Source organism: Drosophila bipectinata, chromosome XR (genome assembly GCF_030179905.1).
Source record: "Drosophila bipectinata strain 14024-0381.07 chromosome XR, DbipHiC1v2, whole genome shotgun sequence".
Taxonomy (NCBI): Eukaryota; Metazoa; Arthropoda; class Insecta; order Diptera; family Drosophilidae; genus Drosophila; species Drosophila bipectinata.
This window is the reverse complement of record NC_091735.1, coordinates 13124078-13268256: the sequence shown is the minus strand read 5'-3', so window position 1 is coordinate 13268256 and position 144179 is coordinate 13124078. Positions and strand designations below refer to the sequence as shown.

The 144179-nt window shown below is 40.2% G+C and overlaps 1 protein-coding gene and 1 long non-coding RNA gene across 2 annotated transcripts; both read left to right on the top strand.

Annotated features, from left to right (window-relative positions):
* Positions 1-71057: 71057 nt before the first annotated feature.
* LOC138925516 (uncharacterized) lies at positions 71058-143516 on the top strand. The gene is made up of 3 exons (XR_011441747.1): positions 71058-71089; positions 143216-143285; positions 143378-143516. It is a non-coding gene; the product is annotated as an uncharacterized lncRNA (long non-coding RNA).
* Positions 90951-94151, top strand: LOC108130924 (VWFA and cache domain-containing protein CG16868). Its single transcript, XM_017249613.3, is given in 1 exon segment — positions 90951-94151. A coding segment is annotated over 1 exon segment (2790 nt). The 3' UTR covers positions 93741-94151.
* Positions 143517-144179: the final 663 nt, after the last annotated feature.

Sequence of the window (144179 nt, the reverse complement as noted above, 5' to 3'; positions counted from 1 at the left end):
CTCGCACTATCCATCTAGGCTACCCTCGAAGTTGATTTCATGATACTTAAAATTGGTGTGAAAGGAGGCGCTAAAATCTATACCAAAAACAGAGTTGACGAGTAAGGATAGTAAAAGATATTTGTGATCTCTTTACTCTTACATTGGTTCGATTACAACGTTTCAAACTTTCATCGTTCCAAAGATGTTACGATCTAAAAATAGAATTTTCTCTCTCCCTATCTCATCTGCCAGCCGTTTGTCGTGGAACCCGCTCTCAAATGTTTTCATTATTACAGCGGGTTCCACGACGAAAAAATGAAAACATTTGAGAGCGGGTTCCATGACGCGGCCTACCAAAATGCCGTAGAACCCGCACTTATAGACATTTTTACAGCGGGTTCCACTACGAACTGAGACGATGTTAAGGTTATTTTACAATTTTGTATTTTTTTTTTATTGGATTATAAATTTAGAAAAACACATTTAAATAATAAAACAACAATATAAATGGATTTAAAATTAAAAAAAATGGACTTCCCGAGCGTGGTTTGAACTCGTTTTACTCGTGAACTCTTTTAATCCAAATTATTACAATACAAAATCTAAAAAAAGTCTCAAGCTTCTATCTTCAAAAGTACCAAAGTTGGTATTTCTACCAAAAACCATTTCCGATCGTTCAGTTATATGGCAGCTATAAGATATAGTCGGCCGATCGTTATGAAATTTGGTAGGTCGGATTAACTGACTAAGAATATAATCTGTACCAAGTTCCAGCTTTCTATCTTCAAAAACACGAAAGTTATACCATTTCCGATCAATCAGTTATATGGCAGCTATAGGATATAGTCGGCCGATCCGGGCCGTTCCGACTTATATACTGCGTGCAAAGAAAAGAAGGGTGTGTGCAAAGTTTCAAGTCGATAGCTTTAAAACTGAGAGACTAGTTCGCGTAGAAACAGACAGACAGACGGACAGACGGACAGATGGACATGCTCATATCAACTCAGGAGGTGATCCTGATCAAGAATATATACTTTATAGGGTCGGAGATGTCTCCTTCACTGCGTTGCACACTTTTGACCAAAATTATAATACCCTCTTCAAGGGTATAAAAAGGAAAATCGACTTCGGAAAGTCTACTCTACGTAGACTACCTCATAATGAAGTCAAAGAAGCACACATCACTCATCTCTCTTGACTTCTCAAGAGCCTTCGATCGAGTAGAAGTGCACACCATTACAAACTAACTCCAGGAGTGGAAAATAGGCCCTAAAATAATAAATTTCATAAAAAATTGTATGCTCAATAGAAAAATAATTGTCCGTGTAGGACCCCACATATCCAATTCTCATTCCCTACATAACGGTATCCCCCAAGGATCCCCTATGTATATCAGTTATACTATACTTAATAGCCTACAATAAACTAGCATATACTATAGCTTTACACAAAAACATTAAATTTAACGCATACTCCAACGATTTCTTCCTCATAATAAACTGCCAAGAAAACAGAAATAAAAACTTCAACTTAGACTACATTTTAAATTATTTAAACCTACATTAGACTACATTATTTATTTATAAACACCTGGTGCTCATACTCCGGAGCATCCCTTTCCCTAGCAAAGTGCAAACACCTACACATTTGCAAAAAAACGCAACTGCACTTGTACTATAACCTGCAACAACATTCAAATACCCACCGTCACCTCGCTTAAAATGGGTCGGAGGTTGGCGGTCGTACAATGCGGACGCACCGCAGCGGAGCTCCTTGTAAATTGTGAGTTTACCCGGTCGGGCTGCAAGATTAAGTGTAAACAAGACGTCAGGTGGGTATTGCGAGTCGCAAACTTTGCTCACCTGCTAAAGGCGGTAAGTTCCTTGAACGCTGGTGGCATCTGCTCCGATCCTGACTCCTAGGACAGGGGCGCAAGGGGTAAGCAGTGCCTCTCTTGGCTCGCCTCCGCTACGCTCTTCCTGTGGCTTCCTTTTTTCTTTTTCTTCCGCGGGAAAATCCGCGGCAAACACGCTGTGCTGGTAGAGGTTGTGGATCTCTATAGCAGCTGATCTACAGTGCTGGGCAACGAACGTCCGCCACGGACCTTCCCCCCCGGTAGAGGGCGCCAGCTAGCGTAAGCCGACGCCGGCAGAGGGCGCCTATACTAGCTCCTTCTCTCCCCTAGAGCTACGAGGAGCATACACCAAGGCGCGGCGCACGCATCACCAGCGCTGGACGCAAGTCGAGGGTGGTGACAACGGTGTTAAAGGTCCCGGAGCAGACTAAATGCCAACCCCACCGCCGCGGCGGTACACTCGTGAAACGGGGCACTGGCGACCGAGCAGGGGCGGTTTAACCCCCATCGTAGCTTCGATGGATGTCCCTCCTCTTCTTCGTCCCTCTCCCCCATCCAAATAAACCCACGCTGCGTCTGACCCACAATGGGCGGCGGCGTGGACTGCGTCTGCGCCACACTGGCCGGCAGCAATGATACCTGGCAGGAGGTATAAACTGCAAAAAACCTGGCAGCAGGTATACAATGCGACTTTTATTAAAACGGAATGGAAGAATTAAACGTAACTACTCCAGGTGGCACCCACAATACTGGAAATCCACCCGCGGGAACCCCCGCGGTCAGGGCAAGGATTCTGGAGGCCCTACCTTACGTTCCAAAACAAACTGCTCCACCGGCGGCACACTTGGCCGGTGACCAAGCTTTAGCTACAAGTGAGACCCTAGAGGAGCTCCAGGCGTTCGGGCGGGGTAACAAGATAAAGAGAACTCCCCCCAAGCAGACAGCAAGCGAACATACCCCGAAGAGGCATCGGGACGAGCTATCTCCGCCAGGAAATTCCCAACCGGGGAAAAAATCAAAAAGGCCGCGAACCCCCATCGATGAGATGGGTGCGATCCTGGAAGACCTTTTGGCTAAGGTGAACGACCAAAAGGTCTGAAGGATAAACCAGGCCATGAAGAACTCTTACGCGAGACTGAAGGAGTTGCAGAAGCTGCTGAGGGATCAGATCCTCACTGCCCCGAGCCAGGAAGGAAGGCCTAGGTGCGGTTGTAGCGGGGAAGCACCGGGAAGCACATCGACCACGCCGGCAAAGCCCTCGAGCGCTGCATATGTCGGAGGCTCCAGGAGGCAGTAATCCGCGCGGGAGATCTCTCCCCACTACAATACGGGTTCAGGGAACACCGCTCCACGGTCGACGCAATTTCCCTGGTCAAGAGGATAGCAGCCAAGGCAATCGAGGGGACCAGATGGGCGGGCGGAAGCAAGGAGTACTGCCTGATCGCAACTTTGGACATCAAAAATGCCTTTAATACTGCCAGATGGGATGCCATAGTGGAGGCGCTGCGAAATCTCCGTGTGCCGACTGGCATAGTGGAGGTCATAAGGTCGTACCTCAGCGACCGCACTATTAGGTATGAGACGACCTCAGGCATCAGAGAACACGCGGCCAGCTGCGGAGTCCCCCAAGGCTCAGTCTTAGACCCAGCCCTTTGGAACGTGATGTACGACGGAGTCCTCAGGCTAGAGCTCCCGGAACGGAAACACCTTGTCGGTTTCGCGGATGACATCGCGGTAGTGGTCGTCGCCAAGACCATCAAGGAAGCTGAGGAGCACTGCAATGCTGCAATCGTGAAGGTCATCGGCTGGCTCAATCAGGCAGGGCTAAGCCTTGCCCACCACAAGACAGAGGCTGTCCTGATTTCAAGCAGGAAGCGGGTGGAGACGGCCACAATCAATATAGGCGGACATGTGGTCACATCAACCAGGGCCATCAAGTATCTGGGAGTAACGCTGGACACGAGGCTTAGCTTCAGGGAGCACCTTGTAGAAGCAAATCGCAAGGCAGCGAATGTCGCCAGAGCACTATCGAGGATTATGCTCAATTGTAGGGGCCCGAAGCAAGGTCGGAGACTACTGCTTCAGACCGTCTGCAGCGTAACAATGCTATACGCAGCCCCAGTGTGGGCGGAGGCAGCCACAAAAAGGTCGTACACGAAAGGATAGACCAGCACTTACAGGCTCTGCGCCTTAAGGGTGTGCTCGGGCTTCCGCACGATATCGGAGGATGCAGCACTCGTCATCGCAGGCATGGTACCAATCGACCTGCTCGCGGCGGAGCGGCAAGATTTACACCAGGCCCTAGCAGCGCTAAACGGGCAAGCCCCGGCAGTGATACCCCGAGAGCCATGACCGTACAGAAGTGGCAACAACGATGGGACGAGTCGACCAAGGGACGCTTGACCTACCAACTAGTCCCCGACCTTAAGAAATGGCTCAAAAGAAGTCACGGGGAGGTAAACTTCTGGCTCACGCAGGTTATCAGCGGCCACAGATGCTTCAGGAGCTACCTGTTTAAATTTGGTCACGACGACGACCCAAGATGCCCGGAATGCGGGGTGGACGAGACGGCGGAACACGTGGTTCTGGACTGACCCCGCTTTTCAGTCCCCAGGAGGAGACTCCTAGGGGAAGTATCGACGGTGGACCTTATTGGAAGGAGGTTGCTGGAGGACGCCCAGTTCTGGGCAGGCATGAGCAGCTTCGCCGCCTTAATGATTAAGGAGCTGAGACGGCTAGAAAGGAACCGAGCGGAGGCTAGGCCAGCCTAGACAAACAAAAGCAGTTGGGCGCTTAGGCACGCCAATCCTGGCCCTGCGAAGCAAAGCAGGGCAAGTATCGACGGTGGACCTTATTGGAAGGAGGTTGCTGGAGGACGCCCAGTTCTGGGCAGGCATGAGCAGCTTCGCCGCCTTAATGATGAAGGAGCTGAGACGGCTAGAAAGGAACCGAGCGGAGGCTAGGCCAGCCTAGACAAACAAAAGCAGTTGGGCGCTTAGGCACGCCAATCCTGGCCCTGCGAAGCAAAGCCTAGCGGCATTACCGCAGGGTTACAGGAACTTAGGAGACACCTCATTGTTAGAGCTTAGTTTTAAGTTATTTTTTTGTTAATAAACGATTTAAAAAAAAAAAAAAATCTCGCTTAAAATCCTTGGATTAACAATTAACAATAAATAAAAATGGAACACACACATAAACTCACTAATACCCTCACTCCACCAAAAACTTAATATAATAAAATGCCTATCCAGCCATAAATTTAAATGCATTACCCACACACTCCTTCACGTCGCCAAAGCAACGGTCATCGCTAAACTGGAATACGGTTTGTTCCTTTACGGACACTCACCGAAAAGCACCTTAAACAAATTAAAGGCCCCGTTCAATGCTGCACTTCGACTAGCCCTTGGAGCCTTCCGAACAACCCCCATATCTAACTTAATCAACGAGTCCAATATTCTCACAATAGAGCAAAAACGAGACCTACAAACAGCCAAGCTTAGCAAAAAACTTAATTTTTTCCAGAGACACACCCATACACAAATTTGTTAAGCAACGAAAAATCAGAAAAAACCTAACCACCATAGACCGAACCATACAACTCTGCCTCTCACTAAACTTACCATACCAACCACAAAAACTACAAAAATTCAATCCACCTTGGGAGATCCCCACTCTTATAGATACATCGTTCAGAATCCACAAGAAACAAACAACACCCCCAGACACATATCGAAAAATATACGAACATACCAAGGACAGCCACTAATCCTACAAGTTTATATTCACAGACGGATCAATAATAAATTCCACAATAACTTACGCAGTCGCAACAGAAAACCATATAAAATATGGTATGCTCCCCCCATACTCTTCAGCACTCTCCGCCGAAATAATAGCCATCCAAGAAGCAATTGATCAAGTCAAAAGTTTGAGGGGTAAATTCATGATTTGCTCTAACTTCCTCTCAGCAATTGACTCCATAGAAAACACTATTAATAACAACTTTTACTCAAACAAAGTCCGATCACATCTAACAAAGCTATCACCAAAAATAAAAGTATTGTGGATTCCTGGCCATGTAGGCATAGCAGGCAATGAGCTAGCCGACCAAACCGCTAAGTCAGCAGCGAAAATCCCTCTCATTTTCACCCCAAACATAAATTTAACAGACATAAACAAACATTTAAGGTCAGAATTCTCAACAAGACAGAAACAAAACTTTTAACAATGCAGTCAATGGTATAAATCCATAAACAAAGACAACACGAACATCGACAAATACATAACCTCTTTTAACCCAAAATCGAGCAGGCTCGACCAAATAAATATAGTACGCCTCAGACTAGGCCACACAAAACTTACCCACGAACACTACTTCAACCCGAACCAAACATCCCCATGCCCCTTTTGCCAGGGAGACAACACCATATCCCACCTACTCAACTCATGCCCATCACTCCACCAAATAAAACACTCGTATCTTTAAAAACACAAACCCACTTAACCTACTCAACGAACTAAACACAGATAACCTCCAAAAAATAATATCTTTTCTAAAAGAATCAAATTTGTTCCACAAAATATGAAGTCCAGCCTAACTCCAAAATCAGAAAATTTTAACTAAAATGTAGTTATGTAAATAGGTAACCCACGAACCTCCGTTCATAGACCTAAGCTATTCATAACCTAAGACTTAAAACATGTATAAAATCTCATTATCGACTAGACTTTAAAGCCAAAGGCCCCGCTGCCAGTGCTATACCCACTAAGCTAGTTTAGTTTTGTAAACTGCTCTACCTTTAATAATAATAATAATAATCTTATGGGTAATTTTATTAATTTTGATTCGCCTGTCCGGAGTTGGCCTGGTTCGCCTCGTTCGCCTGCCCGGCGCTGGCCTGGTTCACCTCGTTCGCCTGCCCGGAGTTGGCCTGGTTCGCCTGCCCGGCGTTGCCCCTTGGCGCCGACTCCTTGGGGCAGCCGCCGAATCCGCTTTACCTCCATTTTTATTTCCTTCTCCGGAATGTGACTGCTACCATTCGAATGGGTTAAAAATTATCTTTCTCGTGGTATACCTTGCATAATGGCACATCCTCTGTAAAAAAAGGTAAACATTCATAATGACGGCTGCCGTGTTAAGCAGCGTCAAAACACGTGAATCAGGTATATGGCCAGTATTGGCGAATCAGGGTCAGAAAATGTCGGGACTTGATTCCTTAAAATCTGTGGGAGCGATTTTGATGGGACTAGTACCTTTCGAATGGGCTAAAAATTAGCTTTCTTGTGGTAAACCGAGCATAATGGCGCATCCTCTTTAATAAAAAAGGTAACCATTCATAATGGCGGCTGCCGTGTTGGGCAGCGTCAAAACTCGGGAAAATGATAATGGCCCGAATTGGCGCATCAGATTCCGAAATTTTCGGGCCATGATTTCTCAAAATCTGTGGGAGCGATTTTAATGGGACTGGTACCATTCGAATGGGCAAAAAATTAGCTTTCTCGTGGTATACCGTGCATAATGGCGCATCCTCTGTAAAAAAAGGTAAACATTCATAATGGCGGCTGCCGTGTTGGGCAGCGTCAAAACTCGGGAAAATGATAATGGCCCGAAATTGCGCATCAGGTTCCGAAATTTTCGGGACTTGATTTCTCAAAATCCGTGGGAGCGATTTTAATGAGACTCGTACTATTCGAATGGGCAAAAAATTAGCTTTCTCGTGGTATACCGTGCATAATGGCGCATCCTCTGTAAAAAAAGGTAAACATTCATAATGGCGGCTTCCGTGTTGGGCAGCGTCAAAACTCGGGAAAATGATAATGCCCCGAATTTGGGCATCAGGTTCCGAAATTTTCGGGACGTCATTACTCAAAAGCTGTGGGAGCAATTTTAATGGGACTGGTACCATTCGAATGGGCAAATAATTAGCTTTCTCGTGGTATACCGTGCATAATGGCGCATCCTCTGTACAAAAAGGTAAACATTCATAATGGCAGCTGCCGTGTTGGGCAGCGTCAAAACTCGGGAAAATGATAATGACCAGTATGGGCGAATCAGGGTCCGTAGATTTTATCGCCCAGGGTGAAGCTCATTTCAACATAATGTTTGTGAATCTTTACATCGATAATGGCAGAGAATATTTATCAAATGAGTCGATTATTTGTAACGAACAACGTTGAGCTGGTGGTCATGCAAACTGTTTGTCCCGCACGCGTTGAATTCCGGCTATGTCTCGTCGGCAAATGTCGTGGTGTTCTTTAGAGGACACAGATTACGGGTGCTCACTTGTATCTTTAATAATTAAAATTTATCGCGTGCGAATTGGTAACGATTCAAAATCGGCCGGAAAAGAGATAACATGAAAATCGGACAGACGGATGAGAAAAAAGAAATAGAACTTCTCGCTAGACATTCCACGCCCCTAGATGTAAACGGGGGTGTTATTAGCCCTCCCTACCATGGCCAATGCTCTTCCGATAAAATCACGCATTAGGCCCCTTTTAATATTTCGAACCTACGACGGCTCTTGGGTCAGCATGGAGTTAAAAAGGGTTATTTACTCAGACATTATAATATGGGTTTATTTATATAATAAAAGTAAAGATAGGATATACATTTGATCGGCTCATAAAATATTCTAAAATAAAAGTGTATTTTAATAAAACCTGGGAGATAAGTTATACAAAAAAAATAGGTTTAATAGGTAATTTTGATATTTAATTTCATATTTAATTTACTTCAATTCATTATTTAACTTTGTTTTTGTTTTTACTTCAATTTAACTCAATATATATATTTTTTTATTTAATAATTCTACATTTTTTTGTGGGAGGCTAATTGTATTCAATTATTCAAGTGATCGTGTAGCATAAATTTCGGTAGCAGAAATAATTAAAATAAGAATGCCGAAAATTTAAATTAAATGGTTTAACATGGCTCACCCTAATTATTCCAATGATGAAAGCGCTTCCATTCGTTGGCGGTGATGCTGTAAATTCTGTTAATCGAATGTAAAAAGAATTGACACAAAAGAAAAACTCGGCAAACACACAAGCAACCAAAATTTAGCACACACAAACTTTAACTGTTTTTTTTTGTTTTTTTTTTTTAAATCCTCCTTTACATGATTCTTAGATTTCCCTACTGATAACTTATTTTACAATTTCTTATGCAAATTTTTTTCTTTTTTTCTTTCTTTCTTTACATCTTCTTTAGCGTTACATTTTTACTTATTTTACTTAACTTTAATTATTTACTCACTTATACTTTTTTCATTATTTTATCAATTTTTTAAAAGAATATTTATTATTTAAAGATTATAATTTTTTCTATTTTTTTTTTTTTGAATTCTTAAGGGTTTTTTAAAGCTACGTTATTAATTGCTGCTAACTGTAAAGGGAGGTTTTTTTCACTATTTCTTCATTTCTGCATTATTTCATTGGTTGCGACACTTAAAAATAAATAAAATAAAAAAATTTTCGATTTCCCGACAACGATTTGGGTTTTCTTGGGAAACTTAAAACGCTTAGATCGCCATGTGGTTTTGGGGGGAGTTTTCCCCTCTTCCCCAAACCGGGACTTGTGTGCCCGACGAACCGTACGGAGACCGCGCCAAAGATAAACTGAGCTTGGAGCGGGGATCAATTTTGCTCTGCTCGCTTTTGTCTCCACGGCAGAGATTATTTGAAGATTATTTGAAGGTGCCGTTCCCTGCCTGAGATAAGAATAAAAAAAATGTTTGTGTGAGAGCATATTCATTTGCTTTGCTCTGCACCGATCTGAACTTACCCTTTGGGGTCTGGGGAAACACCATGTAATTGGGCCAGAATCTGGCCAAAAAGCTTCCACTGTCCACTGTTTCACAATAACAAGCCTCGTCCCTCGCAAAAAAATATGGGACACGGATCGGGACTTTATTCCTTTTATGGCAGCTTAGGACCTTTTCTATAGATGCAACCTTTCAGATCAAAGTGTGGTTTCGAAAAGAAAGCATGGAGCGTCTAGCAATGGCCTCCTGCCGGGGCTAGAGCTGGGATTCGTAGAAGACTCTACGTTAACGAAAATGCAGTCTTGCAGATTCCCGATAAATTAGGTTATAATGTTGCCACTTGCAGCAGCTACCTCCCGCTAGGTGGCGCTAGTACCCCATGACCCTGTGGTTCTACGCTCTCCCTTACAACACCCCCCCGCCAAGATCAGACTTGGTGGTGAACCCAACAAGGCTGATCCTGCCATAATTACTGGCGCAAATCTTTTGCATGATAGCGTCCGACAAATTTACCTTGGAGATCCTCGATCTCATAATAAGAGTTCCCCAACTTCTCTCTCTCTCTGTTCGCACTCGTGCCTTTAAAAATGCTGGTCCTAACTTTGCGTTGTAGCCGGTTTGAAAGCAGCTTTGCTTAAAGTTACGGCGAAATATTTCTTGGCCATTAGAAAAGTTCAGTTCTCGCGATCTCAGATTATAACGCTCTCAGTTTTGGCTATCCTGCTTTTGTGAAAGTTTCTTTGCCTTACCTCGAGCCAATTCCAGCGAATCTTCTCTAGTAAAAGATATCCCTCTATCCTGCAATACTTCAAGTGATCTTAGCAAGGCATATGTCCCACCTGACGTTACCATATGCTGGCCAAATACCATATAGTAGGGTGACGTACCAATAGCCGAATGTGTAGCTGACCTTAAAGCACAACAAATGTTGCTTAAGTTTGCGTCCCAGTCTTTTTGACTGATGTCTAAAGAACGTATTGCAGTAATTATGGATCGGTTAACGCGTTCTGACGCATTTGCTTGGGGCGAATGAATGGTAGTCAGCTTGTGAAAAATTCTATGCTCCCTCAAAAGCTTCTGAAACTGTTCCGATCTAAATTGTGAGCCGTTGTCAGATATAATTGTCTCCGGGACTCCGCAAAGATGAAACAATTCTTCTTTTAAATATTTTATTATGACCGACGCTTCCCGCTTCTTCACGGCCTTAAGGGGTTATATACCTTTTTATTTTCAAAAAATCGAAAATTTTTTTATTGCTTTATCTTGAAGAAAAACTCCTTGAGAACATTTTCCCAAATTTTCATAGAGATTGGAGCAGTGGAAAAAAAGTTACAGCGCTCCTAACCGCGCGCCTCATTGCGGCCTTGAACTGAACTTGAAACTTTAAACGCGAATATCTCGAAATGGTGTTTCTTGAAAAATGACTTTGCGGTGACATCGATTGGCGGAAAACTACTGAACCGATTTACTTCAAATTTTTTTTTAAATGTTCGTAATGAAATTCTTTTGTGCTTGAACGATCGACTTTTCACGCACAAACTTTTTTTTCGCCGAAATGAATTTTTTAAGAATTTCTAAAGACCAAAAAGTTCATTTTTAGCATAAAACGTTCCCGTATGAACAAAAAAAATAAAAATTTTAAAATCGATCGTTCAAGCACAAGGAAATACACTAAACTAATGAAATTGTTTGACTTTTTTGGTTTAAGTTGACCTGTTCGACCTGGGGAACTGTCACCGCAAGGCTCTAAAAAAAAAAGTCTCTAAGGGAAACAGCCACCTCTTATAAACTATTTAATATTTTTCCAGCAAATTTTGCACAAACATTGTTAATAAAGTGTACTATTAAAAAATTAAAACATCCCTGTAATTAAATAATTGATGCATACCTAAAAAAAAATCTTTTTTGCTTTGCTCTTTTTCTTCGACAAAGAAGGTATATAACCCCTTAACAAATACAAATTTCGAAAAGTGGTCCAAGACTATAAAAATAGCAATATTCCCGCTCTTTGAACGCGGTTCACCTGTTGCGTGTTCTGAGCGCCTATACACTAAGCCGTCCACAACCTTTAAGTCTGGGAATTTCGAGCAATTGGCTCTTAGACCGTCTATCAGACCAATATACTCAGGACTACGGAAATGTTCGGAGGAAGTATCCACGAACAAGACATTAGAGGCATCTATGCTCGCTAATTCGTCCTTGTTTATCCTCGAGAGTGCACCCTTCCGATGCTCAATCGTAAATCTAAAAGCCTGCAGCTTAAGGGCCCACCTTGCTAACCGCGAATGCAAATCCGTCTGGTTCAACCACTTGAGCGATGCGTGATCTGTAACAATAGTGAACTCGTGGCCTCCTACATACGGACGAAAGTGCTTCACGTTTATTATCGCCGCAAGACACTCTTGATCAGTTACAGAGTAATTTCTCTGGGCTTTATTGAGCTTTTTGGATACATACGCGATGTGGTACTCATCACCATCCTCTGTCTTTTGGACCAAAACGCCTCCTACCCCGCTTTTATTTGCGTCGCAATGAATATAAAAAGGCTTGTTGAAATCTGGACTTCTAAGGACTGGCGCTGAACATAATCTAAGCTTTAGTTTCTCAAAAGCCTCTCTTCTCTCATCCGTCATACTAAACTTTCTCTTTGCTTTGAATAAATCGGTCAACGGTGCCGCGATTGTAGCAAAATTTTCAATAAACTTTCTATACCAGCCAGCCATACCTAAAAAACTTCTCACACTCCTAAGAGTTTTTGGCAGTGGAAACTTCTGAATCGCAGCCACTTTATCTGGGTCCGTGCGCATAACACCTTCCCCAATTAAATGACCCAAATACTTGACCTGTTGCACTCAGAAATGACTTTTCTTAACATTAATAGTCAAGCCTGCTTTTCGGATACAATCTGCAACTGTCTCGAGTATTTCCATATGCGCTTCAAAGCTTTCGGAAACTATAAGGAGATCATCGAGATCACCTCATTTCGTAAGGCTGCTGAGATAACCTTATCCATGAGACGTGACATCGTTTGGCCCGCATTGCAGAGTCGAAACGGCATCACCTTGAATTGGTAAAGTGGACGCCCAGGGATCGTGAAGGCTGTTTTATCTCTAGACGCTTGATCTAATGGTATCTGCCAAAATGCGTCCTTGAGGTCTAGACTACTAATGAAATTAGCTTTGGGCAACCGACTAAGGATACCGTCAATTTGTGGCAACGGATATGCTTCCTTAACAGACACCGCGTTCACTTTGCGACTGTCTAGACAAAGCCTAACATTTCCAGGCTTTTGAACCAGGACTACCGGTGATGACCATGCGCTGTCGGATTCCTCAATTACCCCTAGCTGCAGCATTCGATCTACTTCTGCATAGAGTAATTTTTCTACTGCTGGAGAGATAGGAAAATGCCTCTGCTTAATGGGTTTCGCATCTCCAACCTCGATTTGATGCGACAGAAGGCTTGTTTTACCTAGCCCCGATACTTCAAACGATGGAAACTTGCCTACCACCTTTTGCAGACTTCTTCTCTGATCATCAGAAATCTCGTGGGCGCTTAGCTCCGATATCTGAATCTCTTGAGGTAATAGGTCAAAAAGGTTCCAAAAGTCTATGCCTAAATAGAGATCCTGCGCTAATGAAGGGACTATATATAATTCCAAAAGCTTTTTATGGCCTTTGTACTCCACCTCTGTCTTTATTCGGCCGACAATGTTTTGCTTGCTGCCGTCTGCCGTCGAAATATTAGTAAATACTCTACGAATGGGCACTCCGCTTCCTAAAACTTCTTGTGCAAATCGTCCGCCTATACAGCTCATTGCTGCTCCTGTATCCATCAGCCCTTTCACTTCCTTGCCTAGGACTTTTACTGCTGCATACAACCGTTTATCGACACAACTTTTTCGGAGCGCACACAGATCTTTAGTGACTCTCCAAAATCTTCTTAGCCTGTTTGAAAAAAAAATCCTAAAATTTTAAATATTTTTGCTCGTATAATAAACTTATTAATAAACTTATTCACAGTAGAAACCATCTGGTGCCAACCTTCCGAAATGGCCTCAGTTGGTTCAAGGATATCCTTCTCAGGAATACTCTCCTTGATATCTACACTTCCTGATTCTCCGTGTTCGTTTCTTGTGCCTTCAGAACAGTCCGCGAACGAAAAACTTGGGTGTTCTGTTGTATGTTTTTTTAAACACCTTTGGCAAGATGGTTTGTAGAAATTTCGAGCACCACAACCATAACAGAACACTTTTCGTGTCGCTGTGCAGTCCTGGTACCTATGTCCTTCTTTTCTACATTTCCAGCAGATTAAGGATATGGCCTCCACAGTTCCTTCCGGCTCATCGAAAAGTTCTGACTCGGTTGGGTCATGAGAATCTTTAAGGAACTCAGACACGTGGCTCTTGAATGGCGGTCCCTTTTTGTAGACCTGCTCTCTCTTGAGCTCTTCTAGAAAACATTCCCGCTTTCTACAAATTTCGCGAAGCCGTTACATTGAATTAATAGAGATTTTTAAGATCTCGTGCCTTATCTCGGGTCTTAAATTTCGCAGAAGGATTTCTATTCTAACTCCCTTTCCCCCATTTGATCCTCTAAACTATCTGTCATTTGGACCACCGCATCATAAAAAGAATCAAAAGTTTCCCTTTCTTTCTGTTTACGATCCCTGATCATTTCTCGGATGTCTACATCGTTCTCGTATCCCTGAACTGACGGCGGAGAGCAGTACACAAATCGTCCCATCTCACAGTCTGAACAGACTTATGGTACCGCCAGAAGAAATCATCGGCTTTCCCTTCAAACAGCGCGCTTGCATTTCCACAGAGGATATCGAAATTTCCGCCAAGTGTCTGGCAAGTCAAAGCCTGAACTCTGTAAATAAAATTATCTACGCTTATTCCACCCTCGGCACCACTAAAACGCAACTTTCACCCATTCATTATATGAGAGACCTTATCGGGTCGATTTGGAAGGTCAGAAAGGTTTGACCTGGGTGAATAGTTTGGGTTAACCGGCTCCTGTATCTCACTAGGTTGATCAGCATCTATATGTAGCAGATGGTCAAACGGCGGACTTGCGTTGACGTGGAGCTTCTTGGCTCCAGCCTGCCAAATTCGAATGAATTAAGAGGGACATTTTCTCTGTCAACTGTGTAAGCAACTCATTCTGCATCCTTTTTACTGCATCCTGCAGCATGCGACCACTAGTCTGACCTCGATTCTCCATGTCTGCGACTCTTTGTTCAACGCTTTCTACCTGTGAACTTGCAACTTTTTGTTTTTGCCTTGTATGCTGTGCAACACTATTTGGTCTTCCCACAGATTCTCCTTGGCAGGATGCCTTACAGACAGGACAATTTCTATCCTTTGCGAAATGCGTTTTTATGCAGCTTTTATGAAAACGATGCCCACATTTGGTTTTAAATAATTCCGTGGACGAAGTTCGAGTTCTGCACAACGTACAGAACTCTGATGAACCACTTGCCTTTTCGGTATCCGAATGATCAATACCCATTTCACTAAACTAAATCTTGACTGCTTGGTATTGAAAAGCTAAATTTATTGTACTATTTTGCCTCTCATAAATTAAAACTAAATAAAATCTCTGATATATACAATACTTCTCGGACTTTTCTAACCAAAAAACCAAACTAAAAAAATAGAACTAACTCTTATTTCAAATCTCCAACCTTATAGTCGTGTAATAATTATTTGTAAAATAGACGAAAAGATATGTATGATATATGTAAGATATAGATGTACATATATGTATAATGGGTGCGAAAAGATGTTTTATAAAAATATATAAATATATGAAAATTAAATTACTCCATGCTTAACCAAGAGCTCGTTGTCGAAGCTCTTATGTATGTTTATGTGAGACGTTCTGTGAAAGAAGGAAAAATAAATGTGATTTGCTCATTTGACTTGGTTCGACTATTTAAAGCGTGGCCAACCTCAACTACTCGTAGTTTTTTTTGAGGATTGTAGTTCCAAGCACTTTCCAATCAGTCAGACTCAAAAAAAAAAATAAAAACAAATCATATTAGTCCTAAATCCAAACCGCGGCCAGGCTATTGCTCGCGGGCATTAGCTCTTTTTTCCTGCAGTGATGACTTGTCGGATCTAATTTAAATTAGGTGTCGCTACGCCAAGCGCGGTTAGCCCTAACATTTAGTGAATGCTAATTGACTAAAGTCCGAAGCACATGGCTTATGTAATTTTAAAAACAAATTACAAAGGGACAGCTGCGCCAAACTTTCTTCGTGGTCAGGTTTTACTATTTATGAAAGTATAAACACTGCATTCCTATGCGAATGAAAGACTTGACCCACCTGACTAGGAAAATTTACAGAAATAGAATAGAAAAGGATTATAATAGATTGGTATTTTCATGCTATTGAGTGGGTTTCACTGTACAGTAAAGCCCCACGTTGGGCGCCACAATTTTTTTAGATATTATTCCTGTAACGAACAACGTTGAGCTGGTGGTCATGCAAACTGTTTGTCCCGCACGCGTTGAATTCCGGCTATGTCTCGTCGGCAAATGTCGTGGTGTTCTTTAGAGGACACAGATTACGGGTGCTCACTTGTATCTTTAATAATTAAAATTTATCGCGTGCGAATTGGTAACGATTCAAAATCGGCCGGAAAAGAGATAACATGAAAATCGGACAGACGGATGAGAAAAAAGAAATAGAACTTCTCGCTAGACATTCCACGCCCCTAGATGTAAACGGGGGTGTTATTAGCCCTCCCTACCATGGCCAATGCTCTTCCGATAAAATCACGCATTAGGCCCCTTTTAATATTTCGAACCTACGACGGCTCTTGGGTCAGCATGGAGTTAAAAAGGGTTATTTACTCAGACATTATAATATGGGTTTATTTATATAATAAAAGTAAAGATAGGATATACATTTGATCGGCTCATAAAATATTCTAAAATAAAAGTGTATTTTAATAAAACCTGGGAGATAAGTTATACAAAAAAAATAGGTTTAATAGGTAATTTTGATATTTAATTTCATATTTAATTTACTTCAATTCATTATTTAACTTTGTTTTTGTTTTTACTTCAATTTAACTCAATATATATATTTTTTTATTTAATAATTCTACATTTTTTTGAGGGAGGCTAATTGTATTCAATTATTCAAGTGATCGTGTAGCATAAATTTCGGTAGCAGAAATAATTAAAATAAGAATCCCGAAAATTTAAATTAAATGGTTTAACATGGCTCACCCTAATTATTCCAATGATGAAAGCGCTTCCATTCGTTGGCGGTGATGCTGTAAATTCTGTTAATCGAATGTAAAAAGAATTGACACAAAAGAAAAACTCGGCAAACACACAAGCAACCAAAATTTAGCACACACAAACTTTAACTGTTTTTTTTTGTTTTTTTTTTTTAAATCCTCCTTTACATGATTCTTAGATTTCCCTACTGATAACTTATTTTACAATTTCTTATGCAAATTTTTTTCTTTTTTTCTTTCTTTCTTTACATCTTCTTTACCGTTACATTTTTACTTAATTTACTTAACTTTAATTATTTACTCACTTATACTTTTTTCATTATTTTATCAATTTTTTAAAAGAATATTTATTATTTAAAGATTATAATTTTTTCTATTTTTTTTTTTTTTTGAATTCTTAAGGGTTTTTTAAAGCTACGTTATTAATTGCTGCTAACTGTAAAGGGAGGTTTTTTTTCACTATTTCTTCATTTCTGCATTATTTCATTGGTTGCGACACTTAAAAATGAATAAAATAAAAAAATTTTCGATTTCCCGACAACGATTTGGGTTTTCTTGGGAAACTTAAAACGCTTAGATCGCCATGTGGTTTTGGGGGGAGTTTTCCCCTCTTCCCCAAACCGGGACTTGTGTGCCCGACGAACCGTACGGAGACCGCGCCAAAGATAAACTGAGCTTGGAGCGGGGATCAATTTTGCTCTGCTCGCTTTTGTCTCCACGGCAGAGATTATTTGAAGATTATTTGAAGGTGCCGTTCCCTGCCTGAGATAAGAATAAAACAAGAAAGGAAAGCTAACTTCGGGCGGAGCCGAAGTGTATATACCCTTGCAGTTAAAACCGGATATATATCGCAAACATCGGATATAGTTGGCCGCTCCTTATGGGAATATGAATATATAATCCAATTTATTACAATACAAAATCTAAAAAAGTCCCAAACTTCTATCTTCCGATCGTTCAGTTATATGGCAGCTATAAGATATAGTCGGCCGATCGTTATGAAATTTGTTAGGTCGGATAAACTGACCAAAAATATAATCTGTACCAAGTTCCAGCTTGGGTCATTTCCGATCGTTCAGTTCTATGGCAGCTATAGGATATAGTCGGCCGATCCTTACGAAATTTGGCATTTTGCCAAAAATAGCTCTCATGTGAAATTTGAACTCTCTAACTCTAAAAACACCGAAGTTATACCATTTCCGATCATTCAGTTATATGGCAGCTATAGGATATAGTCGGCCGATCCGGGCCGTTCCGACTTATATACTGCGTGCAAAAGAAAGAAGGGTGTGTGCAAAGTTTCAAGTCGATAGCTTTAAAACTGAGAGATTAGTTTGCGTAGAAACAGACAGGCGGACAGACGGTCAGACGGACAGACGGACATGCTCATATCAACTCAGGAGGTGATCCTGATCAAGAATATATATACTTTATAGGGTCGGAGATGTCTCCTTCACTGCGTTGCACACTTTTGGACAAAATTATAATACCCTCTGCAAGGGTATAAAAAATGTTTGTGTGAGAGCATATTCATTTGCTTTGCTCTGCACCGATCTGAACTTACCATTTAGGGTCTGGGGAAACACCATGTAATTGGGCCAGAATCTGGCCAAAACGCTTCCACTGTCCACTGTTTCACAATAACAAGCCTCGTCCCTCGCAAAAAAATATGGGACACGGATCGGGACTTTATTCCTTTTATGGCAGCTTAGGACCTTTTCTATAGATGCAACCTTTCAGGTCAAAGTGTGGTTTCGAAAAGAAAGCATGGAGCGTCTAGCAATGGCCTCCTGCCGGGGCTAGAGCTGGGATTCGTAGAAGACTCTACGTTAACGAAAATGCAGTCTTGCAGATTCCCGATAAATTAGGTTATAATGTTGCCACTTGCAGCAGCTACCTCCCGCTAGGTGGCGCTAGTACCCCATGACCCTGTGGTTCTACGCTCTCCCTTACATATTGTAGTGAAAAAAGCTACATATGTTACCATTTCAGGGTTCCACATAGATCAAAATCTGAAATTGATCTGAAAATAACTGAAAAGGCTAGTGCAATGATTAGTGATCTAAATCAGTGGGGGCAAACTCTCATTTTACATAGCACGCGTGCATAGGGTACATGCGTATAGCTTGAGCACGCTTAAACTTTTTAGAAGCTCTCTCGCTTGCTCTCATTTATTCTCGTGAGATGACAGATGCTTGTTGACCCATGAGCAATGAAAATGAATTCAGTCGACGTTCAGACCTCACTGAAGCAAGACTGCTGTGTTCTTTATTGGCAAATCATTACTGAAACAAGAAAGGAAAGCTAACTTCGGGCGGAGCCGAAGTTTATATACCCTTGCAGTTTAAACCGGATATATATCGCAAACATCGGATATAGTTGGCCGATCCTTATGGAAATATGAATATATAATCCAATTTATTACAATACAAAATCTAAAAAAAGTCTCAAGCTTCTATCTTCAAAAACACCAAAAGAGGTATTTCTACCAAAAACCATTTCCGATCGTTCAGTTATATGGCAGCTATAAGATATAGTCGGCCGATCGTTATGAAATTTGGTAGATCGGATTAACTGACCAAGAATATAATCTGTACCAAGTTCCAGCTTTCTATCTTTAACAACACGAAAGTTGGGTCATTTCCGATCGTTCAGTTATATGACAGCTATAGGATATAGTCGGCCGATCCTTACGAAATTTGGCATGTCGTAATGTTTTGCCAAAAATAGCACTCATGTCAAATTTGAACTCTGTAACTTTAAAAACGTCAAAGTTATACAATTTCCGATCAATCAGTTATATGGCAGCTATAGGATATAGTCGGCCGATCCGGGCCGTTCCGACTTATATACTGCGTGCAAAGGAAAGAAGGGTGTGTGCAAAGTTTCAAGACGATAGCTATAAAACTGAGACTAGTTCGCGTAGAAACAGACAGACGGACAGACAGACGGACAGACAGACGGACAGACAGACGGACAGACGGACAGACGGACAGACGGACATGCTCATATCAACTCAGGAGGTGATCCTGATCAAGAATATATATACTTTATAGGGTCGGAGATGTCTCCTTCACTGCGTTGCACACTTTTGACCAAAATTATAATACCCTCTGCAAGGGTATAAAAATGTTTTCAGAAATTGTGGAGGAGCAACTTTTCTTTGTAGAAAATATAGATAGAGAAGCGCAATGTTTATTTTGTTCGAGAATAAGTTCTAGAAAAGCTTGTTTTTATTTAAAAAGTTATTATAATAGTTTACATTCGAATTTTTCTGAATTTACAGGGGAAATTTAAAATTAAAAACTTTTAGAATTTAAGGGACATTATTTTTAAATTTAATAGCTGAAAAGGATATAATAAATAATAATAATAATATAATTTATTATTTATACTGGTCAAAACAATAAGAAATAAGCTTCATATGTGATGGCACTGATATCCTTTAATTTTGTGGGGAAAAGTGCGGGGAGGTCCTAAATCTTTGTAAATATGTATCTTCCCTCTTCCCGGCGTACAATAACACACAGGACTGAGTATATGAGCCAAAGTATTCATTCTTAGGCAAAGAATAAACTGCCTAATTTCAAATTTTTTTGTGTGGCACTTGAAAGTACTGACATAAATGGTACTTTCATTCTTTCATGGAAATGGTACTCATTCTTTGTATCTATACGATTGATGATGATTTGAATGTTTTTGAGGAATTTTTCACAGTTCTTTCTTTGCACGGCAGTGTATCAAAAGAAATACTAATTCAAAGTATCGACGAAAATTTGTTTAAATTAGTAGATACAAATAAATTAGGTGCTGTATGCACTGATGGAGCACAGGTTATGAGAGGAAACAAGAAAGGACTTGTGGGTATATTAAAAGAGCTTGGAATTGTTCATCCCACGTTGCCTTTTTTCAAAGCATTTACATTTGTTTAATGTTATGGACATTTCAATTAAAATTATTAATAAAACAAGAAAGGAAGCTAACTTCGGGCGAAGCCGAAGTTAATATACCCTTGCAGTTAAAACCGGATATCTATCGCAAACATCGGATATAGTTGGCCGATCCCTATGAGAATATGATAATATAACCCAACTTATTATAATACAAAATTTATAACAAGTCCCAAACTTCTATCTTTAACAATACCAAAGTTGGTATTTCTACCAATAACCATTTCCGATCGTTCAGTTATATGTCACCTATAAGATAAAGTCGGCCGATCGTTATGAAATTTGGTAGGTCGGATTATCTGACCAAAAATAGAATCTGTATTAAGTTTCAGATTTCTATCTTCAAAAACACGAAAGTTGGGTCATTTACCAACGTTCAGTTATGTGGCAGCTATAGGATATAGTCGGCCGATCCCTATGAAATTTGGCATGTCGTAATGTTTTGCCAAAAAATGCTCTCATGTCGAATTTGAACTCTGTTACTTTAAAAACGTCAAAGTTATACCATTTCCGACCAATCAGTTATATGGCAGCTATAGGATATAGTCGGCCGATCCGGGCCGTTCCGACTTACATATCTAATAACCGCTGCTTCTCTCAAATTGTACCGCAATCCTAGGGCTGACATTCGGAAACAGTACTCATTCACGGTCTCTTTAGCTCGTCTGGTTGCACTGGCCATGTTGAAGTGGACTTCCGCTTCATCCGGGCTTGTTCCAAACTCGTTCCTCATAGCTTGCGCGAAATCGCTTGTATGTACTACGGGCGATGAACCGAACCAGAACTTTGCCCTGGATGGTCCCTTGATCCTTGTATAAATTGCAAATAATAAAAATTTCTCGTCCCAACGATAAGCGCCAATCACTTTGTCGACACGATCGATGAACTGGTGCACTGATATGACGTTATCGTCCCCGGGATTAAACTCTGGCAAAGTGTCCGCAATCTCTTTTACCGACGCATGTCGAACGTTGTTTGCTGCTAGAAGAGTAGGAATATCTTCACCTCTAACATTCCGACTGACTTCCTTTGCGCGTTGATCTGTGCGTTGTATACTGTATTGTTCTTCTAAACTCACCACGACGCCCACATACACACAATCGCTTTGTATATCTACTGTCTGGTTTTTCTTAAGGGGTTATATTCAGTTGTACCGCGCAAAAAATTGGAATTTTACTTATGAAAAATGAAAAAATGTTTTACCGACGTTGTTTAGTACATGTTTCTGGGTACTTATTTAAATTTTTTCATTAAAAAATATTAAATAAAAAAAATGTTATAGCCGAATTCCAAGATCGTCTGTTTTCGATGGTGTCTTGCGGTGAACATCATATTCCGAGAACGATTCATTCGAAATCAAAAATTCAAAAAATTTAGTTGGTATATTGTATTGTCTAGTCCGTGAACGAGGGATTTTTAAAAATTTTGATTTAAAATAAAATGGCGACGGTTTTAACAAAAAATGTACTTTTTCAATGTATAAGATGTTCAATTTTTATGCTTTAAAAAAGGAGTTTTCAAAAAAATGGAAAATCCCTCGTTCACGGACTAGCTAATATCATAATAAATAAGTGGTCAAAATTTGGTGTTGATCGGATTAGTAGTTTTTTAGTAATCGTCCACCGCAAAGGTAATTTCGAAAAATCAAGATTCTGAGATAATCGCGTTTAAAGTTTCCAGTTTGTTCAAGTTTGATGTGCAGGTAGTGCGCTATAAATAGCTATAACTTCGGTTCTAATGCTCCGATCGTTATGCATTTTTGTGAGAGTATTCTTAACAGTATATACTTAAAGAATATGCAATATGCAAAAATAGATTTTTTCATCTATCACAACTGTATATAACCCCTTAACTTTAAATCCGTCTGCCACGAACAAGTAACGAGTTATCTCTGTGAATTCCCATTACCTTCTTTCCACGCCGACGATTCTGCTCTTTTTTCAAAATTTTCCGACTATCTCTCCGATTCACAGTGGTCGATTGAGCCAATCTGACAGGCATTTAATATAAAATTAAAGGTTAAAATTTAATTCATATTTTTATTTATTTTGAAAACTAAAATCCCGCCAATATTTATTTTGAAGCTACTATATTCTTCTAATCGATAGTCACGCAGTCGTGAGCGAGCGAAGCTCACTAAATTTTTCTGTCCACACCTAAATATATTTTCCTGCATTTTTTAGGAATTTGCTTCTGCTTTGTAAAAAATAAAGTTTTGCGATTTTTTCTGAAAAAAGTGTTAACCTAAGTCAAAATTGGTATGTATTTAATAAATAAACATGTGTGTGTAGTGTTTTTTGTATTCATGGTAAATCGATATAGAAGTTAAAATTTCATTTACAGTAGCATTACTTACATAACTCAGACTTTCGTGGAATAGACCTTGTGACCCCTACGATCTCCTGCCACCAATCTTTCTGTGTTTATAGAATTAGCTTTTGTGAATCGTCCAATGTCGAAATGAGGTGCTACCAGCTGCTACCCTATAGCTTATTATATTTTATAGGTACAATGCCAGTTTAAAGAAGCACGCTTTTTGCAATATGGCACAAGAAAACTGTGCTCGAAAAGAAACTTGAGGCAATTCAAAGCCATGTTTTTTCATTCCTTATTGATAAGAACAGTATTAGCGATGAAGTATACAAGCCAATTAAAGGAAAAATTTGACAAATTTTCTAGAAAAATTTCGGAAATGTAGAAAAAATGCCGTAGAAACCACACATATTTTCAATAAAAAATGAAAATTGGCTAAATGAGTCTACTGTGCTAACTGAAATAGCCTCTAGTAGCTCTGGGCGCCCAGTAAAAGCTTTCTCTGATTGCAAACCTCATCGCCAAGTTTAAAGAGTTACCGACATTGTCAGGGAAACCCATGCGAAGAATTGGCCGTGGTTGCTCGCGTGAGTTTGTATAATACTGGCAAAAGAAATGCATCTCAGATGTTATTGAACCTAGACTCAGAAAATCCCACACAAATTACTAAGAGCGTAGAAGTTGAAAATGCCAGAAATATTAGCCCTAAAGAAGCCATAGCCCTTATGGTAGATGGAGACTTTACAAAAAATTCGTACCAGCTAGTTCCTAAAATTGTGAAAAATCATGGGTCAAAAATGTTTCCTTGTTATGATATTGTGCTAAAGGCTAAAAAGGCGACTTATTCTGAGGACATACGCATTTCGGAAACTTCAGCGGAAGTCAGTTTGCAGTCTTTGGTTAACCACTCTGTTGCTCGTATAATTAAAGGATATCAAGCAGCTTTTAAAAGCCTTATATAAATGGGGCTGCGATGGGAGTAGCGGCTATTCGACATACCGCCAGCGCTTTAGTGATCCTGAAATTGGAATGATTGATGAAAGCATATTTTTAATTTGTATGGTTCAACTGCAAATACTGGACATAAATAATGGCAAAATGAACGTACTTCTTCAACTAGATTTTGCAGGCCAATAAAAATAAGCTTTGAAAAAGAAACTGATGACTTAGTTCGTAAATTCTTCCTTCAACATTGAAAATATTTCATGAATTTCACTTAACAATAATTGGTGAAAAGATCTTTAACTCGATTGTGGAAGCTTCTATGAAGGTCTGTGGAATTTGTGTTGTCACTCCTTCCACATTTAACAATTTAAAACAAATTTTAACCAAACCACCTAAAAAATGTTTATATAAGTATGGGCTATCAACTCTCCATGCATAGATTAGATGTTTCGAGTGCATCATCCATATATCGTATCGACTTCCTATTAAAAAGTGGCAGGTTCGCGGAGAAGATAAGAAATAGTTGCGCAAAAAAAGGCAGAAATACAAACTGCACTCCGAAAACAAATGGGTATTTCAGTCGATATTCCCATGCTTGGTTCGGGGAACACAAATATTGGAAATACAGCAAGAACACTATTCGAAGATTCAGATTTGACGTCTACAATTACAGGGGTAAACATTGACCTTATTAAAGGGCTTAGCGTTATTTTACGCACTACGGCATGTGGGTACAATGTTAATGCTGAAGCTTTTCGCCAAAACACAAGGGATGCAGCTTCTATATTTGTGAAGGAATACCCTTGGTTTTATATGATTTCATCCATTCACAAAATTTTGATTCATGGAGCAGACATAATAAAAAATTGTTTCCCTTGCAATCGGCATGATGTCCGAGGAAACGCTTGATGCGCGAAATAAAGATATGTGCAACGTCCAGAATAAATACGATGGATGACCTTGTGCATTTACTTTTACTGACATCAGACCCACTAATATCATCGATGACAAAATGTACTTCCACGTTCTCAAAAAAGTATATTGCTTTGGATGACGAGGTAATTCAGCTTTTGAACAGCATCCCCGACATTAGCAACAAAGAAATGTAATAGTTTTTTTTAACATCAAATTTGATTTTCCAAATTTGTCATAATAATATACAGAGCTTAAAAGTTTTCCAAAAAATAAAAGAAAAATTAAAAATGAAAACATTAGCTTCTAAATTTTAAAAAATTTCTTAATTAAAAAAAATTATCTTAAAATATTTATTAATTTGCATACTAAATTATAATAATAATTTGAAAAACATAATTATATTCTTTAGCTTGATATAAATTATTGACTGCCAGATTGGCTAAATCGACCATTGTGCGATTTTCGCATAACCAACACAAGAGTATCCCACTTCTGAACTGTAAAGTTAAAGCTGTTAAGTGGTATCATAGGCTTTTTCTTGCTTATGGTTATGGTAGATATAGGTTTACATTATTATCAAATTAGTCTTAACTTATTGCGACCTTCCTGAGCTAGAAGCTATTCTAGCTTAAAACTCCTCACTCGCTGGAACAGTTACCAGTCTCGTTCTGGTATTTCCGGTGATGGTCACACTTTCGAAAGGATGGTCACATCGCCTAAAAGTTGACTTTCGAACAGCTGATTACACATGGCGGTGTATTCGCCCCACCGCTTGCTCCAACGCCGCGTACCCCAATTACAACGGGATCCCTGGCGGCCTCTGCTTGTCCTCCATTTTCCCTTGCCTTTTTCAGCTCCGACTCGAGACGTGTGATTTTTTCCAGTCAGTATTCATAGGTCCGTAGTACGTACCGTTGCTACCCCGTTGCTTTGGGTTGTAGGTTACTTGCTTTCCTGGCGGCTGTTCCACTTTGCTTTGGAGTCTGTGGCCGCTGTCGATCACCAGCCGCACTCGCAGAGCTGGCCGAGGTGCCAGTTGCTGTGGCTGTGGTGGTCGCAGTTGCGGGAACACCCGAGGCTTTAAGCCAGGGGCCCCGCCGGGGCGAATGTTTTGTGCGCATCATCTCGCAGAGTGCGAATAAAAGATAATGTCACCGCTTGGCCGATCACGGGGATTGCCTTTAAAGTTTAAACAAACACTCTACTGGACAATAGTTCGAGTTCGCTTCGTTTTATTCTGAAATAATTACATCAGCTAATTAGTTCTTACAGTTACTTTACAGTTACTCTTACAGTCCTATGGCTAACATACCGCAGTTTCTCTTCCCTCTCCTTGTGATGGCGCAAATCGTTATACATAATTGTTCGCCAAAATATTGTTTACTCTTTACGCGATTAAGTGAGACCGAATAACCTAACCTGAAATCCCAAAAATATAATACAGACTTCTATCGGCGCTAAGTTTGAACTTGACTAACTATCGATAGCCCTAATCCGTTCCGCGGTACTGCCATACATGATACAATTATATTATAATTGTATCATGCTGCCATATAACTGATTGATCGAAAATGCTGTAACTTTGTTTTTTTTTTTGAGTTAGAGAGTTCGGATTTTCCATGAGTGCTATATGTTTCGTCAAAATAATACGACGTGCCAAATTTCATAAGGATCGGCCGACTATATCCTATAGATGCCATATAACTGAACGATCGGAAATGACCCAAATTTCGTGTTTTTGAAGATAGAAAAGCTGGAACTTGGTACATATTTTGGGCAGTTAATCCGACCTACCAAATTTCATAATGATCGGCCGACTATATCTTATAACTGCCATATAACTGATCGGAAATGGTTTTTGGTAGAAATACCAACTTTGGTATTTTTTAAGAAAAAAATTTGGGATTTTTTTTTTGTGGTAAGATGGTAAATTAAAAAAGTATAATTTTTATTTTAAATTATAAAACTTGGTGTTAAGCCTTTATTTATTAAACTGAATTATTACAAGACACTTTCGATTTTCTTAAATATTTTCCGTCAACATCGCGGTCTCGCGATCCAATATTTTTCGCGGTCTCGGTCGAAATAGGACTGATTTCTTAATTCTAAATCTTATCCAAAGAACCTCGGCCATGAGTTGTGTTTAGATTAGAGGCTTAAGATGAAACTGTCGCATCTTATTGTGAAATTCGATTAAGCTGATCGATGCAATTTGGTGGGTACTTGAAACGCAAAAGGCGTAATTGATTGGGCTTCGGAGGGAAGCTGATGTTTACTTTTGATTTTGATTTGTTTATGGGGAACCGAGATCGGACCTCAGAGCCAAAGACAAAGCCGAAGGAAAATGCAGAGTTTGAAAATATTGTTTATAAAATTCATGTGTGTAAGGAACTGTCTTTTCTGCTGCTGATCGCCACAATTTGCCGCGGCTAGCTCACAGAGTTTCGCGGATCCGTTCCACCGAATTTATAGATTCGACGTGATTGCCCAAGCCCAGAAAGTAATACAAATAGCTTGAAGTTTCCACACTCTTTATTTTGAGAGCTCTTTACACTACAAAAGGCTTTCTTTCTCTTTTATTCGTTGCTCCTTCCGCTCCTGTTGGCTCCGTCGTCGGCGTCCTATGCGGGTTGTCCTATGCGGGTTGTACGACTGATCTGACGGTTGGCTGCGGTCGGTCGCCTCCGCTACACCGGGACACCGTGCATACGCTCCGGTGCCAGGTTTGGGAGTTTGTTTGTTGACTGCCGCCTTCGCTACACCGGGACGCCGTGCATACGCTCCGGCGCCAGGTTTGGAAGTTGCCGTGTGACGTCTCCGCTACACCGGGACACCGTGCATACGCTCCGGTGCCAGGTTTGGAAGCCGCCGTGTGTCTGATCGTATTGTCGCGCTCCCTCTACACCGGGACACCGTGCATACGCTCCGGCGGACCCGAGTTTGTAGTGGCGGGGCTGGTGACCAGGGTGTTCTCACTTGGTCTGTAACTTGGACGCGAGTTCTTGAGTCGGCCGATCCGTGTTTCGCAGGACCACGCCTGTTGGTTGCGATTCCAGGAGTCGGTTAGGCGTACGCCAGACTTATCCTTTCTTCACTTCCTTGCAAGGCTACCTGCCGTGTTCGGGAATGGCTCAACTCGACTCTGACGCCTCGGGCTTGTAGGGGAAACCGTCCAGCAACGGATCCTTGTCTCCCTAGTTCTGTACGTCTCGTGGTTACCGGGCGTGTGATCCCAAGTAGGCCTCCTTGTTTCGCAGGACCACGCCTGTTGGTTATGATTTCAGGAGTCGGTAAGGCATACGCCAGACTTTATCCTTTCCTCACTTCCTTGCAAGGCTACCTGCCGTGTTCGGGAATGAACCAACTCGTCTACACGACCCTGGGTTTCCGGAGGAAGGTCCAGCAATGGATCCTTTCCTTATTTTCTTATTCGCTCTTCTCGCGCTTGGCTGTCGGACTCTCCAAAGGCGGTCCTTCAACTCAAGCAAAACCCGAATCCTTTTTAGAAACGCTCTAACACTTGATTGGCGGACTCTCCACAGGCGGTCCTCCAACTCAACGCTACAAGCTTCCTAAAAAGACTCGTCTCGAGCCGCTCCAGTGGGCCTCCTTTTATACTGACTGGAGCGCCCGTTAATCCTCCTGGATTCTGCTCCTGCCGTAAATCCTGCTTCCAGAATCACGCCACTTTCCCGTTGGCGGGTCGCTGTCCGTGGCCCCTCGTCTCCCCCGGCCACGGATCTCTGCTGCTGGTGCGTGGTGCACCGGTGGGCTTCCAGGGCCCGTTGCACTCTTCGTCGCAACCCCCCCCCTCTGCTCCTTGCCGCTCACCCCGCCACACTTTCTAAGGCACGCCTGCGCATCGTGCTGACCCCCCACTGGACTACTTTCCCAACGTTGCCCCGGGACCCGTTACGTTCCACGTCGATTCCTTCTTCCCCCGGGTGGCGCCGTTTACCCTTTCACCTGCCACCGTTACATTCCACGTAGATTCCGTCCTCCCACGGGTAGCCCTTCGCCAGAACCCACGGTAACTGGCTTTCACCTTTCCCCCCAACCCCCCGTACTGATCCTGGCGATGTTCCCTTGGGCTGCCCGGGTTGTTGACCGGTGGTTGACCCCCTTTTTCCGCCTCCTCGGCCCCCCTTAGTTGCTCCAATATGAAATTTATTCGTGGCATTGGGTACGCATCTTTTACTGATTTTGCGTTGATTTGCCGAAAGTCCACGCACATTCTCCACTGGCCCGTCTTTTTCTTCACCATTACTATCGGTGAGCTGTATGCGCTATTCGAGGGCTCAATGCATCCCTTTTCCAACAGCTCCTCCACTTTTGCGTTTATTTCCCCTTGTATTTTTGTGTTTTTGGGGTAATATCGCTGCTTTATGGGAATGTCGTCCTTCATGGTGATCCTGTGCTGAGTTATGTTCGAGCATCCTGTTTGGACGGCGAACGCTTCTAGCTCACTCTCAATAAATCTCTTATTGCGTTCGTCTTCCCATACCTCTGGACATCCGGACACTGCTACGGACAGTCTATCCTCCAGACATCCGCCCCATCTCTCCCTTTTGGGTATGGTAACGCGGTGGCCTGCGCATGTCACCGTTGCGCCGAACTCGCTGAGGAAATCCCATCCCAGCACCAGACTGTCCTCCATGCCTGGCATCACCAGCAGGTTCAGTGTCTTTGTCCTGTTGCCGAAGCTTATCCGAGCCTGTAATGCGGCGCGTATTTCTGTATGGCTTCCATTGGCTAACTTTACCCGCCTCTTTATCGCGACTCGTTTCCCGGCTATTTCCTGGCTCTCTGCTAGGTCCTCTGATATAAAACTTGCCGTCGCTCCTGTATCCAGCATGGCTTTCACCTCCGTGCCCTCGACCTCGATGGTTGCCGTCAACTGTTGCTCTTCTCCGGCTAGTCCTCCTATTAATTTCGAGAGGCAGCACCGTGCGATCCCTGCTCTCCTCCCTGTTGCTGGGACCGCTGCGCATTTCCCGCCCTCTGGCAGCATTCTGTGCTTCGAACTCCTGTCGCGCCGCACATTTTGCAGAAAAGCAGCCTCGGGTTCCTGCACCCGCTGGCCCAATGGCCCATGCCACCGCATCGGTTGCATGCCTGGGCTGGGTTCTCGACCGGACCCTGCCTTGGCCCTGCTGCCCACTGCTGATTAGGCTGTTGCGGAGCCGACCTATGCTGGGTCTCGGGGTGCCATCTCGGCATCCAACTTTGGTTCGTGCTGTTCTGTCGCTCCGGTGGGCCTTGGCGCGGTTCCTCTCTTTACCACCACATTGTGTGTTTTGGACGGCCTGGTGGTGGAACTCGTCCCGTTGCTCTTTCTGGGTCCATTGGTCCCTCTGGTACCTTGCCGATTCACCATGCTGCGGTTCTTCTCTCTGCCACCTCTCGTTTACGGCCGGCTGACTGTGGCTCCACCTTTGTTCTGTGGCCACTTGCCTGTTAAAGGCCTCTTCCTCCTGCGCTAATTCTTCAAACTCCTCTGCTAAACCCATCACCTCCTCTAAAGATGCACAGGCGTATGGCCTTATGAACATTTTCATCCTTGGCATGCAGTTTTCGACGAGCCTCTCAATTACTTCTTTCGTGGTTTTTCCTAAAGGTTTCATTAGTGACTGAAGGTCCACCATGTACTCTTTGAAAGGCTCTCCGCGACGCTGCTTCCGTTGGCGAACTTGGTCCGCCAACTTTTCGAAGTATCCTTTCGGCAGGAAAAAATTCTCGAAGCTTGCCTTGAACCTCGCCCATGTTGGCCATTCTTCGTCGTTCATGATGAACCACCTTTGGGCCCTGCCCTGCAGTAGTTCTGGCATGGCTCTGGGGATCGTGTTTATGTCTAATCCGTATGTCTTTGCGGACCACGTTACTCGGTCCAGGAACTCTAACGGGTCCCCTGTGCCGTCGAAACGAAACGACCAGTCTCGCACCTGTCTGGCTACTTTGGCGTAATCCACCGGGGCCGGAACATACTTTCTCGACTGCGGTTCAATGCTCCTTCCCATTCTTGGATCTGGTACCGCCAGGCTCTCTATGAACTTCTCTGTTTCGCTGGCTGCTCTCTGCCTGGGGGTTGATCTTTGTCCAAACCTTTCCTCTAGGCCGTGTGTTAGCGCCAGTACCTCCTCTTCCTTGGATTCGTCGACCCACCTCGCCACTGAGGATCTCATCGCTTCCACAGTCCCGTCTGCTGGTAGACCGATCTCTCTACACACTTCGCTCAGCTCCTCCTTTCTCAATGTGTAGATCCAATTCTTTCTTCCCATCTTTCTGCTATGTTATTTTCTAGGCTAAATGCAATCACGAAGTTTGGGCGCCAGGTGTAACGAACTGTCTTTTCTGCTGCTGATCGCCACAATTTGCCGCGGCTAGCTCACAGAGTTTCGCGGATCCGTTCCACCGAATTTATAGATTCGACGTGATTGCCCAAGCCCAGAAAGTAATACAAATAGCTTGAAGTTTCCACACTCTTTATTTTGAGAGCTCTTTACACTACAAAAGGCTTTCTTTCTCTTTTATTCGTTGCTCCTTCCGCTCCTGTTGGCTCCGTCGTCGGCGTCCTATGCGGGTTGTCCGGGATACGCCGCCGCCGGGACGCCGTGCATACGCTCCGGCGCCAGGTTTGGAAGTGGCCGTGTGACGTCTCCGCTACACCGGGACACCGTGCATACGCTCCGGTGCCAGGTTTGGAAGCCGCCGTGTGTCTGATCGTATTGTCGCGCTCCCTCTACACCGGGACACCGTGCATACGCTCCGGCGGACCCGAGTTTGTAGTGGCGGGGCTGGTGACCAGGGTGTTCTCACTTGGTCTGTAACTTGGACGCGAGTTCTTGAGTCGGCCGATCCGTGTTTCGCAGGACCACGCCTGTTGGTTGCGATTCCAGGAGTCGGTAAGGCGTACGCCAGACTTATCCTTTCTTCACTTCCTTGCAAGGCTACCTGCCGTGTTCGGGAATGGCTCAACTCGACTCTGACGCCTCGGGCTTGTAGGGGAAACCGTCCAGCAACGGATCCTTGTCTCCCTAGTTCTGTACGTCTCGTGGTTACCGGGCGTGTGATCCCAAGTAGGCCTCCTTGTTTCGCAGGACCACGCCTGTTGGTTGTGATTCCAGGAGTCGGTAAGGCATACGCCAGACTTTATCCTTTCCTCACTTCCTTGCAAGGCTACCTTGATTCCTGCTGCCTCTTTCTGGCGGCCGTTGCCACCTCCCTTTCCTCCGGTCGTTCCGACCGGGGGCGTGGTGTTGGTGGCACCGCGGGCCACCGCGTCGCTGGCCGGGTCCTCCTCGTGGCTTTCCTCCTCTTCGCAGCCTCCACCAGCCGCCTTGCCCGTCGCAGCCGCATCCTCCTCGACATCGCCCTCCTCATGGCTCTCTCCCGTCCATCTCTCCTCACGTCTCTCCACTCCCTGTCGATCTCCTCGCAGATCTCCTCTGCCCTTTGGGCCCTCTTCCTCGCCATCTCCGTGATGGTGACCATCGCCTCCTTTCGCTGGCGGCACCTCTCCGATCTCCTCCTGTGCTCCAGCGCCTCGCTCCGGCGTCGCTCCTCCACAGTGGCGCGACCGACCGGAATGTGTTTCCGTCCTCCTGCTGCCCGTTGGATCGCCCACTCCGTCCTCATCCGTCTTCCGCTCCATGTGGGATCGCCGACTATCTCCAAATCGCTCTCGTCAGACGAGACGATCATCGTTGCTTCTGACCTGTTGCTCATGTTGCTTTGTTGATAAGATTTTTTTTTGAATAGACCGTGCTCCTCCCAGGCGCCGCCTTTTATAGCACATCCAACTCCCGCTACTGGATATGCTCCGTTACTGTTCCGTGACTGGACCTGTTAAAGCTCCCGTTACTGGACATACCGGCACTTGTGCCGGTTGCCGTTCTATTCCTCCTTCGCCGGTGATCCCATGTCTTGGCACTTCAGCTCACTCACGTGTGCCCTCTTCACTTTCTTGGTTCTTCCGTGCCGTATGATGACAATTACCGGCGAAACGAAATTGACGACCGTGTAGGGCCCATCGTACCGCGGCGCCAGTTTTGCTGCGAATCCCTCGGCTGCCTTCGACAAATGGTGCTCTTTTGCCCACACCGTTTCGCCAATCTTTGGGCTCCACTTCCGTCTCCGTAAATTATAGTGCCTCGCCTGGTCCTGGGCCGCCCGCTCCATGTTCCTCCGCACTATTTCGAAGACTTCCTTCATCTTCGTCGCGTTCTCCGTGGGCGTTCCTTGCCCAACTCCTGTGCCTAACGCGTTTTCGTCGAACAACGCTCTTGGCATCCTGGGCTCCCTGCCCTGCGTTACAAAGCAAGGCGAATACCCTGTCGACTCTGACACTGCCGAGTTTACTGCCAGCATGAGCTCTGGCCAGTGCTCGTCTCAAGTCCTCTGGTCCTCCCCAGCGAACTGGGCGATCATCGTTTTGATCGTTCTATTCGCCCTTTCTGTTGGATTTTCTTGGGGCGTATATGGTGCGGTGAACTGGTGGCGCACGCCAAGCTCCCCGAGGAACTTCTTAAAGCTGCGGCTGGTGAATTGTACGCCGTTATCCGTCACCATCACCTTCGGAACTCCATACCGAGCGACAATCCTTTCTCTGACTGCCTTTTGCAGTGCCTCGGTAGTTGCTTTCCGCAGTGGCACTATCTCCGTCCACTTCGAAAACCGGTCCATCATTACCAAAATCATTGTATTCCCATGTTTAGATCTTGGCAATGGACCCACGAAGTCCGCACACACCGTTGCCCATGGCTCTTCCGGGACCTGTGTCAGCATTTGTCCTGCTGCTTGCATCTGGCATGGTTTGTATTTTAGGCAAGTTTCGCATCTCCTGACATATTTCCGGATGTCTCTTTGCATCCCTGGCCAGAAGTACCTGGCGGCCACTCTGGCTATCGTCTTCCTCACGCCTAGGTGTCCTGCCGCCGGTGCGTCATGGTTCTCTTTGAGGACCTGCTGCCTCGACTCCGTGGGCACGCATAACTTCCATGACGCCACTTCCTCGCTTCCTGCTCTATGCGGAACGTGGCGGTAAATCAAGCCGCCCTCTTCGACGTAGTCCGGGAATTTTTGCGGGCTTGCCTTCATTTTCTCCTTTAACGTGTTTATCCACACGCACTCTTGGACTTCCAGATCCACGGTTCTTCTGAATTGCTCCAACACCGGCTGGCGAGATAGCGCGTCGGCGACCACGTTCAGCTTACCCTTCCTGTAGCTGATGACGTAGTCATACTGCTGCAACTCGAACACCCACCTCGCTATTCTTCCAAGCGGGCTCTCGAGGTTGTTGAGCCACTTCAGTGCCATATGATCCGTGATTACGTCGAACTGATATCCTTCCAGGTAGGGCCTCATTTGCCTGATCGCCCATACTATGGCTAGGCACTCCTTCTCCGTTGCCGAGTAATTTTTTTCAGCTCCAATCAGCGTTCGACTGGCGTATGCGATCACTCGTTCGCCCTCCTCGGTGTCCTGGGTCAGGACCGCTCCGACGCCGTAGTCGCTTGCGTCCGTTTGCAGCACGAACCTTTTCTCAAAGTCTGGGCACGCCAGAACTGGGTCTTCCGCCAGCCGTGCCTTTAGGGTCTCGAACGCCTCCTGGTGCTTGGGGGTCCATTCCCATTTCGTCCCCTTTCGTAGCAGATCGTTCAAGGGCTTCGCGATTCCTGCGAAATCTGGGACGAACCGCCGATACCATGACGCCATCCCTATGAACTGTCGTACTCCCTTGACGTTTGTCGGGGGTTGCAGCTCCGTAATGGCAGCGACCTTCCCCGGATCCATGCCGATCCCTTGGCTCGTTATTCTATGTCCCAAGTATAGCAGTTCCTGCCTGAAAAAATGACATTTTTCCGTGTTTATCCGCAGGTTTGCTGCTTTCAACCTTCTGAACACTTCTCTTAGGTTCGCCATGTGTTCTTCCTTGGTGCGTCCGATCACGATGATATCGTCCTGATACGCAAAGGCATGTAAAGCCATGTCCGGCCCTATGACCTGGTCAAGGGCCCTTTGAAATGTTGCCGAGGCTGAGTGCAACCCGAACGGCATCACCTTCCATTGGTACAGACCCTTCCCTGGAACGGTGAAGGCGGTGTACTTTCTGCTTCCTTCCTCCAGAGGGATCTGCCAATACCCGTCCTTCAAGTCGAGGCTGCTGAAGAATCTGGCCTCCCAAGCCATAAGTGGCCTGGATTTATGGGTTGGATAATTGAGCCAAAGACAAAGCCAAAGGCAAATACAGAGATTGAAAATATTGTTTATAAAAGCCATAGTGGCCTGTATTTACGGGTTGGATAACTCTCCCCCTTCTAAAATGGATCATCCCGATTCAATATGAAATTCGTTTAAATGATCTAATTCTGTTAAAAAATTTTCTTGGTTAATAGATTTTTCTGGTTCAGGCCGATGTTTTTTGGCTTAAAATAATATAGCACTTTTTATACCCTTGCAGAGGGTATTATAATTTTGTCCAAAAGTGTGCAACGCAGTGAAGGAGACATCTCCGACCCTATAAAGTATATATATTCTTGATCAGGATCACCTCCTGAGTTGATATGAGCATGTCCGTCTGTCCGTCTGTCCGTCTGTCTGTCTGTCCGTCTGTCCGTCTGTCTGTTTCTACGCAAACTAGTCTCTCAGTTTTAAAGCTATCGTCTTGAAACTTTGCACACACCCTTCTTTCCTTTGCACGCAGTATATAAGTCGGAACGGCCCGGATCGGCCGACTATATCCTATAGCTGCCATATAACTGATTGATCGGAAATGGTATAACTTTGGTATTTTTAGAGTTAGAGAGTTCCAATTTAAGGTGAGAGCTATTTTTGGTAAAATAATACGACATGCCAAATTTCATAAGGATCGGCCGACTATATCCTATAGCTGTCATATAACTGAACGATCGGAAATGACCCAACTTTCGTGTTTTTGAAGATAGAAAGCTGGAACTTGGTACATATTTTAGTTTTGGTTCTTGGCTTTCTTGGCTTTGCACGCAGTATATAGGTCGGAACGGCCGGGATCGGCCGTCTATATCCTATAGCTGCCATACAACTGAACGATCGGAAATGGTATTTGGTAGAAATATCAACTTTCGTATTTTTGAAGATAGAAGTTTGGGACTTTTTTTAGATTTTGTATTGTAATAAATTGGAGTATATATTCCTATTCCCATAAGGATCGGCCAACTATATCCGATGTTTGCGATATATATCCGGTTTTAACTGCAAGGGTATATAAACTTCGGCTCCGCCCGAAGTTAGCTTTCCTTTCTTGTTTATTTTATAATAAGTGAACAAATCAAATATATAATGATTAAAATTAATAATATAAAGGTAAGTGATATTTTAGTTGTACCATTAAATGTTTGATTAAAAACGATCCGTTTAAATGGGAGTTGTTAACTATATTGTTCCCATTTATAAGAATGGCACCATCTTGTATGATGTCTATTTTTATACCCTTGCAGATGGTATTATAATTTTGTCCAAAAGTGTGCAACGTAGTGAAGGAGGCATCTCCGACCCTATAAAGTATATATATTCTTGATCAGGATCACCTTCTGAGTTGATATGAGCATGTCCGTCTGTCCGTCGGTCCGTCTGTCTGTCTGTTTCTACGCGAACTTTTCTCTCAGTTTTAAAGCTATCGACTTGAAACTTTGCCCACACTTTCTTGGCTTTGCACGCAGTATATAGGTCGGAACGGCCGGGATTGGCCGTCTATATCCTATAGCTGCCATACAACTGAACGATCGGAAGTGACCCAACTTTTGTTTTTTTTGAAGATAAAAAGCTGGAACTTGGTACATATTTTAGTTTTGGTTCTTGGCTTTCTTGGCTTTGCACGCAGTATATAGGTCGGAACGGCCGGGATCGGCCGTCTATATCCTATAGCTGCCATACAACTGAACGATCGGAAGTGACCCAACTTTTGTTTTTTTTTGAAGATAAAAAGCTGGAACTTGGTACATATTTTAGTTTTGGTTCTTGGCTTTCTTGGCTTTGCACGCAGTATATAGGTCGGAACGGCCGGGATCGGCCGTCTATATCCTATAGCTGCCATACAACTGAACGATCGGAAGTGACCCAACTTTTGTTTTTTTTTGAAGATAAAAAGCTGGAACTTGGTAAAGATTTTAGTTTTGGTCAGTTAATCCGACCTACCGAATTTCATAACGATCGGTCGACTCTATCTTATAGCTGCCATATAACTGAACGATCGGAAATGGTTTTTGGTAGAAATACCATCTTTGGTATTTTTAAAGATAGAAGTTTGGGACTTTTTTTTAGATTTTGTATTATAATAAATTAGGTTATATTATCATATTCTCATAAGGATCGGCCAACTATATCCGATGTTTGCGATATATATCCGGTTTTGACTGCAAGGGTATATAAACTTCGGCTCCGCCCGAAGTTAGCTTTCCTTTCTTGTTTTTTATCTACCTTGGGCTGAGAATTTTTATTTTTTCTGCAGCCACTTATAGGTGCCAGATTAAAACCTGAGTCTCTTACCACAGGGAGAAAATGTCAGGGTGTCTCGAAGGACCAAATGTTAAGAGGAGCCCCAAATAAAGTTCTTACTCCAATGAATTCCGTTTAGAAATGGAAATCTTAAATCTATTTAAAACTAATTATCAACGCACAGCACGGTGACATGCTATGCGACCCTTTCGTGAGTGCGATAAGCGCACCACTTATGTATTTGTGTTCGGCTGCAGGGGATCGGTTTTAGACCATGCTGTTTGTCTCGTATTACCATGGGTCCGATCCCTTGAAACTCTATCTTTAGAACTTGTATACACAATCGTGTTCAATGCTTGATCTTGGTGTGTAATTCAATCATATCACGCAAATATCCCGACAGATACATGAATTGTCGCCAGCTCCAGAGACCACCACTATTTGTATTGCTATCACTATAGCTGAGGATGTCTGAAGCGATCAATCGTTTTACCGACTAAACACTCCATATTCAACTCCAGTTAACAGTGCCGGAATGGAACTCGACAACATGTGACAAGCCGAAAAGTCTCCGCAAATATGTCCGTATGTCCTATGTCTCGTATTTCTCGACTTTACGCTGCCCGTTTTTTTATACCCTTGCAGAGGGTATTATAATTTTGTCCAAAAGTGCGCAACGCAGTGAAAGAGACGTCTCCGACCCTATAAAGTATATATATTCTTGATCAGGATCACCTCCTGAGTTGATAAAAGCATGTCCGTCTGTCTGTCCGTCTGTCAGTCTGTCTGTTTCTACAAAAACTAGTCTCTCAAAAAGCTATCGTCTTGAAACTTTGCACATACCCTTCTTTGCTTTGCACGCAGTATTTAAATCGGAACGGCCGGGATCGGCAGACTATATCCTATAGCTGCCATATAACTGATTGATAGGAAATGGTATTACTTTGGTGTTTTTAGAGTTAGAGAGTTACATCAAATTTTACATGAAAGCTATTTTTGGCAAAATAATACGACATGCCAAATTTCATTAGGATCGGCCGACTATATCCCATAGCTGCCATAAAACTGAGAGATCGGAAATGGTATTAGGTAGAAATATCAACTTTCGTATTTTTGATGATAGAAGCTTGGGACTTTTTTTTTGATTTTTTATTTTAATGAATTGGTTTTATTATGATGTAATCATAAGGATCGGCCAACTATATCCGATATATGTTTGCGATATATATCCGGTTTTAACTGCAAGGGTATATCAACTTCGGCTCTGCCCGAAGTTAGCTTTCCTTTCTTGTTTTTTCTCTAATTTCTTTTAAAGTAAGAGAGTTTTCACTTCCAGAGTTTTCACTTAATAAAAACATTCCCTCAACAAAGCGAAGGTAAGAAGGCAATAATTGCAACATTCACGATTAAATATGTATATTGATATATTTTATGTCGCAATATTAATTGACGTGATTTTTTCACAGATAAAAAGGACGCACTACTTTTGCATATGATTCACGCTATTCTAGTGATCAAACGGGGAAAACGTGGTGCTTCTGGAAATTTAAAAGACAAGTATACAATTCAAGATTCGAGGGAAAATTTCATTTTATACCAGAGCAGCGTTGGAGTGCTGCAGTCTTATGTGAAAGTAAAATCTTAAAAGTGCTATCAAAGGAAACAAATGTAAAAACATGTAAATGTAAATATGTAGATGTAATATGTAATGTAAAATGTAGAAATAACATTTCTATTATTTAGAAAAGTTCACCTTTAATTTAAGAAATATTTGTATATATTTAGAAAGGGTTTTCTCAAATTTAGGGCGCAGCTCGTAACTATGATAATTATTTTCGGACTTCGATGTTGCTCGAATGAAATAGGCTATTGGCTTTAATTGACCCGCTTAATTTTGCATCAGTACCGCGGCCAAGCCAACAGCACTGGCAACCGTGTCACACGGACCATGTGTAATTCATGTTCAGCATCTAGGCGATAGCTTGTGATAACTGGACTCGATGTCAGACTTCTCTTCAATTCGATGAATGCATTCTCTTGACGCTGCTCCAATTGGAATGGTTGTTCTTTTCGCAATAGAATACGTAAGGGCACTGATATTATAGCATATCCGGCGACAAACTTCCGGAAATAACCAGTGAAAATTGGCCTACTTCGGTAACATTAGTTGGTGTTGGGAACATGGAAATGGCTTTTATCTTTACTTCTCCCGGGCTGATTCCTTCGGTGTGTGTTTTATGTCCTAGGAACGTAATAGACTGCTCGTACAACTTACATTTTTCCAGGTTTAGAGTAAGTCCGCAATCTCGCAATACAGTAAGGACTCTTTCAAGCTTTTCATAAATTTCCTCGAAAGAATTGCTACCAATTAGGATGTCATCCATGTAGTGTATGCTGTCTCCTTTCTAGAGCTGGAAAACAATCGATGGCACTATCGATACCATCGATGTTTCCTACATTTTCAAAACATCGATGGTTCTTGGGCCACTATCGACTGTTTTTATTGTATCTGTGCATTGAGGGCAACGTGTAAGTAAAATTGGTTAATTTCATTTTTAACTTTATTTTGTTAAATTTTTGATCACTTATGTATAGTGCAATTTACATGGAATTTATGCAATTTACATCACATGTAATTTACGTCACATGGTAATAATCAATGTAATATGTTATGTTTTCGTATAACCAAAAATATTTTATCTTTTTTTTAGGCGTATACAAACCACACAACAGCTTTAGCAATGCTGTCTAAAAAGTCTTATGCGTGCCAGAATCTTCCTGCGCTTCAGAGCGAGCGTTCAACTGGACAGATTATATCTGACAGGAGATGCGCCTTAAAATCGAACATTGTTGATCAATTTATGTTTTTAAATAAAAATCTCAATCTCTAAATAAGAATCTCTGATCCCAAATAAAAAACTTCTTAATTGTTATTTTTATTTTTTATTTGAAAACATCGATGTTTCATCGATGTTTTCTATCAGTGGCGATGAAGGCGGTAAATTTTCTGCTCTCAGAGGCTTCTTCAATTTGGTTATAGCCGCTATTCAAATCCAGTGAGGTAAAATAGTTAAATTGCTTTGCCTACTGAAGGCGTTCTTCGATATTAGGTACCGGAAAATTCTCCTTCTTTAACAGCTTATTGAGGCGTCGGTAATCAACACACAGTCAATAGCGTTCGGCTTCTTGATGAGTACCATCGGGCTGGCATACGCTGACGTAGATTGCTGGATAATATCCGGCTGCAAAATCTCGTCCAACATCATGGCGACTACTCCCTTCTTTTTCTCGGGAATTCGGTAAGGTGGTTGACGTGGTTGCTCAACTACGTGGTTGCTCTCAACAGCTATATTGGCTTAAATGTTTGTTTTTCCTAGTCCTTGCAGTCCTGTAGAAACAACATCCTCGAACTTGTTTAACAACAGACTCATTTGGTTTCTTTCCTGATCTTTATTCATATTAGCAAGAAGCTTAAGAGTACCACTTTCGCTTGGTTGCAGTTTCTGGTTGCAGTCAAGCGAGCTTGACTTCGGCGTCGCCTGGCTGAAACTTAAGGGACATCTGGGCGCCTAAAATGACATTCTGTCCTAACAAAAGGTCTTCTTGCAAAAGGTTTTCGTCAGCTAGGTATAGTTTCGCTTCAATTGTTTTTCCTTCGACGTCCATCTGTAATACAGATTCTGTATAAACACATTTTCGGTAAAAATACATGATCCTCCACATATGCCGCTTATCTTCATTCAGCAGTTATGCCGATCTGTAGTTAATTCTATGGCAACTGACTGTCGCAAAATACTAGCCTGGCTACCAGTTTCAATAAAAGTGTTATAGTTTTTCGAATTTATTTGTACGCTTCTGGTGAACAACTTGTCCTGATTTGATGCTCCTAAACGCATCACCCTTGCAGCTTGGCAACTTTCTGTGATTGCGTGAAAAGTATTGCATTTGGTACAGCGGGGCTTCTGCTCCTTAATCGGGCACGAATTGGCGAAGTGTCCAAACTCGCCACACTTGACACACGTCTTAGCATCCTTCGATTTGGCTGGCTTGGTGTCACCATCTTGCTTTGTCTCTATATTGGTGAATTTCGGTACGAACTCCTTTTTGTTTGTTATTGCTCGGCCTCTGTTTACAAAATAAGATTAAGCTGCCTCTCTAAGTTGCTTCATTATTGAAAAATGTATAGCTGCAATGCTGTTTTGTAACTCTCGGTACTGCAAACCTGCGCGAACATTGTATATACTGCGTGCAAAGGAAAGAAGGGTGTGTGCAAAGTTTCAAGTCGATAGCTTTAAAACTGAGAGACTAGTTTGCGTAGAAACAGACAGACGGACATGCTCATATCAACTCTGGAGGTGATCCTGATCAAGAATATATATACTTTATAGGGTCGGAGATGTCTCCTTCACTGCGTTGCACACTTTTGTACAAAATTATAATACCCTCTGCAAGGGTATAAAAAAGAGACTTGATCAAAAAGTCATGAATATGATTCATAAATACGTTCGTACTCTTCCAAAAATATCGATATATTGAGCATTTTTGATATTTATACCCTTGCAGAGGGTATTATAATTATGTCCAAAAGTGTGCAACGCAGTGAAGGAGACATTTCCGACCCTATAAAGTATCTCCCACTTAATCTATCATAAGCCGATTATTAGTATAACATTAGCAAATAACCATTGTGAGAGTGATCCTAAAAATTTTGCGATGTCATGTGAATAATTTGTGAATACAATTGATGTATGTATATACTGGAAATGTGTTGAAAAGGTGCGAAAGATTCCATTGTAATTATAGCTATATTTGATCAATGTATAATAAAAAATTTATGAGTTATATTTACGCTTTTCTGAAAAAAAAATATGGAAAACTGAATTAAATACGAGAGAGGGGGGAGAGATCTAATCCGGGGCTCGCATGCATGGAACAACCAACATAGAAGTTTCACTTCTGCCGTGCGTGAGTCTGACACACACAGTTTTTTATACCCTTGTAGAGGGTATTATAATTTTGTCCAAAAGTGTGCAACGCAGTGAAGGAGACATCTCCGACCCTATAAAGTATATATATTCTTGATCAGGATCACCTCCTGAGTTGATATGAGCATGTCCGTCTCGCATGAATCAGTTTTATGGCAGCTATAGCATATAGTCGGCAGATCCCGGTCGTTCCGACTTATATACTGAGTGCAAAGGAAATAAGGGTGTGTGCAAAGTTTCAAGTCGATAGCTTTAAAACTGAGAGACTAGTTCGCGTAGAAACAGACAGACAGACAGACGAGAGCTATTTTTGGCAACTCATTACGACATGCCAAATTTTATAAGGATCGGCCGACTATATCTTATAGCTGCCATATAAGGATCGGCCGATTATATCCTATAGCTGCCATATAACTGAACGATCGGAAATGGTACTTGGTAGAAATATCAACTTTCTTATTTTTGAAGATAGAAGTTTGGGACTTCTTTTGGATTTTTCATTTTAGTTAATTGGTTTTATTATGATGTATTCATAAGGATCGGTCAACTATATCCGATGTTTGCGATATATATCCGGTTTTAACTGCATGGGTATATAAACTTCGGCTCCGCCCGAAGTTAGCTTTCCTTTCTTGTTTTTTTTATATTAATATTAAAATCCGTGAGAATCCCGATCCATGTATTATAAGACACAATTATTCACTTCGAACATACCATTTAATGTATGTTTCTATTATTAATCTTAGTTGATTTTTTCCGCTGAGCTGTTGTCTTTCTGGCAACATTTTGTGTTATGGGTTGAGACTGTCGATGCAACTGTACCGTATTGGTATATGTTGTGGACCATCATCTGGGCTAAGGACTGGAGCAACAGGCGTATTGGGCTGAGTGACGTTTCGCTATTGCTTTTCTTTTGATGGCATAATGTTTGCAGCACCAGTTTCAATCGATTTCAACAATTTCTGACGTTCTCGGTACGCTTTACAAATCGCAGCTCGCGTTTTAGGTGGAGGTTTCGGAGGCCGTTCGAGTTTTTGACGCTGTCTGTAATTCCTACTGTATTCAGCCCATTTCGTTATTGTGGGCTTCGGCTCTGCATTTGTTACTGCACTTGATGCTTAAAGCGCGTCCACATTCGAATCCGTTGAAGAAATCACGCCCCTAGATCATATATAAGTGTTCTAATTTTCCAAGCAATTTTATATTCCGATTAAAAAGCGTATTGATAACAGAAAGAACGCGATAAACCAATTTACCGGGGCTATGTATTAATTACGAGTTTAGTGAATTTTCTATTCAAACCCACACGTTGACGAGGTTATGTATTCAAAATCACCCATTCGTGATGTATTTCATTGCACATTTATGTGATATATTTTTTGATATATTTATTTGATATATTTACTTATCAGGCATATTGGATGATTATATCTGTTGATGAGTCGCATCTGATGCGCAAGTTTGCGTCACATCAGTCTCACTCTTATGGACTTATTTTTCCCGTTACTTAATTGTTCACCAACACACACTGAATTTCTTCTAAATAGTTACCCAATAAAGAAACATCAATAGCCGTAATACGTATATTCCTTTGATTTAGCGATATTGTTAAAAACTATTAAGAATATTGCTTCGTTCAGTGCGAATCACAGGTCAACGCAATATCCCAACCTCGCTTCACACTTACTGAACGGCTGATGCACGGCGTGGGTAGTTTGCTGCATAGTTTGCTATAGAGCAAACAGGTGAGAAAGAAAGGCAATCGAGAGAGAAGGAAAGAAACGGCGTGTCTCGGTGGCTCCCTCGGTGGCCTATTTTCAATCTGCTTGGGGTCCCCGACGCGCCTAAAGAAGTTTCACTCCAACAAACAAAATAATAAACTATGTAGTAAAAAAGTAATAGGTACAAAAAAAATTATTCGTCATTGACCACATTCAGTAGATCAACTTAAATAATTTTCCCAATATATTCTTTGATACGCAATAAATCTGCTAAATGAATATCGGAGATTATATTATTATACCCTTGCAGAGGTTATTATAATTTTGTTCAAAAGTGTGCAACGCAGTTTAGGAGACATCTCCGACCCTATAAAGTATATATATTCTTGATCAGGATCACCTCCTGAGTTGATATAAGCATGTCCGTCTTAGGACCGTGTCCGAACTTAGTACAGATTATATTTTTGGTCAGTTGATCGGACCTACCAATTTTAATAACTATCGGCCAAATATATTTTATAGCTGCCATATACCTAACCGATCGGAAATGGTTTTTGGTAGAAATACCAACTTTATCATTTTTGAAGACGCTTGGGTTTAATTTTGTTTAGATTTTTTATTGTAATTAATTGATTTTGTTATGATATTCTTATAAGGATCGGACAACTATATCCGATGTTTGCGATATATATCCGGTTTTAACTGCAGGGGTATATCAACTTCGGCTCCGCCCGAAGTTAGCTTTCCTTTCTAGTTGTTATTAAAATCTTTGGTATCTAAAAAACTTAGCATATTAAGAAACGTATCTTGTAACGGCAATCTTTTTTTTTTAATTGAACAAATTAAATTAAATTAAATTACTCAATAAAAAATAATTTAAAAAAAGTAATTTTGTGTTCTTTGGCTAAACTATTATTTGTAAGTTCTGTTGCCACCTTTCCTCCAAGGAACATATCTTTTAAGTGTAGGAAATGCAGAGTGTTTGTTGGATCTATCGCGTTTATATTCGTATTACTAAGATAGCACTGCTTAACATAACAAGCTAAAATATTTTTATAAAATTCAGACATTGTTTTATAAAAATAGTGGACAACGCTTTTACCTGTCTGAAAAATTATGTTGAATTTGTTTACCAATGCGAGTATATAGTCAAGAAATAATAAATAAAGTTTTACTGTCGGATTTCTCACATTTAAAAGAATGTATTCTTCTGATAAATTGGTATCAACATCGTACTCCTCTTGAAATAATGCGACGAGGGTGTCCCACTGTTCTAATGTGCCTGACACTAGAGATGGGCGCGTGTCTAAATCTTTCAACACAACACAACACGAACACGAAAAAATTTATTTTGCGTAACACGAACTCGCACGGTCGATTTTAATCCAACACGAACACGCACGACCAACACAAGCATTTTTTTTCATATTTGTTTCATTTTTGTTTCATATTAAATTACAATGTAATGATTAAATTGAGTTAGTGAGCTTTTTTAAACAATAACCCTTGGTGGAGCCCGGATAAATAAAAAGACGTGCTAAATTTCTTATTAAAATTAATGGTACTTTATTAACTTTTTATTATTAACAGTATTACGCATCAATAAGCTGCCTGATTTCATAAATTGGATCCCTTTCGAGGTTATCGGCCATTAAAAGATTTAAATTGTGGCATGCGCATGCTCTTAAAATTATTAAAAGCCGAAACAACATTTGCTCCGTTGTCGGTGACAATTACAGAGTTTATCAACTTATTGTCGATGTTAAATTGTTTTAAAGTGTCGGTTACATGCAATAAAATATTATCTCCGGTTTTTTTTCTCTGCCTCGAACTCTTTAACACCTAATATTTTAACATTTAACTTAAATTCAGCACATACATAATAATGTATATAATGAGCGCTTAAGCTTACAAAACTCCGCTACGTGTACGAGTCGGTCCACATATCCGTTGTGAAGGCTAAATGTTGTTCTATAAGCGCTGTGCTTAGCTCCTTATGTATACGCTCGTATTTCTTTATCATAACGGAGTAAGTAAGGGTTTTTCTCGATACGGATACATCCTTATATTTTTGAACGCCATATGCAGCTCCTAGATTTATAAGGGCTTGAGCATACTCCTGAAATCCTTCGCCTAAACAAAATAAAAAGTAACATATACACATATACATATATACATATATACATATATACATATATACATATTAATTAATAATTAATACACTGGTGCCCAAGCCCAGTATAGAAAAGCGAGTTCTTTTCCACAATACACAAAAATTTAAAAAAAAAAATATTGATCCTAATTTAACACTCATATTCACACAAATAAACTCGTCACTGTACATAATGCATATATTTTAACTCACCTTCGGTGACGCTGAGAGGTTTTAAATCTTTAGTCACGAAAGCCAACTGTTTGATGGCCAGGTTGTCTATGACATTTTGCGGAACTTTTTTAAGCACAAAAGACGGCAAAGTGGGTTGGCGTGTGTCCGCTTGAACGGCACATTTGTGACGATTTAATACGCCGGTTTCGGTCTTTGTGCACTTTTTACAGCACACAAAGTTTAGGATCTCACCACAGCATTCAATTAAATGGAACGTCTGCCAAATAAGACTTTTGGCTTTCGGATTGTTAATTAATTTGTATTTTTCGTCTCCTCTGGCAATCGCTTCTTGAATTTGAATGCGTCTCTCCATTTTTTTTCTTTCTAGCACCCAGTTCAAAGAAACAATGTGATGGTATGTGTTTTACAGTGTTGTTAATTCTTGCTGAGGAAATATACTAAAAATAGTGCAGTCAAGCGATGTTGCCAATGAGGCAAAAAAGTCAAATTTTTTTATTCGTGTTGTCGTGTTGTTTCGTGTTGTCGTGTTGGAGTGCGCAACACGAGCACGCACGAACACGCGAAATTTGCAAAAAGAATTAACACGACACGCGCCCAACTCTACCTGACACACACGAATGAAAAGATAGCCAACGTATTTCATAATGATTAAGAATGTTGTGAGCTGGAGAAATGAAAAATGTATGAACTTCTTTCTATAAATTTCTCTAAACTTCTATATAAGTTTCTATAGTATAAGAAATTCTTTAAACTTCTTTGATAGTTTGTTCCAAGATGTGAGGAAGTTGTTTGCAAGCATAACTAGATGCGAGAACAGACGAACGGCAAACGCATTTGACAAAAAAACATGATTTGTTTACAGCTCTTATTTTGAACAAAACGCTATTCCGCTTACCATACATCACGTATACAAGGTAGTCTCGTCGGCTGCCTAACCGCTCGGCTTTTTGTCAGTGCGTTCTCGTTTTTATACCCTTGCAGAGGGTATTATAATTTTGGTCAAAAGTGTGCAACGAAGTGAAGGAGACATCTCCGACCCTATAAAGTATATATATTCTTGATCAGGATCACCTCCTGAGTTGATATGAGCATGTCTGTCTGTCCGTCTGTCTGTCCGTTTCTACGCGAACTAGTCTCTCAGTTTTAAAACTATCATCTTGAAACATTGCACACACCCTTCTTTCATTTGCACGCAATATATAAGTCGGAACGACCGGAATCGGCCGACTATATCCTATAGCTGCCATATAACTGATTGATCGGAAATGGTATAACTTTGGTGTTTTTAGAGTTATAGAGTTATTCACATTTTACATAATCTACTGGCAAAATATTCAAAGTGCTACTACTGGCAAAATAATACGACATGCCAAATTTCATAAGGATCGGCCGACTATATCTTATAGCTGCCATATAACTGAACGATCGAAATTGACCCAACTTTCGTGTTTTTGAAGATAGAAAGCTCAAACTTAGTACAGATTCTATTTTTAATTCAACCTATGTAACTAAGATTTTAATGTAAAGTTTTTTTTTTTTTTTTTTTTTGTAATAGCAAGATAACGTTTATTTAAAAGTGTCCTTTAGGGACAACCATAAAATGTTATCACATAAACTTCACTTATAGATAATTTTAAATATTAATATGGTAGAAATAAATTAGAGTAGTAAGGGGAGGTCCAGCGGGTGTGTCCTTTTTAGTCTTCTGGGCTGCTCGCTGTTGTCCAGCAGGGAGCTAGCCAACAGGTTCGGGTGATTATGAAGCCTCTGCATGTAACGTGCGCTGCTTCTTTGGATCTCGTCCTTGACCCAAGGGAAATTAAGGAACCTCGTGGATGGTGCGATTGCCATGATAGACGTGGGCCCCAGTGGCGATTCCATTCGTCTTGCTCGCAGTGCCCCAGAGCTGTATGCGACTCCGATTATGAACTTGGGGCCGAAGCAATCCAGTAGCAAGCCGAATTCCTGTTCGTGGATGTTGTGCCTGGGGGGGCAACATGCTGCAGCGATTTTTATATCACCGTTGGTAGTGGAGATTTTAATTTGGGCACATTGCACCCAGCGCCCCCGCGACCTCTACCGTGTGGTTAGCAGCAATGAGGTCGTATCCTCTAATAGTCAAGTATGATCTGTTGGTAAAATGCGTTTCTGATATGAGGAGAACGTCTGCTTGGTGGGTCCTGCAATACAGCTCGACCTCTGGCCTTCTTTTTACCAGGCCGTTAGCATTCCATATGGTTATATCTAATCGAGTATGCATAGAATTTGCAAACGGTGGCCATCATTTGGGCTATTTGGCTCAAGACCTTCTCCATCATGCGCTCAAACATAGATTCCATCCTAGCCATTAGGGCGTCCATTGGATTACTTGGAAGACTGGGATCGGGATTGCGGTTGGAGTCAAACTGTGGTGCTCCGTTTTTTACTGCGCTAGCATAGCTGATGTTAGGGTTAATTTTGTTGAATTGAGGTTGCTGGCGTCTTGGGGCAGGCTGTAGGCTGGACAGCCCTTGTAAGAGGCCGCGTGTGGTCCGTCGCAGTGGAGGCAAACGGCTGGTTCACTGGCGATTTTGGTGCATTCGGAGGATGGGTGCCTATCTCCACACTTTACGCATCTATACTCCAGATGGCAGTACCGTTTCGTGTGACCGAAGCCCTGGCAGCGATGGCATTGGGGCACATCGTCAAATTTTTTTGGTGGCTCAACCGTAACCACCGTGCTGCATATCCGATTGACTTGAAAGGCCTCCTTGTTGTTTTTGGCTGGCTCGAGGTTAATAAAGAAAATGTTTAGTGGCTTCTTTGTATCTTTTTGCGTGGGATTGTGTATATCCCTGACTTTGTGTCCATGGCTGCTGAAACCCACCTTAATATCCTCCGGGTCGGTGGAGAAGTGGAGGCCTTTAACGACAATCCGATAAGCGCGCTCGTCTCGGGGCTGGAATGTGTGGTATCGATGGTTATTTTCGCTCAGGAACTTTTTCAGAGTTGAGTAAGTATCCTTGTCTGGAGTCATGACGCGAATTGTGTTGTTAGTGCTTGCCTTATAGGTCACTTCAACATCCCCGCCTAAGAAGCGGGAAATGTCTTTGGAAAGGCCCTTGATGCTGGATACGTCCGGAATAAAAATTGGCGGCGGTTTGATGATTTTTGCCGTTTTTTCCGCAGATTGCTTGGTCTTCTTGTCATCTTTTTTCTTCATGCCGTCAACTTCCATGTCGCTGACACGATCTTCATCGTCTAAATCAGATAGAATTGTATAATAGTTTTTTTCAATATTAGATTTAAATGCAGCTCTGGCTGCTTCGCTGGTGGTTGGTTCGTCTTCCATAATGGGTTTTTTAGCAGACTTCCGCTTCATTTCTCCATGCTCGGAGTCGCTGGAATCGTCATCTTGAAAATTAGAATAGGCCTTCTTTTTCGAAGGCGGCTTGATTTTGATGGAGCTGGGGGGGTCTTGCCAGCCCATTGTGTTGGTTTTGCCCGAGAATGGTCGCAAGATTATGTAAATATGAGTGGTTTTATATTTGTTTGGTGTTTGGAAAAAATTTAAAATTTTTATTTTTTATTTTTTTTTTTAACAAACAATAAAACGATGCTTTAGGTTCAAAGCCTACCGGATGAGTCCCAACTAAATATCTCCATTATTTTTTTTATACCCTTGCAGAGGGTATTATAATTTTGTCCAAAACTGTGCAACGCAGTGAAGGAGACATCTCCGACATGAGAGCTATTTTTGGCAAAACATTACGACATGCCAACATGCCGACATTTCATAAGGATCGGCCGACTATATCCTATAACAAAGGTTCAAAGCCTACCGGTTTACGACAGTTCTAACAAATGTTTATCAATGTAACTAAGTGCTCCTTTCTTGAAACTCGTATCTGGGGTTTGAAATAAGCAACGGGGAAATTAGGCCAAACGCACGTAAGATAAAAGCATTAATTGATTTACCGCCTCCACAATCTGTGTCGCAGTTACGACAATTTATTGGTTTGGCTTCATATATCAGACAGTTCGTTCCAAAATTTTCGGAGACTCTTAAGCCTTTGTATCAACTAACGTCAAAGAAAATTGCAACTTTCGCTTGGCAACCAGACCACGAGCAAATACGAATTAAAATCATATCAGTTTTGACACAGGCACCCGTTTTGATCATATTCGACCCGCAATACGCTATAGAGTTGCACACTGACGCCAGTTCAATCGGCTATGGAGCTATATTATTGCACAAAATTGATAATAAACCCCATGTCGTTGAGTATTATAGTAAATGCACGTCTCCTGCCGAGTCCAAATATCATTCTTATGAATTAGAGACGTTAACTACCGTTAAACGGTGTCCGACATTTCCGCCATTACTTGCAGGGACGTAAATTTGTCGTATGTATATACAGACTAGAGGTCTGCAGGAATACAATCTTATTGCATCAGCCATAGAATACATCCGAATGGAATAGAATGAATGAGTGCAAGAGACACAACGAATTGAGTGAGCAGGAGTGAGAGAGTGAGAGAGCGTCCTAACTCATGGGCAATCTCTTGCTTTGAAACCGAGTGAGCTGGGGTGGGAAGTAAAAAGAGTGCTTTTGGAATGAGGAATGCAGCCGAATGTCTCGAATGGTTTTTAACACACTCTATGCATTTATTTATTTTCTTCTGTTGCGCAAAACGCTTCTTTAATACTTCTTTAATAATGACCGAAATGTGAATTATGATGAAAGTGTTTTTTTACTTATGGTTATAACTGTTATTATTTTCTGAGTGTTTTTTGTTTAGTTTTCTTAAGTTTTTCCAAATTAAATTATTTTACAAAATTTTTTTTAGCTGCAAAATTGTGCTGGAAAATTATTTATTAATAAATATTGAAAATATTTTTACATTCATATAAGTAAAATATGTAAAATAAAATATACAGCTTAATAATGAATATTTTTGAAAACAAAACAATGACTTACATACTTCCACTTTTGAATTATTTTATTATCATCGTCTAAAAATAAAGACCAATATGCATAGTTGTATCGTACATTCTAGGATGCATTCGAAACAATTTGAATGAGAACTATAACTCTAACTCATTCAATTCGGTTTTTATCCCCCGAATGTTGTGCGAGTGAGACCTACACAGTCGCACTCACTCATTCATTAATTTTCGTCTCAGCATTCTATCTCACTCAATTCATTTTCGAGGTTGTGCATTTGAATCTCGTTTTTTAGCTATTCATGCAGACCTCTAGTGCATACATATGTATGTAAGTCAGAAAATTTTCCACCAGCATAAGCATAATTATTTTTAATGCGCTCTACAAGAATTTCCAGTCAGAGCACCGAGAAAGGGGTACGACGACAGAGAGGGAAGACGAACGAGAAAGGGACGGGGATAGACTGACTGGGAGTGGAAAACGCGGAAAAACAATATTAGCAACAAGCATATCCTTGGCATTTCTGGCATCCTTGGCTTCTCCGTGTCCCTTTGGAAAAGTCCCTTTTCCGACCGCATTACATTGCGAAATTAGAAAATTAGCTGAGCTCTTTTCCCTCCCGCCACACTAGAAAAAGATAACATCTTTGGCTCAAAGAATGGGCCAGGACTCTCACATTAAAGTCAAAAGAAAACACTTATAAACACTAAAACAAAAAACATTTAGAGATATTCCTTTTGTTCCTTCTATGTTATGTAAGGGGGTTCCCCATAAATTTATCGAAAAAGTGCATTAGGCAATCGCTATTCGGATGTATTAAATACGTACTTCTAAGGTATTCCTCTTAAGAATCCGCTTCTATTTTCCAAAAAATAGCTCTTAAAGGAGCAAAAATCCCTTTCCCCTCTTTCTAAAATATTAGACAAAATTTGATTCCAAAATTAAGTTTCAAGGCTTTAATGCAGAATTTCGGGCAATTGATATACGAATCGGTAAAGGTTATCATTTTTTTGGTCGGAATCTTTTTGGCGAAGACATAGCCTTCGGAAGGTGACAAAGTGCGATTTTCCCTATTTTCCAATCTGTATTACAGACTGCAATTCTTTGAAGGCTAGTCGCACAAAACTCGACTTAACGCCGAGGGTACATAGGTGGTGGGCATTTTTGCAATCGTTTGACTTTGACTTAGAGTACAGAAAGGGTAAACGAATGGCGCACGTAGATTGTCTATCTCGGAATCCAGTGCCTGAGAAATATAATTATCAAAATAAAATACTTGAGGAAAATAGTGGTCAGAATAGAATACCTGAGAAGCGATTAAATCTGACTGAGGTAACCGACAACTGGTTAATTTCGGAGCAACAGCGTGATATCAACTAAATTAAGAAATAATGAACTACCAGATAATTTAGATAAAACTTATGAATTACGTAAAGGTATTTTGCATAGAAAAATACAGAAAAATGGTAAAACTAAATGTCTACCGATAATTCCAAGGTCATTTAGATGGGCAGTTATCAATCATGTCCACGAATCAATAATGCAGTTGGGATCGGAAAAGACATTGGATAAGGTTTATAGCTATTATTGGTTTGAAAACATGTCAAAATATATACGTCGGTTCGTAGAAAACTGTATTACTTGTAAATTGTCGAAGCCACCCGTAGGTAAAGTGAAGGCAGAGTTACATTCTATTCCCAAGATAGATATACCGTGGCACACGGTACATATTGATATAACAGGAAAATTGAGTGGTAAAAACGACTTAAAAGAATATGTTATTTTTTTAATAGACGGGTTTACAAAATTTGTTTATTTTTACCACACTTTGAAAATAGATACGGAAAGTTGTGTTAAGGCCGTAAGATCGGTTGTTTCTTTATTTGGCTTGCCCACCCGAATTATAGCGGATCAAGGTCGTTGTTTTGCGAGTTCAGATTTTCGTGAGTTTTGTTCTTCTCAAAAAATTAATTTGCATTTAATTGCCACCGGTGCGAGTAGGGCCAACGGTCAGGTCGAGCGAGTAATGAGCACACTCAAAAGTATGCTGACTGCTGTGAAAGCCGGTCAGAGATCGTGGCAGGATGCGTTGGCCGAGGTGCAATTGGCAATGAATTGTACGGCGAATAGATTAACTAAGTTTAGCCCATTAGAATTGTTAATTGGTAAGGAAGCTAGACCTTTTGGCTTACTACCAATAAATGAAGAAGTTGATGACAAAATAGACAGAGAAAATCTAAGAAAACAAGCCAAACAAAATATGGAAGACGGCGCACGATATGATAAGAGCAGGTTTGATAGTAATAAGGCGAACATTGTTAAACATACATTGTTTAGGCTATCACGTTTTGATTAAGAACGAGGAGCGTCATCAAACTAAGCTTGACCGTAAATTTAAAGGGCCGTTTGAGATTGTCAAAATACTAAATGGAGATAGATATCTGTTAAAGTCCTTAACAAGTAAGAGAACTTACAAATATTCCCATGAATTCTTAAGAGCTTTGCGGAATAATCAGCTAATACGCGAAGCTAGAGACATGATGGAAAATGCGTTTGACAATCAAGAAGGAGATTCATAAAAAAAAAAAAAAGGGGTGGCATACAATAATGTATAGAGATATTTCGAAAAAGAATTTAATTTAATTTAATGTTATTGTAATGTGTTAAAGGAACTACACAAATGTTATATTTTAAGACGTGTTAAAGGAATTACACAATTGTTAAAATGTGCCAAAGGAAAGGCACAAATGTTTTATTTTACAAAAGAGAATAATGTTATTAAAGAATAACTAAATGAATAAATAAGATTATGTTAAACTAAAGAAATGTAATGAATACAGAAGATTTGATATTCATATAAGTGAGTAACAGCTAAAAATATCTGTTTTAAAATAAAGAAAAGTTTAAAGTGAAATTGAGTCGTTGTATAACGAGATTAGTTTATCTCACACTTCGAATAACCAAAAAATAAAAAAGAAAGGTGGCTGCTTAATATTTAAACAAGAAAGGAAAGCTAACTTCGGGCGGAGCCGAAGTTTATATACCCTTGCAGTTAAAACCGGATAATCGCAAACATCGGATATAGTAGGCCGATCCTTATGGGAATAGGAATATATAATCCAATTTATTACAATACAAAATCTAAAAAAAGTCTCAAACTTCTATCTTCAAAAATACGAAAGTTGATATTTCTACCAAATACCATTTCCGATCGTTCAGTTATATGGCAGCTATGGGATATAGTCAGCCGATCCTAATGAAATTTGGTAGGTTGGATCAACTGACCAAAAATAGAATCTGTATTAAATTCCAGCTTTCTATCTACAAAAACACGAAAGTTGGGTCATTTCCGATCGTTCAGTTATATGGCAGCTATAAGATATAGTCGGCCGATCTTTATGAAATTTGGCATGACGTAATGTTTTGCCAAAAATAGCTCTCATGTCAAATTTGAACTCTCTAACTCTAAAAACACCAAAATTATACCATTTCCGATCAATCAGTTATATGGCAGCTATAGGATATAGTCGGCCGATCCGGGCCGTTCCGACTTATATACTGCGTGCAAAGGAAAGAAGGGTGTGTGCAAAGTTTCAAGACGATAGCTTTAAAACTGAGAGACTAGTTCGCGTAGAAACAGACAGACAGACAGACGGACAGACGGACAGACGGACATGCTCATATCAACTCAGGAGGTGATCCTGATCAAGAATATATACACTTTATAGGGTCGGAGATGTCTCCTTCACTGCGTTGCACACTTTTGACCAAAATTATAATACCCTCTGCAAGGGTATAAAAATGGGCGAAAACGAAAACGAAAGAAATGGTCTTGCCTCTTCGACGTTATAAATTCGATTATATTTTTCTCTAATCTTAAGCCTAAGTTATCTATTGCGGCGAAGCGGGGCGAATTCGCACAAGAGCGAATATGAGATTTCGCTCCCGCTCCGCCCTAAGCTATCTAAGAGTAAATTTACAGACTAACAACTAACAAATACAATTCAGCTATAACTATAATTCAAAATTTTCGACTTCAATTAAATACAAATTTTCGACTTCAATAAATACAAATACGATCTGCGGACATCCTCGGCGCCCAACGAACCTTTGAAAAGACAATAAAAAGGAATCAGTTGAAAGGTCGGAAACTACTTCTAAATGAACTGCCTTGGACGCAAAACAAACAAATAGGGCAATATAGGACTTATAGGGTGGCCTACCACGAATTTTCAATGTCGTATCAATAGGGCCACAAAAATCAACACCACATATGGAGAATGGGCGGAGAGCACGAATCCTATATAAGGGTAAATCACCCATGATTTGAGTCATCAGACGAGGCTTGCATTTAAAGCAGCGTATGCATGACCGTACTGTCTGACTGCAGACTTCCTGCGCATTTACGATCCATATGCGCTGTCGCAAAAGACTCACAAGTGCTCGTGGACCCACATGAAAATTCGACTCGTGCAAGTATCGGACGTAGCTCTGAACAAATTGAGAGCGTTTTGTCAACAATACTGGAAACTTGGCATCGTACGATATAGGAGCATTAGCTAGTCGCCCCCAACCCGCAACAACGAAAAGGTAAGCCCAGCTTCTGAAGATTCGTGTAGAAAGGGATTTAGCTTTTGTAGGCTAGGGCTAACACTTAAATTTTTTCGGATCTTTTCTATTTCATCTTGATACTCGTGCTCTTGGACTATTTCGACTATTTTCTTAAAAGCTTCATTATATTCGACAGGTGAGGGAACAATATCAGAATTCACTACTAATTTCTTCGATTTCCTTATAAAGCGGAACATATAAACGAACACTCGCAGCAGTTTTAAGTGAGAGGAATAACCTTCTATCACTTCCAATAAATCTGAGGTAGATACGATTGCGGTTAATCCGACCGCATTCTTTTTCGCTTCCATCTGTAGAAGTTCTGGTGACGGATCAAACCGGGGGCTCGTCGGCCACTTTTATTTTTATGTCGGCTATCAGAGCGAATCTGTCAGCCGGAACCTAAGAAGAATTGAATACAACTCTTCCTGGATGGTAGGACCAACCATCAACAGATCGTTAAGACACTTATGTGTTGAGGTCTTACAAGACGCATCAAACACGACTCGTAATTTGTTCGATGTGCTTTGAGGCCGTAAGACACAAAAAACGGCGTTTGGCTACCTCGAACGAGTTTCCCAAAACGCTTGGATCCGGTTTAAATGGAAGCCTGACTTCAAATCGACCTGAAGGCAGTACAACTGTATTTTTCTGATAATGTTCCTCACATAACTCTTGTTCAGGTGACAAAAGCTTTTTGGAAGTTGGTACTTCTTCCAACGACCAGAATTTTTTCAAATTGCCATCTATCGACTCGAGTAGTTCTTCTTGGCAATTTAGGCTAGAGACAGGCTGTTGAGGAGTTGAGGTATTTGCCTTATATTTTTCCGATACTATCCATCCAAGGAGAGTTTTTTGGAGGATGGGATGGTTTGGCCCTTGTTTTATTTGGCCAACGGACAACAACTCGAAAAATGACTCAGCTCCAATTAACATATCCATCCGCTAAGGTTTGTAGAAATATGGGTCTGCTAGCGGCCAGTTCTTTGGTAGGTCCCAATCTTTCAAGTTCACTGACTGGTCAGGGTGATAACCCGAGATAGTTCTCAAAATCCAAAAGTCGAACGGAAACTCACTACCATTAATCGTTGACTTCACCACAGTGTGTATCTTTTTCTTAACCTGGGAATTAGCTTGACCAATTCCAAGCAAGTTGATACACGATTCCTCCCTACGGATCTGTAAGCGTTGAGCAAGTTCTTCAGTAATGAAGTTCATTTGTGACCCAGAGTCAAGTAGTGCTCGGGCCAATATATGCTCGCCATTTTTAGTTGTAACGCTTACGATCGACGTCGCTAACAAAACCCTTTCTAGAGATGACGCATGCAAAGCATGTGACGTAGAAGGGCCATCAAGATGTAACGCTGGAGGAGGATGTTCATTTGGTGGTGGTAAAGCCAAGTTATTTTCGGTCACAGTAAATCGGTGCAGAAGTTTGTGGTGCGATCTTGCACAAATTTGACACCTAGTCGATTTACACTTAGCAACCGTGTGACCTTTCGCAGACAATTTAAACATAATGAGGCTGACTTGACAAACTCAAACCGTTGCATTACAGCAAGGCGAGCGAACGGACTACACTGGGCAAGACTATGGTCTTGTGCGTTGCAATATCTGCAAGCTTGTTTATTGGAAGCGGAGCAAGCCAACGAACTCCTATTGTGCTGCTTCCCGAACCCAATTTTCTCCTGTTTTGGCTTGCCAGTCTCTTCAGCGGACAGGTGCTGATAGCTACGATTTAATATTTTTTCGAAATCGTACCACAGCGGCAATTCCTCATAATCCAGTGCCTCTTCCCATTTTTCTCTGGTCACTGGATCTACTCTACTCAAAACTAAGTGAATGATCATTGAGTTTGCAATTTTAGTGTCATCTCCTATGGATAATAGTGACCCATAGATCGATGACACTGTGTCGATGAGACCTCTCAACGACGACGCAGACGGCTGGGAAACTTTCGGAAGGCTGAATAATTTGCTTATTTGGTTCGCAAAGATGAGACATTCGTTATCGCAAACTCTTTTTAGACTAGCAATAGCTTTGTCATAATTACTCTCGGTGATAGTTCCTAAGGCTTCACCAGAGAGGCAAGAAATTAAATAGTTAAATTTCTCGATAACAGGAATGTTCACATCCTTGTCTACTAATGTCTCAAAGAAACTCATGAAATTTTTAAACTCCGAATAGTTTCCACTGAATTTTGGCAATGACAAACTGGGAAGTCGAGCTCGAGTTGGGCCTGCAGAAATTGCAGTAGCTGGTGGGGACTCTTCAGCTAACGTGAAAGCATTTAATAAAGACATCACCCTTGCCTTAGTTGTTATCTCTAATTCTTCCAACTCGGCTCCAAATTGTTTATTACTTTCCATTTTAAATTTTATTTATTTATTTTTAATAAACAGACGACGATAAAAAATTTAAAATTTTGCGTTTTTTATTTTTAAATAAAAAATTTTTTAATTTATTTGTTAATTTGTAAAAATAAAAATTTTTGAGTAATTTTAAAAAATTTTTTATTATAATTAGTTAATAAATAAATTAAATTCATAAAACGAAAAACGTATCCAAAAAAATAGTAGGTTGCAAATGACACCGAAAAAGGTGTATACCCCACAATTATAGGGTAGCGCGGCACTTGGCGTTCCGGTAAAATAAAATGCGCCAAACTAATGCATATACATACATACATATATACAAGCGGACAACGCTTGGAGCGAAAACGAAAATTTTTACCGCTGCATATATTTGTATGTACGCCAAATTATTTATGCACGTAAACATGTATTATATTTGTACATATATTTGTATATAAATAAATGTTTGGCTGCACTAAATTTAACTATTTTGTTTGGCGAAAACGAACGAGGGGTAAAGGGGAGGGCGACAGTGATGTGGATATGTATTTATGTTTTTGTCAATTTTAGCCACAGGCAGTTTGTTAATAATTTAACTAACTACTCAAATTTTTAAGCTCTACTAATTTCAAGTACGTATGCGCCAAGAATTGAAAGGAGGGTGCAATATTTCAGCACAAGACGAAGATTTAATTTGTCTCTTCTCAACTTTCAATTTTTCGCTCAAATACCTGGGGTTCTGCCTTGGGATCCTTTAATCCCGCTGCCACTTTCCTTTTGCAGGTGCACGCATGAGTGGCGAAGATCCTGCGGTGATGATCCTGGAGGCTTGAGAGTTTCACGACGCGGTGATTTTTGGTTTTTAATTTCCACTTCACGGACGCGTCGCGAGCAGCTCTTTAAATTGTAGGTATTTATTTTTTTTTTTTGTTTTTGTATGTAATTACACAGTGTCACTGTCACTTTGTTTTTTTTTGTTTATTTATTAAATATTTTGCACTATTGTCCACCCGGGGGCGCCAAAATGTATAACGAGATTAGTTTATCTCACACTTCGAATAACCAAAAAATAAAAAAGAAAGGTGGCTGCTTAATATTTAAAAAATGGGCGAAAACGAAAGAAATGGTCTTGCCTCTTCAACGTTATAAATTCGATTATATTTTTCTCTAACCTTAAGCCTAACTTATCTATTGCGGCGAAGCGGGGCGAATTCGCACAAGAGCGAATATGAGCTTTCGCTCCCGCTCCGCCCTAAGCTATCTAAGAGTAAATTTACAGACTAACAACTAACAAATACAATTCAGCTATAACTATAATTCAAAATTTTCGACTTCAATAAAATACAAATTTTCGACTTCAATAAATACAAATCAATTTACAGTCGTATTAGATGTAGTATTGAAAACTAAACACACGAGGACGTGTGAGTTGTCAGGAAGGCCGTGTCGTAGAATGGCTAGTTTGCCCATTGTACGTGTGTGCCGTACAGCTTTGGTGTGGCGACACATTGTCGCTAGTAGTTTAAATACGCACAGTAGCTGAGAAAAAGGGACACACTCTGCTGCTGAGCATGGTCTGATCTAGAGCTGGGATACTATCGATGGTCGCGCCATTCGATAGTTTTGATGTTTTGAAAGCAAAAATTTGATAGTATAGTCATATTTACTTCATTTTTTCCCATACATAGGGTTTTTGTTTTTTAAGCTATATACATACAAAAAAAAAAAAAGAAAATAAAGATCAAAATTATTCTATCTTATCATTAACATAAATTATAAGGTAACTATAACAAATATCAAGAGATCTTCAAGAGAGATACAAAATTCAGGTCATTTTTGATATAAAATTAAAAAACAAAAAAATTATTCTATCCAGGAATTTTTCTGCAAAAATAACAAAATGTCCACATTATTCGCCTTAAGCGAAGCTCTGCGGTTATTTATACAAGTCCTTGCTGAACATACGTTCTGACTCAGTCGAGGTTGCGGGAACACATAGAATTTTTTTAAATTAGATTCATTATGCTGAAATAAAAGAAATGTTATTTATGTTTTTCCTTATGTTTAGTGAAAACTGGAACAATTACCTTCCAGAATTCTAGGGGATCTACATTTTCTTCACAGTGCTTTAAATTAAAGTACTGTCTGAGATCGATAACCGCATCTGCTCTTTTCGAGGTTGGTAATTCACTAATATTTTTTTTGAAGAAATGTGAATAGGGTTTGGCGGTTTTGAGAAGGTGGTGGTGGCTCTGCAGCATGGGGTACGGAATCAAAAGAGTTGTTTATGACGGTGACCTCATTTTCCAAAAACGTTTCGGCCTGTACAACATTAAAAGGAGAACGGAAGCCTTGCTTTTTAAATCTTGGGTCTAGCAATGTTCCGATTCGCGGCAAAGAACGTTCTTCATACTTTGTCAGCCTGGTGACAATGATGTCCATCAAAAATGTACAGGCTGCTAATCCCTCACTAGACTTAAGGCTCGGCTTTAAAGTTTCCAAAGTATGTAACAGGCCATATGTTATGGGAATACATAACGAAACCGTCACAGCAGAATTGGAAGATACTTGCTTTGTTGCAATATCCAATGGAGCAAGTAACTGCAACAGGTCCGTTAGAATGTCCAATTCGTCTACAGTGAACGGTTGTGGAGCTTTTGATGTACTTAACAGAACTTTGCTGATTGCCTCATGGGTTTTTAAAATCCTTTCTACCATTAGGTAAGCACTGTTCCATCGAGTAGGAACTTCCTGCTTTAAACTATATTTAATGTTCCCATCCTGGTAGTCTTTTAGCTTTTTATATGCTATGGAACTTGATTTAAAATATGTAACTATAGTTTTGCATTTATTTAGGATAGGGACCAAACAGTCTAGGTTAAGGCATCCTTGCACCACTAAATTTAATGTATGGGCAAAACATGGCAAATTTCTTTTTTGGAGCAATTCACACGCCTTGATCATGGAGCTCGCATTGTCTGTTACTATTGCCACAATTTTGGATGATATGTCCCATTTGTCAAAAACCGCTTGCAAACTGTCCTTCATATTATCTGCTGAGTGGTTGGTTTCCGAGATCAATTTATTTGTAGATAAAACGGCAGTTTTGCTTGAACTCGTTTGTGACGAATGTGAATGTCACTGTCATATAGGCTTCATTAGCTTGTGATGTCCATAAATCCGTGGTAATAGCGCAAAACTCTATTCCTTTTAATAGTTCCATAAGTTTTCTTTGTTTTTCCTCGAATTGCTCTGCCATCAAAAAATTTGGCAGGGTCTTTTAAGAGCGTAACTTGTACCGGGGATCAAAAACATTTAGCATCTCGCGAAAGCCAGTATCTTCCACAACTGAGAACGGGCGCATTTTTGTGGCTACATATTTCATTACAGCCCTATCCAGGTCAGCTTTTCTGTGGGAATTTGTATCATCGGATGTATTTACAAAAGAATCTATTTTATTTGAAGTCGACGGCAAATCATCAGCGCCTAATGTTGGATGTATGCGCTTCATGTGGTCGAAAAGATTCGATGTGTTCCCGCTTATGACAAAATACGCACTTTACCGACTTACGATCATTTGATCTTGTAAAAAACTTCCACACTTTTGATTTCCCAACTCTGGTTTTTTTCGGTCCGTTGTTCTCTTCTTCAGAGCTGTTTTCGGCTGATTTATTGATATCTACGCCTGTATACTTAGATAAATAACAATTACGTCGTATACAGTGGCGAGCACATGTGGATACATGTTTGTCACTTCAGACTTCAAGCTGTTGTAAAATCCGTAAAAATGAATAAATCTCTTTAATTTTTTTTTTCTAGTAATCTTTATTAATATCTACTAGATATACAAGGAACTAATATTTAAATAATAAGTTGCTTATATGTATATTTTTTTATTATTTGAAAAAAGTCAATGTATCCACTTTTGCACGTTTTGGCTTTTTTTTAGTTTTTATTCAAATTTTAATATTTGGTCCAAAGACCCTTTGCCTTAATTACCATTTGAATACGTTTGGGCATACTCTCGACCAATTTCTGCAACATTTCATTTGGAATAATTTTCCATTCCGCTTGCATCCTGGCCCAAAGTTCATCAAATCCTTTTGGTGGACTCTCATACTTTGCCAGCCGTTTCTTTCGCAGAACCCATAGATTTTCAATAGGATTAAGATTAGTGAGAGCAAGTCAGCTCGGGAAATTGCAAGGCACTGGGTATTTGTCACCGAACTGTCCTCCAAGTCAGAAAACGACGCAAGGTTACCGCGCCTGATCCGCCTAAATCGCGACCACGCCTCCTAACGGATAGGGATGCACGAGCTATGGAGCACCACTTGACCGTTAAGAACAAGACAACCCCCAAGGAAGCTGCTGCTGCCATAAACAAGACCGTAAGTGAGTGGACAGCACGCCGAGCTCTTCACAGCATCGGTCTGACATCGTCAGTTAAACAGAAGAAACCAGCTCTCTCTGACAAAAATGTTGCAGCACGTCTTAAATTCTGCAAGGAACACAAGTCCTGGACGGTAGACGACTGGAAAAAAGTGATATGGTCAGACGAGACCAAAATAAACCGTTTTCAGTCCGATGGTAAGGAGTACTACTGGCACCGGCCCCACGAAAAATTAAAAAAACATCAAGTTAAGGAAACCATGAAGCATGGAGGAGGAGGCTTGATGGTGTGGGGCTGCTTTACGTGGTGGAACAGTGGCCCGTTCGTGAAAATCGATGGGATAATGAAGAAGGACGACTATCTTCGTATTTTGGAGACCAATCTTCATGAATATATAGAAAAATGTGCTTATCCCATTCAGGAAATCACTTTTCAACAAGATGGAGACCCCAAACACACGGCTAAAATCGTAAAGAATTGGCTAGGTCATCAAAGTTTTAAACTTATGCAGTGGCCAGCTCAGAGTCCGGATCTTAATCCCATTGAAAATCTATGGGCTCTGCTAAAGAAACGGCTGGCAAAGCATGAGAGTCCAACAAAAGGATTTGATGAACTTTGGGCCAGGATGCAAGCGGAATGGAAAATTATTCCAAATGAAATGTTGCAGAAATTGGTCGAGAGTATGCCCAAACGTATTAAAATGGTAATTAAGGCAAAGGGTCTTTGGACCAAATATTAAAATTTGAATAAAAACTAAAAAAAAGCCAAAACGTGCAAAAGTGGATACATTGACTTTTTTCAAATAATAAAAAAATATACATATAAGCAACTTATTATTTAAATATTAGTTCCTTGTATATCTAGTAGATATTAATAAAGATTACTAGAAAAAAAAAAATAAAAGAGATTTATTCATTTTTACGGATTTTACAACAGCTTGAAGTCTGAAGTGACAAACATGTATTCACATGTGCTCGCCACTGTATATGACCAAAAATTATTAAAATTACCTTTTCTCTTGAGATTCATAAACTTGTCCATGTTTAGACCCACCACCTACTTTCAATTTAAGTTAAGCTAAAATGCCATTTTATTAGAAAAGATAAAATATTTAATTTTTTTCATTTCTCTTACCCAATTTCCGCAACCAAACCTCGTGTTTTATTGAAATGTCAGTGATGTGAAAAATGCCCAAAAATGCCCAGTGTCAAAAAACTATCGATGGTGGCTCAGAAAAGAAATTCGATATATCGATAGTGCCATAGATAGTATCCCAGCTCTAGTCTGATCGTAGAGCGCGGACTGAATTGAGAGAAACAGAGAGAGCAATAGAATTTACAAGGATGATAAAATTAGACAAAACTCTGTGTTACGCAGTTCAGTTGGGAAGCGTCTCTAGTAACGAACAGAACTTGCTGTGCAATTGTGCTTGAAAATGGAAACTATGGACGGATCTCTGACATATATATAGGATATTTGCCTATAATGTTAAACCTAAAATTTAAGCCATGAAGAAAAATTATGATTTTTTTAATATATAGTACTTTACCATCAAATTATGAGTGAGTAATTTATTATTTCTGTGACATTGGAATGTGAGTACGCGTAATTGGGGTCTTAAAAAAATAAAGTTCTTAAGACTAAGGTAGGTTGGGTAACGAAACAGTGTCCAACGTTTAACAGCTGTGTTGGCACATACTTCTTCCTCTTTGTGTTATCTTCATCCCACCTGCTATTATGCAATCATTACGTTTATCTTTTCGGGGTCAATGAACCCGAGTGTTCTGATGTAATTTTTTTTTTAGCTTTGCTTCTCAATGATCGAGTGGACATTTAGTTTCAGTAGGGACTCTTTGATTAGTCTTGTAGTAGTCTTATGTACTGGTATTAGAAAAACCCACCCCATCTCCCGACAGAGCTCCAAATTTATAAGAGTCCCGTTGCAAGTATCTAGTACATTATGCAGTAGCTGGATTGGCCGATTATGGCAGCCCGAGAAAAACTAAGCTACAGCTAGGCAGGAGATTACATGTGAACCATGGAGATCTCCGCCTGTTTTCATTTAGACGGGAAATATCCACGTCAAAGAGCGAGATTAAAAATTGTTAAAAGAAACAGAAGAGCTTTCTTGGGCAGTATCTTAATAAGTTTGTTTGTAGTCCTGTCTTGCCCAGGGAATTTGAAGTGGCAAGCACTCATCAGAGGAGTAGCTGTGGTCGAGTCAGGCTCCCGGCGAGGTGGCTTAGCCAGTTCAAGAGCTATTCCGGGGGAGCATCTTACACATAGCCAAGTAATTTTCCTTAGCTTCCTGGAAAATTTTGCAGCCCTTATAGCTGGCGACGTGCTGAAAATTTAGAAATTCGCCATAAAACTTTATTTTTTCTAAATACAAGAAAACATTTCTAGTTTCCAGAAAAAATTTTCTGAGAACAAGAAAAATTTCTTAAATCAAAGAAGTTTTTCTCAAATATAGAAATAGTCACCATAAACTGAAATCGCCCTAAAAAAAAGAACATTTTTCTATAATTAAGAAAAAATATGACTTATTTTCAGGAACTATTTTCTCAATAATAGAAAGGCTCACCATAAAAGAAACTAATCCTAACTAATTTAGGTAACCCTAGAAAATAGAAATGTTTTGTTTAATATAGTATTTTTTTATATTTAAAATACATTGATATGATTTTAACACATTAGTATTAGTATAGCAGAAAGCAGAAATTAGCCTGCACTATGGGGAATTTGACCAGTTTTTCGTGACAAAAGCCCATTTTCTGAAAGTCTGAAAATTAAAATATGTTTCAGTATAACGCATTCCACCAATCTTCAGTGGTGCATAACAAAAATTTTGATAGAGGGCGTCACAACAAAGGAATCAGCTGACAAACACAGCTGTTGCAATTGCAAAGCACAGGCGACTAAAATATTACGTTTTGTTAAAAATTTTTCAACTACAACTTTTTTTGAAATGAATACCAATCTGTGTGGTTTGTATTATATGGTTGTGATCGTCATTTGTAGAATAAAATCGTGTTGTCCCGTAATCGAGCAAAAATGTAAGTAGCCTTGCCACTCCATATTTTGGATGAAGTCTCATGTTCCATAAGGGATTTAAAGTGAGTCTAGAAGAGTCCAACCTATTGTATGTTGTAGAGTATTTAATTCATGTTCAAATGAATGTAATTTTGAATACTACTTTTAAAGATTATGCGAGAATTTTTCCGATCATTTTTGCTAGTGAATTTAGATAGAAGAATATAGCGACAGAAAATGTGTCTTCCATTTGAGGTTTTGGGCCTATTAGAAGGCTCATCAAATCCCGACGACACCACGGCGGGTGAGGATGAAAGCTCTTTTGATATTGTGCCTTTTGAACATCAATATAATATTGAGTTGGATAACGAAGAGCTGGACCTTTGTCTTCTACACATTATTAATTGTCTTTCATTACAGGGGCACACGATGCTTTAGATGGATATTAATGTAAAATCAATGCTTTAGCTTGGTGGCATATGAATAAGCAATTTTTTCCGTTATTGCACAAAACAAGCTGCAAAATATTTTGCATTCCAGGGAGCAGCGCGGCGTCAGAACATTTTCAAACGCAAGAAATTTAATTACAGAAAAGCGGTGTCAAATAGCCACTTATTCAGAAAACATAAAAAAAATAATGTTTTTGCATTCAAATTTAAATGACTTGTAAATTATTGTTAATATAGAAATAAATTAAATTAAAACTCATTTTGAGCATTGTACATTTGAATGTGTTTTTTGACACTAATGCAGATGTCTAGTACACAACCATCACAAAAAAAGTTGTTATATTGTTTAGATTTTTATTTCTAGCCTCTCAAACATTGTTAACAAAACTTAATATTTTAGTCGCCTGTGCTTTGCAATTGCAACAGCTGTGTTTGTCAGCTGATTCCTTTGTTGTGACGCCCTCTATCAAAATTTTTGTTATGCACCACTGAAGATTGGTGAATTTGGAATGCGTTATACTGAAAAATATTTTAATTTTCAGACTTTCAGAAAATGGGTTTTTGTCACGAAAAACTGGTCAAATTCCCCATAGTGGGGTGGCGCCATGACTAACTCTGTAAGTATTTGACTGGGGGCGCTGTTAATGTTAGATTTGGGAGGCTGTTGAAAACATTTACATCAACATGTTTATTTTGAGATTTAACAGAAGGGCCACTATTAACAGATGAGCGGTGGCAAGGGGGGCTGCAACCAGTGCTGCCAGAATCTCTAGAGCAAAAATTGCTGGAATTACAAAAAAAAAGAAAGGAAAGCTAACTTCGGGCAGAGCCGAAGTTGATATACCCTTGCAGTTAAAACAGGATATGTTAATATCGCCAACATCGGATAAAGTTGGCCGACCCTTATGAGAATATGATATAACCCAATTTATTCGGCTGATCCTTATAAAATTTGGCATGTCGTAATATGTCATATGTCGTTTGCCAAAAAATAGCTCTCACGTAAAATTTTAACTCGCTAACTCTAAAATCACCAAAGTTATACCATTTCCGATCAATCAGTTATGTGGCAGCTGTTGGATATAGTCGGCCGATTCCAGTTGTTCCGACTTATATACTGCGTGCAAAGGAAAGAAGGGTGTGTGCAAAGTTTCAAGTCGATAGCTTTAAAACTGAGACTAGTTCGCGTCATGATACAATTATACAAGGTAGTCTCGTCAGCACAATTTTTCATCAGTACGTGTTCGTTTTTTGACGTGAAAGGTTGGGTGCGGACGAATTTTTCTCTGATTTAACCCTTGTGCAACATGACATTATGTAATGTGTTCCTTAAACACGTGGATGGCGTGAAATTTATAAAGTCGCCAAAATGTCCCGAAAAAAGAGCGTTATGGGAGGAATCTCTGGGGTGCAAACTTGGAGATTACTCGAAAATTTGCGAAACGCATTTCAGGGACACGCAATGGAAATTGACGCCAAATAGAGGTCAGCAATATATGAAAAGGCGATTGAACGAAGATGCTGTTCCACAGAGAACGCCTGAACTGGACATTACAAAATTAGGCTACGCCGATTCCAGCACCCAGACAGAGTAAGCTTACTATAATATAGATATGAATATATACCATAGATACATATACCATATACAATAGAAGTATATTATAAAAATTAAAAAAAAAAATTATATAAAAAATAAAAATTAAATTAAAAATTAATAGATAATATAATTAATAATAATATATTATTATATATCTATTATATATAATATATATATTACCTATTATATCTATTATATATACCATTTAAAATAGAAGTATAATATAAAAATTAAAAAAAAAATTATATAAAAAATAAAAATTAAATTAAAAATTAATTTAAAATGTTTATTATATAGAGACAAAATACTAGGGTCAACAATCAGAGTCGAAAACCAGAGCCTAAGGAAAAGGCTTCGTGAGATGGAGAAAGAAAATCGTTGTTTACGCCAACAAGTAGAAGAATACAAGGAGTTGGAGACGTCTCTAGCCAAAATATTCACCGAGACTCAAATAAAAAAATATTAAAGAGTGGAGGAAAGCGAACCACCTTTAATTCAAAGGATATTTCTGCTGCGATCTGCCTCCATACCGCGGGGCCGCGAGCATATAACCACCTATACAGGAAAGGATTTCCTCTGCCTAGTAGGGCAACACTATATAGGTGGCTTGCAGACGTGCCAATCATGTCAGGTACTCTTGATATAGTAATCGATTTAATGGAGAACAACGAGATGCTTGAAGTGGAGAAGCTTTGTGTGTTGTCTTTTGACGAGATGAAGATAACTGCTGGCTTCGAATATGACAGTTCGTCTGATGTAGTCTATCAGCCAAGTAATCACGTTCAATTGGCCATAGTTCGTGGGTTAAAAAAATCTTGGAAACAGCCAGTGTTTTTTGATTTTGACACCCAAATGACCGTTGAGATTATAAATAACATTATAAATAAGCTTTACAAAAGGGGTTTTTTCGTAGTAGCCATCGACTCTGATATGGGCCCTGGAAATCAAAAGTTATGGCGACAGCTCGGCATATCTGAAAGTAAGCAATAATAATAGTACAAATAATACATTTGGAATAAAAAATCATTTTTTTTTTAAGCAAAACCCTGGTTTAGCCACCCAGCCAATGCTAACCTAAACATATACGTGTTTGCGGATACACCCCATCTAATAAAATTGGTTCGTAACCACTACATCGACACTGGTGTTTTCATAAATGGAAACAAATTGACCAAGGCGACAGTCCAGCAAGTAATTGGACACTGCTCTAAGTCCGATGTGTCGGTGATGTTTAAAATTACAGAGAACCATATTAATGTCAGCTCCCTCGGAAAACAAAAGGTTAAATTGGCAACTCAATTGTTTTCCAACACAACAGCAAGTTCTATAAGACGATGCTACGCATTGGGATACGATGTAGAGACCGCATGCGATACCGCGGACTTCTTTAAAGTTCTTAATGATTGGTTCGATGTTTTTAATTTGAAATTATCAACATCAAACACCATCGAAACCACACAGCCCTATGGAAAACAAAAAAAAAAAAAGAGAGGCGTTTTGACTAAAATGACGGAAATAATGCGTACAAACATATGTGGCAAAGCCCATAGGCTGCCATTTCAAAAAGGCATTTTAGTTAACCACGCTTCTCTTGATGCTCTACTTGAATATTTGAAAGCAAAGTACGAGATGGATTATATCCTTACAAGTCGTCTTAACCAGGACATCGTCGAAAATTTCTTTGGTGCAATGCGAGCAAGGGGCGGACAGTATGACCACCCAACGGCGCTTCAGTTCAAATATAGATTAAGAAAGTATATAACAGGTATGACAAAATTAAAACAATAAGAAATAGTATATTTAAGTAATATTGTCAAATGTTTAGCCTTATGTTTTAGCCGTGTATATCGTGTTTGTTATGTGTTCTGTCTTTTCTTTTTGTTAACACATCCATTAAAAAAAGAAAAAAATGTTTCGCTCCTGTATGAGACACACCTAGTAGCTAGTCTTAATTAATTTCGGCGGATTAAAAGTTCTTTAAATAGGTGAATCTCATTCGGGGGCCTGTTTTTTTGTTATACCCTTGCAGAGGGTATTATAATTTTCTCCAAAAGTGTGCAACGCAGTTAAGGAGACATCTCCGACCCTATAAAGTATATATATTCTTGATCAGGATCACCTCCTGAGTTGATATGAGCATGTCCGTCTGTCCTTCTGTCCGTCTGTCTGTCTGTCTGTTTCTACGCGAACTAGTCTCTCAGTTTTAAAGCTATCGACTTGAAACTTTGCACACACCCTTCTTTTCTTTGCACGCAGTATATAAGTCGGAACGACCGGGATCGGTCGACTATATCCTATAGCTGCCATATAACTGATTGATCGGAAATGGTATAACTTTGGTGTGTTTAGAGTTAGAGAGTTCAAATTTGACTCTGATATGGGCCCTGGAAATCAAAAGTTATGGCGACAGCTCGGCATATCAGAAAGTAAGCAATAATAATAGTACAAATGATACATTTGGAATAAAAAATCATTTTTTTTTTAAAGCAAAACCCTGGTTTAGCCACCCAGCCAATGCTAACCTAAACATATACGTATTTGCGGATACACCCCATCTAATAAAATTGGTTCGTAACCACTACATCGACACTGGTGTTTTTATAAATGGAAACAAATTGACCAAGGCGACAGTCCAGCAAGTAATTGGACACTGCTCTAAGTCCGATGTGTCGGTGATGTTTAAAATTACAGAGAACCATATTAATGTCAGCTCCCTCGGAAAACAAAAGGTTAAATTGGCAACTCAATTGTTTTCCAACACAACAGCGAGTTCTATAAGAAGATGCAACGCGTTGGGATACTATGTAGAGAACGCATGCGATACCGCGGACTTCTTTAAAGTTCTTAATGATTGGTTCGATGTTTTTAATTTGAAATTATCAACATCAAACACCATCGAAACCACACAGCCCTATGGAAAACAAAAAAAAAAAAAGAGAGGCGTTTTGACTAAAATGACGGAAATAATGCGTACAAACATATGTGGCAAAGCCCATAGGCTGCCATTTCAAAAAGGCATTTTAGTTAACCACGCTTCTCTTGATGCTCTACTTGAATATTTGAAAGCAAAGTACGAGATGGATTATATCCTTACAAGTCGTCTTAACCAGGACATCGTCGAAAATTTCTTTGGTGCAATGCGAGCAAGGGGCGGACAGTATGACCACCCAACGGCGCTTCAGTTCAAATATAGATTAAGAAAGTATATAACAGGTATGACAAAATTAAAACAATAAGAAATAGTATATTTAAGTAATATTGTCAAATGTTTAGCCTTATGTTTTAGCCGTGTATATCGTGTTTGTTATGTGTTCTGTCTTTTCTTTTTGTTAACACACCCATTAAAAAAAGAAAAAAATTTTTCGCTCCTGTATGAGACACACCTAGTACCTAGTCTTAATTAATTACGGCGGATTAAAAGTTCTTAAAATAGGTGAATCTCATTCAGGGGCCTGTTTTTTTGTTTTTTTATACGGTGGTTGTATTTTTATTTACTTATATTTTGTATTTATAAATTAGCTAAGAATACAGAGTTGTTATCTGGAAATGGTAATGTTGAAGAAGACGATACGGATAAGTGGTTGGATATAGATTTTTCTAAAAGGGATGATAAAGAAAACAAGAAAGGAAAGCTAACTTCGGGCGGAGCCGAAGTTTATATACCCTTGCAGTTAAAACCGGATATATATCGCAAACATCGGATATAGTTGGCCGATCCTTATGGGAATAGGAATATATAATCCAATTTATTACAATACAAAATCTAAAAAAAGTCCCAAACTTCTATCTTCAAAAATACGAAAGTTGATATTTCTACCAAATACCATTTCCGATCGTTCAGTTATATGGCAGCTATGGGATATAGTCGGCCGATCCTAATGAAATTCGGTAGGTTGGATCAACTGACTAAAAATATAATCTGTATTAAATTCCAGCTTTCTATCTTCAAAAACACGAAAGTTGGGTCATTTCCGATCGTTCAGTTATATGGCAGCTATAGGATATAGTCGGCCGATCCTTATGAAATTTGGCATGACGTTATGTTTTGCCAAAAATAGCTCTCATGTCAAATTTGAACTCTCTAACTCTAAAAACACCAAAGTTATACCATTTCCGATCAATCAGTTATATGGCAGCTATAGGATATAGTCGGCCGATCCGGGCCGTTCCGACTTATATACTGCGTGCAAAGGAAAGAAGGGTGTGTGCAAAGTTTCAAGTCGATAGCTTTAAAACTGAGAGACTAGTTCGCGTAGAAACAGACAGACAGACGGACAGACGGACATGCTCATATCAACTCAGGAGGTGATTCTGATCAAGAATATATATACTTTATAGGGTCGGAGATGTCTCCTTCACTGCGTTGCACACTTTTGACCAAAATTATAATACCCTCTGCAAGGGTATAAAAATGGACCTGAAGATTTTATAATAGAAGTTCCAAGCAGCGTAGAGGGAGTGAACACTTTGGATGAAATGACAGAAGACGGAATAGAATACATAGCTGGATATATTATAAAAAAATTAAACCTTTCCAACGAGCTAGCAGAGTTTGGGACCTACACTTACGTGGATGAAGTGTCTCTCGGAGGACTTAAGAAGCCATCTGTCCAGTTTGTAGAACAAATAAAAAATTTGGAGATCATATTTTTAAGTTTTGTGAATGACACTTTTAAAATAACAAAAAATGTAAAAGAACACTTGCTAAAAGCTGCGGAAAATGTGAATATTAGTATAGATATAAAAAAATTCTATTTTAAAATTGGAATATATTTTAGGATTAAGAATTTGAACAAAAGACTTGCAACACAAAAACAAAAACAAAAACTCATTTCCAACTCAAAATTGTTAAAAATTAAATTATGAAAAAAATTCTACCCCGTTTTATTAAAAGGAAACTTAAAACCCCGTACACCATACACGGGTTAAACAACTCATTCTATAGTCATTTCGCTCGCACTTATTGGCATATGCCTCTCTCGCTCGCACTCATTGCTATGATTGTAGAGGTACCAGCTTTTTCGGACGAGACTACCTAGTATAATTGTATCATGGTTCGCGTAAGAACAGACAGACAGACGGACATGCTCATATCAAGTCAGGAGGTGATCCTGATTAAGAAAATATACACTTTATAGGGTAGGAGATGTCTCCTTCACTGCGTTGCACACTTTTGGACAAAATTATAATACCCTCTGCAAAGGTATAATAAAAAAGCAGTTTGTTTTGTGCAATTGGCATTTCTATTAAATTGAGTTTATATAAAACTTACCTTATATAAAAAATGGTTATTAATGTTTGCGACAATCGCACCCACATGATTTTTTGAGCAGCGTGGTGGCGAATTTCAAAAGGCTTGGCGCCTATTCTGTATTTACAATAGGCACAATCTGAGGAATCCTTGCGAATCCACTCTTTAAATTCAGTGTCCCGTAGTCAGGCATCGCGGAAATTTTTTTCAGAAACTTTTGGCATCTTTTATACCCGAAAAAAATGTAAGGATGACCAAACGTTCTCAAATTATTTATACTTCACTGAGTGAAGTACCAGATTCGATATCTTTGTCAATTTTATTGATCGAATATTGCTCTGTCAACGCAAAATTGTGTAAAAATGATGAGTGTTTTAAACTTTAAAACACTTAACTTTAACCCTCTACTGCATGAGCATAGAAATAACAAGAAAGGAAAGCTAACTTCGGACGGAGCCGAAGTTTATACACCCTTGCAGTTAAAACCGGATATATATCGCAAACATCGGATATAGTTGGCCGATCCTTATGATTATGATTTATCATAATAAAACCAATTAATTACAATAAAAAATCTAAAAAAAAGTCCCAAGCTTCTATCTTCAAAAATACGAAAGTTGATATTTCTACCAAATACCATTTCCGATCGTTCAGTTATATGGCAGCTATAGGATATAGTCGGCCGATCCTTATGAAATTTCGTAGGTCGGATTAACTGACCAAAAATATAATCTGTACCAAATTCCAGCTTTCTATCTTCAAAAACACGAAAGTTGGGTCATTTCCGATCGTTCAGTTATATGGCAGCTATAAGATATAGTCGGCCGATCCTTATGAAATTTGGCATGTCGTAATTTGTTGCCAAAAATAGCTCTCATGTCAAATTTGAAATCTCTAACTCTAAAAACACCAAAGTTATACCATTTCCGATCAATCAGTTATATGGCAGCTATAGGATATAGTCGGCCGATCCAGGCCGTTCCGACTTATATACTGCGTGCAAAGGAAAGAAGGGTGTGTGCAAAGTTTCAAGACGATAGCTTTAAAACTGAGAGACTAGTTTGCGTAGAAACAGACAGACGGACAGACAGACGGACAGACAGACGGACAGACGGACAGACGGACAGACGGACATGCTCATATCAACTCAGGAGGTGATCCTGATCAAGAATATATATACTTTATAGGGTCGGAGATGTCTCCTTCACTGCGTTGCACACTTTTGACCAAAATTATAATACCCTCTGCAAGGGTATAAAAAGGGGAAAAATTTTTTGAATGTAATTATGTGTTTATTAAGGCCAAAATAATATATATTTGGACTTTTTTTGTGTGGGGGGGAATAGTTTGGGGTGGGGGATATGGGGCCATATATGGCTTTGTATGCATTCAGCTTATTCCATAGTTTGCCATATATGGCTCCGTATGCATGTATACATTACTTCATGTGAAAATTGGTGAAACAGTTTCTTTTGTCGTTGTAGCATAGAAATACATTGCATTTCTCACAAAAGGTGTATGAGCGAAAAGAGCAATCATTTTTGCAGAGCTTGTCAAACCCGGCTTCCCCTGCCAACTTCATATCGTTATTATTGTTGAAGTGCAGAAAACGTTTTATAGTTTCCCATCGGTTGCAACTCATTGTGCCATGTATAATTTCTTGACCAATGGTCGAATTCCAATAGAGTCTTGAAGAAGGTAATTGTACCAACGACTGTATATGACCATGCCTATAAATTGATCTACTTTAGTTCGAGAAATACCAGCGGGCTTATTTATATCTACAGTGAATCACATTAATATTCGGTTTTTTACTTTCTCAATTTCAAATGAAAAGAAAGAGATTAAAAAAAAGACTTAAACAAAAATTTTAAATAGCAAAGTAAAGCTTTTTTTATTACCTATTCATAGAAATAACATAACACAGGAATTTATTTTAAATTAAAAATAAAATTAAACAAAAACGAAAAACAACTCAAAATTTGTGTTACTTTAATATTCGGTATTTCCTTATAGACCTAAAAAAAAACTATTTTATCTTAAAATTAAATTTATCTTAATATTTAGTGTGATACCCATTATTTTTTATGGTATCGCTTAATCGTTTTGGCATATTTCGAATAATTTTTTTTGTGTATTCGCCGCCAATTTTGACCCATTCTTCCTGAAGCCGTTGTTTCAATTCCGATATTGAAGATATCGGCGTTTGGTGTACACGGCGGTCCAATTCACTCCACAAATTTTCTATGGGATTGAGATCAGGTGATTGGGGCGGCGTTTCCATGACCTTTGGGCAGTTGTAAAGCAACCAGGACTTCACTTTATGCGCCTTGTGCTTTGGGTCATTGTCCTGATATAATTTAAATGAGTTCGCAATGCCCATTTTCTCCGCCGACTGCTTCAAATTTTCTTTTAAAATTTTTAAGTATTGATCTTGGTTCATTATCCCATCAATAAATACTAAATTTCCCACTCCTTTTGTGGAAATGCAGCCCCAAATCATCACACTTCCCCCGCCGTGTTTAACTGTTGGCCTAAGGTTATTTTTTTTCAGCTCAGTGTTTGGTTTCCGCCATACCATTTGCTTGCCGTCGCTCCCGAAAAGATTAAATTTACTTTCGTCAAGGAAAATGACATCGTCCCACCAGCTTTCGTCCTTTTTGGAGTACTCCTGGGCAAAGTTTTTTCGCAACTTTCGGTTGCGCTCCGATAGCAAAGGTTTTTTACGGGCGATTCTACCGTTGTACCCCTGTTTTTTTATGGTACGCCGAATAGTTTGCGCCGAAACTTCCTTTCCATGATCGGCAAAGAGTTCAGCCGACAATTCAGGAGCACTAAGTCGAGGATTTTTTTTTATTTTTCTGACTATTTCGGCTTCTTCTCGATCAGTCAATTTTTTCGGCTGTCCTTTTTGCTTTATTAAAGCCACTCTTCCCTCATTTTTGAAGCGTCGGACGATGTCACCGACTGTGTTGGGCTTCATGTCAAGCATTTCGGCTGTTTCCTTGTAGGTCTTGCCCTCTAAGTGAAGTTTGAGGACAAGATTTCGCTGCTCCAATGATGCATTTTTACCCTTGCGGCCCATCTCGAAAATCGGTGCTCGTAGTAGCTTTTTTTTGGCTTGTTTGTAGGAAATGAATACCAGTCATATGTGTGCAATTCGGGGAAACCCATTTTTGGCGGATCTGAAGTTGCCACATTGTTTTAACGTAATACTTATAAAAATACCGAATATTAAAGTAAAGCCATTTTCAAGCTTTTTTTTTGTTTCGTTGTGATTCTTCTTTTAATTTTTAATAAAGTGCTAACATATATATACCTACGTAAAGACAATATTTCAAAGTTTAAAATACCATTTTTAAAATTTCGTGATTTCTTAGTATAATACATTTTATTCGCGTTTAAAGTTGCAAAAAAAAAAAACCGAATATTAATGTGATACACTGTACTTGGAGTGCATATAGATTTGACTGATCAACCAAGAAATTTATCAAATCGTCGTTGAAAAAAAAATTGAAAAAATCTGCCGGTGTCTCCAGTTTATTGATACAAGTTGAAAGATTGGTATTTCCTTGAAATGGAAAGGTCTCATTCGAATACGGTGGTAAGTGACCGGCTTTCCATTTCCACGCGTTACCGCATATAGAGCCATATATGTATGGCGTCCACAGTTTTTTGCATAGAATAGTATATGTGGTGCTCACCTATAATCAAATTCTATTTTTTATGAACGAAAACTTTATATCAGTGGTGGGCACGAAATCTAACGGTCAGAGCCGCAGCTCGGCCAAACAACAAATTACAACAACAACCACCACCCTCGCGATGGTTGTGCGCAAACGGACACTTAATAATTGTTGTTGCAATCTCGGGACCGCGGGGTCGGGCCCGCTACCTGCCTCGGAATTTGTGTAGCATTGTTTTTTTAAATCTTCACGGCTCACTGACCGCGCGACTCGATCGTCTGGCCCGACTTGCTGGCGCCAAAAATTACGAATAACGGGGGGAGCCTTGAGAGCCCGAGGAGCCATGGGCTTGCCCACCCCTGCTTTATATTCTCCTAGCAAAAAAAATACTTTTCAGTGATAAAATTGATTTTTAGTGTAGTAATTTTTATTTTAATTTCACCGCACTTCACTTTCGTTCGTCTGCTTGAGGCGCGAGCACAAAACTGATTGAAACTTGAGATAAGGCAACACAAAAAAGTTCTGAGTATAGACATCTTACAGAAAATAGTTGAAAGAGAATAAGTGATAACAAACGGTTTAGTATATGTACCGTTTTATTGCAAAAAAAAATTATTGAAAGTGAGAAGCCATATATGGCCTTGTATGCGGTAGAGGGTTAAATTTATTTTTTAACTTCAAATAAATTTAAAGAAAATAAAATAATTGATAAGTTTTTAGAACCTATTTTTAGAACTAAATATATTTGAAGGCGAAGAGGAAAGATGGCGTTTTTTATTTGAGGTTATACTTATGCTCCTTCTCGTGATCATACTACCAGTGCCTGTACTAGTAGTAGTGGTGGAGCTCTTCTCTGGGCAGGTATGGGTTTGAGCCCAAAATGAGAATGGAAGGAGTGGTGGAATTTTTAATATTTGATGTTCGTTGCTGGTTGGAATTTTTTTAATATTGATGCACAACACAGTTTTGTTTAATTTTTCTATTTGTATATTTTTTTCTTTATTTATTTGATTTTTTCTTGGTTTTTGCTTAGTATTTACAGTTAAAACATGGATTTATAACAATTAAAATCAGCTAACAGTTTATCAGTTTGACATTGATTTGATTTTAAAAATTTTCAGAAAGACAAGAATTAATTAAAACCGCCGCCATCGTCTGGATATTGAGTACGAACCCTCTGCAAGGGTATAAAAATATATCGACGCTCATAAAAAAACCGATTAATCAGATAAACGGCAGCTTTAGCATATAGTCGACCGATCCTTATGCAATTTGGTAGGTCGGATCAATGAGCCGGTCTTTACGCGATTTTTTTTTAAAATAGAAGTTTAAACTTTTTATCTTAAAAAACACGAAAGTTGGGTCATTTCCGATCATTCAGTTATATGGCAACTATAGGATATAGTTTTCCGATCCTTATGAAAGTTGGCATTCATGCAAAATCCGACTTTTTATACCCTTGCAGAGGGTATTATAATTTTGTCCAAAAGTGCGCAACGCAGTGAAGGAGACATCTCCGACCCTATAAAGTATATATATTCTTGATCAGGATCACCTCCTGAGTTGATATGAGCATGTCCGTCTGTCCGTCTGTCCGTCTGTCTGTTTCTACGCAAACTAGTCTCTCAGTTTTAAAGCTATCGTCTTGAAACTTTGCACACACCCTTCTTTCCTTTGCACGCAGTATATAAGTCGGAACGGCCCGGATCGGCCGACTATATCCTATAGCTGCCATATAACTGATTGATCGGAAATGGTATAACTTTGGTGTTTTTAGAGTTAGAGAGTTCAAATTTGACATTAGAGCTATTTTTGGCAAAATAGTACGACATGCCAAATTTCATAAGGATCGGCCGACTATATCCTATAGCTGCCATATAACTGAACGATCGGAAATGACCCAACTTTTGTGTTTTTGAAGATAGAAAGCTGGAACTTGGTACAGATTATATTTTGATCCATCCTACCAAATTTCATAAGGATCGGCCAACTATATCCGATGTTTGCGATATATATCCGGTTTTAGCTGCAAGGGTATATAAACTTCGGCTCCGCCCGAAGTTAGCTTTCCTTTCTTGTTTACTCTAAAAACAGCAAAGTTATACCATTTCCGATCAATCAGTTATATGGCAGCTATAGGATATAGTCGGCCGATCCGGGCCGTTCCGACTTATATACTGCGTGCAAAGGAAAGAAGGATGTGTGCAAAGTTTCAAGACGATAGCTTTAAAACTGAGAGACTAGTTCGCGTAGAAACGGACAGACAGACAGACGGACAGACGGACATGCTCATATCAACTCAGGAGGTGATCCTGATCAAGAATATATATACTTTATAGGGTCGGAGATGTCTCCTTCACTGCGTTGCACACTTTTGGACAAAATTATAATACCCTCTGCAAGGGTATAAAAATAACAGTAAATATTCTAAAGAATACACAAATGCTATTATTTAACCCAAATTAATGAAATGTCTACCCACTAATGAAATTTCTATAAACAAGTCGGATTGGGAAGAATTCTATTTAGCGGATCCCAATTTCGACCAACCTGGTCGAATTGACCTTGTAATTGGTGCAGATTTATATCCACGAATCTTACTGCCGGAGATAACCAAAAAAGGTATGCTTCTTGGGCAAAAAACTGTCTTTGGATGGACAGTGTCAGGGTGCACAAAATCCAGAGGAAGTAAATCGATTGTAGCAACCAGTATCGAGCTAAAACATATGGATCGATATTGGGAGGTAGAAGAAGAGGATAGCAATGTCTTAGAGACAGAAATTTGTGAAAATAATTTTAAAAAATATACTAAAAAAGATTCAAATGGAAAATATATTGTAGCTATTCCCTTTAAAGAAAATATAACATTAGGAGACTCAAAGAATCAAGCAATGGCTCGTTTCATGAATTTAGAAAAAAAAATACTAAAAAATGAAAAACTTCGAATTGAATATTCAAAATTTATGAAAGAATATTTAGACTTTTAGACTTTAGGACACATGGTAGAAGTAATTTATGAAGGCAAATACTTCCTTCCTTACTAAGCTGTTATCAGGGAATCGAGTCTCACAACAAAATTAAGAGTGGTTTTTGATGCTTTAGCCAAAACCAGTAATCGCAAAATCCTAAACGATATTATGTGGGTTGGACCAAAAGTCCAAAAAGACATTTTCGATATTATGATAAATTGGCGTAAATGGGAATATGTAGTATCATCGGACATTGAGAAAATGTACCGAAAAATCAAAATAAAACATGGGGATCAAAAATTTCAATATATATTGTGGAGGGATGACCCAAAAACAAAAATAAAAACCTACAAATTAACTACTGTAACTTATGGTACCGCTTCCGCCCCATATTTAGCAACCAGAGTATTGGCAGATGTAGGTGAAAATTGCAAAAACAAAATTATCGGGGAAATAATAAAAAATTATTTTTATATGGACGACCTTATGACAGGTGAAAATTCAATAGAAGATGCCACAACCATAGTTCAATTAATTTCTAAGGAACTATCGAGCTCTGGGTTTAATTTGAGAAAGTGGGTTTCGAATGACCCAAAAATATTAGAAATGGTAGAAAACTCAGGAGATAATAAAATAGTTAGCATCAAGGAAGATGAGTTTATAAAAACCTTAGGGCTACAATGGGACCCTAGCAAAGACGAGTTTAAATTTACAGTATGTTGTACTGAACCTAAAAAACTAACTAAAAGATTCGTCTTGTCCACATTAGCAAAAATACTCGATCCATTAGGTTGGTTGGCACCGGTAACAATTGTGGGAAAAATCTTTATGCAAAAATTGTGGACAGCAGGAATCAATTGGGATAAAGAGCTAGGTATGGAAGATCGTAAGGAATGGGAAGATTATAACTCTGGGTTAGAGGAATTAGGGCAAATAAGGGTCCCTAGATGGATTAATTTAAAATTTGAATTATGTATTCAAATTCATGGTTTTGCAGACGCTTCGGAAAAGGCTTATGGGGCCGTAGTATATGCCAAGGTGGGATCGAAAGTAACTATAGCTAGTTACTAGAAATAACTAAGTAACTATCGCTAGCAAAAGTAGGGTGAATCCGATCAAAAATAGAAAAACTATTCCAAAACTAGAATTATGAGCAGCACATTTGCTGAGTAAGTTAATGATGCGCATAACGGAAGCCATGAAAAATTACAAATTAGAAATATATGCATGGAGTGATTCAACCATAACGCTAGCCTGGATTAAGAATGGGTTGAATAAGATAAAATTTATCAGACGTAGAACAGACGAAATTCGGTAATTAAAAAATACTGAATGGAATCATATAAGATCCGAAGATAATCCAGCGCACCTTGCATCAAGAGGAGTTTGCGCAGATCAATTGGTGAATTGCGATCTTTGGTGGAGAGGGCCAAAATGGTTGACTGAGCCAAAAAGCCAATGGCCACAGTCGCCGATCATTGAGGAATCCTTAACACTAAATACATTGGTAAAAACCAAAGATGACAGGATTTACGAATTGATGCAAAAGTTCTCTTGCATGCATAAGTTAACCCGAGTAATAGCTTATGTAATGCGATTTTTGATAAAAACCAGAACAAACTCTAACCCAAAGTTTTTAACAGCAGAAGAATTAAAAGAAGCTGAAATACTCATAATTAAAAAACAACAGGAGTGGCAATTTAATAAAGAAATAAAATACCTAAAAAATAATAGAGAGATTGAAATAAGTAGTAAAATAATAGGTCTGAACCCGTTTTTAGATACTAATGGAATACTTCGGGTAGGTGGAAGACTACAAAATTCTAAAGCGGAATTTGAAGTTAAGCATCCTATAATTTTAGACAAAAGTCACATTTCGACTTTAATAGTAAGGGATGCTCATAAAAACACGCTTCATGGAGTTATAAATCTAATGAGAAACTTTGTACAACGCAAATATTGGGTATTTGAGTTAAAAAATTTATTAAAAAAACAGCTGAGAGAATGTGTAAAATGTTCAAGGTATCGAAAAAATACAATAGAACAAATAATGGGAAATCTGCCCGATTACAGGGTAAACATAACACATCCCTTCTTAAATAAGGGTATTGATTATGCAGGGCCATACCTTATAAGATGCTCCAAAAACCGAGGTCAAAAAACATTTAAAGGATATATTGCAGTATTTGTTTGCATGGCTACAAAAGCTATTCATTTAGAAGTAGTTAGTGACTTAACGTCTGATGCATTTCTAGCTGCATTTAAGCGGTTTGTAGCTAGAAGGGGAAAATGTGCAAACATATATTCAGACAATGGAACAAATTTTGTAAGAGAATCAAGAAAATTAGATGAGGAGTTAGAAAAAGCCATTAGGGAAAATAGTAAGATAGCAGCGGAGTTACAAAGGGAAAGGATAGAGTGGCATTTTATTCCCCCGGCAAGCCCCCATTTTGGAGGACTATGGGAAGCAGGAGTAAAATCCATGAAATACCATTTAAAACGAGTAATCGGAGATAATGTACTAACATACGAAGAAATGTCTACATTGCTTTGCCAGATAGAAGCCGTTTTAAATTCAAGACCTTTGTACACTTCCAGCGAGGATATGGATGATAATGAAGTGCTGACTCCTGGTCATTTCTTAATTGGAAGACCCCCATTAGATATAATCGAACCTAATGACGAAACTGGGAAAATTCATAATTTAGATAGATGGAGACTTATTCAGAAAATAAAACGAGATTTTTGGAATAAATGGAAGGATGATTATTTAAATACTTTGCCTCTAGGAAGGGTTGAAGAAGTCCACAAAGGAAAAGACGAAAAAGTTAGAGTCGTTAAACTTAGGGTGCAAGAGAATTTGGGAACTGGCTGGTGTAAATGATCAAGATGATGCAGAAGCACATCAAAATAGATCAAATTCGCCCAGAACAAGAAGCAGTGCTAGATTGTCTAAGTTAGGAATGATGATGGCCTTAATGATGCTCTCATTATGCTGTCAGTTGACAAACGCAGCACCGGAAATAAAAGATCCAAAATACCGTATTGAACAAATTTCTAAATCCTCGTCCATATATTTAGATCCGATGGGAGACATAGAAGTTGTATCATCATCATGGAATTTGGTGATATTCTACGATATGGAAGCATATTTCGAGATGATCCATAAAGGAAAGAGCATAATCACCAAAATGAGAGTAGTTTGTGAAAAACTTCATGGGTTTGAGGATCAGTGCTACCTTATTTTGGGAAATACACTCAAACAGATTTTAGAGTTGGAAAAGAATAATAAACTCTTCATGACTCATAATAAATCGAGGCAAAGGCGGGCACCGTTTGAATTTATAGGATCTTTATACCATATTCTGTTTGGAGTAATGGATAAAGATGATCGGGTTCAAATGGAAGAAAACATAATTTATTGAGTACCAACAAAAATTAAAAGAATTAAGCAAAAAACAAACTTTATTAGTCGAATCCACTACTAATATTCTAAAGAAAACAACGGAAGAAGTCAATGCAAACTTCATAAGTATGAACAAAAGGATAGAAAATATGACTTTAATATTGCAAGAGTCATATTACGTATACAAAGAATCTATCAAATTCTTTATGGTCACGAAGGAATTAAGTAGTCTGATCGATGAATGTGAAAAAATACAAGCAGGAATCATAAGCCTGTTAATTGACATTAACCATGGAAGGCTTAACACCAACATTTTGCGTCCAAGTCAGTTTAAAACTGAAATTGCTAAAATTAAGGACGTCCTATCCGAAAATTTAATTCTTCCAGGGAAAAGATCAGGTACGGAATTAAAGGATGTATACACCTTACTTACCGCAAGAGGGCTGTTCGTTGATAAAAAACTAATCATCAATGCGAAAATTCCTCTGTTTGGGCGGCATGCATCTAAACTGTATAGGGTTATTCCTGTTCCAGTCAGAGCGGAAAATCACACTATTCTAGCGCAAATTGAATCGGAATATTAAGTGTACAACTTTGAAATAGATTCATACCACTTAATGACGGAGTCTACAATTAGTAAATGTCAAAAGTGGCAAACAAACAAAAGAGTTTGTGACGGCAGCTGGCCATGGAGCAATGGCAACGATAATAGTTGCCAGCTAGGACCCCTTAAACCTAATAGACCGTCCAATTGCTTTAACAAATCTGTCCTTTCATCAATTTCTTTTTGGGTAGAGCTAGAAAAAAGAATTAGTTGGTTGAGGTTAAAGTTGAGGAAAACACTAAGTTGAGGCTCCAATGTGGCCAATCCAAAAATCAGATTATTGATTTACCGGAGCAAGGCATATTAACAATCAGTTCAGAATGTACAGCCCAGACCGATGATAAAATTCTAATTGCTCAGCACATTATTGAATGTGCTTCTTTCCTTCCTTCTTTCCTTTGCACGCAGAATATAAGTCGGAACGACCGGGATCGGCCGACTATATCTTATAGCTGCCATATAACTGAACGATCGGAATTGACCCTACTTTTGTGTTTTTGAAAATTGAAAGCTGGAACTTGGTACAGATTTTTTTTTGGTCAGTTAATCCGACCTACCAAATTTTATAACGACCGGCTGACTATATCTTATAGCTGCCATATAACTGAACGATCGGATATGGTTTTTGGTAGAAATACCAACTTTGGTATTTTTGAAGATAGGTTAGGTTCGGTTGAGGCGGCGATGAGGGGCCGTGTCTGACCCCCATCCACTTGAGCCGCTGGGGCTCCTTGTGATACCGCACAGGCAAGGATCCTTCAAGAGGACCTCTCCCTTCCCATTACTTATGTGCCCAAATGTGTTCTATCCTTTCTGCGGCGGCTTGCGGTCCCATCCCGATTTACGAATGAAAGCAATGAGTCTGTGTGGAGCGACCTCCGCGAGGTCTGTTAGGTCTGTGAGTATTGCTGCGCCCAAGAATTTGAGTCGGACGCGCCCCAGCGCAGGGCATTGACACAGGAGGTGTGCAACTGTCTCTTCCTCTTCTTCGTCTCCACAGCTCCTGAAGTAGTCGTAATGTGGCACCGCTTGTCTAGCCGCGTGTGCTCCTATTAACCAATGTCCCGTAATGGCCTTGATCGCCAGACTACAATGGCCTTGATCGCCAGACTACAGTTACTTCAGCTTTAAACACACTACAGTGGTCGGGGAGTCTGAAGGACTCATTAAGATCTGGCCTATGGCATGATAATGCCTATCCGCTCTAGGAGAAGATCAATGATCTCAATAGACAGGACTGCAGTCTGAAAGTAAAGGCCATCACGGGACATTGGTTAAAAGAAGCACACGCGGCTAGATTAGCGGTGCTACATTATGATTACTGCAGGAGCTGTGGAGATGTAGAAGAGGAAAAGACAGTCGCACACCTCCTGTGTCATTGCCCTGCGCTTGGGCGCAGCCGACTCAACTTCTTGGGTGCAGCAGCACTCACGGACCTTAAAGACCTCGGAAATCGCTCAACGCAGACTTGTAGCCTTCATTCGTAAATCAGGATGGGACCACGAGCTGCCGCTGGAAAGATAGCATAATCTTGGGCACATTAGTAGATAGGAGGGGAGAAGTCCCCTTGTAGAGCCTCTTGCCTGTGCGGCACCACAAGGAGCCCCAGCGGCTCAAGTGGATGTGGGTGTCAGGGACTGGCCCCGCATCGCCGTCTCAACCTAACCTAACCGTACCTAGTAACATCAATATATGCTGGCAACAATGAGAAAGAAAAGGCGATTGAAATACAGCATGCACTATAACGCAAAAGGGGAACGTCGCTAGTAAATTGATTTGTATTTTATTGAAGTCGAAAATTGTGAATTATAGTTATAGCAGAATTGTATTTGTTAGTTGTTAGTCTGTAAATTTACTGTTAGATAGCTTAGGGCGGAGCGGGAGCGAAAGCTCATATTCGCTCTTGTGCGAATTCGCCCCGCTTCGCCGCAATAGATAAGTTAGGCTTAATGTTGAGAGAAATATAATCGAATTTATAACGTTGATGAGGCACGACCATTCTTTTCGTAATCGTTGTTTTTCGCATATTTTTAAATATTTTGCAGGCACCCTTTTTTTTTTATTATTTGAAGTGTGAGATAAATCAATCTCGTTATACATTTTGGCGCCCCCGGGTTGACTAAATTGAAAATATTAAAAAAAAAAAAAAAAAAAAAACAATAAACAAAGTGACAGTGGCACTGTGTTATTACACACAAAAAATAACTACAATTAAAAGAGCTGCTCGCGACGCGTCCGTGAAGTGAAAAATAAAAAACAAAATTCACCGCGTCGTGAAACCCTCAAGCCTCGCAGGATCATCGCCACTCATCGAAAACCATCTATTTCCATGCCGTGCACCTGCATCGACTGTAAAAGGAAAGTGGCAGCGGGATTAAAGGATCCCAAGGCGGAACCCCAGGTAGTTGTGCGAAAAATTGAAAGTTGAGAAGAGACAAATTAAATCTTCGTCTTGTGCTGAAATATAGCACCCTCCTTTCAATTCTTGGCGCATACGTACTTGAAATTAGTAGAGCTTAAAAATTTGAGTAGTTTAGTTAAATATTAACAAACTGTCTGTGGCTAAAATTGACAAAAACATACATAAATACATATCCACATCACTGTCGCCCTCCCCTTTACCCCTCGTTCGTTTTTCGCCAAACAAAATAGTTAAATTTAGTGCAGCCAAACATTTATTTATATACAAATATATGTATGTACAAATATAATACATGTTTACGTGCATAAATAATTTGGCGTACATACAAATATATGCAGCGGTAAAAATTTTCGTTTTCGCTCCAACCGTTGTCCGCTGCTATATATGTATGTATGTATATGCATTAGTTTGGCGCATTTTATTTTACCGGAACGCCAAGTGCCGCGCTACCCTATAATTGTGAGGTATACACCTTTTTCGGTGTCATTTGCAACCTACTATTTTTTTGGATACGTTTTTCGTTTTATGAATTTAATTTATTTATTAACTAATTATAATAAAAATTTTTTTAAAATTAGTCAAAAATTTTTATTTTTACAAATTAACAAATAAATTAAAAAATTTTTTATTTAAAAATAAAAAACGCAAAATTTTAAATTTTTTATCGTCGTCTGTTTATTAAAAATAAATAAATAAAATTTAAAATGGAAAGTAATAAACAGAAAGTAAAATCCACGACTCTTGATGAATTAAGAAGAAGATTAAATGTCAGGGTAAAAAGCATTCGCCGGTTAGAGGAACGTTTGGAAGCTGGGTCAGTTCCTTTAGTGAAGACCGAGCTAGAGTGCAGGCTTCAGGTTTTAAATGAGACAATACTTAAGGTAAACGAGTTGCAAGACCAGATCGAGCAATTAGATGAGGAAGATGAATTTGGAGCCGAGTTGGAAAAATTAGAGATAACAACTAAGGCAAGGGTGATGTCTTTATTAAATGCTTTCACGTTAGCTGAAGAGTCCCCACCAGCTACTGCAATTTCTGCAGGCCCAACTCGAGCTCGACTTCCCAGTTTGTCATTGCCAAAATTCAGTGGAAACTATTCGGAGTTTAAAAATTTCATGAGTCTCTTTGAGACATTAGTAGACAAGGATGCGATAACATTCCTGTTATCGAGAAATTTAACCATTTAATTTCTTGCCTCTCTGGTGAAGCCTTAGGAACTATCACCGAGAGTAATTATGACAAAGCTATTGCTAGTCTAAAAAGAGTTTACGATAACGAATGTCTCATCTTTGCGAACCAAATAAGCAAATTATTCAGCCTTCCGAAAGTTTCCCAGCCGTCTGCGTCGTCGTTGAGAGGTCTCATCGACACAGTGTCATCGATCTATGGGTCACTATTATCCATAGGAGATGACACTAAAATTGCAAACTCAATGATCATTCACTTAGTTTTGAGTAGAGTAGATCCAGTGACCAGAGAAAAATGGGAAGAGGCACTGGATTATGAGGAATTGCCGCTGTGGTACGATTTCGAAAAAATATTAAATCGTAGCTATCAGCACCTGTCCGCTGAAGAGACTGGCAAGCCAAAACAGGAGAAAATTGGGTTCGGGAAGCAGCACAATAGGAGTTCGTTGGCTTGCTCCGCTTCCAATAAACAAGCTTGCAGATATTGCAACGCACAAGACCATAGTCTTGCCCAGTGTAGTCCGTTCGCTCGCCTTGCTGTAATGCAACGGTTTGAGTTTGTCAAGTCAGCCTCATTATGTTTAAATTGTCTGCGAAAGGTCACACGGTTGCTAAGTGTAAATCGACTAGGTGTCAAATTTGTGCAAGATCGCACCACAAACTTCTGCACCGATTTACTGTGACCGAAAATAACTTGGCGTTACCACCACCAAATGAACATCCTCCTCCAGCGTTACATCTTGATGGCCCTTCTACGTCACATGCTTTGCATGCGTCATCTCTAGAAAGGGTTTTGTTAGCGACGTCGATCGTAAGCGTTACAACTAAAAATGGCGAGCATATATTGGCCCGAGCACTACTTGACTCTGGGTCACAAATGAACTTCATTACTGAAGAACTTGCTCAACGCTTACAGATCCGTAGGGAGGAATCGTGTATCAACTTGCTTGGAATTGGTCAAGCTAATTCCCAGGTTAAGAAAAAGATACACACTGTGGTGAAGTCAACGATTAATGGTAGTGAGTTTCCGTTCGACTTTTGGATTTTGAGAACTATCTCGGGTTATCACCCTGACCAGTCAGTGAACTTGAAAGATTGGGACCTACCAAAGAACTTGCCGCTAGCAGACCCATATTTCTACAAACCTTAGCGGATAGATATGTTAATTGGAGCTGAGTCATTTTTCGAGTTGTTGTCCGTTGGCCAAATAAAACAAGGGCCAAGCCTTCCCATCCTCCAAAAAACTCTCCTTGGATGGATAGTATCGGAAAAATATAAGGCAAATACCTCAACTCCTCAACAGCCTGTCTCTAGCCTAAATTGCCAAGAAGAACTACTCGAGTCGATAGATGGCAATTTGAAAAAATTCTGGTCGTTGGAAGAAGTACCAACTTCCAAAAAGCTTTTGTCACCTGAACAAGAGTTATGTGAGGAACATTATCTGAAAAATACAGTTGTACTGCCTTCAGGTCGATTTGAAGTCAGGCTTCCATTTAAACCGGATCCAAGCGTTTTGGGAAACTCGTTCGAGGTAGCCAAACGCCGTTTTTTGTCGCTCGAGAGAAGATTATCTCGAGATCCGAATTTAAAGAAAATGTATGTGGAATTTATGGAAGAATACGAATCCTTAGGTCATATGTCCCCAACAAGCAATGATGTTCTTGCTACTCCACACTACGTCATACCCCATCAGTGTGTCTTACGGCCTCAAAGCACATCGAACAAATTACGAGTCGTGTTTGATGCGTCTTGTAAGACCTCAACACATAAGTGTCTTAACGATCTGTTGATGGTTGGTCCTACCATCCAGGAAGAGTTGTATTCAATTCTTCTTAGGTTCCGGCTGAACAGATTCGCTCTGATAGCCGACATAAAAATAAAAGTGGCCGACGAGCCCCCGGTTTGATCCGTCACCAGAACTTCTACAGATGGAAGCGAAAAAGAATGCGGTCGGATTAACCGCAATCGTATCTACCTCAGATTTATTGGAAGTGATAGAAGGTTATTCCTCTCACTTAAAACTGCTGCGAGTGTTCGTTTATATGTTCCGCTTTATAAGGAAATCGAAGAAATTAGTAGTGAATTCTGATATTGTTCCCTCACCTGTCGAATATAATGAAGCTTTTAAGAAAAAAGCTAAATCCCTTTCTACACGAATCTTCAGAAGCTGGGCTTACCTTTTCGTTGTTGCGGGTTGGGGGCGACTAGCTAATGCTCCTATATCGTACGATGCCAAGTTTCCAGTATTGTTGACAAAACGCTCTCAATTTGTTCAGAGCTACGTCCGATACTTGCACGAGTCGAATTTTCATGTGGGTCCAGAGCACTTGTGAGTCTTTTGCGACAGCGCATATGGATCGTAAATGCGCAGGAAGTCTGCAGTCAGACAGTACGGTCATGCATACGCTGCTTTAAATGCAAGCCTCGTCTGATGACTCAAATCATGGGTGATTAACCCTTAGATAGGATTCGTGCTCTCCGCCCATTCTCCATATGTGGTGTTGATTTTTGTGGCCCTATTGATACGACATTGAAAATTCGTGGTAGGCCACCCTATAAGTCCTACATTGCCTTATTTGTTTGTTTTGCGTCCAAGGCAGTTCATTTAGAAGTAGTTTCCGACCTTTCAACTGATTCCTTTTTATTGGCTTTTCAAAGGTTCGTTGGGCGCCGAGGATGTCCGCAGATCGTATTTGTATTTATTGAAGTCGAAAATTTGTATTTTATTGAAGTCGAAAATTTTGAATTATAGTTATAGCTGAATTGTATTTGTTAGTTGTTAGTCTGTAAATTTACTCTTAGATAGCTTAGGGCGGAGCGGGAGCGAAATCTCATATTCGCTCTTGTGCGAATTCGCCCCGCTTCGCCGCAATAGATAAGTTAGGCTTATGATTAGAGAAAGATTAGAAAATATACTCGAATTTATAACGTTGAAGAAGCAAGACCTTTCGTTTTCGTTTTCGCCCAGTTTTTTATTAAATATTAAATAACAACAACAACAAAAACTTAAAAGCAATCGGCGTTTTAAGTGACTCCGACTGAAATATACTCTAACACTTTCTCAGTATATTGATTTTTAATGATTCGTAAAAATATATATACAGAAAACATTTTACTACTAACACTTAATCTTATTCTTAAATAAATTAAAAACGTATGCTGAAATAATAAAAAAATAATATAATTTCTTTTGTCATTTCATCAAATACGAATACCCGAATTTTGTTAGGGTAGCAAGCCTGAAAAGTAAGAAAAATCCAAATTTTGTGCGCTGGCTTCGAAACGAAATCGCACGCACACATACACCCGTGTATGTGAATGTGTGACACGCATACATACAAAGATCAACCGAAGCGCAGGCCAACCTTCTTCATCGCGCTCCGTTTAGAGACTGAGAAACAGAAAACATTTAATGCGAGAATGAGCGTAAGATGAACGAACGATGAGCGTAAGAGAGCGTAAGAAATCCGCTCTGGGGCCTGCTGGGGCCTGTCGCAAGAAATTTTCGCGTCCATTTTCGTTGTATGAAATGGGTTGTCTATATGCTGTATGGTTAGTGGTAAAACCCACGCTGAAACAGGAATCCCACAAACGAGCTCGCGAATCTTTGGACAGCTGTTTGCTGAGCGATATTTGACCGATACCCTGGAAGTGCACCCTCCGGTGGTGGATGTCGATAGTGGAGATGTCTTGGTGTCTATCACACATGCCATTCCTCCATATGGCGTTGTGGGCGTCAACTTGTACCTGGCTGATCTTCTCGAGGATCTGCTCAACTATCCCAGTCCTGCCTCTAGTGCCAAACAGGGAAGTGGATATGCCTTCTTGCTGGATAGATCAACGGGCAATACCATCGCCCATCCGGCTTTTCCGAGGCCCCTCATCCAGCGAGAGACCTCGTATCCTGTGAATATTGCCTACCTTAAGAACGCGACGGATTTTTCCAGCCTCATTCGGGAGCGCCTGCTGCACGAGGAAAGTGGCAATGCCACCACAGATGTTTATGTGGGGAAGCAACGACTGCAACGCACCTACCATTGGCAATCTATTTTGGGCTTTTACGTGCTGTGCCTGGTGAGCAGTGGAGGCGATTACCTTCGTAATGTTTCGGCCGCCCAGCGCTACAACCTAAAAGATACAATGTCCAACTATTAGCCCGGATACTTTGGCGAGAGCATGGACCTATTGTATCACCGCTTGGACTTCGTCCAAGGTGGCAGTACATTGCCAAAAACATGTCGCTACTTTAGACAAATGGCAACCATGGATGCACCTACTCTATTTCTGAGTGCTGCTGCATTTGAGTCTCCTTTTGGATTTCTGCACAACAACCGTCCGCGCACGCAACTCCGACACGTGGAATCCATTATGGCCTACCTGAGGGATTCTAGTGGCTTACTGGCGAACCCTGGCCTGCGTCCCGGCATTCGATATGAAGTGAACATGCTTTACCAGGCCATACAGCAGCTGCGACGAAGACATCAAGATGCCAGGGGTTCTCTGCGAGGGCACATCATTCGGCGTTATATGGCCAGTGTTAGTGGAGTTCTTCAGCTGTATCCTGGTTGTTTGCTCAGTAGTAGCTATGATCCCACTAGACGACCGTGGTTCCGGCAAGCCATGGCTCAGCCTGGAAAGATCGTGAGCACCGCTCCCTATTTAGATGCTGGAGGCGCAGGCTACATCATAACCATAGCGCACACCATTTTTGAGGGAAAGTCCCACGCACTGCACGTAGCACAGCAGGATAGACCGATCGGGGTGGTGGCCCTGGACGTGCCCTATGCTTTCTACTACCGTCTCATAATAGAGGGAACCCCCATGTGCCAGCAGCCGCACATGAAGTGTCTTTTGTTCGAGCACGAGGGCTACTTGCTGGCTCAACCGAGCATGATGCAACCAGCTACTCCGACGCGTAACCAGAGACGGCCCCACGAGCATCTCACGCACAAGGAGTCCTACTTGGCCAACGACATGCTCAATCACGGGCAGTTGGTAAGGAAGCTGGGCTGTGCCAGCTACCAGAATCGAACTTTACAGCGATATTACGCGTTCAACACCTCCCTGGCCACCATCCTTGGAAATGTGGTGCACGGAGAACGAACCAAGTACGCCATTGCCCTGATCCGGGGAAGCAATGTGTTTGCCGCTGTTCTGAATTCCAGCTGTGATGGTGGCGCCTTCTGTCCGTGCAGTACCATCGATCGGGAGTGCCTCAACTGCAAGCGGATGGACCAAACGGACTGCGAATGCCCCTGCGAGTGTCCACTGGTCGGGGACAGCAGCTCAACTTCGTCCTTCAACTACTATGCGAACTATATACAGCAGTTTCCATATTGCCCGCCACCGAGTGAGCACTTTATTGCTCTACCACCGACAACCCAACTGCTGAGTAGCCTCCCAAGTTGTCCCGGAAGCGCTGGCATCTGTGAGACGTATTCCACGCAGCGAGAGTGTCTCGGAGTGATGGGCTGCGAATGGTGTCAACAGGATATGGACGGAAACGGCTTCTCCACGGCCTTCTGTGCGTCGCAGGCTAGCTGCTTTAACGGAGTGCTAGCCTCTCTGACGCCCTACGGAGAGCTGGACGAATTGGAGCTACTGGCCGCCCACAATCCGCAACGAGAACAACACGCCTACTCTGCCTTCGGGCCGCTGGGCGGAGTTATTGTGGTCCTGGGCATGGTGATAGGATTTGCCATATATTGCTACAGACACAACCTGGACTCCCAGGCGCAGGAACAGTTCTACGTGGACTCCGTTCAGGAAGAAAACTACGGGCTGCCCTTATCCAGGTTCAATTTTGACGACTGCAAGGCGCACGATGAACCGCCTCTGGGTGGTGGATACGACCACACGGCTGCCCAACAACAGCTGATGCATGCAGCGGACATATCGCCGTACCACGTGTCCAGTGGAAGTAGCTACCGGCGACCACCCAACGGAGAGTCGGATCATGGCTACAGCACCATGACGCCGCATGAGGACAGCTCCGACCAGCAGTGCTTCACGGAACCGTTGCTCCTGCACGACAAGCGCCACAGCAAATCGGACACCATGTCCATATCCACCTCCATATCGAGTCCCACGAATCGACAGCAGTCCTCCACACAGCCAAATACGCATCCGTACTTGAGCAATCAACCGACCTCCAAGACGGAGCGCTACAAGCAACAGCAGGTGCAAGCCACTCCCTCACCATGCCGGGGACCGCCCGGATCCGGAGGTGGAGGCGGGGTCTACGGGCAGACCACTCTGCCTTTGGAGGGAGAGGAGTCGCGGCACTACATCCTGGCACCAGTGACTGTGCACCGGCACATGGAAACGTCTGAATCGTAGTCTAAATAGCGTTGTTAAGTTTTAGAGCGTAAGGAGTCCGCTTGTTTGCCAATCTAGTTTCGTAAGATTCCAATCGGGCAGTTCAACTGCCCAACAACTGTCCAGAAATACCAAGAATGGACTCCAGTTCCGGCCCACTGTATCTTTTAGAGCCTCCCACAAAAGGAGTGTAATACCAACACCAACTATTAAGCGATGACATTGTTTCTGCCATTTTTTGATCGATGTATTGTATTGTATTTTATTGTAATTTATTGCAACAAGTATTACTATATTATGTGCAGCTACTTCCAATATTTTTAACAATTATTTAATAAGCACTAAACGAAATGTACTTACTGTCTGATTGTAAGATACCTACCATGTCGTATACCGTTTTTTGTAATAGGTCCTAAGTCGATAAAATTACTAACTACCGATTTTAGTACTACACAACATACCTATATAATAGCATTGTACGTTTCAAATAAAAAATGTTTAAATTTTGCAAAAAAAAAAAAAAAAAAAAAATAAACATTATTTCAATTAAAAATCATTTATTTCGCATTTTTTAAATCGTGCAATGTTTCTTAAGCCAAATTTAAGGGGTTTTATACAGTTGTACCGAGCAAAAAAATTAAATTTTATAGATTGTTTTTTGACACCATAAAAAAATATTTATTTAAAATGTTTTACTGACGTTGTTTAGTACATGTTTCTGGGTACTTATTTAAATTTTTTCATAAAAAAATATTAACTAATAAAAATTTTATAGCCGAATTCCAAGATCGTCTTTTTTCGATGGTGTCTTGCGGTGGACATCATATCCCAAGAACGGTTCATCCGAAATCAAAAATTTAAAAAAATTAGTAGTAATTAGTAAAAATTGTTAGCATATTGTATTGCCCAGTCCGTGAACTAAGGATTTATAAAAATTTTGATTAAAAAAAAAATGGCGACGGTTTTAACACAAAATGTACTTTTTCAAGGTATAATATTTTTGATTTTTATGCTCTAAAAAAGGAGTTTCAAAAAAAATGAAAATTCCTTCGTTCACCGACTAGATATTATCATAATAAATAAGTGGTAAAATAATAAAATTTGGTGTTGATCGGATCAATAGTTTTTTAGTAATCGTGTCCACCGCAAAGGTAATTTCGAAAAAACAAGGTTCTTAGATAATCGCGTTTAAAGTTTCAAGTTTGTTTAAGTTTGATGTGCAGGTAGTGCGCTATAAATAGCTACAACTTCGGTTGTAATGCTCAGATCCTTATGAATCCTTATGAGAGTATTCTCAACAGTATATACTTAAAGAAATTGCAATAAAAAAATCGATTTTTTCATCTATCACAACTGTATATAACCCCTTAAAAAGGAGTAAGGAGTTTATAATCAGTATGGTTTGATCCAGGAGGTGCATACGCGTTGGAATAGTACTCTCTTCATGATGCAGCGTATTTTGGCGATAAATGAAATTATTTCGAAAGTTCTATTAAAAACCGAGGTAACCGAAATAACACTAATAAGGGAACTGGTTGAGATATTGAATCCATTTCATGATGCAACCGTTTCTCTGCATACACAAAAGTGATTATATCACTGATTATTCACATATGCTGCAAGCTGCGCCAAAAAATATCTGAAATGAACTGTTTATGAAGGTAAAATCGAACAAAGCTGACGTCTTAATAATTTTATTTATGTTGGTCAACGGATAAATCCTTACATGGCTACAAAACAACTTACATGCTACCACTAGCCATACAGCAACACTTTATCTTATTCCTAAATAATTGTCAAATATATACTGAAATATTCAGTTTCACTTCAAACCTCTTTAACTTCTTTGAGTTAAGACGTGTCACCTTTGAGCTTCAGTAGGACAAATCCCCAACAACACCAACAATAAACCTCAGAAAAAAAAAACAAATAAGTGTATTAAACAGAATTAAAAAAAACAATCTCACAAATCTCTAAACTTCTCTAAGGGCATAATATACTGTAATGAATTACGAAAAATAGACGAAACAGAAATGCTCAACGAATTAAAACACAAAAAGTCACTGAAGTTCGCAAAATTCTAAAGAAGCAAAACCAATTATTGGTAGAAACTGAATTAATTATAATAACTTTCCAAACCCATACACTCCCAGAATCCCTAAACGTTGGATACGAAAAAGTTCGTCTACGCCCATATATTCCACGTCCACTAAGATGCCAAAAATGCCTACCATTTGGACACCCGACCCCAACCTGCAAAAGCCCCGCAGAGCTTTTCAAGAACTGCTCCGAGATAACCCACAAAGAAGAAAGTCATGCAACAACGAAAAAAAACTGCATTGATTGCAAAAAAATTTTCGATACAGATTTAAAACATAGCCCACTAGACCGCAGTTGCCCATCATTGAAAAAACAAAATGAACTGATAACAATAAAAACTATACAAAAAACAGCAATAGAAATATACTACTCTCGTCGCAACCAACAGCTCAGTACTAGCTTTTCATCTATTGTATCTAAACAGCAGACCGACAAAACAACAAAATAACAACACCCACACCTCAATACACAAACCAAAATAAAGACACGCCGACATCACAGAAACAACATCAAAGAAAACAAACATCATGACCTTTCTAATGACCATCACACACATACTCCAATTGCAAACATCACAACACCACTAACTTCACCCGCTCATCAAAATACTGATATCTCCAACATGGATATCGACCTCCCCAGCACTTCAAAAGACAACTGTTAAGAGGAGCCCTAAATAAATAGGTCTTACTCCAATGAGCTCCTTATGGAAACTGATTTTATTCGTCAAAGTTCTCTTATAAGTACGATACATGAGAATCTTAAATCTATGTAAAACTACTTGTCAACGCCCTGCACGCTGACCTGCTATGCGACCCTTTCTCCAGTGCGATAAGCGCACCACTTATGTATTTGTTTGTGTTAGGCTGCAGGGGATCGGTTTTGAACCATGTGTTTGACTCATATTTCATGGGTCCGATCCCTTGAAACTCTAACTTAAGAATTTCTATACAAAATAGTGTTCAATGCTTGAACAACAACATAGCATGCAAAAGGACCCAAGACCTAAAACTACAAATTTTTCAAAAGGACAAAAATAAGACACTAGCGACCAACTAAAACATACCAAAACTAACCAATCAAAAAGTAAAAAAAAAAAACGACAAACAACTAATCTTTAAAATCGATCATGAAAATTATACAATGGAACATTAACGGCTATCTAAACAACTACTGCGAACTTCAAACAATCATTAAAAAAAATGCACCACTTATAATGTCCTTACAAGAAACACATATAAAATTCACTAATAACATTCCCATACCCATAAATTACACAATTATTTCAAATAACACCTCATCTTCCCACGGTGGCGTAGGTCTCCTAACCCACAAGTCACTACAAGCCCGAGAGATAATCCTTAGAGACGATTTCGATGCAGTATGCATAGAACTGAACTCCAAACTTAAATTCAGAATTATCTCAGCATACATAGCTCCTAAAAAATCATTCTCACTTCAAAACCTTTAGGCCGTATTAGACATATACCCACCTTGATCACTGGCGACTTTAACGGTTGGCACAAAAACGGGGGTCAAATCAAAACAACGCAAGAGGAAAAACATTAGAGAAATTCATAACTCAATCAAACTACATACTACTAAACGACTGGTCGACTAACAAACGTTGACCTAACCTTTAGCAGCCCAATTCTTCAAATTGACAGCTCTTGGCACATCGAAAATAATCTTTTTGCCAGCGATCACTTCCCCATAATAATCAACCTTTTCACCTCCAACACAACGAGCCTCCAAGTCACTCCACGCAAACCATCATTTTGAACCGACAAAGCAAACTGGCCAAAATTCTGCAAGCTCACTGAAGTATACTCCGCACAGAGAAAACCAAGCACAAACATAAACAAGGAAGCCGCAACAATTCACACAATCCATAAGGCAATAGACACACCCTACAAGAAAGCCTTAAAATGTTCCATGGTGGAATGGCAAACTTAGCCAATTGAGAGACGACAAAATGAAGAAATGGAACGAATTAAAAAGAAACATATCGACAGAAAAAATTCTAAAGTACAAAAAAGCTATTTAGGCTAACATTAGAACAAGAAAAAAACGAAGTATAAACAATTTTATAAACAACACAAATCTCACCCGAAACACCGCCAAAAACAATCTGGAGTACCATCCGACGCTTTTGCGGACTCAACCCGCAAAAACACATACACTGTAAATAAGCAATACCCAACCACAAAACAAAACCGGATATATATCGCAAACATCGGATATAGTTGGCCGATCCTTATGAGAATATGATAATATAACCCAATTTATTATAATACAAAAACCAAACCTAAAAATGTCCCAAACTTCTACCTTCAAAAACACAAAAGTTGGGTCATTTCCGATCGTTCAGTTATATGGCAGCTATAGGATATAGTCGGCCGATCCTAATGAAATTTGGTAGGTTGGATTAACTGACCAAAAATAGAATCTGTACTAAATTCCACCTTTCTATCATCAAAAACACGAAAGTTGGGTCATTTCCGATCGTTCAGTTATATGGCAGCTATAAGATATAGTCGGGCGATCCTTATGAAATTTGGCATGTCGTAATGTTTTGCCAAAAAATGCTCTCATGTCAAATTTGAAATCTGTAACATTAAAAACGTCAAAGTTATACCATTTCCGATCAATCAGTTATATGGCAGCTATAGGATATAGTCGGCCGATCCGGGCCGTTCCGACTTATATACTGCGTGCAAAGGAAAGAAGGGTGTGTGCAAAGTTTCAACACGATAGCTTTAAAACTGAGAGACTAGTTCGCGTAGAAACGGACAGACAGACAGACGAACAGACAGACGGACATGCTCATATCAACTCAGGAGGTGATCCTGATCAAGAATATATATACTTTATAGGGTCGGAGATGTCTCCTTCACTGCGTTGCACACTTTTGGACAAAATTTTAATACCCTCTGCAAGGGTATAAAAATAAAATAAAAAAATAATAATTAGTAACTTTGTAACTCTCTGCCATAAACGCAATTAAACACACTAACAACAACGAACACTATATCTCAAAGGCTCGTAATCTTCTACAAAAAAAACAATAATAAATTTAAACTACTTTGGATCCCCGGTCACGTGGGAATACATGGAAACGAACTTGCAGATGCCCTAGCAATAAACGCTACAAGACAACCACTCACAACCATGGAAAACCACTCAAAACCATGGAAGCACGCAGGACATACTAAAATATATTAAAAATACATATCTCTCGAAAATGCAATCAAGCATATCCAAAACTTCACGCTGGTACTAGGGATGTCGGAAATATATCAAAATATCGATATATCGATATATTTTCTCTTAAAAAAATATTATTATCGTGATATTTTTTGGGCAAAAATAGTCGATAATAATATTTTTGAGTTGGTGTTCTCCGATATTAGTTGCGAAAGAAAGGAAATGCAGGTTTACTTGAGTATGCCATTTTGTGCCATTATGCCATTATGCCGATGCTAGCGAAGGTTGCTTTAACTTTTCTTATCACGCCTGGAAGTTCGGTTCCATCTGAACGGTTGGCTTCTGCCATTAAATGTGTTGTCTGTGACTCCCGTAGTCGAATGACATACCAGCATATAACCGAAAGAGTTTTTTTTAAATCATTGAAGAAAGATTTATTTTGTAATTAAGAGCATTAAATAAGAGAATTAAGTAATTAGCATTATTAAGTACATATTCCATGAATTCCATGAAACTTTTTTTTTTGTATTAAGTTTTTTTTAAACTTTTTTTTAAATAAATTTGAATACAATGTCCTTAATAATTTTTTTAATTTTTATTTCAAAGAACTTAAATAAAAGTTGCTTGAGAGTGGGTATAAATATTTGTTGTTTTTTCAATTCACTTTTTAAATAAAAAATATGTCTTGTTTGCAGTTCATGGCGGATGACAACACATATTAAAACCTTTTTTTAAATTTAAAAATAACCTTTTTTCAGTTTTAGCTGACTATTAAAAATATCGAAAATACTCGATATATCGATTTTTTTTGGTGATGTTTCTGAATATTATCGATTGATATTTTTTTCACAGCAAATATCATCAATACGATATTTTTTCAAAAACCAACAACCCTAGCTGGTACCAAGCAATTAACATAATCACCCACAACTCAACTGCCACCAAATTACCAAAAACATTCACTCGCCGATCTCACATAGAGACCAGATAATAATAACAAGGCTCAGGCTTGGACACACAAAAACTACACATACCCACTATATGGACCCAACTGTAACCAGGACCTGTCCGTTCTACAATGATACCAATTTCTAAAGAATACAAACTTATATGAACTCATTTAGGATAATTCTGATTTAGCCAAAATGTACATATACCTAAAATAGCACTCATGATATATATCGCAAACATCGGATATAGTTGGCCGATCCTTATGAGAATATAATAATATAGCCCAATTTACTATAATATAAAATCTAAAAAAAAGTCCCAAACTTCTATCTTCAAAAATACCAAAGTTGGTATTTCTACCAAAAAAAATTTCCGATCATTCAGTTATATGGCTGCTATAGGATATCGTTGGCCGATCCCTATGAAACTGAGTAGGTCGGATTATCTGATCAAAAATATAATCAGTACTAAGTTCCAGCGTTCTATCTTCAAAAACACGAAAGTTGGGTCATTTCCGATCAACCACTTATATGGCAGCTATAAGATATAGTCGACCGATCCTTATGAAATTTGGCATGTCGTAATGTTTTGCCAAATATAGCTTTTGAACTTAAAACACCAAAGTTATACCATTTCCGATCAATAAGTTATATGGCAGCTATAGGATATAGTCGGCCGATCCGGGCCGTTCCGACTTATATACTGCGTGCAAAGGAAAGAAGGGTGTGTGCAAAGTTTCAAGACGATAGCTTCAAAACTGAGAGACTAGTTCGCGTAGAAACAGACAGACGGACAGACAGACAGACGGACATGCTTATATCAACTCAGGAGGTGATCCTGATCAAGAATATATATACTTTATAGGAGATGTCTCCTTCACTGCGTTGCACACTTTTGACCAAAATTATAATACCCTCTGCAAGGGTATAAAAACCGAGCTGAAGGCCACCGTTGCTATTGCTCAACCTTACCTCTACCTACTAATTTTAAATTACTTGGTAGATCTTCATAAATAAATAAATAAAAAATGCTGAAATGTTAAAAAGTATAATCTAAAAAATAATATAATATTTCTCGACATTTCACCCAGTATGTGACATGCAAGGTATCCAACCCGTAAATACAGGCCACTTATGGCTTTTATAAACAATATTTTCAATCTCTGCATTTGCCTTTGGCTTTGTCTTTGACTCAATTATCCAACCCTTAAATCCAGGCCACTTATGGCTTTCCACTTATGAATCTTATAAACAATATTTTCAAACTCTGCATTTACTTTCGGCTGTGTCTTTGGCTCTGAGGTCCGATCTCGGTTCCCCATAAACAAATCAAAATCAAAAGTAAACATCACCTTCCCTCCAAAGCCCAATCAATTACTCCTTTTGCGTTTCAAGTACCCACCAAACTGCATCGATCAGCTTAATCAAATTTCACAATAAGATGCGACAGTTTCATCTTAAGCCTCTAATCTAAACACAACTGATGGCCGAGGTTCTTTGGATCGGATTTAGAATTAAGAAGTCAGTCCCTTTTTGACCGAGACCGCGAACGGTTGACAAAAAATATTTAAGAAAAATCAAAAGTGTCTTTTAATAATTACGTTTAATAAATAAAGGCTTAACACCAAGTTGTAAAATTAAAAAATAAAATTTACATTTTTTTAAGGGGACCCCCCCATTCTCGGTTTTAAAAAATCGATTTTTTTTTTTTAAGTTTAATTCGAACTTATAACTATTCAAGAATGTTCCCTGAAAATTTCAAGTAAAAATTTATGGAAGCTTATGGTGGAAGCTTCAGGCGACGGCGAGAGCCGTCTCAAAACTTTAAACGCGTTTTTCTCAAAACAGTGTTTTTATGACTGGCGCATGAGGTTACTCAAAAACTATTAATCTAATTGGTTTCAAATTTTAACATGTTATTCTATACATATATAGCTCTCGTATGAACTAGGATAAATCAAATCGGTGAAGATCTTCTTTACTTCTCAACTCGATTTTTGGCTGAAAAAAATGGAAATTTTGAAAAAAAAATTTCAAAGGTCCGCCATTTTGTTAAATTTTGAGCGAAGTTAATAATTCTAGTTCATACCAGAGCCAAACATGTACTTTTTCTAATCCCGTTAGAATTTTGGGATTCAGATGTTCCAGTGAGCGGAAATCACATGCGCCGCCGAAAAGAAGGGCTTTTCTTTGATCACAAAAAACAACAACAAAAACAACAAAAAAAAAAATTCTGTGAAATGGTTTTCTTCCTTTTTGTGTAAGCACAGTTACAACCCTAAAAAATAATTGATGTTCATTTGCCAGCCCATTGAAAATCGTCAAAATTTAAAATCGAGAATGGGGGGGGTCCCCTTAACTGACTTTTCCGAAATAGTAATAAGAGCCGCTCAAGAATATAATCAGAGCATTCATTCTACAACGAACCAAAAACCTTTTGACGTACTATATAATAAAGTGGAGCACGATAACATTCCTGAACTTTTGAAAAATACTCAAGAGAAAATGTTGGAAACACATAATGAAAACAGAAAAGAAAATGAATATCATTTAGGACAGGTAGTCTATGAAAAGAAACACGGGGGAAAGAAATAAACTAAAAACCAGATATAAAAAACAAATAGTTAAAGAAAATTTACCCAACAAAATAATAATCAACAATAAAAATAGAATTGTTCACAAAGATAATATAAAATTCTAAGTATTTATATATCATCCTTTTTTTTCTTTCCTTTCCCAGAAAATGTTTTATCAGGTGCTCATACTACACCTTATTTTATTAACATAATCAGAAATAATTGACTATACAAGTCACGAATATCTTCTATTTAAGGACAATAATGACGTATTGACGTACGATTCATACGCAGATTTATTCCATGTAACTTACTTAAGCTTTTATAAAGAAATAATAAATTTGGAATCAGATAATATTAAAAGGGATACTAATAAAAGGTCACAATGGGAAATTAAATATGACATAAAAGTAATCGAACTAATTTTATCGCAATTAATATCAACTAGATCAAAAAGAGGGATAAATGAGTTAGGCACCGTGTGGAAATGGTTAGCTGGAACTCCGGACCATGATGATTTTTTTACAGTTCAGAATAAAATTATTGAATTAATTGAAAACAATAATAAGCAGTCTATTATCAATTCCCCGATTATTCAAAGAAATAGAATCTCTTTCCGATGATTTTAAAAAAGTATTTATTGATCAAGATCTATCACTTCGAAAACATCGCTTGCGATTATTAACATTTGATCTGCAAAATTTAATTGACACAATCACTCTAGCAAAAATAGACGTTTTTAATACCAAAATTTTAAACAATGATGACATCTTGGAAATATTAAAACATGAAAAACAAGAAAGGAAAGCTAACTTCGGGCGGAGCCGAAGTTTATATACCCTTGCAGTTAAAACCGGATATATATCGCAAACATCGGATATAGTTGGCCGATCCTTATGGGAATAGGAATATATAACCCAATTTATTATAATATAAAGTCTAAAAAAAAGTCCCAAACTTCTATCTTCAAAAATACGAAAGTTGATATTTCTACCAAATACCATTTCCGATCGTTCAGTTATATGGCAGCTATGGGATATAGTCGGCCGATCCTAATGAAATTTAGTAGGTTGAATCAACTGACTAAAAATATAATCTGTATTGAATTCCAGCTTTCTATCTTCAAAAACACGAAAGTTGGGTCGTTTCCGATCGTTCAGTTATATGGCAGATATAGGATATAGACGGCCGATCCTTATGAAATTTGGCATGATAATTTGCCAAATATAGCTCTCATGTCAAATTTGAACTCTCTAACTCTACAAACACCAAAGTTATACCATTTCCGATCAATCAATTATATGACAGCTATAGGATATAGTCGGCCGATCCGGGCCGTTCCGACTTATATACTGCGTGCAAAGGAAAGAAGGGTGTGTGCAAAGTTTCAAGACGATAGCTTTAAAACTGAGAGACTAGTTCGCGTAGAAACAGACAGACAGACAGACAGACAGACGGACAGACGGACATGCTCATATCAACTCAGGAGGTGATCCTGATCAAGAATATATATACTTTATAGGGTCGGAGATGTCTCCTTCACTGCGTTGCACACTTTTGACCAAAATTATAATACCCTCTGCAAGGGTATAAAAACCAGTAATTATAGCTGATTTAATGGACATCTCTTCTTTTAAAATCGCATTGCATAAAGAACTTTTAATAATTTATATAAAATACCCAATAATAAAAAACAGATGTGAAATTTATCACTCTAGAGCGATTTCCCAAATCGATGGAATACTAGTATTAAGCAATCAAATCGCAAAATGCGAAAATATTTTTAACGAAATGTCTAATTTTAAGAACGAACTTTTTAATAATTATTGCACTCTAAGTAACAAAAAAACTTGTTTTACTCGATTATTAAATGGTAAGAAATCAACCTGTAAAAAAATAAGAGAAAAAAATTAAAAAATAGACATCATACAAGATGGTGCCATTCATATAAATGGGAACAATATTGTTAACAACTCCCATTTAAACGGTTCGTTTTTAATAACATTTAATGGTACAACTAAAATTAATAATATCTCATATTGCAATTTGGAAAATAAAATTCTTGAATACGTAACTACGAACCACTTCAAAAATTATGAAATATCCGATTACATATTATCAAATAACTCTGATCTTTCTTTAGATAATATAAACATTTTAAACCCTTTCGTTAAAATTAAGAATACTAAAATATCAATTAACTTTATATTATTAATTTTAATCATTATATATTTGATTCTTTCACTTATTATAAAATACAAAAATGCTATATTATTTGTAACCAAAAAACATCGGCCTGAACCAGAAAAATCTATTAACCAAGAAAATTTATTAACAGAATTAAGAGATCATTTAAACGAATTTCATATTGAATCGGGACGATCCATTTTAGAAGGGGGAGAGTTATCCAACCCGTAAATACAGGCCACTATGGCTTTTATAAACAATATTTTCAATCTCTGCATTTGCCTTTGGCCTGATCTTTCGCTCAATTATCCAACCCATAAATCCGGGCCACTTATGGCTTTCCACTTATGAATTTAATAAAAAATATTTTCAAACTCTGCATTTGCCTTCGGCTTTGTCTTTGGCTCTGAGGTCCGATCTCGGTTCCCCATAAACAAATCAAAATCAAAAGTAAACATTGGGCTTCCCTCCGAAGCCCAATCAATTACTCCTTTTGCGTTTCAAGTACCCACCAAATTGCATCGATCAGCCTAATCGAATTTCACAATAAGATGCGACAGTTTCATCTTAAGCCTCTAATCTAAACACAACTGATGGCCGAGGTTCTTTGGATCGGATTTAGAATTAAGAAGTCAGTCCCTTTTTGACCGAGACCGCGAACGGTTGACAAAAAATATTTAAGAGAAATCAAAAGTGTCTTGTTTAATAAATAAAGGCTTAACACCAAGTTGTAAAATTAAAAAATAAAATTTACATGGTATGGTATTTTTTTTATCAAAAAATCTGATGATAATATTTAAAATATCACTGGGAAATATCGATATATTTGATATTTTTGATATTTTTTGAATAAATTTTTTTCCTGCACAATTAGGGGATTCCCTTATCTGTTGAATCCCTAACTAAAAAGACAAGTTTCCTAAATAATTATTTAATTATATTTTTATATATTTATATATTGTATAAACTTAATGGTCACTGGTCAACTTGGTAAAGAAGTTCAATCTTCAATCCGCATTGCTTTCAGTGACCAAGGAAAAAATATCCAAAAATATCATAAAAAACATCGATATTTAGGCAAAAAAATATTACGATATAAATATATCAGTATTAAAAAAAAAAAATATCGATATATTGATATTTTTATATATTATCAACAACCCTTGGGCCTTTTTTGGGGTTCCAATAAAAAAATGTGGCCCCGAAAATATAAAATCTAATGCAAGCTAATCCAATAAACCATCTCAATACTTCCATCTTTTAATATTGCAAGATTTCTGGACATAGTTTTGTAAAGTCCACAGTATACGGTTCACGTTTTGAATAAATACAAGGGGGCCCCGGGGCTAAAAATAGAAAAAACGGGGCCCTGGGACCCAAAAAAAATGCAGTAACTGTGGATTTAGCCATTGGTACGTCACAAGGGTCCACGGCTTAAAAAAACCAGAGAACTTCAGCATTCAATAAAAATGAAGAAATACTGATGGCTTTTTAGACGCCACATAATAGGGTCCAATGGTGAAGTTCTCTAAAGATTGTGCCTTTTTTTTGGGCTCCAATGAGCCCACAGCACTGAGCACTGAAGAGAAACAGGCATCCACGGTCATCCTCGGAATTGTATTTCTTGGTCTTTTTCTGGTGTTCCCTTATTTCAAAAAAGGAATTACATATCCCAGAAAGCGACCGAGCGAATATTTTAATCGGACAATATTCGTAGACGGAGCCCTGAGGTCCGAAAAAAACTCAAAACCTGGGCCGTTATTAAAAAATGCAGAGAACTTCAGCATTCAATAAAAATGAAGAAATACTGATGGCGTTTTAGACGCCACATAATAGGGTCCAATGGTGAAGTTCTCTAAAGATTGTGCCTTTTTTTGGGGCTCCAATGAGCCCACAGCACTGAGCACTGAAGAGAAACAGGCATCCACGGTCATCCTCGGAATTGTATTTCTTGGTCTTTTTCTGGTGTTCCCTTATTTCATAAAAGGAATTACATATCCCAGAAAGCGACCGAGCGACAATTTTAATCGGACAATATTCGTAGACGGAGCCCTGAGGTCCGAAAAAAACTCAAAACCTGGGCCGTTATTAAAAAATAGAGGATTCCGATAGTGTTAGATTTTTACCCAAAGAAAATCTGCAACGTATTTAATACAAGTCGCTATTATGAGCTTGAATTTAATCCGCCCCGGATATAGAAAACGGGAAAAATAATTACATTTTCTTCTATTTTTTTTTTTGGTTGGTATTCCACGAAACGTTGAGCCCAAGTTCATTGGGGTAAGCTGCTTGGCAGTTCTTAACCAATCCACTTCATCTCCAGTCGCCTGCCCCTTGATCCACTTTTCCAGACCCATGTCTGTATGTGTGTGAAGGATGTGATACACACATTCGACAACTCCTTGAATCCTTGAAGCAAGGCCAGATTCTAGTGGTGGCTCAGTCGCAAGCTCAGACTTCAAGTCCAGAAATCTGTGCCACAGCCGTGAACTGAATACAAATACAGTACCGACCATTGGATACCGGAGGATGGTACCTCCATGATGTGGCAGGGAGGGAGGGGTATGTTGTTGCAGAAAACGGAAAGCATAAAGAAATGCCAGAATGTTGCAAAGAGAATGTATGAGCAGGCATAATGGAATATGTAAGAAAAACGACTCAAGAATTTGTTATTTTGCCATTCGGTGGGTGGCGTTTGGCACTCGGTGCTTGGCACTTGGAAATTGCTTTTTTGTTTTTGCCATTTTTTTTTTTGTTTGAGGTTTTTGTGCATTTGTGCCACTGCACTATGGACAAAAAGTCAGAAATTTTGTGCATAAAGTTAAAGTTGTTATATTTTTAATATACAAAATATAATGAATTTTCCAATTAAACACACTCTGGATAAAATTAAACTGTTTCCAAAAAATTTTTAAAAGCTGCGGTTTGAATTTCCCGCGCAAAGTCAGCTGATTGATTGCTAACTTGATTTCTCAAAATGCAACCGTGAAAATTTATAAACATTGCATCTATGTTGTGGCTTTTTCGTGAAAGTAAAAAAACAATTTGTAAATATGGAAAATAATCGTACAGGTATGTAGATTAAACTTTGCGCGGTTGTTTATAGATGTTCTATGTGTTTTGTTGTGTCTGTTCAATTGTTGTTGGTGTATTTTTATACCCTTGCAGAGGGTAGTATAATTTCGTCCAAAAGTGTGCAACGCAGTGAAGGAGACATCTTCGACCCCATAAAGTATATATATTCTTGATCAGGATCACCTCCTGAGTTGATATGAGCATGTCCGTCTGTCCGTCTGTCTGTCCGTCTGTCTATCTGTCCGTTTCTACGCGAACTAGTCTCTCAGTTTTAAAGCTATCGTCTTGAAACTTTTCACACACCCTTCTTTCCTTTGCACGCAGTATATAAGTCGGAACGGCCGACTATATCCTATAGCTGCCATATAACTGATTGATCGGAAATGGTATATCTTTGACGTTTTTAAATTGAGAGAGTTCAAATTTGACATGAGAGCATTTTTTGGCAAAATATTACATGCCAAATTTCATTAGGATCGGCCGACTATATCCTATAGCTGCAATATAACTGAACGATCGGAAATGGTATTTGGTAGAAACATCAACTTTCGTATTTTTGAAGAAAGAAGCTTGGGACTTTTTTTTAGATTTTTTATTGTAATTAATTGGTTTTATTATGATGTAATCATGATCGGCCAACTATATCCGATGTTTGCGATATATATCCGGTTTTAACTGCAAGGGTATATAAACTTCGGCTCCGCCCGAAGTTAGCTTTGCTTTCTTGTTAAGCATAGTATTGAGTTGACGAAAATCCGCTGTTGAAATTCTGATAGCGATTTTGCACTTTATTCAACTATCGAGCTAGTGTGACCAAAAAAATGAAGAAATAAGGTTATACTGAACAGCTGTTGTTTGTAAAAAAAAAACAAGAAAGCAAAGCTAACTTCGGGCGGAGCCGAAGTTGATATACCCTTGCAGCTAAAACCGGATATATATCGCAAACATCGGATATAGTTGGCCGATCCTTATGATTACATCATAATAAAACCAATTAATTACAATAAAAAATCTAAAAAAAAGTCCCAAGCTTCTATCTTCAAAAATACGAAAGTTGATATTTCTACCAAAAACCATTTCCGATCGTACAGTTATATGTCAGCTATAAGATATAGTCAACCGATCGTTATGAAATTTGGTAGATCGGATTAACTGACCAAAAATAGAATGTGTACCAAGTTCCAGCTTTCTATCTTCAAAAACACGAAAGTTGGGTCATTTCCGATCGTTCAGTTATATGGCAGCTATAGGATATAGTCGGCCGATCCTAATGAAATTTTGTAGGTCGGATTAACTGACCAAAAATATAATCTGTACCAAGTTCCAGCTTTCTATCTTTAAAAACACGAAAGTTGGGTCATTTCCGATCGTTCAGTTATATGGCAGCTATAGGATATAGTCAGCCGATCCTTATGAAATTTGGCATGTCGTATTATTTTGCCAAAAATAGCTCATGTCAGCTATGGCAGCTATAGGATATAGTCGGCCGATCCCGGCCGTTCCGACTTATATACTGCGTGCAAAGGAAAGAAGGGTGTGTGCAAAGTTTCAAGACGATAGCTTTAAAACTGAGAGACTAGTTTGCGTAGAAACAGACAGACGGACAGACGGACAGACGGACAGACGGACATGCTCATATCAACTCAGGAGGTGATCCTGATCAAGAATATATATACTTTATAGGGTCGGAGATGTCTCCTTCACTGCGTTGCACACTTTTGACCAAAATTATAATACCCTCTGCAAGGGTATAACAAACAAGAAAGGAAAGCTAACTTCGGGCGGAGCCTAAGTTTATATACCCTTGCAGTTAAAACCGGATATATATCGCAAACATCGGATATAGTTGGCCGATCCTTATGGGAATAGGAATATATAATCCAATATTTTACAATACAAAATCTAAAAAAAATCCCAAACTTCTATCTTCAAAAATACGAAAGTTGATATTTCTACCAAGTACCATTTCCGATCGTTCAGTTATATGGAAGCTATAGGATATAGTCGGCCGATCCTTACGAAATTTGGCATGTCGTATTATTTTGCCAAAAATAGCTCTCATGTCAAATTTGAACTCTCTAACTCTAAAAACACCAAAGTTATACCATTTCCGATCAATCAGTTATATGGCAGCTATAGGATATAGTCGGCCGATCCGGGCCGTTCCGACTTATATACTGCGTGCAAAGGAAAGAAGGGTGTGTGCAAAGTTTCAAGACGATAGCTTTAAAACTGAGAGACTAGTTTGCGTAGAAACAGACAGACGGACAGACAGACGGACAGACAGACGGACAGACGGACAGACGGACATGCTCATATCAACTCAGGAGGTGATCCTGATCAAGAATATATATACTTTATAGGGTCGGAGATGTCTCCTTCACTGCGTTGCACACTTTTGACCAAAATTATAATACCCTCTGCAAGGGTATAATAAGCAAAAATGAATTCAAAACGATTGGATGTTGGTGTTTTGTTTATGTATTTCGCCGCTAAGGAGCTGATTAAAAAATAGAAAACTGGGTCAAAATCAAAATCAAAATCAATCACAAATCAATTCAATGCCATTTTATGGGATTAAAATGCCCCTTGTGGGTCAAATCCCATATTATGGGCTTCGTCTTGACCGCAGAAATTAATTTTAATTTGTCCTGGCGCGTCGAAAATTTTTCGGGCCGACTATTTTTTTGTTTGGTCAATTGACCCTCCATGTCACACCTATAAAAATAAATTCAAATATTTCTTTTAACACCCCGAGAGCAGCTGTTTATTTTTTTTTGATCCGGCAACACGATTAAAATCGATAACAAAAATTTTCGTCAACTCAGTACCCGCAAAACCTAGAAGGCAAAAATTTCTTCTTCTTTCCTTTTTTACACCGTTTTTTCTATATGGAGTTTGACAGCTGTCACTCGTTGGACAGCGGATTTTCGTCAACTCAGTACTATGCTTTATAACTAAAATTTAACAATTGAAGCTGTGTTCTATGGAGTGTAACTTTTTTACCGCGCGCTCCTGCGAGCAACTAAAACTGGTATGTTCTTCTTAAAAATATGTAGATTAAGGCGTTAATAATTTCCTTTGCCCGTTTTTGCCCCTTTTCGAAAAAAATGACATGTTGCAGCCGAATATGAGTTTCGCCGTTTAACATTGCTGGAGATTTGGGAGAGCAATGGACGCGACGCCTCTGCCTGAAAGAATTGGATTTTTGAAAAATGTAATGTGGATGTCAAAATGTAATGTCACCAAGTCACAGGTTAACGAAATCGAGGAAAAAGCTAACACATTCATATCACACATCAAAAAATAATTGCCTAAATGCAACCGAATGTTGTCTAGATTTAAGGTTCAGCACTCAGCATGGCTTTCGCAGACAATTATTATAACCATTGAGCAACAGCTTACGGATCCATCTCCTTCTAAAATGGGAAGGACAAAACTAAGTTATGAACAGGCTTGAATACGTTTGAAACGAAAATTTTCAAACGATCTTTCATCAGAAATAGATTCAACAGATCACTTATTACATGCGGCTTTTGTTTCAGCGAAGAGGGCTAGAGAGGATGATTTGCTTAATGCATTAAAAGGTGTCAGAGAACAACAGACAGGCAACGCGACCAGGCCCGGCAGCAGTAGTAAGTTGAGTGGGTAGCTAGACCCACTCGAGAAATCCAACAACTTAAGAATACTACAAAAGTCTTGCTCGTTTCTGTGTGATGTATTTATGTATATTTCATGAAAGTTCCAAAATGCATGGAGCTCTATACGTAAACAAACTTGCTTAATCTGTAATATATAATACAACATAAACTTACCTACTTTGCTTATTTACTTTATGATACAACATTAAATGTATCATAATATGTATAATGAATATGTAACTTAAATAATAAAGATATATTTTTATATGATTATTTCAAAACCGCCTGTAACAAACTCTTTGATGCCTCCAACTTTTACACAGTGAAAAAAAACCTATCCGTGGCTTGAACCACTAACCATACCCCGTTGCGCGTTACAGTAATAATATTATATTATTAGATAATAATAATTTAGGAAATAAGTGGCGCCCAACGTGAAGGCCTTCCTAAGGACAAAAATAACGATAACTTCCACAGAAACTCAACGATCATTAGATTCAAAATCTGTATTACTTTTCTTTCAATTTTCAACAAATTTGCTTCTCTTGACTTTGAATTGTTCGAGAAACTTATATCAGAAGACTCTGGTGTTCTGAGGGTCCGAAATTCATTTCAGGAGCAGAGATTTGCCCATCTGTCTTCTGTCATGGAACTCAGTGCAAAGAATCACAGAGAACGACAAACTTCGGTTTTTTCTCTAACCTGTTACTGAGGTACCATCCTAATCAATTAGAAGCTTGCCTAGAGGCTCATACGAATAGGAATATAGAGACGTTTTAACAGAGAGATGTCCTAACCACGTGTGACTTCCGGGAAAGTCTAATTTCCTCCCTTTTCTGAGAGGTTAAACATTTTGGTTGTGCTGCATCAGGAAAACCACATAGATCGGTTCTACATCGTATTGGGTCCGATGCAACATAAGTGAAAGAGTTACTACTAGGGTTGTTGGTTTTTAAAAAAATATCGTATTGATGATATTTGCAGTGAAAAAAATATCAATCGATAATATTAAGAAATATCACATAAAAAAATCGATATATCGAGTATTTTTGATATTTTTTATGGTCAGCTAAAATTGAAAAAAGGTTATTTGTAAATTTAAAAAAAGGTTTTAATATGTGTTTTCATCCGCCATGAACTGCAAATAAGAGCTATTTTTTATTTAAAAAGTGAATTTAAAAAACAACAAATATTTATACCCACTCTCAAGCAACTTTTATTTACGTTATTTGAAATAAAAAATAACAAAATTATTAAGGACATTGTATTCAAATTTAATTATAAAAAAACTTAATATAAAAAAAAAAGTTTTTTAAAACTTAATTAATTTATGGAATATGTACTAAATAATGCTAATTACCTAATTATCTTATTTAATGCTCCTAATTACTCTTAATTACAAAACAAATCTTTCTTGAATGATTTAAAAAAAACTCTTTCGGTTATATGCTGGTCTGTCATTCGACTACGGGAGTCACAGACAATACATTTAATGGCAGAAGCCAACCGTTCAGATGGAACCGTACTTCCAGGCGTGATAAGATAACTTAATGCCAATTTCTGGCTTAAGAGTGACCAAACATAAAATATCGGAAATACCAACTCAAAAATATTATTATCGACTATTTTTGCCCAAAAAAATATTCCGATAATAAAATTTTTTTTAGAGAAAATATATCGATATATGGATATTTTGATATATTTCCGACATCCCTAGTTACTACTCTCCCTAAACAGCTCAGCCGCTTAAAAACCTTAAGTTTTCAGGGCCTATGTCTTAAAAAAATCATTTTAGAGATTCGATTAAAATTAAATTTCACCCGACATTAGAGGATTTCAGAAGCGAAGTTCAGTTAGTTGACGTACCATTTTGTATTTTTTTTTCCGATTTAACAGAGGTTAGGATAGATCAATATGGAATAGGGAAGAAAATAAAATTGTTACAAACTATAAACATTACTTAGTCATGATGGGCTTGGATAGATCACCCGACCGTGGCTCTCAAGAAGCGCCAAAACTAGGTTGCCAACTTTGCAAAAACGAAATCAAATCCGCAGCCGAACTTTTTGAAACCACTTGTCATCACGAGTTCCACAAGAAATGCATCAATGCGCATTTTAAAAAAAGCGACAATTGCCCTGTATGCAAGAGTATCTGCAGGTAGTATCGGTAGTCGAAGGTCTTCAAACGCGATCTCAATCAAGATCCCGTCAGACAGAGAGTAGCCAGGAAAGGACACCTACTGACGACTTCCCGAAACACTGAGGCAGCTAACCTGAGGAACAACGATCCAACCAGCATGGCAAATGCAATTACACAGCTAGCTATGGAGAGGTGACTGCTCACCATATTGACGGAGAACATGGCCGAACTGGCTTAAACGTCCGTGTTAGACAATATGGAAAGACTGATAGCAACGCCTGCCAACTCCGCCGTGAGCAGGGAAGTTAGAGGTTAGAGAACATACAGCAACCGAACGTAGAGGAAACAATGGCTCCCACCACAATACCGACGACACCACAATATGTCTCCCCAACGAAGCACAATATCCGATCTAGGAAAACGACCAGACAAAGTTGGACATATCCTAAATGGGTGGAAGCTCAAGTTCTCCGGAACCGGCGTGCCGATAGACGATTTCATCTACCGTGTGGAGGCACTGACTCATCAGACACTGGATGGGAATTTCGCGGTGTTGTGCCGCAACGTCAGCGTGTTATTTGAAGGTAAGGCTACGGAATTCTATTGTTATCTATAATCTATATCTCTATCTATATCTATATCTTCTATTGGATCGGTTATGTTCAGCGCTCCGCTTACAATTCCGTCAAAACCGAAAAGAAAAGACAAAATTTACCTAAGATGACAAAACTAGAAAGATTACCTGAGCCTCCCATTAATTTGCGAAAGGACCGCAATTCGAGAAGGATTAAAACATATTGGAAGAATATCGAAAAGTGTAAGAACGGATTGAGACACATATGCTCTGTTCCTTCTAGTAAAAGAGATCTTCGTCCGTTTCTGCCAGTTCAACTATTAGAGCGCACCGTTTATGGACTTCTTGATTCAGGAGCTTCGATAAGTTGTATCGGGGATAAGTTAGCAGCGGAACTAATGGAGATGAAGAACACTTACAAGCCGGTGAACGTCAATGCCAGTACCGCAGATGGAAGAGCACAACGGATAACTGGCAAACTTACAACCATCGTGGAATACAACAACATCAGCAAGCCGGTAGAGTTATACCACTAACCATACAGCATATAGACAACCCATTTCATACAACGAAAATGAACGCAAAAATTTCTTGCGACAGGCCCCAGCAGGCCCCAGAGCGGATTTCTTACGCTCATCGTTCGTTCATCTTACGCTCATTCTCTCATTAAATTAGGGATGCAGATTCGACGGAAAACCTCGATGTCGATGCCCGTCGATGTTTTCAAAATAACCATCGATGCATCACTTAACATCGGTATAAAAATAAACATCGAAAAACCTCGGAAAACATCGCAAAACAAAACATCTATGTTCGATGAATTTTGAAATAAATTAAAAAAAGATTTGTACTATTAGTTTGTTTATGAGTAAATACTTTAAACAAACTCGTAGTGACTATATATTTCTTTATTTTTTAGATATTTAAAGCACAAAACTTAAAAAAATTATAGGCACAAAAACTTAAAAAATAATAATGCTTTCATAGCAGTTTTTTGATTTAGATGGAGACTATAAATAGGCAAAAACTTAAAAAATAATAATAAAATAAAAAGTCTTGATTTAGATTGAGATTATAAATAGGCAAAAACATAAATTATAATAAAACTTTCATAGCAGTCTTAATTTTGTCTTAGTCATTTAAATTAGAAAAATAATATTTTTTGTTGACGCTTTTTAAAATGCAATTTCTTGAAACGCGGATCTAGAACCGTTGCCATTGATAGAATTGAAACCTAAAACAATACATAGAAAATAAATATTAACACTAAAATATATCAGAGTTCAATCATACCTGCTCGATTGCGACCATACGCTTATCAATTTCATTTAGCAGGAATTCCTCTATAAGGATTGCATTTGCCATGTTCGGTGTAACATTAGCCAATTTTTCTTTCAAAATGTTCACCATTGGAATTATGGTGCTAGCTGTGCAATAAGAATCTCCACTAACTATTTTTGTTGCTTCCTCAATCGGGCTAAGCAGTGGGATTATATCATTAAGGGGTTATATACCTTTTTTATTTTCAAAAAATCGAAAATTTTTTTATTGCTTTATCTTGAAGATCAACTCCTTAAGAACATTTTCCCAAATTTTCATAGGGATTGGAGCAGTAGAAAAAAAGTTACAGCGCTCCTAACCGTGCGCCTTGTCCCGGTCTTGAACTGAACTTGAAACTTTAAACGCGAATATCTCGAAATAGTGTTTCTGAAAAATGACTTTGCGGTGACATGGATTGGCGGAAAACTACGGAACCGATTTACTTCAAATTTTTTTTTAAATGTTCGTAATGAAATTCTTTTGTGTTTGAACGATCGACTTTTTACGCACAAACTTTTTTTTTCGCCGAAATAAATTTTATAGTGAAATTTCTAGAGACCAAAAAGTTCATTTTTAGCATAAAACGTTCCCGTATCCATACAAAAAAAAAAAATTTTTTAAATCGATCGTTCAAGCACAAGGAATTACACTAAACTAATGACATTTTTTTACTTTTATAGTTTAAGTTGACCTGTTCGACCTGGGGAACTGTTACCTCAAGGCTCTAAAAAAAAAAGCCTCTAAGGGAAACAGCCACCCCTTAAAAACTATTTAATATTTTTCCACCAAATGTTGCACAAACATTGTTAATAAAGTGTACTATCAAAAGTGTCGCTCCATACATCCATTGTTATTGTTACAGTTTTGTCTTGCAGCAATGTCTTGCTGCTTTCCTTTAACTCGGCGTTCTTATCGTCCACCCATTTCGTTATAGTAGCACGCGAAGGTATTTTGTACCTTGGTGAAACTGTTTTCATTAAATGGATGAATCCCTTGTTGTCTATTATGGAAAACGGTTGCATGCCTTTTCCAATCATAAAAACAATGGCATCGTTTATTTGTCACACGCGTAGGTCCGAAGAAAGGGGTACTTCAAAGGCCTTGGCTGTGGCGAACGGAACGTTTTATTCTATAAAATTCATAAATTAGTTAACAATTCAAATATTAATTCTTCTTCTTACCGCAGTGTGCCCTCCTACAATTCACAAAACAATGAGAAGCACTTTTCGGCGGCATTCACATTACAACTATTAGTAGGACCGTAATTCAAGATCGATAACTTAAAATACTACATTTCCTAATAATACTAACTTAACTATCGATAATGTTGTGACCGCCGACATCCCCGACCCCGTGAAGACCCGCTTCACTTAAATCCAAAACTGCAAGTTAAGAGACCGACCGCAACATTGTCCAAGATAGTCCATTATCATTTACGCGCACAGTGGCGCGTCTGACAACTCCATCAGCTCCGCTGTAGACCTCCTCCACGATGCCCTTGCGCCACTCTCGTCTGGGCAAGGCAGGATCGCAGGCGAAGACCATATGAGGATGAGAATTAAAAACCCACTCAATGCTCCTGCTGGATAACTCACTCTGTATCCTTTCCGTCTCGAACACATCTCCAAATCGTCTGGCCTCCCTGTCAGCTCCCACGAAGTTTTTGCCGTTGTCACTCCGCAGTTTACGTACTGGTCCTCTACGGCAGACGAAGTTCCTGATCGCTATTATACAGGAATCCGTTGACAGGTCATGCGCCAGCTCGAAATGAATCGCCCTGAGTCGAAATGAGTCGTCAAGCATGTAAACAGGGCGACCCAACGCTTCTCTCTGTGACGGGCAACAGTCACCAGCAGTGGCCCAAAGTAGTCCAGTCCTGTGTACTTGAATGGCCATCCTCCAGCTTCCAAGCGATCCTCTGGATCCATTATCGGCGGTATCGCCACGTTGCACGACGAGATTATCTCCTTCAGCACTCGTCTTATCTTCGTGACCCAGAATCTCGTCCGGATCCGGGCAATCGTCGCATCCACGTTTTGATGCTTCATCTGGGCGTGGTAGTGTCTTACTACCATCTCCGTGAGACTGTGCCTGTGTGACAGTATCACAGGCCTCCTCGCTCTGTACGGCATGAACAGCGCGGCATCGACTCTGCCATAAACTCGCAGAACTCCATATTTGTCCATGTACGGCGCCAGACTTCGAATCTCGCTCGAGTTGGCGAATTCCTTTCCGCGTTCCGCCGACCCCATCTCGTCGGGAAACGACTCCAATTGGGCCTGCCTGATTAACAGGTTCTCCGCGGCCTCACACTCCGTCGCAGTGAGTCCATATTCCTCGAGTTCGCTTCTCTGTTTGCGGCACCGTCGCGCAAATCTCAGAACCCAGGCTGTGGTTCTTACCAGGCGACTAAAGCTCGAGAACCTCTAAAACAGGATGACAAATTCATTCGATGCTACCAAAGCGAACTCACCGGGCATCTCCTCTTCGTCATGTGCGTCTGGAACATGCTCGGTTCCCTTCTCAGGCGTTGGCCAGCCGCTTTCTGGCTGCCTCAAAAATGCGGGACCGCTTAGCCACCGGGATTCCGGGCTAATGTCCGCCTTGTTCTGCGACCGCGTCGCATCATCCGCTGCGTTGTCGGCTGTAGGTACCCATCTCCACTGGGAAACCTTCGACGTATCCAAAATCTCCGCCACTCGGTTGCCAACAAACTGCTTGTAGCGGCGGTGGGTGCTGCCGATCCATTTCAGCACCGTTCTTGAATCCGTCCATAACACCGTCTCACTGATGTCCACGTTGTGTTTTTCCTTGACAGTGTTCATCACCCTAGTTCCAAGAACCGCTGCCTGTAGCTCCAGGCGTGGGATGGACATCGTCCTCATCGGCGCACACTTCGTCTTTGCACACACGAAGCTAACCAGCACGTTTCCGTCGTCGTACGTGACCCTCCAATAGGCCATCGCCGCGAATGCAGATTGACTTGCATCCACGAAAACGTGCAACTCGATGGTCCGAACTGCTCCACGTCGAAAATAGTGGCGAGGACATCGGAACTGTCCCACGGCGTTCTCTCTCTGCGTATCTCCTCCGGCAGTGGTTCGTCTCACTGGATCTTCTGCCTCCAGATCTCCCGCAGCAACAGCTTCGCTGTAATCATGAGGCAGCACAGGAACCCCAATGGGTCGAACGTTGACATCAGCAGGCTCAAATACTCCCTCTTTGTAGGGACTCGATCTCCACTCAGGACGCTTTTTGGCACTCGATGATACTCCACGTTGAACCTGAAGTCATTCGTTGCTACCTGCCAACGCATTCCAAGAATCTTCTGCTCAGACTCAATCCCATCCGACGCTCTTGATTTGTCCCAAGTGGTGGATTTGTCTTGAGTGGTCCCAACGCCGCTTCCACGATGGTGATAGATGATGGCTTTGACTGCCCTCGGATCTGAATCCCGAAACTTCAGGGCATTCACCGTCTTGACGTAATGCGCAGTGCTCGGCGAACAGGCAGCTCCAAACGTCATTACGTTCATTTCGTATACATCCGGGTCTCGATCGTCGTTGCCGTCTCTCCAGAGGAATCGTTGGGAACATCGATCCTCGGGTCGGATTAGCACTTGGTGGAACATCTCCTTGATGTCCCCGCAGACTCCGACTGCTCCTTCCCTGAAGTGGAAGAGCACAGCTGGCAAAGGCTTGTAATGCTGAGGCCCCTTGTCCAGCGCCGAATTGAGCGAGGTTCCTTCAACCTTGGCTACAGCATCAAACACAAGCCGGACCTTACCGGGCTTGTTTGGGTTTTCCACACCAAAGTGTGGCAAATACCAAAGCTTGTCGCTCTTCACCGCGACCTCATCCGGCTGCAGCTTCCTTGCATATCCTTTGGAAACGTAATCCTTGATGATCCGGTCGTATTCCAGCGCCAACTGCCCGTTGCGTTTCAACTTCTTCTCGACGTTGATCAGCCGTCTGTGCGCCATCTCATAGCTCCGTGGCAGCACAGCGTGATCGTCCTTCCAAAGCAATCCCGTCTGGTAGCGACGCCCCACTTTCACCGTGGTGTCTTCGAGAATCCTTTTGGCCCCCACGTCGTCGCTGGCTGCGACCGGTGGCGCGAGCTTCACACCAAAGCTTTCCATCTCGAAGTAGTCCTCCACCATCTTTTCCATCGTATCGTCCATTGACACGGCTAGAAGGCAGGACCTCGGTGACGGCGTAGTTGATTGTCCACTTACTGGCCCAAACACGACCCATCCAAGCTCGGTTGCGGCCGCATACGGTCCCTCTCTGGCAAACCGCCTCGTCCTAAGTGGCCATCCCAAATGTCCATGGTCCAGTCCGATGAGCAACTTCGGCACCACGTTGCTATATAGCTTCATCGGCAGTCTCGAATCCCTTTGCACGCCCTGGACATCTCGTCGACATAACGTCTGCTTCGGCAGACTCAAGTTTGAAACGGCGTACACGTTCTTCAACGGGTGGCGAGTGGGCTTCCCAGCTCCACTTATCTCCAGACTCACCACGTTGGTAGGCTCCCTGCTGGCTCTTCCTCCAAACCATTGGACGTTAAGCTGTCGATGTTCGCCTTGCAATCCCAGATCCCTTCGTAGCTCGTTGTCGATCATCGTGACGGAGGATCCTTCACCTAACAGCGCTTATGTGTCCACCTGGCGACCAGCTCTGTACAGCGTTACTGGCAGTATACGGAACACAAATCCGCCTCCTTCGACGTCAATGCTTAAATTCGTCTGCACGGGCGCCTCTGCTGGCTGCGGGGCCCTTCTCTCCAGGCTGTTTTTGAGGACGACCGACTGCTGGCTCCTCTCGTGGTCCCTGTAACCACCTCGTGGCGAAGACCCCCTGTTCGGGCTGCGTCTGGAAACTGCTGACGTCTGGTTTCCTCCGTTGTGGCGCCTGAAGCCACCTCGCTGCTCCTCTCCATGTTGCAGACGGTGATTAAATCTGCGGCATCCGTCGATCTGGCACTCGCGATGCACCTCGCAGGATCTGGTCGTATGCCCACTCCGTAAGCATGTGAAGCAGAGCCGATGCCTCTTCACAATGCTCCACCTGCCCGGTGGCGAAGCTCCAATGAATTCCCTGCAGCTCGTCGTAGCATGTTGCCCTCCACAAATTGGGCAACCTCCATGCCGGTCATCCCACTGCTCGTATCCGTTCTGTTCGACGCTCGCGTGTAGAACTCGACGCCTCGGCTCCTTTCCATCGACGTCCAAAATCGTACACACGATGTTCGCGTAATCCTGTAGCCACGCGCTGAAGTGCGATACATTGGGAAAGGGCTGGATCGATGCAGCGTGCCTAGCCCAATCCACTCGTTTGCTGGTGTGACGCTGTGCCACAAGCTCCTCCATGAGTGTGGGGTTTTCCAAATGTTGCTCCGCTTTCGTCGACTGCAAGAAGGCCGTGAGGTTACTCACTCTGGTTGCGAAGGGGACGATCCTCGCCAGTTGCTGCTCCGAAATCGGCGGCACCTCTCGCACGCTGTTCAGCTGGCTGCGTATAAGCTGCTCCGGTCGGCCAAACCTAAAGCGCAGCTGCTCCATCACGGCTCTAACGTTTGCAGGGTGAATCAGCAGCGACTTCACTGTCTCGCGTGCTTCATCCTTTAGCGCCTTCAACAGCCTCTGGTTGTTCTCTAGGTCCGTGCAGTTGTACGTTTGGGTCATCTCCACAAATGCACAATTAAAGATGGGCCAATCCTCTGCCTGCCCTCCAAATATAGGCAAGTCGTTAGCAACGGTGGTCCACTTCAAGATGGCGGCAGCGTGTACGCCCCACTGGTCGCACCGAAACTGTTTTATGGGTCCGGCCCGACCCCGTTAGTTGGGACCTCACCGTTCGATGTGGCGGTTAATGTGGCGGCTAATGGCGGTCCGCTCCACGATGGCGGCCGCTCCGACGCTTCACTGTTGGCGCCATTTGCGCTTGGGCCAACTGGGATTGGCGCGCAATTGGCGGTGCTTGTTGTTTCCAAGGCTTTGACCTTCTTCAGCTCGTTCTCCAACGCCGTAATCCTATCCAATAGGTACGCCGTGAATGGCTGGCTCACCTCCGGCTCTGAGCTCGCCGGTGCTGTTACAGTGCTCCTTGGTTGGGACGCTACTGTAGTCGCTGTAGTGGCTGGGCGAGAAATGGCCGCCGCCGTGGTTATGTTAACCCGCGGCCGGTTTTCTGCTGCACTACTCGCTGGCTGCTGATCCGCTCACGTTGTAGGGGTGGCTTCCCCTCCGTTCAGCCGGGAACTCCTCCTGGGGGAATGCTGCATCTCCAAGTATCCAAATAAATATGAAGCAAATATGGCGCTGCCCTAGCGCTCCAAAATGACGGACTCCAAAATAACGGACCTGTGCCGTCTGGCTGCTGCCGCTGATGCTCGGCGCTCCTTGCGCCTCCTGACCGCTGGTGCTTGGCGCTCCTTGCGCTTCCTAACCTGACGCTGGCTGGGTCTCCTGAACTGACGCCGGCTGCGTCTCCGTGTCGTTCTGTCGTACTCCGTCCGTACTCAGAGATCGGCGCTGGCTGCGCCCTCTATGTCGCTGGCTGCGACTCCTCTGCAGGTACGGGAACTGCGCTCCGTGCGCTCGTGACAATTCTCTAGCTGGTCGTCGAGCCGTCCTCCAGCGCATGTTGCCCTTGCAGTCTCCCTAGGACTGCGAATAAAAGATGTTGTTTTGTGAATTGTAGGAGGGCACACTGCGCCAAGGCCTTTGAAGTACCCCTTTCTTTGGACCTACGCGTGTGGGGAGCCGTTTAAGGCAACTCCACATGACACAAAACAACAATTGAGATTTGGGATGCCATTCTTTTTGTTTCATTACAGTCGATTTCTGCGTCATCTTTACTTACTTTGTGTACTGCACGCAGATGATCTTTTATGTTGGTAGTATTTCCGGACGTTTTTAACTCCTTTGCGCATATTTTACATTTAACACTAGGTGTGTTAATGTTTGTGAAATACCTCCAACAAAAGCTGGTCTTTGACGTTATTCTGGAATTTGTAATTGATATATATATATCCATTTAAAACTAATAACTATACTTACTTTGGCATTTCTAATATATTTTTTTAGTTTTTTACGAATCATTAAAGTTTAAATCAAATCAACCATAAAATCATTTAATCATTAAACTGGACACAATAGAAGCAGTGTTGTGAAATTAGAGACCGATGTTTCGAGAAAAAAATGCGGTCACACATTCACATACACGGGTATGTGAATCGTTCGTTCATCTTACGCTCATTCTCGCATTAAATGTTTTCTGTTTCTCAGTCTCTAAACGGAGCGCGATGAAGAAGGTTGGCCTGCGCTTCGGTTGATCTTTGTATGTATGCGTGTCACACATTCACATACATGGGTGTATGTGTGCGTGCGATTTTGTTTCGAAGCCAGCGCGCAAAATTTGGATTCTTGTTACTTTTCAGGCTTGCTACCCTAACAAAATTCGGGTATTCGTAATTGAAATGATGAAAGAAATTATATTATTTGTTATATTATATTTTTTACTATTTCAGCATACATTTTTAATTTATTTAGGAATAAGATTAAGTGTTAGTAGTAAAATGTTTTCTGTATATATATTTTTAGGAATCATTAAAAATCAATATACTGAGAAAGTGTCAGAGTATATTTCAGTCGGAGTCACTTTAAACGCCGATTGCTTTTAAGTTTTTGTTGTTCTGCAAGAGGCTTGTGCATGCCTACTCCAACGATGGAATGATTTTTAGGGGAGGGTGAAGACACGAAAACAGCTGATGGACTTGTTTACCTTTTTTGTTTACAATTTTTCAGGCACTTGTTATTAATTTGGGTTATTGTGAGATTTAATTAAATTATTGTCGTTAATTTAATAATTTCCTTATATATTTTGGAACTTTAAAAAAGTCGCCGCTGGAATTTGTTACAGATATATATACATATATGTCGGAGAATTGCAGTCTTCTCCACGCCGGCCCGCACCAGTCGCCTGATCGCTAGCTTGCTGCTCCTCCATTTCAAGTCCTGGATGGTGTTGCGAGTCTTCGTTGCCCTTGTTGCTCTTAGTCGCCACTTACTCAACAGTCCTCAGCACCACGTTAAAAACAGAACGCCACGCTAAAGCTCGGAACGAATAGCAGTAACGAGTGAAAAATAGAGAGACCAGATCCAGCAACACAACGTAGCCACACACGGCCTCAGTTCGCAAACTGAGTCCCCATCATACCAGAACTGGTATAGCCTACCACTACCTATGGTCACACCATAGTCTCGGTCTAACAAGAGACTGACTTGTCTCCTCTCCGACACGGGTATCCTGACATATACACGTCCTCGTGTCTATAATAAACATCTGAATTTCATTCCACTTTATAATTATACCCTTGCAGAGGGTATTATAATTTTGGTCAAAAGTGTGCAACGCAGTGAAGGAGACATCTCAGACCCTATAAAGTATATATATTCTTGATCAGGATCACCTCCTGAGTTGATATGAGCATGTCCGTCTGTCCGTCTGTCCGTCTGTCTGTCCGTCTGTCTGTTTCTACGCAAACTAGTCTCTCAGTTTTAAAGCTATCGTCTTGAAACTTTGCACACACCCTTCTATCCTTTGCACGCAGTATATAAGTCGGAACGGCCCGGATCGGCCGACTATATCCTATAGCTGCCATATAACTGATTGATCGGAAATGGTATAACTTTGGTGTTTTTAGAGTTAGAGAGTTCAAATTTGACATGAGAGCTATTTTTGGCAAAACATTACGACATGCCAAATTTCATAAGGATCGGCCGACTATATTCTATAGCTGCCATATAACTGATTGATCGGAAATGACCCAACTTTCGTGTTTTTGAAGATAGAAAGCTGAAACTTGGTACAGATTATATATTTGGTCAGTTGATCCGACCTACCAAATTTCATTAGGATCGGCCGACTATATCCTATAGCTGCCATATAACTGAACGATCGGAAATGGTATTTGGTAGAAATATCAACTTTCGTATTTTTGAAGATAGAAGTTTGGGACTTTTTTTAGATTTTGTATTGTAATACATTGGAATATATATTCCTATTCCCATAAGGATCGGCCAACTATATCCGATGTTGGCGATATATATCCGGTTTTAACTGCAAGGGTATATCAACTTCGGCTCCGCCCGAAGTTAGCTTTGCTTTCTTGTTTTTATTTGCTTCCAAAAACTTAACCACATAATCTCAAATTTGTATGATGTTTCCTTAACTTAACTTAACTTAAGCCAAACACATGGCTTTACAAATTCATTAATCATATTACTCGTCCATCGCCCAACACTTGGCTTCACGATTTCATCAAACACATTACTCGTCCATCGCCCAACACTTGGCTTCACGAATTCTCTTTTTCAACAGACTTTTCCAAATGGCTTTGTTCTTTGTTATTTATATCAAGCTCTTCTGGAATTTGCACATCCGGTAACTTTCGCAAACTTTCGTGTTGATACTTGTAACACCTATTGTTCTGTGTAGACTTTAAAACGTATCGATCTCCCTCCAATACCTCAACCACCAAAAAGGATCCTCTGAACTTAGGATCTAGTTTTGTTTGTTGTCTCTCGCTGTTTTTAAGCAGCACAAAGTCCCCCATACAGAACCTTATTACTTTAGCCACATTTTTATCAAATTTTGCCTTCTCATATCTAGCGGCCTCCTCCATGTTCTTAGCAGCGAACTCCCTTGATTGTATCTTGTCAATTTCATCTTCGGTATCACCAATAGGTATCAACCATAGTGGTCGCCCAACTTTACCAATCAAAAGTTGTAAAGGACTACACTTAGTGCTACGATTAACTGTGCAGTTAAGAGCTAACTGCACATCCCCTAGTGCATCCTGCCACGATCTAGAGCTTGTCTCAACAGCCGTCAAAAGATTCTTCAGGGTACTCATGACTCTTTCAACTTGACCATTGGCTCGACTTGCGCCCGTTCCAATTAGATGTAATTGTATTTTTTGGCTAGAATACAATTGCACAAACTTTGTGCCCGTGAAGCTGCGCCCCTGATCGGCAATCAAACGTGTTGGCACGCCAAAAATGGCAATCGAAGATTTCATTGCATTTATACATGTATTAGCATCCAAAGAAAAGGTGTGAAATAGATAAACGTATTTTGTAAAAGCATCTATTTGTACAATGATATATTCTTTACGATCGCTTTTCCCGCTCAATTTTCCTGGTATGTCTATGTGAATAGTGTGCCAAGGAATGCTTATTTTTTGAATTGGGTGTAATTCCATTTGGGGTTTTCCTGACGTACCCTTAGAAACTCTACATGTAATGCAGTTCTCCACGAACCTTCGAACATATTTTGTCATACCCGAAAACCAGTAATGTTTTCTCCCAACCTAGATGCATGATAGACTCATGTACCTGATTTATAACTGACCAGCGAAAAGTACGAGGAACTACAGGTAAACAACGAGTTTTTGAATTTCTTTGAATCTTTCTATACAAGACATTTGATCTAATTTCATAAGTGGCAACTAATGCCAGTGGTAAATCGTCATTCTTCAACTTAGTTAGGATTTCTGATATTTCTGGATCCTTTTGTTGTTCTACCATTATCCAGTTCTCTGATATTTCTGTTAAGTCAATTCGTTTTTCTTCTATTTATTTGATGCTAACTTATTCTTTTAGGAGGAACTTAGGAACCCCACCGGGTTCCTGGATAGAAAGTCGACGTGTGCCATACGTTTACCTTCCCTGTATTCAATTTCGAATTCAAATGTTTGTAGAGACTCCCACCAACGATAAATCCTAGGTGACAACTCGACTTTATTTCGAGAAGATTTTATTGAGTTACAGTCAGTAAAAATTACGAATTTTCTCCCATGCAGATAGTGACGAAAATGTTTTACAGCATTCACGACAGCCAACGTTTCCAATTCATATGATGTATATCTGGACTCACAGGGGCTAGTTGCTCTGCTAAAGTATTCAACCACATGGGGCTTAGAGTTTATGCGGTGCAGAAGGATAGAACCATACCCGATAGAGCTGGCGTCGGTATGCAGTTCTATGGGAAATTGAGGGTCAAAAATAATCAAAACAGGTTTATTTGTTTACTGCGAATTTCTTCGTGTTGCGTTTGCCAATCAAAACTAGTCTTTTCAGATGTGAGAAAATATAAAGGCTTCATCAGCTGAGAAAACCCCGGAATGAATTGGCGAAAGTATGACGCTAACCCAATGAACTGTCTTAGAGAAACGACTGACTTTGGTGGGGGCAACGCCACTAGTGATTCTATTTTATTAGAATTTGGACGTATCTCCCCTGCTTGTATCTCATAGCCCAAATAGCGCACAGTAGTTCTCATGAAAAAGCACTTTGAAATGTTAAAAGAAAATCCTGCATTCACTAAAACGTCTAATACAAGTTTCAAACGTTCATACGCTTCTTCCTTCGTTTCTGAAACAATTAATAAATCATCCATATAAACAATTACAAACGAATGAGCAAGACTGCCAAGCGCCCTTAATACAGCTCTCTGAAACACTGAAGGTGCGTTTTTTAGTCCAAAAGGCATCGCAAGAAATTCGTATTGTCCATCAGGGGTAACAAAAGCAGTATATTCGATTGATTCAGGATGCATTGAAATCTGATAATACCCGCTAGCCATGTCAAGAGAAGTAAAATATTTGGCTCCCCTAAGTCTAGCAATTTGATCTGATATTAAAGGTAATGGAAACTTATCAGCTACAGTATTTCTATTTAATTCCCTGTAATCAACGCAAAGTCTTGCTGAACCATCTTTCTTCTTTACTAACAATGCAGGACTCGCAAATGGTGAGTTACTAGGTCTGATAACTTTATATTCGATCAATTCTTTAATTTTAGCACGTATTAACTCCCGTTCGCTTGGGCTAAATCTGTATGGTAGCCTTTGCACAGTCTTAGTCGAGTCAATTAAACGAATATGCATTTCCCCAGTATTCACACGACTTTGCGGTGTGCCTTCGATAAAAGATAGAGAATGTTGCTTTAGCAATGATATTAAAGTTTCTTTTTCATTTTCGACCATTTCCGTTTCAATTTTGTCAAAATTAGTAGGCTGAATGGTTTCACAAATGTTCCCAACTTTAGTTTGAACAACTTTAAAATTATCATAGGAGACTTCTACTAAAAGCCCTTGAGCCAATATTTCTCTGCCGATTACAATATTATTTTTCATACATTCGTCTGGTACTATATGAAACAAAACAACCAAGGAGTTGCCATCAATCATGATGTTTGATTCGACTTGTGCTGTACTGTAGGTATTGACATTACCTATCCCCTTTAAAGAAATAACGTTATGAATTCTCTTACCAACTAACTTATTAGAAACGCTTTCCTTAATTAATGAGCACTCAGCTCCCGAATCAAATGTAATTGGAAATCTCTCACCATTGACCAGCATACTCGATTGAGGCTCCACTATAGCGCATAGCTCCACTCTTTTTTCCGTTCTCACCCATCCGGCATTCTGTACTTTTTTTTGACAATTTGTGGCTATGTGTCCCGGCTCCTGACATCTGTAACACGTTACGTTTGTCCTTCCTTGACGAGGCTGTACTGACCGCCACTCCTTTCCATTTGTCGAACCCTGAGATCCAGATCTACAGTCTTGCTTTTTGTGGCCTAGTTTTCCACACTGATAACATTTGATATCCGCAGATTTAGCTCGCTTCGTCTCTGGTTCCCAGTTTGTTGAATTTGGACGCTCCCTTAGCGCTAAGAATGCTTGCAGCTCCGCTTGCAGTTCACGTCGATTGTTAACCTGCGTTGTGTGTATCATTCGCTGCAAACGCCGATCGAAATTAGCCATGTGCCCAAGAACCAGCGCGATGGATATTTGTTCAGGATTCAAATTACGCAGTTTTGTGCACAGTGGCGTCACACTGCGACTTGCGAAAACAGGCAGGCTTTCACCGTTGCTTGGACGGCTATTCAGAAGGTTTAAAATGACGGCGGCTGGCGTCTCTGAAGTCTCGTATCGCTGCTCAAATAATTGCCGGAACTGTTGCCAAGTTATTCCCGGGTAACATATTTGAGATAACCATTGCGCCGCTGTGCCTTCCAAAGCTTTACTTAACGCTAATATAAGAGCGCTGTCACTTAATGGTTTTTCTCGTAAGATGATGTCGATCGTAGCGCACCACTGCGTGGCATCCATACCAACAACGTCCGGATTATATTTCGGCAGGAAAATCTCGCTAGTCTGTTGTAACTCACTCGCCGGCGTCTGTAGCTTCTTAACCAGAAAGTTCCGGTTTTGTTGTTCTAACAACGCGAATACGTCTTGAGAAAAAGTTTGGTTAGAGCCGAATCCCACTTCTGATGTCGGAGAATTGCAGTCTTCTCCACGCCGGCCCGCACCAGTCGCCTGATCGCTAGCTTGCTGCTCCTCCATTTCAAGTCCTGGATGGTGTTGCGAGTCTTCGTTGCCCTTGTTGCTCTTAGTCGCCACTTACTCAACAGTCCTCAGCACCACGTTAAAAACAGAACGCCACGCTAAAGCTCGGAACGAATAGCAGTAACGAGTGAAAAATAGAGAGACCAGATCCAGCAACACAACGAAGCCACACACGGCCTCAGTTCGCAAACTGAGTCCCCATCATACCAGAACTGGTATAGCCTACCACTACCTATGGTCACACCATAGTCTCGGTCTAACAAGAGACTGACTTGTCTCCTCTCCGACATATATATAAATATATATATATATATTTACGTACTTATATAAATATACATGTATTTATGTCGGTATCCAGGGAACACCACGAGGAGGCCATTGCGATTGCGATGGAGTCTTCAATGAAGACTTTCGAGCCGACTTGAGATACCAAAACTAATTGGCTATCTCCTTGTTCCCCACCTAACATAACCTACTCCTAATTTTGGTTTTGTAATTGTCTCATTTTATTATTAGGTTATAAAATGAGACAATTACAAAACCAACATTATTTTTTGAGTATTTTTAGTTTCTTTGAACCTGCTGCTGATGCAGCTTTTCCTTTGAAATACATTTTTTCTGTTAGACATTTGCTGTTTTTCCTTAATAATATTAAAACAAATCCGTCAAGCATTTTCATCCTGTGTTTATAACAGGGATGAGTAAACGAAAACCAATTAGAAAATATGCTGGATTTTTCAGTGGAGAATATGCAAGATTGAATAATTGTTTTCTTTATTCTGTTCATCTGTGGCTTTTTTTCAAATATTTTCTTAAAAACAGAATAATGTATTTCAATCAAAGAAAAATAGTAGTCAGAAGGAGCTTTAAGTTTTAAAGTTTTATCAGCGCAGTCATAATTTTTATTCAGTATAAAATTTTCCGTACAGGTTTGTGCTTCTATTTTTATACCCTTGCAGAGGGTATTATATTTTTGGTCAAAAGTGTGCAACGCAGTGAAGGAGACATCTCCGACCCTATAAAGTATATATATTCTTGATCAGGATCACCTCCTGAGTTGATATGAGCATGTCCGTCTGTCCGTCTGTCTGTCCGTCTGTCTGTTTCTACGCAAACTAGTCTCTCAGTTTTAAAGCTATCGACTTGGAACTTTGCACACACCCTTCTTTTCTTTGCACGCAGTATATAAGTCGGAACGGCCCGGATCGGCCGACTATATCCTATAGCTGCCTTATAACTAAGTGATCGGAAATGGTTTAACTTCGGTGTTTTTAGAGTGAGAGAGTTCACATTTTACATAAGCGCCATTTTTGGCAAAGTAATACGACATGCCAAATTTCGTAAGGATCGGCCGACTATATTCTATAGCTGCCATATAACTGATTGATCGGAAATGACCCAACTTTCGTGTTTTTGAAGATAGAAAGCTGAAACTTGGTACAGATTATATATTTGGTCAGTTGATCCGACCTACCAAATTTCATTAGGATCGGCCGACTATATCCTATAGCTGCCATATAACTAAACGATCGGAAATGGTTTTTGGTAGAAATACAAACTTTGGTATGTTTGAAGATAGAAGTTTGGGACTTTTTTTAGATTTTGTATTGTAATAAATTGGATTATTTATTTTATTTATTTATTGTACTCTGCACTCAAAAGTTGCAAACTTAAGGTACAGATGGGGATTGGCCATAGCTGCGGTGGCTTTCGGCCGGAAAGTGTTACATACATATTTGCTTATAAATTTAACTTATAAAAAATAATGATTATTTACACGTGTGGTAACAAGTTATTTACACTTAAATTATTTATAAATTTAATAACATATAAAGTTATATGAGATGCAAAAGGTTAGCTGATTTAAGAAAGTTTAGAATTAGCTGGAGGTTTGCAGGATTAGGGTCAATTAATAGTTCCGAGAGTTTAAAATTTGGAAAATTTGTTCTATGTGTTTGTAGGGCGGGGCTGTCGTCAAGGATATGGGAGATTGATATGGTGTCCGTGGTGCAGAACTGGCATAGATAGTTTGGTATCTGTGAGAAGCGATGTTCGTGGGTGAGTCTGGTGTGGCCAAGTCGAAGCCGGATTATTTTGGTAATCTCTCTTCTTGGGAGGTTGGAGGTCTGTGCAGTTTTACTGTAGTCGGCTATGCTTATTGCTTCAGGATTAATTTGTTGGTTCCACTGCGATGATTTTTGCAAGATTATAGTTTTTTTTTGATGGACTCAGATTTTAAATGTTTGTTGATGTCTCCACGGTTAACATTTGTTGTAGAAAATAGTGGAGCGATGGTCGCTCCTTTCGCTGCTGCATCGGCATTTTCGTTGCCCTTGATTCCGACGTGGCTGGTAACCCATAGGAGTTTGATTTTATTTTTATGTTTAAGCAGAAGGTCGCGGATTGACGATATATAAAAGCTGGCATTGTTTATGTTGGCTATTGCTTCCAATGTGGATAGGGAATCTGAGCAGATGCAGAATTTCCCTCTAATCTTGACTGCTATTTTGATGGCTTCAAGAATAGCAATCGCCTCTGCCGTGTAGACTGTTGAGTAGCTTGGGAGGACAGCTTGTTTAAGGGTTTCGTCTTCTGTCGTTACTGCAAAGCTAATTACTTCCTTGTTCAAGGATCCGTCTGTGAACAGGAGCGTGAAGTTCTTCCTCATGAGCTGGTGTTTCATTTCTAGAAATTGTTGGACAAATATTTCCTTGTTTGTATCAAATTTTTTTTGATGGCTTAGTCGGGTATCTATTAGATTGATATCTAGAAACCAGGGCGGAAATATTGGTTTAGGCTTATGAGGAAGAGAGGTTGGAAGTTCTAGCTTTAGACTTCGAGAAATGCACCGGTCGACCGTTGAGGTTCGATATTTTTTTGTGTTGTTTTTGGTTATCTGTTGGATAATTTTTCTTAGAGGTGTGTCGTTTGCGTGCATGATAGTGTTAATTGTTTTTGTTTGTAAGTGTTCGATTCTGGTTTCTAATGGTTCGATGTTAGATTCCAGGTATAGATTGAAAGTGGGTGTAGAGCAGAAGGCTCCCAGAGATGTTCGCAAGATTGAGTTAATTAACGTTTTAATTGGTTTTATAAGTGACTTAGAGGAGTTACCGTATATCGGTAAAGCGTAATCAATTTTGGAAATACATAGGCTTTTGACGATTTGAACAAGGGTGTTGGGGTGGCTGTTGTATTTTCCGCTGGAAAGGCATTTTATTATATTTGATGATTTCTGTAGTGATTTGTTTAATTTATTGAAGTGGGGTTTATATTTGTATTTTGTGTTGAAGGACAGACCTAGAATAGTTAGTTCGTTAACTGTGTTTATAATTGCGGATTGTGTAGAGACCTGGCATGAACATTGTTTTTTCCGGCAAATGTGGATGTGTTTGCATTTTGAAATTGAAAGCATTGCGGCGGATTTTTGGCACCATTCATTGATTTCAGTAAACAGCATGTCGAGGTTGAATGAAATGTTTTTATCTTTTTTCAATGGTATTAAGATGTTAAAATCGTCCGCATAAGCTGTGTGTTGAAGTTCCTTGTGCTTGTAGATTATATCTGAGAGACTGTTAAACGCAATGAGAAAAAGTACTACCGAGAGGGGAGATCCCTGCGGAATGCCATTGTGGAGAGGGTGTGTCCTTGAGGTGTTATCATTGGCACGAACTCTTATTTTCCTTTTTGACCTGAAGTTCATCACATATTTGATAATTAATGGGCCGCAGCCCCGTACTGATAGTTGATTTGTGATGGTATGCAAACCTATTTTTTCGAATGCTTTTGCGAAGTCAAGAGATATAATGGATATGTGTCTTTTTTCAGCGAGGGCTCTGCTATTTAGAGCGTCTGCGTAAAGCAGACAATCCATTGCAGATTTCCCTTTTTTAAATCCGAGTTGACGGCTGTTCAGTAGCTTGTTGGTTGTAGCAAACCACCATAGCCGCTTTGAGATTATTTTGTCAAGGGTTTTAGATAAACATGGGTTGAGGGAGATAGGTCTATATGATTTCGTCATGGTTTTGTCTGCGCCTTGTTTGTGGTTAGGTATAATTGTGCTGATTTTGTACGATTGAGGAATAAAAGATTTTAAAATGTTGTTGAAAAAGCGGATAATTCTCATTTTCAGTGATTCAGCGACGTGTCGAATCATGTCATAGTTAATCTTATCTTGACCTGGGGTGTGACCCTTTAAGCTATTTAGTGCCGATGAGAACTTTAGGAAGTTTATATCCTGTTCCATGAACGCTGCAGTTTTGTGTGGGGGAGATAAAAAGTTTAGCGTATTTAGATTAATTTTTACCAGGCTGTCCTATTGTCAACTTTTTGTAGGGTCCTAATGGTCTGGACTTCCTTGTTCGACAGGAAGACAGGGCAGTCCTTGTTGCGGGCATGGTGGTCAGATGTTGGGAGTTTTTTAAGGGAGCAATTTATGCAATTCGGCTTGTTTTGGCAAATTTCTGAGTTCTCATAGTTAACGTGGGCATCGAGACCACAGTTGGCGCAAGTTGGTGTGTTTTTGCAGAACTTTGCGGTATGACCAAACCTAAAGCAGTTGTTGCAACGCATAGGACGCGGTATAAATGTACGCACTTCAACTCTCTCATAACCAATATAGAGAAAGTCTGGCAGATGGGTTAGCTTAAATGAGATTTTTATTAGACCCGTTTCGTTTTGTGGAGTTTTATTAAGAACCTGGTTGGGAATATATTTATATATTTTCTTGACTCTTTCAACTTTTTGCGACTTTAGGTTGTCCAAGATGACTTTTTCATCAATTCCTCGCAAATCGTTCGAATATATAATCCCAATACTCGAGTTAAGACTTCGGTGTTCAGATATTTTAATGGGGACATCGACATATGGAGTGTTGGAAGGCATACTGACGAGTTTCTTAAGTTTTTCGGCTTGTAATAAGTTTTTAGTCTTAATCAGTAAATTGCCGTCTTTGGTTTTCTTACAACTTGAAACTTCACCTTGAATAGTATTGTCGATTGTCTTCTTAATAATGAACGGGCAGATTGCAGCCAGGGGCTGGGAATCTTCGTCCGTTCTGGTTGCAACCAAATATATACCATCTGGAGGGTGTTTTCTCCAGATATCTGGAGGGTCCAGCATTGTGGGGTCAACAAACTTTAAGGCCGCTTAAATTCTGCCAAAATTGTCCGTCGCTCCAGTTGGAGTAGAGATAAGAAGATTTCGTTATTTCGTTTTCTTTGTGCTTGTGTTGTTGTTTTGAAGCTGCGCTACGTAGACGTCTCGCGAAAGAGCACGACCGATCGGTTAGACTGTCGAAGGTGAACTGAAATTGGATTATATATTCATATTCCCATAAGGATCGGCCAACTATATCCGATGTTTGCGATATATATCCGGTTTTAATATATATATATATAACCGGTTTATATCCGGTTTAGCTTTCCTTTCTTGTTTTCTTTAATAGATCAGCACATACTCCGCAATCTTTTTTTTCCAAAATTTTAAAAAATATATAATATTGCAAATATTGCCTGCAAAATATCGCAAGGCAATGCTATCAAACTCGTCACCAGTTGCAATATCCAAAACTTGCTCAATTTCCGTCTCGTCATCTGAGAACATCTCGAAATCGGTATTGTCTTCGTCGGTTTTTAACTCTTTGCAAGTTTTATTGGATAGTCCTGCAGTCCTGGATAACATTAATTAACATTGTATCTTCATCTGGGCCGCAATTACCAGATAATGATTTTGAAGTTAATATTTTCATTGATAGCATTTTTGACATTATTGTATTAAATTCTGACATCGATGGATTGTTATTTGTTACTCCGCGAGCCCTTATTAAATAAAAAAAGTTTTCTAAGTGGTCTTGATTCAATTTCGCGGTTGGTAAATAAAAGATTTCGGAGCTCCACACACTTTCAGATAGTGCAAGTACTGATGAAATTGTTAACATCATGCCGTCAATGCAATGTACCACTTGTGGATATTTAAATTCTGCAAAATAATTCCTCATTTCTAAGAGGTAATTGTGAACGTTACTATTATTTTGCAGTGCACACCTGTACGGATTTTTTTCATACAAAACATGGCTATTGAGGCAATCAAAGAGCTTATTAACCTTTTCAATAAAATTTTCCGTAGCTTCTGCGCTATTTCGGCATTCCACAAATCCGCCAGAATTAATCACTGTTCGGATTGCGGCCGAAACAGTGTGGCTAAATATTTGTGTTGCATATTTAACTTTCATTTTTTCAAATGAGTTTGGATTTATATGCTTCGCCGTTACTTTAAGACAAAGCCTCGTTGAATTTCTAGACTCAATTTGGTGTAATTTCCTTATTATATCCCAAGATACATCTCCATCCGGCGTATTTAAATTATTTTTTAAATACGCTCGTACGTTTAACCCCAACGTTTGCGAAACTTCTATGTTCGCTTCAACTTTTTTCATGAGGCAATCATGGTTAATACCGTTAGCCGAAACAGTATAGCTTAAAACGTACTTCCAATTTTCAAATAAGCCTCTAGCCATGAAGACGCATACTTGCTGCCCTAAAAATCGAGTTCTTTTTTCGCTATCATTTTCAAATCCCTGAATTTCATCGAGAGCGCTATTATATTGCAGTCCTTTTTTGATTTTTATTTCATCACAAAGGATCACTGCTTTACCTTTCTCGCTCATTTCACCAACAATTTTCTGGAGGTTTTCTAGAAAATCAGGTGCCCATCGACACAACGTACTTTTGGCAGGAAGTTTTAACTTTAAAACATCCCTCATATACTCATACGTTCGCGAAGAATAAAAATGTATATTCTGGGCTATCACTTTTTCTGCGCTGTTATATAAGTTCGATTTTTTTTAGCAGCATTTTGCATAATGTTTTGGCCTCATCAGAAACATGAGGTAATTTATTTAAAATAATAAATTAATTATGAAATAAATTTAGGGCGCTTTTTCTACTATTTCTCATACCCTTGCGTTTACTAGAATTTTTCATTAAAACAAAAGCCCTTCTCATTTTTTGCATTTTTTCTTTGTATTTTTTTAGTTTAAGAAACATCTCATAATTCTTTTTTCTATTAAATCTCTCATTTTCTTCCCTCTTCTGGCAATTCAAACAAAAATCTTCTAACTGAGGTGAAGTTTCTATGTTGGGAGTTTCTAAATTGGAAGGGCTACCTACCCTATTTAAGAACTCTTTCCTTCCTATTCGGTTAATATAAGTGCCAATTGGTTCTTCCGCCCCATCATCACAAAATTCAAATTGTTCACATGGAACAGTACTGTTCGGACGCAATAGTGAATTGTCACATAAATTTAAAGTGGGTACGGCATTGCTTCTAAACCTACTTTTCCCAATATATTTACTTTCAAAATGCCTGTTACAAATTCGCGCAGTTCGTCTATTAAAAGTATCATCCAATTGGCACAATTCAACCCATTTCTTAAGATTCTTATCATCCGATAGAAAAGAAAACAACCTCATTCGAATGGAGTGTGATGAATCCCTGTAACTCCCCTGGCAGAATGCAATAATGCACTTGCGTCCATTTTTCCTAACATTAAGCCGATTCATTTCAAAAATATTTAAACCGAATATTTAAATAAATTATTTAAGGTTTAAATAACTAGATTTATACTTGCAATTGATGATGATGTAGCCACGGACCCTCGAAAATTATACATTTAGTAAAAATATTTCCGAAAAATATATAAACACACCGATACTAATCACTTTGTTCACAAAAATCAGCACTTAATTAGGTCCTCACGAAAAACGCTCCTCACAGAACAAAAATAGAATGCCGATTAAACCATTTTCCTCTTCTTCATCATATGGCAATATTTTAGGCGGGTAAATTAGGCGGGTGGGTAAGCCAAGTGGCAATCAAAAATTACAAGAATCAAAACAAACCAGAAAAAAAATAGTTTTGGCGCGCAAGTTAACACTTTCATTGCCAAGAACTCCAAAGGCATACCAAAGGGAAATGACGGTGTGTAAATACGGTAGTGACATTTTTATATTCATGTATATATTTTAAATTACACTGCAGATCATACAATAAGATATGCACTATAGATCATAAAACCATATAAGAATCCATATAAAAGCATAAAACCAATGAAAAAAGATATATATATTTATATATATCTGTAATAAATACGAGCGGCGACTTTTTTAAAGTTCCAAAATATATAAGGAAATTATTAAATTAACGATTAAATTAACCCAAATTAATAACAAGTGCCTGAAAAATTGTAAACAAAAAAGGTAAACAAGTCCATCAGCTGTTTTCGTGTCTTCACCCTCCCCTAAAAATCATTCCATCGTTGGAGTAGGCATGCACAAGCCTCTTGCAGAACAACAAAAACTTAAAAGCAATCGGCGTTTAAAGTGACTCCGACTGAAATATACTCTGACACTTTCTCAGTATATTGATTTTTAATGATTCCTAAAAATATATATACAGAAAACATTTTACTACTAACACTTAATCTTATTCCTAAATAAATTAAAAATGTATGCTGAAATAGTAAAAAATATAATATAACAAATAATATAATTTCTTTCATCATTTCAATTACGAATACCCGAATTTTGTTAGGGTAGCAAGCCTGAAAAGTAACAAAAATCCAAATTTTGCGCGCTGGCTTCAAAACGAAATCGCACGCACACATACACCCGTTTTTTTTTTTTAAATTCGTATTTATTTTCTCCTTACAAACTATCTTATAGACCTACTGTACATTTTCTTCTTCCTGACTGGGCTGCAAGAGCTTGGACCTAAGTCGTGCGGTACGGCCGTGAAGCAATGCTTCGCACAACTCTGACGCCCTACTCCTCCCGCCCGTTACGTGCCCTCTCCAGGGCTCTCAGCTCCATCATAGTCTTGGCCACATATACGGCTATGGCTTCCCACTTCCCCGGCGTCTGCAGCATTAGAGGCACCATGCTGCTGGGTGTGAAGGGCTCTTCCAGGATCTCCTCCATGGTTAGGCGATCCTCTACAAATCTCCTGCATTCGAAGAGGACGTGGAGAGGGTCTTCTGTGACTCCACTGCCGCACGACGGGCAAAAGTCCTCGCTTTCGTGGCCAAAGCGCTTTAAGTAGCTTCGGAAGCACCCATGGCCGCTAAGGGCCTGCGTGAGGTAGAAGTCTACCTGACCATGCTTCCTACCGGTCCACTTCCCCACGTCCGGAATGAGCCGAAACGTCCAGCGTCCCTTGTATGATTCCTCCCATCGCCGTTGCCAGTTTGTCAGACTTGTGACTCTCACTTCCCTCTCTCTGACCGACACTGAAGAAAGGCTGTCCTGACATATATTACATATATATATTACAAATATATATTGGCCAGCTCTTTCCTTTCTCGGACCAGCTCTTGGATGGGTATCAGCCCTGCGATCACTAGGGCCGCGTCGTCCGATACCGTCCTAAAGGCGCAGGATGTCCATAACGCGCAGAGGCGGAGGTCTGCCTCGATTCCCCGAGCGTAATACCTTACTCCCATCGCCTCGGCCCACACTGGGGCAGCGTAGAGGACTTGGGAGCTCACCACGCTAGTGATGAGCTTTCGCCTTTCCTGCCTCGGGCCTCTGATGTTGAGGAGCATCCGCGAGAGGGCTCTCGTCGTCTCGCTCGCCCTCCTGTGGGCGTACTCGAGGTGCTCTCGGAACGAGAGCCTTGTATCCAGCCAGACCCCTAGGTATTTTATGGCTCTCTTCGAGGTAACGGCCACTCCTCCTACAAGTACTGTCGCAGTCTCGACCTTCTTCCGTCTCGAAATTAGCAATGCTTCCGTCTTATGTGGGGCGAGGAGAAGGCCGGCGCTAGACATCCACGCCTAAACTTTCGCCGCAGCGGAGTTTGTTAGGGTTTCCACCCCACAAACTGTCTTCGCCACCACCACTAGGGCTATATCGTCGGCGAATCCTACGATGGTAGTACCCTCCTCCATAGGTAATCGGAGGACTACATCGTACACAGTGTTCCACAAGAGCGGCCCCAGTACAGAGCCCTGGGGCACTCCCGCGGAGACCACTCGTTCCTTCTGCCCTTCCCGCGTGTCGTACAGGAGTACTCTATCGCTCAGGTAGCTGTCCACCATCTTTAGCAGATATACCGGGATCCTCAGCTCCTTCAGGGCTTGGAGAGTCCGCGACCAGTTCGCCGTTTTAAAGGCGTTCTTCACGTCCAGGGTGGTAACCAAGCAGTATTGCTTGGCACCCCCATTCCATCTGGTGCCTTGGATGGCGCTTGCTGCCAGGTTCTTTACCCTCATAATGGCCTCCACCGTTGACTTCCCTTTCCGGAACCCGTACTGCTCCTCTGCCAGTCCACCTTCCCTGCTTATCGTCGCCTGGAGTCTCGTGGCCAGGATCTTCTCCAGTACCTTGCCTACCGTGTCTAGAAGGCAGATTGGTCGGTAAGATGCGGCCTCTCCGGGTGGCTTACCTGGCTTCATTAGCAGAAGGAGCCTCTGCTTCTTCCACACCTTCGGGAAGGATCCTTCATACAGGCACTAATTGTAAATGGCTGCTACCTTTTCTGGTATTTGGGCCAGAACCACTTTTAGCGCTCGATTTGGCACCGCGTCCCGACCGGGAGCTTTCTTAGAGGCTAGGTTCCAAGCGGCCACTAGCACCTCCTCTGCTGTGACTGCTTCCACCGACTTGTTTTCCAAATTCTCAATAGCCGAGCGGATTCCCTCCGCTCTACTGCTTGGGAACAGGACGTCAATTATCGCCCTCAGTGCTACCGGGTCGGAGGGGGGCTGGCTCCCCGTCTTGACCATTTTTGACACCATTCTGTACGCCTGTCCCCATGGGTCGTGTTCCGCTTCATCGCATAGCTTGAGAAACAACTCTCGCTTGCTGTCCCGTATGGCTGTTTTCAGCGCTTTCCTAGCTGCCTTGAACTCAAGGTGCCTTTGCTCCTGCGCGTCGGCGCCTCGAGCTCGCTGCAGGGATCGTCTAGACCTTAGGCACTCTTTGCGGAGAGACGAGATTTGGCTTGTCCACCACGGGGCCGGCTTGTGATGCCGAGCAAAGTTCGTGCGCTCCTTCATGCTTGCCTCGCAGGCCGCATCAAGGACCGTAGCAAGGGCCTCCGCCGATTCGTTGGCTGTCTCGTGGAGATCAAGCTCCGCCGTTCGCATATGGGTTTCCAATTGTTGGACGTCTAGCGTATCCTGCCGAAACGCCTTGCCGCAGGGGTGAATGCTCGAGATCGCCTGGCTGGTTCCAAGCGAGCAAAGTATGGCCTCGTGCTCACTGGCCGTGTAGATGTCGGCGATTTCCCACTTTGAAGTCCGTGCCAGACTACTGCTGACGAAGGTCGGGTCGATGATGGAACCGGCGCCTGCTCTGTTGTAGGTATCCTGGTTGCCCTCGTTGAGAAGGGCGAGGTCCAGGGGTGCTAGGATCTCCAGCAAGGCTCTGCCTCTAGCATTCGTGGTGGTACTCCCCCACTCCTGTGCCCACGCGTTAAAATCACCTGCTATTAGCACTGGGTGTTTGCCTCCGGTATCTACCGCAAGCTTCTCTAGAGCCTTGCAGTAAGCATCGAGTGAGAGGCTTGGGGCTAGGTAGCAGCTATACACCATGTACCTCCCCACTGGATTCTTACGAACCCTTCGCCTCTTCTTACTTGACATGGTCCTTCCGCGGAACTGTTGCAGATCCAAATGGCCGCCTTGCCCTGATTGTTGGTCGCCCACTCCTCGCCTGGCCCGACGCTGTACGGCTCGCTGAGAATAGCTATGTCAGCATTCACCTCGCCTACGCTGTGTCGCAGAAGGTCCTGCGCCGCTCTGCAGTGATTCAGGTTGAGCTGGATCACTTGTAGTACCTTTTCGAGGTTCTCCCTCATGGCGTCCGTGCTATCCATACGGTTTTTTGCCAGCTCGAGCAGAAGGTTCCCCGTAGCGGTGCGGCGCACCTTGTGGACATTTTGGCTGAATTCCTTCAGCTGGCCGTCCTGCCGTCTGGTGACCAAGGCAAGCACCTCGCTGTACTTCATTCCCTTGGACGTCCTTGGCTTCCTCCGTGATGCTGTTTCCCATCCTGGTCCTGGCGCTGCGGTCTGTGCGGCCATGCTCTGGCCCCCTACTCCCGCGGTCCTGGCGTCGGGGTGGCTTGAAGTCCGCTGGGTGGGCCCTTCTCTTGCTCGGATTTTCGGGGCTTTTGCCGAGGCCGGTGGCGCGCCTCTTGGTGATGGAGCCGCGCTGTCCTGGTTAAGCCGTCGCCACGGGTCGGTCTGGGCTGCCGCTTCCTTACGCCGGGTTGGGAGGGTTTGCGTTCTCTGGTCTGTCTTCGCAATATCTGCCTGACCGCACCTCGTACAGACGACCTCCGCCGCTACCGTCGTTGTCCCTACATCGCTGGGGTTGGAGAGGATCCCGCTAAGGCCTTCCGGTAGCTCCTTCATCCTGCAGAACATCCTCTTCGTTTTGAGATTGATGATCCTCATCTGTTTCTCGTGCGTTTGCTGGATAATGTCCTCCAATATCGCCTCTAACTCCGCCAGCATGCTGGAGCAAGGCTGCTCTGTTGTCGCTCTCGTCCTCTTGGCTGGAGTCGATCTCTGGGGCTCTGATGGACTGGATTGTTCCCTCGTCCTTCCTCGTCCTGGAGCTGCTCAGAAACGCTGAGGATTGCTCCGCACTTTGTTGGCTTGTCGCCTTTACTGCCGGGGCGGCCAAGCTAGCCACCGCCTCGTCAGTCGTGGGTTGAATGGTGTTTGGGGCCTCCAGAATCCGTGCCCCGACCGTGGGTTTCCCCACGGGTGGATTTTCACTTGAGTGGTTGCCACCTGGAGTATTTACGTTGTTAACCATCATTCTTCCAGTTGTGCTGTTTATACCTACTGCCAGGTTTGCATTTTATACCTTCTGCCAGGTTGAGGTTCGCTGCCGGCCACTATGGCTCAGTCGCAGACCCCGTAGCCGCCCATTATGGGACAGACGCTACGAGGATTTGTAGTGGGAAGAAGGGGGAGGGTGGGCGTGATCATCAGGGCTACGATGGGGGATATACCGCCCCTGCTCGGTCGCCAGGGCCCCGTTTCCAGAGTGCACCGCCGCGGCGGAGGGGTTGGACTATGGTCGGGTCCATGACCTTATGCACCGCTCCTAAGATCTCGCCCGCCCTCATAAGAGCACTATAAAAATTTCTCCTAGTGCCGCCCTCTGTGGGTGGCGTTAGCAGCGACGATACGGCGCCAAGTGGCGCCCTCTTCAGGTACCAGCTGGTACTGCGATCCGCATCACTGACCAGCACAACCCAATTTGTGCGAATTTGCAACGCGGGAAAAGCGATGCCACCAAAAGAGAGGGAGAAAGCTTGCTCCGGGGCCAGCAAGCCGGGAAAACGGAGCCACGGGGAACCCTTCGTTCCTGCATCCCAGGTGAGCCACGTTATGTGCCTAGGAGTTCACAGACTTGTTTTTTTACTCCCCGCGAAGCCGGGAAACAGCGCGAAAAGCGGGACGCGGCACGACCACGTCCGTCTCGTTCTACCTTCACTTCCTTCCTCTATACACCCGTGTATGTGAACGTGTGACACGCATACATACAAAGGTCAACCGAAGCGCAGGCCAACCTTCTTCATCGCGCTCCGTTTAAAAACTGATAGGGTTGTTGATAATATATCAATATATCGATATTTTTTGGGAAAAATAATATATTTATATCGTAATATTTTTTTCCCCAAATATCGAGTGTGCGATAGTTTTTTTTTGATATTATCTGATATTTCTGCGTTGGTCACTCTTTGATCAAATTGATAAATGTGAAGCTCGGCGGTTTGAGAAAAATGGACATTAAGCTAATAAAACAGAATTATAGTGAAGTCAAAAACGGAAAAGCGAGGTGTAATTTGAGTAATAAAATAATAAAAACAAGTGGTAACACGACCAATTTAACGTCACATGTTAAAAATAAACATAACGAATTTTTCGTAAAGTGTCAGTGAAAAAAGGTTTGTATATATAAATAAATTCATATATTAAACCGCGAAAGTGTAGATTTTATTTCGTGTGTGTGAAATTTGGCGGCATTTTACTGCGAAACCTACATTTTTTACACACACACGAAACAAAATTTACACTTTCGCGGTAAAATGGCGCCAAATTACGGCGTCATGTTGTACACATAAATATATATATTAGCGGTGCCCACACAAATACATTATGTGAATACGAAGATCTGCCGTAAGCACGGCCGTTTACAGTTGCAAACACAAAAAATTAAATTCCATTTTGATTATTTTACCATCATCCTCAATTTTAATTCTGAAATATTTATGCAGGTGTATAAAAACAAAATTGGAGAATACCCAACAATATCGGAGTCATTCCGGAGCTTGGAGACTTTAAAAAGTAAGAAAGAAAAAAAAAAATGAAATGATTTTTTCATGTACATGTATAAAGAAATGTGTAATCCGTTTTTATTAACCGTTTCTTTATTTTAGGCGATGGACATAGGGCTAATGAGATTTCAGAGGCCCTTGTTTTTATGATTTGCAAGGACAACATGCCTGTCAGATGCGTCGAAAAAGAAGGCCTAACATACCTTCTTAAAAAGTGTGTTCCGCAATTTAAAATTCCTGGCCGGTCCAAGGTAAGAATTATTTTTATAATTTTTTTTTTCAACACGTCAGTACACCTTTAAATATATATATTGTTTTCCAGGTAACAACACATTGTTGGAAGACAAATACACCCAATTGCTTCAAGAATTAAGACCGTTTTTGACAAAGTGGATCACTTTGCATTCACCGACAAATTTTACTCTGTCTTTTCTTACCATAACGCCGCATGTAATAAACGAAGGATTTCTGGAATCGATTTGCCTAAACTCAGTTAGAATGGATCAGGTTAGTTAATATTTAAATATAAATAATATTTATTGAATATGTATTTGAAGGGTGTGTTATAGTGATTGTGAATCGTGTTTGTCTTGTGTATTGTCCATTTTAGTTATTTGTCACTTATATGTTATTCCTGTAGACCAAAACTAAAAAAAAAAATTATATTTAGTCCCATACCAGCGAGTATATAAGTTCATTATTGGAGAGCGCTTGCTTTGAATTTAATATAAGTCGGTCTAAGTGTTCAACACTAACCACAGATAATGCCAATAACATGAAAGCCGCATCAAAATGTTTTCTTGGGATTGGGAAACACGTTCCATGCTTGGCCCATACAATCCACTTGCTAGTAGATGATACCGTAAAGGAGATTTCGTCATTTTCTAATATTTTGGACAAAGTA